At 40.8% G+C, this 121,896-nt stretch overlaps 8 protein-coding genes across 14 annotated transcripts; 6 read left to right on the plus strand and 2 right to left on the minus strand.

Moving 5' to 3' along the window:
- Positions 1-4,233: 4,233 nt before the first annotated feature.
- dpcd (deleted in primary ciliary dyskinesia homolog (mouse)) lies at positions 4,234-7,082 on the minus strand. 2 transcript variants are annotated; one of them, XM_078793762.1, is made up of 6 exons: positions 6,787-7,082; positions 5,852-5,932; positions 5,656-5,780; positions 5,372-5,505; positions 5,114-5,216; positions 4,234-4,359 (listed from the first exon to the last, which is right to left on the minus strand). In XM_078793762.1, the coding sequence occupies exons 2-6, from the start codon at positions 5,889-5,891 to the stop codon at positions 4,255-4,257; spliced, it is 507 nt and encodes a 168-aa protein (XP_078649888.1). In that variant the 5' UTR covers positions 5,892-5,932; positions 6,787-7,082; the 3' UTR covers positions 4,234-4,254. The 2 variants fall into 2 exon arrangements, with proteins under 2 accessions (XP_078649888.1, XP_078649887.1); XM_078793761.1 differs by lacking the exon at positions 6,787-7,082 and adding an exon at positions 6,610-6,772.
- A 41-nt stretch (positions 7,083-7,123) lies between these two features.
- On the plus strand, positions 7,124-11,805 carry poll (polymerase (DNA directed), lambda). Of its 2 annotated transcripts, none has more exons than XM_058091705.2 (9): positions 7,124-7,197; positions 7,801-7,944; positions 8,108-8,405; positions 8,589-8,694; positions 8,964-9,302; positions 9,378-9,551; positions 10,575-10,703; positions 10,980-11,148; positions 11,241-11,805. In XM_058091705.2, exons 2-9 carry the CDS (start codon positions 7,830-7,832, stop codon positions 11,600-11,602), a joined length of 1,692 nt encoding a protein of 563 aa, XP_057947688.2. In that variant the 5' UTR covers positions 7,124-7,197; positions 7,801-7,829; the 3' UTR covers positions 11,603-11,805. The 2 variants fall into 2 exon arrangements, with proteins under 2 accessions (XP_057947688.2, XP_078649284.1); XM_078793158.1 differs by lacking the exon at positions 7,124-7,197 and having other exon boundaries at positions 8,108-8,216; positions 8,293-8,405.
- A 1,732-nt stretch (positions 11,806-13,537) lies between these two features.
- On the plus strand, positions 13,538-25,115 carry wbp1lb (WW domain binding protein 1-like b). Its single transcript, XM_058091706.2, has 4 exons — positions 13,538-13,935; positions 20,460-20,562; positions 21,438-21,599; positions 23,075-25,115. The coding sequence occupies exons 1-4, from the start codon at positions 13,849-13,851 to the stop codon at positions 23,845-23,847; spliced, it is 1,125 nt and encodes a 374-aa protein (XP_057947689.2). The 5' UTR covers positions 13,538-13,848; the 3' UTR covers positions 23,848-25,115.
- A 1,698-nt stretch (positions 25,116-26,813) lies between these two features.
- Positions 26,814-31,762, plus strand: LOC131142869 (arsenite methyltransferase-like). Its single transcript, XM_058091708.2, has 11 exons — positions 26,814-26,946; positions 27,246-27,279; positions 28,101-28,228; positions 28,291-28,441; positions 28,524-28,660; positions 29,008-29,077; positions 29,851-29,932; positions 30,008-30,139; positions 30,250-30,389; positions 30,460-30,582; positions 31,284-31,762. Exons 1-11 carry the CDS (start codon positions 26,930-26,932, stop codon positions 31,389-31,391), a joined length of 1,122 nt encoding a protein of 373 aa, XP_057947691.2. The 5' UTR covers positions 26,814-26,929; the 3' UTR covers positions 31,392-31,762.
- Positions 31,763-32,771: 1,009 nt separating this feature from the next.
- Positions 32,772-38,947, plus strand: LOC131142885 (arsenite methyltransferase-like). The gene is made up of 11 exons (XM_058091709.2): positions 32,772-32,959; positions 33,104-33,137; positions 33,429-33,556; positions 34,901-35,051; positions 35,263-35,399; positions 35,466-35,535; positions 35,607-35,688; positions 35,769-35,900; positions 36,463-36,602; positions 36,679-36,801; positions 37,592-38,947. The coding sequence occupies exons 1-11, from the start codon at positions 32,943-32,945 to the stop codon at positions 37,697-37,699; spliced, it is 1,122 nt and encodes a 373-aa protein (XP_057947692.2). The 5' UTR covers positions 32,772-32,942; the 3' UTR covers positions 37,700-38,947.
- A 634-nt stretch (positions 38,948-39,581) lies between these two features.
- cnnm2b (cyclin and CBS domain divalent metal cation transport mediator 2b) lies at positions 39,582-78,837 on the plus strand. Of its 2 annotated transcripts, XM_058091696.2 has the most exons (8): positions 39,582-41,299; positions 64,555-64,698; positions 68,646-68,783; positions 72,758-72,927; positions 73,674-73,767; positions 74,429-74,488; positions 75,537-75,715; positions 76,384-78,837. In XM_058091696.2, the coding sequence occupies exons 1-8, from the start codon at positions 39,811-39,813 to the stop codon at positions 76,663-76,665; spliced, it is 2,556 nt and encodes an 851-aa protein (XP_057947679.2). In that variant the 5' UTR covers positions 39,582-39,810; the 3' UTR covers positions 76,666-78,837. The 2 variants fall into 2 exon arrangements, with proteins under 2 accessions (XP_057947679.2, XP_057947681.2); XM_058091698.2 differs by lacking the exons at positions 64,555-64,698; positions 68,646-68,783; positions 72,758-72,927; ... (2 more) ...; positions 75,537-75,715; positions 76,384-78,837 and adding an exon at positions 41,716-41,971.
- Positions 78,838-79,967: 1,130 nt separating this feature from the next.
- nt5c2b (5'-nucleotidase, cytosolic IIb) lies at positions 79,968-99,907 on the minus strand. Of its 4 annotated transcripts, XM_058091699.2 has the most exons (18): positions 99,693-99,907; positions 96,637-96,756; positions 92,106-92,179; positions 88,011-88,128; positions 87,791-87,886; positions 87,560-87,651; positions 87,419-87,476; positions 86,743-86,836; positions 86,113-86,166; positions 85,935-86,018; positions 85,719-85,760; positions 85,479-85,586; positions 83,765-83,831; positions 83,508-83,678; positions 83,202-83,253; positions 82,897-82,957; positions 82,208-82,384; positions 79,968-81,618 (listed from the first exon to the last, which is right to left on the minus strand). In XM_058091699.2, the coding sequence occupies exons 2-18, from the start codon at positions 96,735-96,737 to the stop codon at positions 81,358-81,360; spliced, it is 1,710 nt and encodes a 569-aa protein (XP_057947682.2). In that variant the 5' UTR covers positions 96,738-96,756; positions 99,693-99,907; the 3' UTR covers positions 79,968-81,357. The 4 variants fall into 4 exon arrangements, with proteins under 4 accessions (XP_057947682.2, XP_057947684.2, XP_057947686.2 ...); XM_058091701.2 differs by lacking the exons at positions 88,011-88,128; positions 99,693-99,907 and having other exon boundaries at positions 96,637-96,705; XM_058091703.2 differs by lacking the exons at positions 87,791-87,886; positions 88,011-88,128; positions 92,106-92,179; positions 96,637-96,756; positions 99,693-99,907 and adding an exon at positions 87,729-87,781.
- Positions 99,908-101,116: 1,209 nt separating this feature from the next.
- inab (internexin neuronal intermediate filament protein, alpha b) lies at positions 101,117-104,849 on the plus strand. Its single transcript, XM_058089720.2, has 3 exons — positions 101,117-102,178; positions 102,575-102,699; positions 102,813-104,849. The coding sequence occupies exons 1-3, from the start codon at positions 101,132-101,134 to the stop codon at positions 103,087-103,089; spliced, it is 1,449 nt and encodes a 482-aa protein (XP_057945703.2). The 5' UTR covers positions 101,117-101,131; the 3' UTR covers positions 103,090-104,849.
- Positions 104,850-121,896: the final 17,047 nt, after the last annotated feature.

A 121,896-nucleotide genomic window follows, 5' to 3' on the forward strand; every position in this document is an offset into this window, starting at 1 on the left:
ATCGGGGACTCGTTAAGAGCGAGGGTACATTCAGAACTGGATCAGGTTTTTTTTTTCTTTTAGCAGCATGACTGTCACATTGCTTGCATGAGCTCTTTGCAAAACATTCTTGTTCATCCACAAACATGGCGGGGATGCTGTGCTGTGGTATTACTACAAAGGAATTTGGGTTAAAAGGTATATTATTTTCAATATATGTTTATTTAAATATGAGGGTTTGAATCGTGTTTAGGGCATCACTGTGTGGAGTTTGGGTGTTCTACCTGCATGCAAAGATTTCTATGGGAAAAATGCAGGTTAGGTTAATTGGAGACTTAATTTTCCACCACAGGCTGAATATTGAAAAGGCTACTTTGATATTTTAGAAATCAGCACATGTAGATATGCCAAGACGTTTTACATATTTCAAGAAAAAAACTGCAAAACTGCATGTCAGCTTTGTGAAATACCGTAAGTGAAAATAGCGTATAGTATAAATTTCTTTCTCTTTTTTCCACCTTTTTAAGTTTCCAAATATTTCAACTTTGTTCTTAAATAATCTTTGAAGTCATAATTAAAGAGACAAAAATGTACATTCTCCTAACATTTTGGCTTTATTTCCATATTTTTTACCAACTTTGTTTTGTTTTTCTAATTAAAAAAAAATTCTTTATCACACCTTGAAACCGCTAAAATTTTGCCTCGTCATTTTACAACCTTATTCTCATAAAGTTACTTTGAACTAACTTTTTTGATTTTTCATTCATTCATTTTCTACCGCTTATCCTCACAAGGGTCATGAGGGTGCTGGAGCCTATCCCAGCTGTCTTCGGGCGAGAAGACACAGGGCACATATAGACAAACAACCATTCACACTCACATTCATACCTATGGACAATTTGGAGTGGCTAATTAACCTAGCATGTTTTTGGAATGTGGGAGGAAACCGGAGTACCCGGAGAAAACCCATGCATGCACACACACAGAGATGGCCGAGGGTGGAATCGAACTTGGGTCTTCTGGCTGTGTGGCCTGGGTGCTAACCACTCGACCACTGTGCAGCCACTTTTCTCAATTTTAATTAACTTTTTTTTTCAGATGTTTATTCATGTAAAATTACTGTTGATTTTTTTTGTTTTTGAGTGGATTTCAAACTGAGGGGCGTCCGGCATTATGAGGGGGGTGGGGTGGGGGTGGCATGGGGCCACCGTGAGTACATTTCATTATTAAATCTTTAGGCGAGTTTTTTCAAGAAAATATTCAGTTTTGATTTCAAAAGGAACTGTGAATGACAAAAATCATCAGTATGACCCAAAGATGGAAGTAAATCCACTCATTAATTTGACCTCATTAATTCTCATTAATTATGACCTCCACGATACCCAACAAGCTCATCAAAATGATCCACTTTTCATACTCTTCCTTGTCTCTCACGCAAACTTGAAGGTAGCATCATCACCATCACCACTGCTGTTTTCTATACTATTAGAAGTATATTTCCTGTAGCGCATTCTCCGGCAACTGTTGCTAATTCCACGCTTTTTTTTTTACATTCCCTCTCTAATTTTTCATTTTTCCAACTGTGCTGTGAGGCAATTTAAAATGACACCAACACCGCAGTTTGGACACCAATGTTCTAAATTGTCCGCAGGTGTCAGTGTGAGTGTGAATGGTTGTTTGATTGACTGCTAACCGGACGTACCCTACAGCTGTGGTAGGTTCCGGCTCACCTGTGACCCCATTGAGGACAAGCGGTATCGATAATAAAACATGGATTATTTTACTTTGAACAAAACAATAGCAAGCGCTTGACAAAAATACCATAAACATGCAGCAAATTTGCTGTGAAGAAAAGAGTAATGCTTTAATTTCAAAGCAGTTGTGGTTATGGGTAAATTATTTTATACACTTCATAAATCAAACATCAAAAAGGTTGGTTATATAATTGTTCGTCGCTCCTCATGAGATACCACACATTTAATTGCTCGTCAGAACGCCACTGACAGAAATTGCGGCCAAATATTTGTATCATGTGAACAAAAGTATTACATCAATTTGGAACGAAGTCTCATATAATCCAAATTTGCATCAATGATGTTGACCACAAAACCAAGCCTCATGAAGCCTCGGGGAAACATGGGAACAGTTTGATCACCAAAATTTCACTAATGGCTTTCAGGGTGGCCCACGACACGCAAGGAACATGAAGGTATTCAGTTAACACAAATGGGACGTGCTCGTAACAGTGACCCTGGAACCAACAGGGATGGGGCATTGTGTGTCTTGAGTGCTTTACAAGGACATCAATGAAAGGAGGCTGGCTAAGAACCTCGGCGAGGAGTGCAGAAAGCATGTAACGTGAGGTCAAACGAGACACTGCTCTGACAGAAACTTGAAGGTAGCCCAAACATTTTACAAAAATATTTTACCAGGGGGAAAAATCCAGACACAAAACACCTACAAATATTTCTATATCAGAACCCTAATAAAAACTGACAAACTGAAAATGGTAGTACTAGACAACGTTGACCCATTGACTTAAAATGGAGTGATCGGAATTCACTCCTGATCAACACTGTTGTATCTGAAAGAGGTTCTTAGTAGGGCTTCAAAAGTCAAAAAGAAGAATTTGGAGTGAGACAAAAATGTTTGTACTACGCAATTTATTACAAAAGACAACGAAACTGAAATGGGCTGTTCCTAAACTGATCAAAAGTCAAAGACAACAGCATCTAAAATCCCAAATATTGGAAAAAACTTGGATTCAACATCATTTTGTGTTAAGATATTCACACTGTCGGGGGGGTGTCAGTTCGCCATTGCTGCTGAGGTTGGACACAGTTAGTCATTTTAAACTTCTTAGATCAGGGGTCTCAATTTACCTGGCGGCCACTCTAGCTAGGGTCTGGGCAGGGCTGGGTCGCATCAGGTTTTCAAAAAAAAAAAACGCATTTATTAACAGAAAAATATACAAACTTTTTCAGTGCTTTGGTTCCGATTTTCGACAATAAAAGCGCTGATAAAACATTCCACTGTTCTCAAATATCTTACTTTTTATTTTTCTACACAAAATAAGATGAAAAATAAATAAACAAATCAAGAATAAAGAAAATCAATCAATCAGTAATAAATAAATATAATAATAATAAAACGGCAAATAATAAAAACTTAAGAAACCACATATAGTTGGTGGGTAGACAAATAATTTTTTTCAGATTAAAATGAACAAAGCATTATTAGAGCCCTGTAGACATGACAAAACACGACTATAGTCACATTTATACTCTTTTTATTTACAACATATTGCGCAACTGCAGGGTCTTGAGACACATGCTAACTCGCAAACTAGACAGTAGCGACCTAAACGGTAGCCTTCAAGTTATTTCCTTTCAACTTAAATAGCCAAAAACTTACCACTTCCACACGGATAGGGAGGATAACTATTAACAGTTATTTAACCTTTAACATGAACATGAATCAAACGTAATAATTTTTTCTGGGTACATGATACCATACAGCATCCATATCAAACTTACGCATATTAAACTTTCATATCAAGGTGGGGGCCTCAAACTAGTGTCCTGCGGGCCACGTGTTTGAGACCCCTGTCTTAGATCCTGAGGGTTATGGAACAAAAAAAAGTCAAGTGGAACACCCAAAAAAATGTCACCGGCCCTCACTTTTTGTAAATACAGCGGAAAATCCTTGCAGTCCAATAAACTGTCAATCAGACACAGAATTGACCTTTGGAATTTACATGAGTGGACCAAACATGGGACACTGAAAGTTGAAAAAAATGGTCATCTTGGCTTCCAATGTTACTGGCATGACAAGGTGATCCCAAATACTTCCACACGGCACAGTGGATCTGGGGGTGCTTACTTCTTCAATGGAACAATGGAGCGTCATGTTGTGCAGGGGCGTCAAACGGGCAAATGGCTACACAGAGATGTTGCAAGGGGGCATCTCTGATGACTCAAGGCCCTCGGCTGTGTGGTAAGGATTGGGTTTTTCAACAGGACAGCGCTGCATTCCCGCCTGACATAGGACTAATTCCAGAGGAATAACGTCACTCGTTTAGACCGCTGCCCTGCGTGTTCCCCTGATCTAAATCCAATTGGGAACATTTGGGAATGGGTGCGGAGAATTAACAAAAATGGTCATGAGTTCCAGACTACATAGAAGAAAATATACATGTACATATACAACTTTTCAACTGGTCTAAACATTTTGATCAAGAGATTCGTCTTGACTCCAGGCTGCCGTAGTCATAATTCACTGAGTTTTGCAGTCAACGTCCCCTTCGCCGGTTCCCTTCAGCTTCTTCAGTTCCTTCATCAGATTCTGCTCAAGGGTTAAAATCTCTTTGGGTTTCTTGTACTAAAAAAAAAAAGACAAAAAATAAACAATAATAAGTAAAATTTCTACACTTTCATTTTTTCTTTCTCCAAAACAAGATAAAGATGACTTAATATAACTTTGGCTATAATTTGTGAAACATTAGTATAGCGGAATTAAAATTAGGTATCACATTACATGCGTAATTGGGACACAAACAAACCAAACCAAAAGCCTTCCTCACAAGGAAACAAAAATGTTGGCCATCATAAAGATTAATCAGTGCTAATGAATGCTTATCAGGGTTTTGTTTTTTGTTTTTTTTACTAGGAGCACAGTGCTACATAAAACTAAACCCCATGCAACTGTCATCCTCTCTTCTATAGTTGCACTTTAATTATGCACTTTTTAATGCAACACCATAACTTCATTGCAAACTTACTGCAAAAATGATGACCAAGTTTGTGAACCGCAGCTTGAGAACCCCTGATCTAATTAATCAACTGAATATATTGATGCAATAGAAAACAGCCGTGGAGTTCTACTGTGGCAAGTTACACCTGTTGGACAACCATCTTCTGAGATACAGAAATAAGTCCTTTTTTGGTATAAAACCAAAATGACAAGACCAGTTCAGTAGACATAATCAGAGCTCACACAGAGTAAGACTTCTCTTCTTGTCCAAAGGAGAAGACAGGTACCAAACAGAAAGAGAAAGATGACCATTACAAACTCCATCTTCCCTCAAGAGAAGTACCGTCTCTACCGGATAACAAAGAATTTTGTGTCCACTTACGCTCACTATTAGCGTGTTATTGGCATGAGTGAAGCTTAAAGCAGAGCTGTCAAATGGAAGGTGACTCCGATCCAGATCAGGAATACCAAACTTCTTGTAATACCTGGTAGAACAAAGAGCAGAGAGGCTTACCTATAGACAAATGTAGAGCAAACAGTGCCATCTATAGGAAAGACAGCGTCATTACAACATTCATGCAGCTCTGATGCCATTTTCCAATTCAATTCAGGTGAAGCAAATAGTAAAGTAAAAAATTACTTTTTATTTGACGTTTTGACGACAATACACCTCTCAGATGGCTGCACTGAAACATCAAAGACGTCTTTTGGGTGGGGAAGGTTCCGGATTCTCCACTGAAAACTGGTCTTTGTATCTCTCCGCATGAAGACAGGCTGTGGACACGAAAGGAGAATCAGTGTGTGCAAATGTGCATATATATAATACACATATGTAATTTATATGTGTGTGTTTGTGTAAAGTTATATGTACCCAACTATTAGCGTTGGACTCTAAGCCATGGAGATATTAAAAAAAAAACCTACATTGGCACAGTTCTCTTTTATCAGCTCAGCATCCAAACAGGTGTCAGGACTTGCACGTGGCTCTCCAACTTCTTCCTGCCATTGGCCCTGTGCTCCAAGTGTGCTTCTGTGCCGCCACTTTCGTACTGCAAAACACCAAAAGTACCATAAAATACATGATCTCTTATAGAAAATAAAGGTGCTACCCACAACTTACCAAGCAGTTCATCGGTTCTCAAGTCATACTCTTCCGCCATTTCTTTTCCATCCGTAAAAAGGTAGTGAATTTTCCGTTTTCCTGAGGTTTGGAATAAGAAAACAATAAGGTTGGAATCAACTTAACATAGTCATTTTAGTACTGGGTACCACTAAATTTATTCACCCATCAGACTTACAGTGTAGTATTTGTTCACAAATAGTATATGTGTGCAAACGTCTGTGTGTTGTATACTTATACTATACTTTGTTAAAAAGTTATTAAAGTTAGGCTTGTATATTTGTACTCTGTTGTTTGTTTTTTTCAGCTTTAAATGTAAATATTAGTGAGCAAGCATGTATTACCTGTTTACAAATTTCGTTTAAACTTTTACGTTTATATGATTGCACAGTATTGATACACAAGTATTTATAATACATAATGTACACACAGTGGGCTGCGCTTGTTTGAGTAGTTCTATTTTGTTTATTTTACTTACTTACGTACTTGTCAGCTTTGACTAGTAAACAGCTGTTTAGAAGTCATGTATTGTCTACCCATTTCAATATTTTGAGTGGTTCTTGTTTACTTTATACTATACTCTCTTACTACAACATATGATATACCAACAGGGGTTGATGTCCCACCTTTTCACGGTTATGTCTGCTAACATTGGGAATCGGTGGGAGTAAGTTAAATACAATATCTCTCATCAACCGAATAAAGGTAAATCCCAATTACGGAGCTACAAAAACTCTGTTTCACTTCATTGTACTTACCATCGTGAATCAAAGCAGTTTTCTTGGATGATTTTAGGATGTCGACCCAGCTTTGCACAGACATGTTTTTGTGTTGTGCGAAGCCACTTCCGGAATCAAATCGTAACCACGGCGACGGACAGGAAGTGAACTAAGGAAGGCTCCACTTGTGAAACAGACACGCGAAAATTATATTACATTTTTCAAATCGTTGTAGTTCACATAGCTTGTAGAAATGTATCTTTTATATCGCAGTGCCAACCCACGTCATGTGACGCTGTTTGGCCCAGCATAATGTTCGAAAAGAAACGAAAGCAAAGAATCGTAAACATGATCTAGCCCCTATCCTGTTGACAATGCTTAAGCGAAATGGTTCTGAAGAGAAAAGAATGCACCGCTGTGCTATATACGTTAAATAAATGTAATTATTTAAAATTATGTGAAAATTAGGCTGGATAATATTGTATACTTGGGCATTATTGTGCAAAGTATTAGCAATTATCTTTTTTTAAAAAAAACGACAAGACCCGGAAGTGATTGATAGTGCTTTTCTTCCGCATCGATGATTTCCGGTCGTTTCGGCTCCTGTATGGTTCGGTTTGGAAGGGGGTAAGAAACAAAGTATCGCAAAATAACTGTTAAAGTGGCTACTATGTTTACGTTTCGTTATACGCGTATGCGTTGGTTTGTCATAAGGAATGTATAGAGTGAAAATCTGGTTACAACGGGTTTTGTCTGTAACAGCAACGTTGACGTTGTTGGTCAATGCGGATAGATTGTAACCTAATTGTACTTTTAATATACGTAGGCAAACTACTGCGGTCTACAAACATGACAATATTCCTACAAAGTTTGATTTTCAGAACACTTCTTATCAACGAAAGGGCGAATGGCAGCCCACATGTAAAATGGAATGATGACAAAAGTATCGAGTAGTAGTATTTTTCTTGTATGAAAGCATGAATTGGAGATTCTAAATTGCCCATCAGTATGAATGTGAGTTCGGATGGTTGTTTGTCTATATGTGCCCTGTGATTGGCTGGCTACCATTGTCCCAAAGGTCAGCTGGGATAGGCTCCAGCACGCCCCCGTGACCAAAGTGACGACAAGCGGCATAGAAAATAGATGGATGGAAAGCGTTGCATGCTAAAGATGTTTGGGATACATAGTTCGTGTACAAGTATAATTCAGTAATTCATCTCCAATTGCTAGGCCACTGGCTCGCCCCTCTAACTTGGAAAATGGAACCTTGTCATGGGATTATGAAAGCTTTCCCCAAAGTTAAAAGGGCCCGAGTTTCTCAGGAAAAGGATTCTCCTCCTGTAAAGAAGAAACCTGATGGAGTTGATGTGACAGGTTGGTATTGTATTTGCTTGTTTACTGTACATATAATTTAAGTAATGAAAGAATAAGGTAGTGCTAGGAATAATAAAGGTACAGTACATAAACATACATACATAAAGGCCTGGTGGTGTTGTTAATGATAATGTTTATTTTCTGTCCTTTTCTTTCTTCTTAGGAAATACATTTAGAAACACCTCAATCTACATCCTACCTGCTGGAATCGGAAATGCAAGATGCCAAATCTTCCAAAGGCATATTCAGCAGAATGGAGGCCAGACAGAGAGGTCTTTGTGTGCAGGTGTCACTCATGTCGTTGTTGATGACACCATGGAATGTGACAGAGCTCTGCGCCTCCTCAAGGTGGATTTAATGCCCTCTGGAGTCCATCTAGTGAAATGCAGTTGGTTAAGCGGCTGTATCAGTGAGAAACAACTCTTGGATGAATCGAGCTACAGCATTGTTTTACCAAAGAGGTAAATGACATGAATGTAAAAATGGTCTCAAAATAACGTTGACAATAATATTGTTTATCTGCAAAAACACTTGTACTTGTAGTACAGTTGTTTTCAATGTTGTAGAGAGCCATCTAAGATGCCCTCTATGTGTTATTGTGTGTCTATGATTGCCTTTTGCTATTGTTGCTTCTCTATTTTTAGGGATCTTGGTACTCCACAAGAAAATACAGATTTGTTGACTGACAAAACCACAACTGAAAATGCTGAAGAGTGCGATCAAAACAAGGAAGAGGAGAAAATAGACACGGTTGGTGGCTGTTACATTTGTAGAAAAGACATATTATTGTTGATATCATTAATTAAATTTATAAGTCTCAAGGTCAATCATTCCCAATCATCAGGTGGAAAATTATCCAATTTTACTTGTTGGTCAGGACATTGCCACCCAACAATGAAATGCTGTTCCATGAGATGACAGAATGCAATTGACATGTTCTAATGTAAAATATGTGCCTTGGCTCAGTAAGGTTGGAAACCATATCAGCGTCACCTTATAATATTGTCATCTGTTTTCAGAGTGGAGAAGACTGCAAAGACGATGTACGAGGAGAAGACGACGCTGTCTCTCAGAGTCACCTTGAAGCTCTCATCACTGGCCAGCACCCCAAAGATGAGATTCCCGGGCCCAGCATTGATCCTGGTCGAGACACTGCCACTCATACGGCGGTCTCGGGGAAGTGGGTCTGTGCACAGTCTTCTCAATCCAAGAATAATAACTTCAACAAACACATCACAGACAAACTGGAGCTGCTGGCCAAGGCCTACACACACCAGGGAGACAAGTGGAGGGCGCTGGGCTACTCCAAAGCTATTAATGCATTGAAGAGCTACCACAAGACGGTGACATCATATCAGGTAATCCAATGCAGATGCAGTGGATCGGTGTCACAGGTTTATCAGTAACCATTTCTTCCTTTTCTTATGTTTCAGGAGGCATGTCTTATCCCAGGGATTGGCAAGCGCATGGCCGACAAAATAGATGAAATTATGGAAAGCGGTCATCTGCGCAAGTTAGATCACATTGGGGATGCTGTGCCGGTATTGGAGCTTTTCACAAACATTTGGGGTGCAGGAGCAAAGACGGCACAACTGTGGTATCAGCAGGTAAAATGTGTTTTAAGATAAGTTATGCCTGTATTAGTCCCACAAGGGGAAATTTCAGGTTTACAGTACACTAGCACACAAGAGTATAGTACGAGGCACACAGGGGCAGATGAAGTGCAAAAAACAGGGTAATACAAATCAGAAATTATGGCCACTATATATAGGCATAGGAGTCTTGCACGGTTATTGAACAGAATGTTTGGAGCTGTTTTTATTGTATAGTCTGACAGCTGCAGGAAGGAAAGACCTGCAATATCTCCTTCACACACTTTGGATGTATCATCCTGTCATTAAAAGAGCTTTTTAGTGCAATGAATGTGTGTTGGTGGGGGTGCAAGACTTCCTCATGGAAGACAGTTTGGCCATCATCCTCCACTTGCCCACCTCTTCCACCTGTTCCAGAGGACACCCAAGGACAGAGCTGGCCTTCTTGATCAGCTTGTCCAGCCTCTTCCTCCTCTAGCAGACCACACCATCAAAGATGGCGGAGGCCATCACTGAGTCATAAAAGGTCTTCAGGACTGCCCCCTGAACCGCCAAAGACCGCAGCCTCCTGAGCAGATACTGTTGGCTCTGACCTTTTTTGTAAAGTGCAGTAATGAGTGTTGTAGTCCAGTCTAGCTTCTGGTACTTATAAGATGTCATCATCTCAATGTCCCTTCCCTGGAAGTTCATTGGTCCACAACCAGCTCCTTGGTCTTGCTGGCATTTATGAGGAGGTGGTGGAGGTTACATGGGCTCCAGTTCACAAACTCCTGAATGAGTTCTCTGTACGACCAGTTGTTCGACAATGGCAGAGATGTGAGAAAATTTCTGAAGGTGACAGGTGGGAAAAGACAATACATCTAATCTTGTTCGGGTTCATTGCGGGCTGGAGCTTATTCCAGATGACAAGGAGTGAGAAGCAAGAACGGATTATCCGTCATGCACAAGACTGGCAATTTGGCAATCCAATTTAGAACTTATGTTTGACTCACGGAAGGAAATGCTTGTTTCATGTTTTATGTGTTTTCAATTTGTTAGGGATTCCGCACTTTGGAGGACATCCGCACAAAGGCCCACTTGAGTAACACTCAGAAAATAGGACTCAAGCACTATGAAGACTTTCTGGACAGAATGCCCAGGGAAGAAGCTGCAGCCATTGAAAAAGTGGTATGTTTCATTTTTTGTCCCAGACGATTAGCATTCAGACACCCAAAATGCTGGAGGAAGCAAGTCTGAAAAAAGGAAGCTCTCACCAGCTTGAATCCATGTCAAAGTTTTACATATTTGGACCAAAATTATGTTTTTAATACATTTAGAACATTTGTAACCACAACAAGTAATACGGAATGTTGTAAACCTCACTGCTATGTATTTTATCACTTTTGTCCAAATAGATGCAGTAACTATAGTTTCTCTTTTTTTGTATATTATGTCTACGCTCAGGTAAGGGATGCTGCCCTAGCAATAGATTCCGGCCTCATAGCAATGGCATGTGGCTCCTACCGCAGAGGAAAGACCACATGTGGAGATGTTGATGTTCTAATATCACACCCTGATGGAAAATCCCACAGGGGTGTTTTCAGTAAAGTGCTTCAGAGCCTCCATGACAGTGGTAAGCTCTGTCACATTTGTCAAGTAGCACGTTTTCTCATCCAACCAAATCCACTGAAATCATGTAAAAAAAAAATAAAAAATTCCGCCTAGGCTTTTTGACAGATGACCTGGTGAGCCACGAGGAGAATGGAGATCAGAAGAAATACATGGGCGTGTGTCGTCTGCCAGGACCACAACACCGCCATCGCAGGCTGGACATCATTGTGGTCCCCTACAAGGAGTTTGCCTGTGCTCTCATGTATTTTACAGGTTCTGCTCACTTTAACCGCTCCATGAGGGCCATGGCCAAAACAAAAAATATGAGCTTGTCAGAGCATTCACTTAATAAAAGTGTAGTACGTCAAGGTAGCACCAAGGTGCATGCCGGCACTCCTCTCCCTACACTTACAGAGAACGATGTTTTTAGCCTTTTGGGGATACCATACAGACAGCCTTGTGAAAGGGACTGGTGATGGTTTTGCAATGACAATGCTTTGCGCTTTTTAATTGAAGACATTTTTAACTCTCTTCACACCAGACTGACTAGAATGTTGACATTATTGTAGCTTAATCAACATGCACGTATACCGCTTTTATTTGCACATTATTTTACTCAGCTGTTAGAATGACTCTTAAATCATGGAACCTGTCACTAATAAAATCTATTAAACCGTAAGTGTTCTGTTGATCAAAGTTTACAATACAATATTCAAACCAAGGACAATGTGGTGCAAAACAACTCTCATTGACTTTTCTAATTGCTTTGACAGATCAGTACGCTGAAAAGTGGCGTACAGTACATTAGAGTACACGTATGCCCAAAGGGTTCGTTTTTCTTGATTTGAATGACATGTTTATGCCGCCCGGTGATCTAGTGGTTAGCATGTTGGCCACGCAGTCAGGAGATCAGGAATCTCCGTTTGAGCATCTGTGTGTGGGGTTTGCATGTGGGGTTTTCTCTGGGTACTCTGGTTTCTTCACAGGGTAATGATGTGAATGGGTAAAAGTGATGTCCCTCATTGGGATTTCACCATGGCTGTCCGCTAATTAACCCCTTGACCGTTTGAGGGTTGTGATGCTTGTCAAACACATTACTGCTGCTGTTGCCAGGCAACAGCCTTTCCTGAACCCCCTTGACTTGTCTGAAGTGCATTCAAGTTGTGATGTGACACAGGTATTGTTTGGGCTTAGAGAACCGCACTTACATGTTCAGCAGTGTGTTTGTCGAGGGTGACAGGTGTTCATTTGAAAAGCTTTATTTTCCGATGACCTTAGTCTGGAGATGGCAACGCTGAAGATGCTTAGAGTATTGACAAGGTTAGAAAAGAGAAGATTAGAGGAACAGCTTAGTTTAGATGTCTGAGGGATAAGGTCGGAGAAGGCACACTGCGATGGTTTGGCCATGTGAGATGGAGGGTTTGTGATTATATTGGTAGACGGATGATGGAGATGGTTGGAGATCTGTTGGAAGTCTCGAAGGAGAAAAAGTATGTTGGTTAAGCCCCTTCAAGATTGTTCTGCTCTGCACAGGTTTAGTAAATTTGGCAAGTCTGTCCTGATCAGAGCACCGGGCGTCTGTCTTTGTGGCTTCCACTAGCTTATTGCCCATCATGATGTGAGTGATACCCTAATGGTGTCTGCTCTGGTTGGCGTAGTCATGGCAATGAATGACTGCAACATGGCCTGATGATTTCCATCAAGGTGCAGCATCCATTTCAGCAATTCCACAAATGCCTTCCGACCGTCCGCCTCAGCAACATATCCACGATAAGGATAGGCGGTCAAGTTGTCCAGAGAGGTAGTGTTTTCAATAAAGTCACTCTACTCGAAGGGTTTAACAGGGATGGCTACTTCATACTCTTCTGGCATCCTCAGTGTCTAGTTTTGACCTTCACTGGCTTCCACCATACACTTCATCGTCTGGTATTCAGAGTTCAAACTCATATTTGTTGAATGTATGTGTTATATGTGCATGATGTTTTTATGTTGTGAAGCGCTTTACAAATAAAGCTTACTTACTTATTTACTAAGTCTTTCATGTCTTTAAGCAACACACCATGCACAATAAACAACTGGAGCAGATCATTTCATCAGCATTTGCCATTCGCTTAGTATATATGTATATGGCACTATAGCAGTATGTTTTTTCCCTGTAAATGCTGTTAATGCTGTAAATATATTGGCATTGTGCAAATGTTTTATGAACTGTAATAAAAATAATTGAAATCATTTATCTGTCTTTTTTAGCTGTTTGTGAAATTTTGTGCTTTCGGTCGTCACATCCTGTGCATGTCTTTTTTTTTGGGGGGGGGGGGTTGCTTACAATTGTAGTGACGCCTCTGGGAACAGACGCATTCATCAGTGATTGGTTAACCTTCACCCAGCTATCCAATGGCGGCCGACTCCGTTAACCGAGTAGCCATCCACGCAGCTGAACGCCCTTCACGTTGTGCACATGGATCGGGTCGATGTGACCACGCCACACCCAGCAGACTCAAGCCAAGCCCTCACGCAAGAGCTGCAAATTGTGTAACAGCTGTAAGAAGAAGAGTTGCTCTCTCCGCTCCTCGCCTTATTTACGGGTCCACGATGCTGGAGAGGCGGCACATGCAGCGGCCTCTCAGCGTGCCAGGGCCCGAGAAGTAGTGGAGGGTATTCGGATGTGAACTACAGCGGTTGCATGTTTTTGTCATAGTCGTGAAAACTTTTTTTTTGAGGAATGAGAGGGGTGTGCGTGGCTCTTAAAATGGGATTATTTTTGCACAATGCTGCCTCTGTCACCCCTTCAGCCCCCACAGCGGACAGGGTAAGTTGCCGTAAACAAGCTTTTCTCTGACAGGGATGCTAGCTTGCTAGCTGCTATTACCTGGCTAACTTAGCATACTGTCATGGTAAACATTCACTTCTTCATCAAACATCAAGCCAGCTGTCGTTGTGTTTCGAACATACAACTATATATTGATGTCAATTATTAGCTAACTTTAAGACGCGTTGTCCTGTCAGGAAAGAAGAATATATGATCGATAGGAGCGCTAGCTAACTCACCTAGCACAGCCAAAGTACAGGAAGCCTCGAGGACTCGGGGCCTCGCTTTTGTGTTTTGTTTTGTTATTTTTTCTAGCTTTTCACCGCAAGAAAGTTGCATAAACCTTTTATTTTTGAGTACCTACACGCCAACCTGTTGCTAAAGTTGCTCATAGTCAGGGATGATTTTTCTTATTAGATTAGCTTGTTATTAATACAATAGTGCAGTCTATTTTTAGTCTGTGTATATTAGTTGTATAACATAAATTGTGGATTAAATGTTTGATCATTTCTAATCCCCAAAGTGTTTTATAAGTCATAGTTAGTGGACAGAGTTACAATGGCTAGTGTATGTACCAAACATGGAACGTATTGATCCAAGTATCACTGGAGTGTGATTAAAAAAAGGCCTAGTTGAATTTCACTATCATGTGAGTAATTTCTCTGAAGTATTTCCATTTTCTTCAAAGATGAACACTCTTATTGGGAATGTATTTACTAGAAATTATCTTTTCTTGTCACCAGTTGTATTGCGTGCAGTATTCATATTTATTTATAATCATATGCACAAGCAGCCTAATTATGAAACAGTGTATATTCTGGCAGTTGGGTGTTTGTGCATTTAAACTTGACAGCTTTTTGCCGGTAGTCACGAAGCATATCTCAGGATGTTTTCCGTGGTACTTGACATTTGACCTCATCTGTTAGCGGTACATGAATAAAGGCCATTCCATTCCATGACAGCATCAACTGCATTTTTTCAGTCATTTTATCAGATGCACCACTATTATTAGTCACCCCAGTCGGATATGTCAACTTTTACTAACTCCTATTTGAAACCAGTCCTCTGATCTACTGTTCAGAAAGCATACACGTGAAGGGGCTGTCATGTTCCATATCTGTGTGCGTATTGTGTAACATAAACCCTTATCACCTTCAAATCTTACAGCTGTTCCTTGTAACTGATTCCGCTGTTTGTGGCAGTGATAAGGAACAAGAGAATGAAACCAACCAACTTGAAATCAATGTCTATGCTTTTGTAGTCTACTGCTGTCACATGATAAAAGATAGCCATGATAACCATAAGCCTGGACTGTGCTCCTGTGTAATCACAATGATCTCTTTCCCACCGTGACTGGTTCAGGGTAGGTTTGGTTTTCCGTGATCATGGTTCCGCAGGGGTGCTGAACTGGTGCCGTATTTTATGGTTCAACTTTGGCTGGAGCAAGGCTTGCTGGGCTGAGTGCTGGACCCTTTGCAGTATTTTAAACAGCTTGTCAGTATTGTTTCAGCCTCTCATCCACACGGGAACAACATTTTGTGTGACCTGAAATTGTATTTTTTGAAAATGGCTTCCAGAATATGACGGAGTTATGCACATACGTTCTTTCTTCTTCAGTGTTTTGGTGTGTCATGTGGTTCCGTCCGCTCGTCTGTTCACAGTGTATGTGGACAGGGCCTTGTTCCTATTACATAAATGTATGAAAATACTTTGTACCGCCGACCACAGCGTCCATCAAACAGTGCAGTGAAAGATATGGAGGATTATTAACATTGAAATTTCTTAATATTAAATCGCTATTTGTTATGAAGGAATGTGTTTCCACCACATACACAATATAAACAGAAACACCATGAAGGGTTATTTCTTTAATCTACACATGTATCACATGTATTTAGATAATTTTTGTTATGGTTATTTCTAGCATAGAGTTGCGTATTGTATTTTTGGAGAGCGGTGTTTCATCTCTGTGATAGAGCTGTGTTTGGTCACTGCTTTATGGTAATGTTCAAGAATAAATACTGTAGTCTTGCATATAATGAATCTTTACTTTAATATTACACAAAATAATAGCTGTAGTATATTTTTATTATTGATTTCGTGGTAATTTGTCAAATTCTGAGTCAGAGGGGTCCATGCTTGTCATCCGGATGTTTGACAAAATATACATTATTCATGCTTGTCTCTATTATTTCCCGATTGGAGGCGTAGCCCTTAATGACACAACTTCCCAGGACAATGGAAAATGAAATGTGCTGTCGAGCCCCTTCAAGGTCAAGACTGGTTCAACTCCAGCTTTGAACTAAATCTGCTCCAGCACCAAAGTTCGCTGCGGTGGAAAAGGGGTATGTGTCACCTCCAACATCGCTTGATCCTTTTATAGCGCTTCATCTGGGAGGAGCTTGTGCAATCATCGAAATGCTGGGAGAGGTGTTTTCCTGAGAGTCAACTCAGGTCATGTTCACACAAATATGAATATTTTAAAAATACATATTTTTGCATGTGTCTTGACATTTCATCCACACGCAAATGCAAAAAAAAAATAGTCACCCAGCTTGAACTTGTGTGATCATGTCATCTGTGGTTGATTATTCAGGCTTCAAAGTACGCATGACAGCCAGTGAAAGTGGGGACAAACTTTTTAAAACCAGGTTGCGGGAAAATTTGCGTTGAAGAAAATGTTTTTGTGGACAAGGCCTCAGTGAGCAACTATGGCGCTTGTTGATTATTAGCTTGTCAGGTTCCTTTGTTGGGTTTGAACAATGACAATTAAAGAGACGGTGTGTGTGTTTGGAGCTGGAATGAATCAGTGTGTTACACCAGTCACTTTAATTGCAAATGTTTATAGTAAATTAGTTGCTTAGTTAATTGGTTGGTCGTCCAATGCCATTGAGCAAAAATACATTATAATTACAGCTCTGTAATGTGTTTATTGACAAGAAAATAGTAAAAAAAAACTTTTGTTTTTTTGTTTGTTAGCTAGTAGCTGATCAAGCTAATATGTGTAGTTGTTGCATGTAGATGTTTAAGCTAATATGTGTCCATGTTCGGTGGTTGTATCTTAAGTTATGATTTTAAATTGTTGCCAGGTAGCTCATTAGTTGCTATTAAAAACAAAGTAGCCATCAAATATCCTTTATAAAGATGACAATTATCAGTTTTACGCTGTTAGGTTTTAACTGTAGCAGTATTATTGTGGTTTAAAGAGCTTTCTGAGTTTACGTTGCCAGGTATTTTTTGGGTGGTGTGTATTGTTGATTCACCGGCAGTGTTGAGTGTTGCAAATAACCTTCATGACTATGAAAGAGTACCTTTCATACAGCATAATAAAAAAGGGCTTTTACTAAGTGGATCAACTATGATTGTGTAGCCAGGAATGAACTAATAACTATAGCCACTTTCATTAAGGAACAGTATTCCATGACAGGGAAGTTGGGACTGTTCTTGGTGTCTCCTCGTTTTCAGCAGCTATTAATTCCGAGGGCTTAAGGAGTTTAATAATACAGCAATTATATCTTGGATGCACACAAAGTACGATGTTGCTTGTTTGAATGGGTGACAGTGGAATCCAGCTTATCCAGATAGTTTTCTCCCTATGTCACAGGTAATGTAAAATATATAATTTACATAATTGTTTCATTTTGGGGATGTCTTTCAACGTGCATATGTGCAGTGTTTTCCCTAAGATTACATTGTTTCCCACAGGATTGCATGGTACCTGTGGCTATGGGTTGCGGGGCGGACGTCATCTAATTTCCGTAATTGGCCATGACTGAAAAATCTGACCAGAGTGGAGGTCTTCGGAAACTCCGGTTAATAAAATGAAGTTATTGACCTGTGGGTGTTAATTAGTTTTTCCCTTTCATTTGGAGTTTCTATAACAGTACGGTCAACGGTCATCCCTCACAATCGGTTTGATAATCACTATATATTAATTAATAAATAAAGGATAGCTGTTTTGTGGTACACTATGGTCTAGTATTATCAGTCAAATTGTGAGTCAAAACATATTGAAATACAAGTGATGCAGGATTGACACAAAACAGTGTTGAGGCATTTACCTTACATTACTGTACGTGTGCTTAGGGCTGGGCTTGAGTTGTAATTAAGGCTTTTCGTGTTGAAAAAATATCTGAAACAACTTTGGCATTACAATACAAACCGTTAGTTTTGATAGTTTTGTGAAAGTTTGTATACAGAGAGAGAGAAATGTCTTAGTAAATTAGCATTTATTACCTCATAAACACAGACGAAAGTACCGGAAATTGGTCCCGTTGAGTCACAGTACCAATACGGTATTGGTTCAAATGTGAAAGGTACACATCTGTAACCACAGGTGTATGTAAACGCAAAACTGACCTTTTTTAAGGTTTATATGTTAAATTGACGTCACTTGCTTCATCACATTCTTGTGGTCCAGCAGGGCTTGTTTTTGTATAAAAAGACTGTTGGTGAAATCCCAACCCACTCCAGCACAATGGAGCACAGGCTGAAGACCCAAACAAACTGTACGGTTATGCGTATCAAGTGGCAAAAGCAGCCCAGGCGGCCAAGTTGAGCATAAGCTGGGGAAAAGCCAGCAGATCAGTGAAAACAGCTGAAGTTATTTGAGCCGGCACCTCGGGACAGAACTTTATGTGTTTATTACTCAGTGATTTCAATTTGTCTACATTAAGCATCATTTTGGAATATGCCAAATATATATATATATATATATTTTTTTCTGTGTTTGGATGTGATAACGCCACCATGTGTGAGGCTGTGGCCACACTTCATCTCAACAGTTGAGATGGTGCTGATCAAGAGGGTTGTGTGGATTGGTCTTGCTGCTGCTGCTTGGAAATTTCCGTAGAGCAATCCTTGTTGGGCCTAGACTTGTGTGTGTGTGTGTTAGGGTGGGGGTGGGTTGGTGTGTGTGAGGCAAGAAGGGGGAAGCGGCAATACAGCATGTTGGAGAGCTGTTTTTTTGTGCGAGTGTGACCTATGAGGTGCTGGGACTAGTCTGAGATTTTGCACACTGGATTATCATGCCTTTCAGTTCTGGACCTATGCTGGTATGCTTTTATAGAGACCTACCTCGTACAGATCTTAACTTCTCTAGCTAATCATTAAGCTAATTTTTAAAGAAAATATCCTCCTGGAAAAATCCATCCTTTTTTCACATGAGATTTTGATTACAGTAGTAGTGCTTTGTCTTTTGCTGCTGTCATCATTGATTAGATAAACTCTTGTGCTGCTCGTGTACTTTCACATCATCTCATGAAACTGAGGTCAATGGCAAATGTCAGCAATGTGCTTAGCTGTAGTTTACTGGGTTCTCACCTATAATGTCAGATGTTGGTGGTTTGAGACTAGACCGGAACCATGTTGATTCGGGGTCAAAGTAAAATCTTTTCAGGTTTTTTTTGGGGCCAGTAGATTTTTAAAAAATGGCCGCAATATGCATCATAAACACTGAAATTCCAACAGCTTACAAGCACAAGTGGTTTGCAGTTGTTTACTCCGCACGCATAGCTAAGAATAAGTGGCTGCCGCCTGCTACGTGATATTGCCTTGTGGGATTTTTTTCATTATAGATCAGTGCTCAGCATACCCTACACGCAGGGTTCAATTATTTTTTTGTGCATACTGTACATATGCACATATGCCTTATGTGAAATAAGACGTTTCCATTTATATCCATGGACATGTACAACTGTTCTGTTAGCTTTTGTATGAAAGACTTGGATGATTTTTTTATTTATTTATTTGATACTGATGGCGACCATGGCTTAAGTTTTGTGTTATTTTTATTATTAGATGTAGTTTTTTTTTTTTTTACTACGAGTGGATTCCGAATTCAGTGATTAATTCATTTTTCTACCGCTTATCCTCACAAGTGTCTCAGGCGTGCTGAAGCCTATCCCAGCTGTCTTCGGGCGAGAAGTGGGGTACACCCTGGACTGGTGGCCAGCCAATCACAGGGCATATATAGACAAACAACCATTCACACTCACATTCATACCTATGGACAATTTGGAGTCGCCAATTAACCTAGCATGTTTTTGGAATGTGGGAGGAAACCGGAGTACCCGGAGAAAACCCACACATGCACGGGGAGAACATGCAAACTCCACACAGGGATGTCCGAGGGTGGAATCGAACCCTGGTCTCCACCACTCACCACACCGTGCAGCCTTTCAGTGATTTAAAATATATATTTTTTATATTAGTAGCTTCTATAACCTGCACGCTGAAATGTGCAATAAAGTATTCTCATTTATTGTATTTTTTGTAAATGGACTATTTAGGTTGTCTTAGATGTTCCGCCTCTTGAGCAGGCTTCATCATTTCATGCTCAATGACCAGGTGGGACAATCACAAGTCAGACTAGATAGGACAGAGTAGACCTAAGACAACCTGAATATCCCAGTTGAGATTGATTCAATGCCCTGACAATGCAATGAAGTTTATTTATCTGATTTTTTTTTTTGCTTTCAGATGTTTCTTGTGCTTTAAATCATATTTTTCTGCTTATGTTGCAGAGCCTACTGCTTTGTGAAGGTGTCAACAACCAGAGCTACATGTGCGAGTCGGGTCACTGCTGTGGAGAATCTCAGTGCTGCAGTTACTACTATGAGCTCTGGTGTAAGTATCCTGCTATTTCTAGCCCACACTTAATACACGTATATACAGGATTTGATTGCATACTCTTGCTGTCCACGTGAGGCAGATTTATTCCTGAGCATAAAGATAAGTAATCTTCACGTCCATCTTGCCAAGTATGAAATTGATAGGATTGTTAAGACTCGGCACAATCAGGTTCCCATGAAGATAAGTGGCCTCATGCTAATGAAGAAGTACCGAGTACAAACATGTATTGATAACTCTTTGGGGAAAAAAATGTTTCAATGTGATATTTTTGTGCGCTTACACATCTGCTCTATTTTGGATATTTTAATGTCCATTCACTTTTGGGGGGTAAAATAGCAGGACCAAATTATTTTATAGAGTAAAAAAATCAGAACAACAATTTGCCTGTGAGTATTGTCATTCCTCCAGGTCATTGTAATATGCACATCAAAGAGAAATGTGCATTTTTGTAAACTTTCTTTGCTTTCCATTCCCAAACCTTCTCAAAATGACAGTCATACTGCATCGATACTGAATCATGTGTGTGTAATGCTCAGATGAGTTCCTCATCTCGTCTCAGGTCCTTATTGTCTGAACATTCTAGGTTGAGGCTGGTCCTTGTTTTGAGGAAGTGCTATAAAAAAACAAAACACAGTGGTGACTGAAACTCAGGAATTCTATATTTCTTGTCGGAGCAGTCTGTTTTAGAGGTTACTACTACTACTAAATAGGCAATTTTGTCAAGATGTAGCATTGGTCCACTATATACAGTATTAGGCTGGTTCTACCAGAAATAATATTAAGAAGCAGCTGCTAAATGGATCGGTGCTTTGTTGCTATGGACTATGAAATATGTCAAACTCACCACACTATCATCTCTCTCACTGTAGGGTTTTGGTTGGTGTGGGCCATCATCTTCATTTTAAGCTGCTGCTGTGTGTGTCACCATCGGCGCACCAAACACAGATTGCAGCAACAACAGCGACAGCACGAGATCAACCTCATTGCCTATCGTGAAGCACACAACTATCCCTCAGTGCCCTTCTACTTCAGTAAGACCTACTTCCATTCAATTCATTCATAATAATCATTTGTTGAATTGTAGAGCTATCCAGACAACTTTGAGCTGGATGTGGACTAAACACTCATCCCTCGTTTATTATTAATAATTGGCACCAGACCTGACCTTGAGTGGAAAAAAATGTATGTAATCAATCCCTTATACCTTGGTATTGATAACACGATATTTGAATCAATCCACCCACCTCGAGTTTTACCTTATGTGTCTCAAAAATGGTCAAAAGGTGTTTTGTTCATACTCAATAATCAGCTCAGACATATTTCAGGTAAATTTGCCATGGGCCCTCATAATCCTGATTATGTCAAGTATAGAATGCAGAGTTATTCATATGTTGGTTCCAAGCTATATATTCTTATGTTGCGGGAATAAGTGAGCGGAGTCATGAAATTTGCAATAAGAGTCCACCCAGGTTTCACACAGTTTCAGCCCAGTCTCTGTTTGCCTGCCCCAGTTTTCAAACAGAACAGTCCACATTACACGTTTGGTAGCATGCCAGTGTTGCTAAACCATCCCCGGCAGTCCAACCTGACAATGACCCCAAAATGACTTCATTCAGAACCTTTCGACATCACATTTTTTTCACTAATAATAGGCGGCGGTCAAGCACAAAACAATAAATTTTTTTTAAAACTGTGATTAGGTGAGGGAGCGATGTTGGGACTGCAATGTCGCGAGGTAGTACCAATTAGCACTATCAATTTTATATGCCAATTTTCAACATCTCCAAATATGACGATTATATTTTATTTAATTATATTTTTTACTTTTATTTGAAGTGTTATTTGCATATATGAAATTATCTTTGTCTTAATACATTCCTCTTGAACTTTGGACATGTAATTATGGTGAAAGTCAATTTTACTAATTTTACAATTTTATCTTTTTTTATGTTTTTGGCTCTCGGAAAAGAATAATATAAGATGGTGCTGGTGTGTCTGTTTTGAATGTACTCAAACATGAGCACTGTGGCCCAAAGAAACCGTTACTACCTCTTACATGGCAGCGTTCTTGCTGCAGATGAAGGTGTTGCTTCCCAGGAAACGCAGACACCGGCGGGTACAAGGGAGCCAGCTAGTGAGGCTCAAATCCTGGCTGGCAATTTCTCCCGAGGTAGTGCGGTCCCCACAGAATGGTCCGTGAGACTGGAAGTATTGTTTTCGCACGCTCGCTGCTGTTGGTGTCTGGCTGGTGTCCATTATAGAACAACACGACGAGTGTCCTACTTTGCACCCTTGCCGCTCTCCTTGCAGGACATTAGACCAGCATGTACCACTGCAGCTTCCGGGGCTGAGCTGGGCCATGTCAATGTTTTGGCCATGTCTTTACGGAATCCAACCAAATTAGTTAAATTTGTATAGCCATGCCCAACAACACTGGCATGCCACGACTGTGCAGGCTGTCTACTTATTTTATTCATCAAACTGTTTTTGTTATCTTTCTCTAAAGGGTTTCTACCAAGCTACCTCCTGCCAGATTATGAAGAAGTCGTGAATCGGCCGCCTACCCCACCTCCACCCTACAGTGCCTTACACACAGGACCATCCACAGCAGCATCACAGCCTCATTCTGAGCAGCATGATGGACACTGTCCGGCCATTCAACCTATCCCGGTGCCTCCAGACTCTGAGCGCCTGTGTAGCAGGCCCAGTCTAGAAGAGCCACGACCTTCTACTATAGAATTAAGTCCCAAGGCTGACAACAAACCAGCGCAGACAGCACAAGACTCGGCCATGATATTTTTGTCAGAGGGGCTCAATAGGGAGGAACTGGACCATGACGAGAAAAGGAGCGACTGCAAGGATCCTCTTCTGAAGGATCTGACTGATGACAAAGATCGACTCCCTAATGGCAGACGCCGACGATTTACAGGGGACTCTGGGATTGAGGTGTGTGTGTGTGGCTCACGTGGGAGCATTGGCTGTAGTGGAGCAGGCAGCCAGGAAGGTAAGGAGTTGAGGGAGCTGGACAGCCTCCTGGGTCGCGAGGGAGATGACGAGGAGGCCGGAGACTTCTGTGACAGTTGTGTTCAGCGGTCCTCTTTCACTGTGGAAGAAGAGCAGGCACTGGGCGGGCTGGAGAGGCGAGTGGCGCCAGGGTCCTCTCAGGCACCTCACCACGTAGGCAGCGCCTCACTGCACCCTCCGGTGTGTCTCCTCCTGCACACCATCAGCGAGCAGGATGGTCCCCACCAAAGCACCAGCACAGAGCCGCAGGGTTGAAAGACACCTTGTTTACGGCACACTCAACGCAGGATGTGGAAACTTTTTCTATGACAGCAAGGCTCTCAAGACTTTGAATGAGTTGTAGGATCAGGAAGTCACATTTCAAAGCAAAGATGGAGTTGTTGATTACTAAACAGCCCCGATACACACTGGAACATGGAGCTTGGACACTTGACATCTTCTGCATCTGAAGCAGCTCTCTCAGTGGCTTTGCATCTTCCTGAGCACTTGACACCTGCCAAAGATTGTACCTCTGTAACAACAAAAGAAGCTAGGAAGAAGATGGATGATTAGGTGCATCTAATCAATTGCAACTATTTCTACAAGGCTGCCTCTCCAGAGAGTAAGAGACACATTCAACAGGCATACATGTGTGTGTTTGAGCAAGCAAGCAGATAGTGTAGCATCGGACCAGGAAGTACTTTTTTCAGCAATTTCTCAAAAAAAAAACTCTGCTTGAGTTCCTTTCTTGTGCTCTATCTGAACCACTAGTTAAGTGCATTAACAAGTCTTTATATGATGAGCAGTTCCTATTTTGCACAAATTGTATTTATCTTTTATAAATGAAGCTTTTTGACAAAAAAGACATTTTGTTTTTCATAATTCAGTTTTACGTGGTTCAAATGGGGGGAGATTAACTTTTTGTGTCATAAATGGTCTTTTTGGTAACTTAATGAATGTTAGCATTATGTGCCTACAAACGGAGCACGTAATAAACCAATGGGCCTCTTACGGACTCTGATGTGGGGACATAACATTTGTCTCATTTAGCGGTTATCTCGGTCATCTGTCAGCAGACGTTCACCAGCTGCAGCGTTTAAAAGCACTGATCTCGGTGGCTGTATTTCCCGTTATTATAATGGACATACACATACTGTACCATTGTACTGCGGTGGTATTCATAAGTTACAGTTCAAAACACAACAAACACACGCATAAGCCATCATTTGCACAAAACAATGCTCACCACTTGCCCAGCTATTTAAAAACCTGAACGATGAATTGTGCCTTTTGGGGGTGTTGAAAGCTTTTTTCCGCCCCATTACATCATGGTTGAAATGGTGTTAATCCCAAAACCACCTGAACATGGCATAATCTCAACAGCTTCACCCTGGAATCCTGTTGCATAGGCAAGACATCATGTTAATGAAATGACTTCATTGTAAAAAATACCTTCTGACTGAATATGCCTATACAAAAGAGACACCGAATATTCGGTAGCACAGGGATGTGAACAGTTGACAATGCTGCACTTCAAAAGAAAATTCAATGACCACATGTAAAAGGTGAGTACTACCATGTAGGCAGAATGTCGTACATCCGCACTATAAATTTTGCAACAGAATGTGCCTAGAAAAAATACACAGATTCAACTTAACATATTTCTACAAATGCACTCAATGCTGACCGTCTATGGAACAGCTAGCAAAATTTACAAAGCACAAGGTTTCCATCCACATATAAATGCACATACAATGTGCATATCCCTCTAAAAGCACAGTCTTTTTTTGTGTGATTTGATAGTATTTTGCCCATCAGAGCAAGTACTTTCTGTAGCATATAAATTGTTATTGTGGTACAAGTAGTTTAAGGATGAGTTCATTTTTCATTGAGTGTATTAAATTTTAAAAAAGTAATTAAAAACAATCATAAAACCATGTTATATGTTTAAAAAAAAGTGTACAATGACATGTCATGTTATAGCCAAAACATTGAAATAAAATCATTAGCTTTATTTGTTTTGCTCCCATATCCTCCAGTAGTAAAGTGGTGTGAAGGCTACACTGTGTTGGAACATGCTTGTTAAACCACATCAGGTTAAATCATGCCAAAGACTTGTTTTGTTCGCCATTGTGTGGATGTGCACATATACTTTGAATGTTTAACTACGGCAACATCAACCAAGGTGGATGTACTTTCAATAAAATTTCAATTTTAAATTGTATTGTCTTTGTATGAGAATTTAGTCTTTCCTCGTCTAAACCTCATGAAGGTGAATGTGTTTCCATGCAGTTAGTGCAGGAAGCGAACTCTGATCTCGCCATATAGGTTTGTCTGTGCTGCCAAGTTTGGTATCGATCTGATACCAAGTAAATACAGCAACCGTATTGATAATTATACTTTTTACTTGAAATGTTTCAAAATGCTTAAATTTGTCATTTTTGTCATCACGATTATTGAAAATCGAAATACAAACTACTTTTTAAGGTCATGCCATAGCGTCTTAATATAGGATTCAAGTCAGGACTTTGACTTTTGACTCCTCCAAAGTCTTCATTTTGTTTTTCTTCAGCCAATCAGAGGTGGACTTGCTGGTGTGTTTTGGATCATTGTCCTGCTGTAGACCTGCTGTAGAACCCAAGAACCCAACAAGTGACTTTGGGATTTTTTGGTAGACTGCAAAATCCATCTCCAACCTTGAGATTTCACACTTTGTCCGGTGGTCCTTGAACACACCATACTTGTGTGCTGAGACTCTGACTCTATATAGCTTTTCATCGATTATATATTTATGAGTGGCAAGTACCTTTTATAGTTTTGATGCATCTGATAAGTGTGCGAGACATATACAGTGTAGGTTTTAAACCTGTATTGTGAATATATTGAGTCTAATATAATCACGACAGTCACTTTTACTGCAAATGTTGATCCAAAAATTGGTAGGAAACGTCAACATCAAGCTAGCTAGGTTTTTAGTGGTTGTATCAATTAATTGTGTTTTTCACCATTCGCTGCTGACCTTGAAATCCCTGCAAAAAGTGAGTATTTACTGTAATACATACATTAGCTTGAGTAAAACAAAGTCTATAGTGCAAAATATGTCAAATATAACATAAAAATATATAAATACAACTATGTAAAGGCGACACAACACGGGTATCTGTGACATAATCATCGACGAGAACTGAAAAATAGTGCTCATTATAGTAGTATCGATTCGATACGGATAATTATTGGTATCGAAACTGTGGCGATTTGGTTCGATCCGCCCCACCCCTCCCTTAAAGCAGACTCTTGCCCTCTCAACATTACTTCTGCTACACATCTTTCTCCTGCACACTAAGGAACTTCTCCAATAATGGCTGATAAATCAAGGTAAGAAGTAAGAACCATCTACAAACACGACACATCTTGTCCGTTAGCCTAGCTTTTAGCATATTGACCGAGTGTTGACTTTTTAACTTGCCAGTGTGTACTGATACGACATATTTATATCATTAGTGACATTGTAGTACCGTGAATTACACGGCAAATACCCATACTTATCCATGGATTTGATTCATGCATTTGAAGCATTAATATCTCGGCTAGCTTCAGTTAGCATACGAATATTAGCTAGTTGTTTTACGCTCCACAAGTACTGTATGTAATATGCTTTTAATTGTGTTTTAAAGCTTTGCGGATACCACCGTTCACCTGGATGTTAAGGTAAGTTATAAAACATTTAACCTGTTCTTAAATACTCAATCAACTGTTTGAAAACGAGTGAAGTTTTTGGAAATATGACTACACTTTATTTCTCCTCCTTTACATTAGAATCTATATAATCTGTCTGAATATTTTTACTTTGTATACTGATTGTACTGTATATAATATGTAATACCAGAGTAACACGAACGACAGGAAACAATGACTTGCCCTTTTGGCCAGCACAAGCGGGTTCTAATGTAATTTTATTACCGCCGTGTTGTTCTCAGACATGCACTGACCTAACATAACCTTGTGACGTCACAATCGCTGTCCTCCAGCAGCCAACACTGGCAAATGGTTAATCACTGCATTGGCCACCACTAGGGGGCGTGTCATATTGATGAACCCAGTGGTTCCCATACTTTTTAGAGTAGCGTACCCTTTCCTGCACACTTAAAAAACAAAACTTTGTGAGTGTTTCAAAATAAAAGTCATAATATTGTGTGTCATACGTGTCAAATGGTGGCAGCAGCAAAACATAGCAGTTAAGCGCAATTACATTAGCATGTCTAGCCCCTCTACATGCCCACGGCCAGTGCTCATATAAGTCCCCCCTTTTCATAGCTGTAATATACAGTTATGAGTTTGTTCTTGTAAATTTATGACTCAGAGTATTTCAATACCCTGTGATAAAAGACATGTTAAGCAATACGAAAAGTGGTCTCATTAGTAAAGTGATTGAAAAATTGTGGTTGCTGTCGTTTTCACCACTTCTTATATTGGTCAACTACTGGTGAACCACCGGCCCACTTTTTGATCTTCCTTGTCCACCGATGTAGGATTATTATGGAAAGACACTGAAAAACACCTCAGACCTGAAGAGCAACGCCTGTGTAGCTCCGGCCCAGCCGCTCCCAAAATTCATCCTCCAGGCTCTGAAGAAAGTCCATGCCGACGTCACTGACAGGTTGTCTCTATACATTCACACATTGTATTAGCACAACAGTTAGTAGTATTCCTCTCTTTTAGATACTATGGCTGTGGTCTCGTGGTACCAGAGTGTTTGGAGGGCTGTAAGATTCTGGACCTGGGCAGCGGCAGTGGTAGAGATTGCTACATGCTGAGTCAGCTGGTGGGCGAGACTGGCCATGTCACTGGCATCGACATGACTGAGGATCAGGTAGACCGCTGTGCGATAGATCAACACAATCTATTTGTGTGTAAATGTGTAGATCGATGTGTAAACCTGTTTTGTTTTCCAGCTTGAAGTGGCCAGGAAGCACGTGGACTTTCACATGAAGGAATTTGGCTACAAGAAGCCGAATGTGAATTTTGTCCAGGGCTACATTGAGGCCTTAACAGAGGCGGGTCTGGAAAAGAACTCTTTTGATATCATTATGTAAGAAGTACATTTTCTTGCCTCTTGCTTTCATATTTTAAGGCTTAGTAATTGCTTACAGCCATCCTTGCTCCTTATTTACCAATAACATTAACAGCAAGGTGTGTTCAACAGGTCGTTATGTACTATTAGTGACACCTAGTGACCAGTGCAGAGTACTACAACATGTCTTTCGATGCATTTTATATTTGTACTTTACATAATTTAACCATACATAACATTTGCTTAAATATGCACGTTTTTAGCTAATAACAGACTGCAGTCAAAGCACAAAGTGGCGAGGGATGACTCTATATATACTTTATAGAAGTAAAAAAACTTTATAAATTTTCTCTCTTATTACTTAGCTCCAACTGTGTGGTGAATCTTTCGCCTGACAAGAAACGAGTCCTGACTGAAGCCTACGACGTGCTTAAGGTACATTAACTGATTATGTTGTTTGATGTTCTTTTTAAATGTATTTATCCTTTATCTTATCTGCAAATTGGCAGTGTGTTTCCATTCATGTGTGGACATCATATATACATTACACTGTATATTATTGAATGAATTTAGCTATAAGTAACTACAAGTCATTTCATTCCTGGAGCTAATTCTAGCCCACCGCACATTGTAAAAATATGATGTATAAAAAAAAAGACATTAAAAAACACAGACAATAATTGTCACAATATTAAGAGGGAAAACCACTGGAATTAAAAAAATTCCAACATCTAAATATCAAAACAAAATAAAAAAAGTTGTATCCTAACAAGAATAAAGATGCAATTTTACGAGAATAAACCCAGGAAAAAATTGTGTCATTCGAGTTGACTTGAGTTGAAATATTAAAAAATTATGCTATTATGTTATTATGAGAAACAAACAAAACACAATACATTTTTTTTAAAGTAGGTTAGGAAAATGTTAAATATTATTGGAATAAAGTCCATATATTATGGTTATAAAGTCATAATATAATGGCAAAAAGTTTACAAAGTTGAAATATTATTAATTAATATTAAAAACAAAGCAGCAAAAATGGAAATGGGAAAATATGGAATTGAAAACTTAATCACAAACCCGAGATGAGTTTTTTTTCTAATTGATCTTCTTGCATCCTTTCATTTTTCAGTATGTGGCCCTGTGTGCAAAAAGTTTGAATACAATATCAATGTTAACCATGCACTCTACACTCTACTGATGTTCAGGATGGCGGTGAGTTTTACTTCAGTGACGTCTACTGCAATGGAAGACTAACAGAGGAAATTAAAAAGGACAAAGTCCTGTGGGGTGAGTGTGACAGGTGTACTGCTGATGTGCATACGCTGCAGACACATGTACCTGACGGTACTTCTCTCCTGACAGGTGAGTGTTTAGGCGGGGCGCTGTGGTACAAAGATCTGCTACAGTTGGCCAAGGAAGTAGGATTCAGTCCCCCGAGGCTCATTACAGCCAGCATCATCACTGTTGACAACAAGGAACTGCAGGGCATTCTGGGTATAATGTTTGTTTTTCAACAAATCCAGTTTTAAACTTGATGGCTTGGAAAGTGTATTACTTCATTTATTGTTTCACTTGATTTTATGTTCATCTGTTTCACATTGCAGGTGACTTCAAGTTTGTCTCTGCCACCTACCGCCTGTTTAAGGTCCCTAAAGGCAGCACCAAGTCCTGTAAAGTCATCTATAATGGTAACATTACAGGGTCAGAGGAGACGCTCCGCTTCGACTGTCAGTACACCTTCAAGGTTTGTATCTTCTTCATGAGCTCCTGCGGCTTTTCAGCGGAATCTTTCCACTAAAGTGTGCGTCTGACAGGCTGGAGAAGTGGCGGAGGTAGATGCTGAAGTGGCCTCCATCCTGACCCATTCCAGATTTGCGCAAGACTTCACTTTCCAGCCACCTGGAGGCTCCTGTGAACCCTGTGGAGACAAATCAAAGGTCAGTGGTGTTATATACTGTAAGATATTCAGGTATGATTACTTCAAGCACCAGAGGTCAATATGTTTACAGTATCAGTTTGAAATTGGAGACACACCCAAAGAGGCCCACAGCACACTCTCACAAACACACACTCTCTAAGCACACATATACACTCATGCACAAGCACAAGGTCAAGCAGCTGTTGCAAAGTCATAACCAGAATGTGGAGTCATGCTGAGAACCTTGAACAGGAAGGAATGTCCTCTTCTCAAGCTCATTGAATGCCATCGTATCAGCTCCTATGGTCATTCAATGCACATAGTTTGCTTGTTTATTTTGTGCATAATGTTTAGAAATATTCTTCACACTTCAACCTTTGGACTGTTTCTCTAAAGTGCTATCAAGCTTAGGTAGTTGTACAGCAATACTTGGATGTGATATAGAAATAGAAAGCCTTTTGTTTATGTTATCTCCATTTCTCTTTATATTGCCGCTTTATTTACAACCGATGTCTGATAAAGGAGATGAAGTGCAACCCCGAGTTAACCCACACTGATGGGTTGGGTTGACACCTTATTTTATGAAATGCAACAAAACTATGACTGTTTTTTTGTTGCATATTCTCTAGTATTATGTTGAATTACACCTAACATAATATAATCCAAAATTGTTATCTTTCTATCTATCTCTTATTTTGTTTTTTAATGTAAACTATTTAGGCAGGCACAGAGGATCCTTTCGAGCTGGCTGAGAAGCTGAAGAAGCAGAGTCCAGGTTCTGCCACAGGGGGGTGCTGCAGTACAAAGTCTGCAACCTGCTGCAAGTAATTAATGACGTGTTGCAAGTGACGTCAGAACATCATCACGTCGCAGAATCATTGGTCTCACTTTACTATAAGGTACATAAGGTAATTTAGAACTAATGAGTTGGGGTTAGGTAGGTTCCTTCGTCATTAACCTGATTACCTGATTGTGAAGTGATACAAAAACATTCAAATGTCATGATGACATGATGTAGACTGAGATTGCAGTATTTCTTTACACCTTTAACGAGTTGACCTAGCAACCTCTGAAGTACAATTTTTCATTTAATTAAATTGTTTAGTCATTATTACATCCTAAATCAGCATATTTTTGAATTGTTATTTTGTATGAATGAAATAAATAATAATGATTGTAATAATAAAAGATGTCTAAAAGTGTATTATATATTTTTGGACAGCAGTTTTAAAAGCCTTACCCGTGAAAATATGAGTGAAGGTATCAACCAGGTTAGGTTGCATGACAAAGAGCAGGGGTTTCCAAGCACTACGCATTGGGCCCCACAATCGATTGGCGGGGGGGCCCATTTTACACAGGGATGTGCATCATTGCCGTGAGCCACAGGGGACCAAGTCAGCCCACCTAATGGCGAAGCTGTTGTTCATGCAGAGGGTGCAGTGTTTTTTTTGTTATATTGTACTAAAAATAATTTGGTTTTTGTGTAATGTTTTTTCATGCGCTTCATACACCAGAACTGGACTGTTTCAAGGTCAGTATCTGAAACCTGGATGCAACCGTGTGGAGGCACCGGCATGGCCGTGGCCTGACACTGGCTCGCTACTCCCCCTAGAAGTCCTCACGGACCGTAAAGGCTATGATTGGTCAGCTGGTAGAACACGATTTCCTGTGCGTATACAACCTCATTCAAAGGGCGTATAACATACTATCCAATTTCAGATCAACATTTGCAATAAAGCTTCAATTTCTTTCTTTGGTTTTAGCTGCTAAGGGTTATAATTGCCCTCCAAGATACATCCAACCCCGACGAAGAGCTACAAAAGCTTGGGTGTTCAAAGTGCGGAATGGGCACAGGGGCCATTTACGGCCCACGGTTTGTTTTTTTATTATAAAAAAAATTAAAATAATCGCATATATGTAAAGTTTAGTTTAGTTTAAAAATTTAAAAATATGTATAAAAATATAGTGGCCCCAAGAATTGTAACGTAATGTAAATGTTTTACCCCAGTAAGTATTTTGTACTTGGATTACATTAAATGTTACGACTGGGATGCAAAATGCCCACCAATTCTATCATATAGAACATTATAATTAACAAAATGTGTCAAAGTGGCACACCTCTTTCTTTAATTTGTATAAAAGTGTGTACACCCCTGCCGTGAAGTGAATAATCACAGCATTGTCTTGGATGCAGCTTCCCCCTGCTGTTCCCTGTAATGACCAGCAGGGGGCGCTTTTGGACGCATATAGTAGACTCTGAATCCTGAACTGAAGAAACATTTTAAGTCGTCTATCTGTCCAAAGTGCTCGCAACAAAACCTTTCCTACCCAAGTGCCTAACTTTTTTTTCCGGCGTATAGTGGACTTTCGTGCCCGATAATGGCTGATAAAGCAAGGTAAGAACAAACTAAACACCAGTTTGTCTTTTAGCTTGACTTTTAGCACATGAAGCTAGTGGTTAGTAGTTAGCTTTTTTATGTACCATTGTACGACTGATGTTATATTCTTACTTTAATCATTATTCTTTTTTTTTTTTTTAGCTTTGCCGACACCGACGTACATCTGGATGTTAAGGTTAGATTTCACGTTTATTGTGAATACAACAGAAATATTGTATAGCTTATAGCTTCATACTTTGACATCTTCCTGCTCGTGGCAAAACTAGAATACAAACGCTACTGCTTACAACATTCGTGTAAGTTGTGTAAATATTTTATATATATATATATTGAACCATATATTGACTGTATATATTGAACCAGGCCAGTAAAGCTGATTCATTTGTGATTTTGTGCATTGTTATGAACAATTTGCCCTCACAGACGTGCACTGACCTAACATCACCTCTTGTGACGTCACACGTAGGATTATTATGGAAAGACGTTGAAGAACACCTCAGACCTGAAGAGCAATGCCTGCGTGGCTCTAGCTGCGCCCCTTCCAAAACACATCCTCCAGGCTCTGAAGAAAGTCCATGCTGATGTCACAGACAGGTTACCTGCACGCATGTTCACACTTTTTACTGGCAAAGCAGTCAGTTCTGGAGATGCTTTCTAACCCATAGCTGCATCTTTTCCCTCAAACTGTTGCGTGTGACTCTTGAGTGATTCCTCCTGAAGTGTGATATTATATTGACTTTGTTTGACTTTTTATTATTAAGGGAGAAAAAAATCCCAAAAAAGTGATTTCCCCCAAAACATAACACTGTAACTGGTTGAGCCATTAGCAGCAACAACTGCAATCAAGTGTTTGCGATAACTTGCATTGAGTTTTTTTATAGCTCTTTGGTGGAGGGTTTTCCAGCATGAACCGCTTTTTAAAGGATATTCTCCTTCAGGATTTTTGGTAGACACGATAATTAATTGTTCCATTTATCAGCCGCAATTCTTCCATGTCCTGAAATATCAAAACAGCCCCATATCATCACACTACCACCACCATATTCTACCTTTGGTATGATGTTTTTTTTTTAAATACAGTGTTACTTTTATGCCAGATGTAATGGGACACACACCTTCCAAAAAGTTCTACTTTTGTCTCGTCAGACCGCAGAGTATTTTCCCGAAGGTCTTGTGAATCATCAAGATGTTTTCTGGAAAAATTGAAAAGAGCATTAATGTTGTTTTTGTTCAGTGGTGATTTTCATCTTGGAACTCTGCCATGCAGTCCGTTTTTGCCCAGTGTAAAGTGTGGAGCCAAATCACTGAACTTAACTGAGGCAAGTGAGGCCTGCAGTTTTTTGGATGTTGTTGTGGGGTCTTTTGTGACCACTTAGATTAGTCATTTGATTACTCAGTCTTGAAGTAATTTTAGTTGGACGGCCACTCCTGTGAACGCTCATCACTGTTCCACATTTTCTCCATTTGTTGATAATGGCTCTCGCTGTGGTTTGCAGCAGTCCCAAAGCTTTAGAATTGGCTTTATGACCTTTTCCAGACTGATAGATCTCAGTTATGTTGTCACAGTGGTAGCAATCACTTTTTTCTCACAGGGTCAAGTAGGTTTGGATTTTTTTCTCCCTTAACAATAAAAAGCAACTGCATTTTGTGTACACTTGTGTTGTCATTGACTAATATTTGTATTTAATCTGAAATGTTTAAGTGTAACAAACATGCAAAAAAAGAAATCTGGAAGGGGCAAACACTTTTTCACACCACTGTATGTATAATCCAAAGGCAAAACTTATATACTTACAATAATTAATAATTCCAGGCAAAGTTGTCTGTGTGGGAACGCCATGTCATCACTCATACGGCAATTATTATTATAATCAAAAAATCAATACTGATATAAACCCTCTAAAGTAATATTGCCAAATGGGCCACCCTCTCCTGTAGATACTTTGGTTGTGGTCTGGTGGCGCCAGAGTGTTTGGAGGGCTGCAAGATCCTGGACCTGGGCAGCGGGAGTGGTAGAGACTGCTACATGCTGAGTCAGCTGGTGGGCGAGACTGGCCATGTCACTGGCATCGACATGACTGAGGATCAGGTGTGTGAAGTCACGGGACACTGCTGTGGTGTAGAAACTGCACTACATCATAAGTAGAGAAGTGTTTCCTGTTTCCACCAGAAGAACACCATAGTCACGGTGGTGGCATCATTCTTTGAGCTTGTAACTAAAGTTTGATGAAATGCTGTAAATAAAGCAGCAGATGTTTGGAGCACTCTGACTTAATGTGTAAACATCTTTTCTTTTCCAGCTTGAAGTGGCCAGGAAGCATGTGGACTTTCACATGAAGGAATTTGGCTACAAGAAGCCGAATGTGAATTTTGTCCAGGGTTACATCGAGGCCTTAACAGAGGCGGGTCTGGAAAAGAACTTTTATGATATCATCATGTAAGATTATGCCTCCTGCTCATTCTGTTTGTTTTGCATAACTGCAAGTTGTGTATCATCACGTAGCTCCAACTGTGTGGTCAACCTTTCTCCAGATAAGAAGAAAGTTCTAAATGAAGCCTACACCGTGTTGAAGGTACTAAACTCCCTGTTGTAAAAATGTCAGCCATGACAGCTTCACATATTAGCATGTACACACCCATTTAGGACGGCGGGGAGTTTTTCTTCAGTGACATGTACTGCAATGGAAGACAAACGGAGGATATTAAAAACAATAAAGTCCTGTGGGGTGAGTATTGTTCATATTCTAATGATATAAATAAGCTGCAGGCAAATACCCAAGTATGACATTGTACTTTTTCAATGCAGGTGAGGGGTTTGGTGGCGCACTGTGGTACAAGGATCTGCTACAGTTGGCCGAGGAAGTAGGATTCAGCCCCCCGAGGCTTGTTACTGCCAGCCACATCACTGTTGACAACAAGGACATGCAAGCCAGCCTGGGTGTGATGCTTGTCGTTTGGTTCCTTTCCTCATTGTATTATATGAACTCATATCAGTTCTAAATACGTATTTATATACGTATTTTAGGTGATGATGCAACTCCACAATAGAAGAGAGCATGTTTGGTGCAGTTTTAACATGGAAAAAAACGGCCACAAGGTGGCAGAAGTGCATTTTATAAGAGAACCGAGTTCATCTTTCCCTTTTAAATACATGCTCAGCAGCAACCAAAAGGCATTTTGCCGTGTAGCATTCATGCGCACAGTTGCAAATGTGAAAATTGTGTTATATTTGTAAAAAAATGTATATGGATATTTTGCTGAATCTTACCTGGGTTCTACTGCAGATTACTGAAGAAAGGAAAAAGGTAGAAACAAAGTTTTTTCTAATGAAAGATGAGAGTCAAATTCTTCTTTTGGTTCATACCACGGCAAAATCTGTCCAAATCATCAAAAATGGCCGGTAAAGAGAGGGACAGCTTTTGAAAAGTGGCTGGAAGTGAATGAGTTAAAAAGTCTTGTATTGCTTGTTTTCATTGATTTTCTCCTGTTTTGCATCGCAGGTGACTTCAAGTTTGTCTCTGCCACCTACCGCCTGTTTAAGGTCCCTAAAGGCAGCACCAAGTCCTGTAAAGTCGTCTATAATGGTAACATTACAGGGTCAGAGCAGACCCTCCTCTTTGACTGTCAGTACACCTTCAAGGTTTGTATCTTCTTGAGGATCAAATCAGCTGCTGCGGCTTTTCAGCTGAATATTTGCACATGTTTGCATCTGACAGGCTGGAGAAGTGGCGGAGGTAGATGGCGAAGTCGCCTCCATCCTGACCCATTCCAGATTTGCACGGGCCTTCACTTTCCAGCCACCAGGAGGCTCCTGTCAAACCTGTGGAGTCAAAACAAAGGTCAGTGATGCTCCTTGACGTATGCCGAAATGATTACTTAAGAACCAGAGGTTTATATTTATTATATTTGTGGTATCAGCTTGAAAATGGCGACACACCCAGCGACGGCCCACCGTTTTTACTGGGCTCGCACACAGTCACACACGAAGAAACATTCCGCACATTCTGCCAAACACACTCTCTCAAAGCACACATATGCACTCATGCACAAGCGCAAGGTCAAGCAGCTGTCCCGGAGTCATAACCAGACTGTGGAGTCATGCTGACAACCTTGAACAGGAATGAATGTTCTCTTCTCAGGCTCATAGACTGCCATCTTATCTGCTCTCGTGGTCCTTCTGGACAACACTAGAGATGTTTCAACAACAAACATAATCTTTCAATTTCTTGCGGAACGCATTTTCTATGACGCAATTTAGAGCCAGAATGCTTATTTTCTTCTGATATATGCTTTGTGGTTCAACCTTTGGGAAATCGAGCTTATTTTACAGTAATCCACCATGCTTGTTTGTGATTTAGTCATCAAAAGCCTTTTGTTTAGTAGACCCTCTTAGTGCCACTTTTGTCCTACGCTGATTTAATGAACAACCAATTTCTGATAAAAGAGATAAAGAGCCACACGTTACAAGTAAACCCATGATAACAGACGTGTTTCGCTCATCTAAAATATGGAATACTGCCAGGATAAATATCAGTGTTTATTTTGCATTATTGTCTAGAATTACCTTGAATGCAACTTTACACTTTTGTATTATTAACTTATGTTATCCTTGTTGAACTGATCATTCAGACAGGCACTGGGGATCCTTTCGAGCTGGCTGCGCAGCTGCAGAAACAAAATCCAGGTTCAGCCACAGGGGGGTGCTGCAGTACAGAGTCTGCTGCCTGCTGCAAGTGATTGTTGGAAATATTAGTACATCCAGCACGTCAGCATCTTAATAGAATGACATGGCGCTACAAAAGTAAAGTTAAAAGTCACCAATTCTTGTTAGTTTTTACACACGCTCACTTATGCATTACAGCTAGATTAAGTAAAATTGGCTAGAACGAGTGAAGGATTACAACAGTCAAATCCGGTAAATATACTTTATGGCTTTTTAGATTTGACAGGAAATGTATGATGTTTAGTATTTCCTAGTCATTGCTCTCCTCTTGTTTAAATGTACTAATTGATTATGGTACTCACAATCTCCCATTTATTCATTTTTTTCGACATACCCTGTTTAAGGTCACGTGGCACTGAATCTGCACAAGTCGGGACATGCAGCTCGTTTTTACTGACCCTCTGTGTATTGTAAAAAATAAGTCATTATTAATGAGATTAGGTGTTAAAATAATTTACCTAAGATATTTATGGGTTTTTTCAATAGCTTGGACTATATTGTACTACACTGGATTGGTTTTTGCATCTTCAATGTACAACATTTATCACAACTATCCTTCATGGTAAAAAAAAAATACTGTTTGTGCATACCACTTCAAATTTTGCAGCATGGTTGTAATGAATCACATGACACGTTTAGTGAAAATACATTTGATTAGTGTTACCATGACAATGATGGGATGAGTGAAACCACAAGACTTTTCTTTCAATTCATGTTAGAACATTTTTCTGTTATTGCAAATGTGCAAATAGTGTACATCCTCTTAAGAGGCTATCCAAACAAAGACTTGAGTATTGTAAGTCACCAATGCCCTACTGTACGTATATTTAGTTCAAAACATGACTTATTGTGCCTATAAGGAATAAGACAAGTGGTCACAGACCTCAGTACAGGTTATAAATCGTGTTTCCCTCAATGAACCGCAGCTCATTTTTGCCAGATGGACTCATGCAGCAGCAGTAAATGTTTTTGCTATACAAGCTGTACACTGACTACAGAAAGTATATCCATGTTTTATTCTTATTGTACTGTCCCTTATGAAGATGGATTTGGGCTGTTATCACTTCTAGTGAGGTACTGTATGAGTATTCATTGGCGATAATGAATCAGCATAATTTGGTAGTCTGTACTAATCATTACTAAGTTTTTAAAAAGTTGATTACTGCACTAAACATTTTAGAAATGATTGTCCATATATATTATCTTGACAAAACACCTACAGATGGTACAACTTTCCCATTTTTGTGTAGTCTGAATAAAGATTTGGATCTATAAACTGCACGGTCTCAAAGTCTGAGTTATTTTAAGCCAAATCATAAAATTTGACACCATATTACAGAGTGCTGCTGCATTCTGACATTTTTCTATATATTTTTTCTGAAATGTATCAAAGCTAAAACAAGGCCTATTGACAGATTTCAAGTGACCAATTAAATTCAGGGGGCATTTTTTTTGCTTTATTTACTGATTGGAGCGTGAATGTGTAGTGTAAAATTAACTGATGTTTATGAAAAGTTTCACATTTTGAATTGACTTATTGAAATATTGAAATATATTGATATTCTAATTCATTGAGATGCTGTATTTATTTAAAGACAAAGTTTTGTGTTGTAGTTTTTGCTCTTCTCTTTACATTGTGCTTTTTAAATGTATTTTCCTGCTTAATTTGACTTGTACTGCGGATGGCAAACGGCCCTGGCGCTGCACTTTGGACACCAATGCCATATCGACGTCATCATAAATGCGTCCAATCCTGGTTCATATTCGGCCTTCTAGCGTACCGTGTTGAAAAAAGTCACGAGAGGATTGCTGTCGGTACGTGAACATGAGGTGCACTTGTTTTGAAATCTGTTTCGTCATTGTGGTGGCAGAGGCCCCGCCTCCGGGCATGTAGCTCTCCCCTGATTGGCCATCGCCCCCATCAGTCTGGAGGAAATTGAAACAGGCACGAGTTAGCCCGTAAGCCTGCGCTCCAGAAGCAGCAGTGTAGTCCACGTAGTGGGAACCAAGGGGTCCTGATGCGCAAGTCACGGCAACCCTCGGCGGAGATGAAGGCGGACTCCGACTGGCTCTGATTTTTAAAAGTATTTTTCATTCAGCAGGTTGCTCGCCGACGGTTGTCACTATGACAGCACCGTTATCCCCAGCACCCTCCGCTGCAAAAATGGCGTCAGTGAACCGGGTCCGTGCGTTGACGTTAATTTTCCTGACTGTCACTGGCTGTTTTGTCACCCCCACAAGTGGCAAGGAAGGGTCCGAGGACACCGTTATAACCGGGCTCCGATTGGAGGACACGGACGACATTTCCTTCATGGATAAGGGCTTCCTGCGGGTGAGTGAGCGCTCTCGGGTGAAATTAAGAGTCTACGGGCAGAACATCAACAACGAGACCTGGTCCAAAATCGCCTTCACGGAGCACGAGAGGAGCCGCGCGGTGGGGGGCCTCGACGCCTCCTCCTCGGGGGATAACCACAGCCGGGAGGACTCGTCCGGCTTGCATCCGTGCGGTATCAGGACTTCAGATATCATCATTTTACCAAACATTATCGTGAACAGGAAGACGTCCGGAATAGTCGAGATCGAAGTGAAACCTCTACGGAAGACGGAGAGGAGCAAATCCTACTACCTTTGCATCGCCACTTCCACACCTGCCGCGGCCGGAACGCACGACCCTTGGACGGAGAACACCTGGATCTACCACGACGGTGACGACACCAGAGTCATAGTAGTGGAGGAGAAAAAGTTTCTGCTGCCTTTCTGGCTCCAGGTCATCTTCATCTCCATGCTGCTGTGTCTGTCCGGGATGTTCAGCGGCTTGAACCTGGGGCTCATGGCTCTGGACCCCATGGAGCTGCAGATTGTCCAGAATTGCGGCACGGAAAGGGAGAAGAACTACGCCAAGAAGATCGAACCGGTCAGGAGCCAAGGGAATTACTTGCTTTGCTCGCTTCTGCTGGGGAACGTGCTGGTGAACACCACGCTCACCATTCTTCTGGATGATATCGCCGGTTCAGGGTTGATCGCCGTGGTCATGTCCACCATCGGAATAGTCATCTTTGGGGAAATTGTGCCCCAGGCCATCTGCTCCAGACATGGCCTGGCTGTGGGGGCCAACACCATTTTCTTGACTAAGTTCTTCATGCTGCTCACCTTCCCGGCTTCCTACCCGGTGAGCAAGCTTCTGGACTACCTTCTCGGGCAGGAGATTGGCACCGTGTACAACCGGGAGAAACTTCTGGAGATGCTGCGTGTCACAGATCCTTACAACGATCTCGTCAAGGAGGAGCTCAACATCATCCAGGGCGCGCTGGAGCTGAGGACTAAGACCGTGGAGGTGGTGATGACGCCTCTTCGGGATTGCTTCATGATCCCAGGGGATGCCACGCTGGACTTCAACACCATGTCTGAAATCATGAAGAGCGGATACACGCGCATTCCGGTCTTTGAGGGCGAGAGATCCAACATTGTGGACCTTCTCTTTGTCAAGGACCTGGCTTTTGTGGACCCGGATGATTGCACGCCGCTTAAGACCATCACCAAATTTTACAGCCACCCGTTGCACTTTGTCTTCAACGACACCAAGCTGGACGCCATGTTGGAAGAGTTTAAAAAAGGTAAGTGCCGATGTTGTAATCAACACCAGTATCGTCACGCATTAAACCTGCAAATCAAGCGCGCCACATGTCCGACATGATCCCTCTCCAGTCACAAAGGTCATCACAAACTGACCTTTTTCTTCCTCGGATGTCGGAGGAAGTGACCCTTACATGTGTAGTTGCGGTGTCGTTGATGGGAAGGCGGGGGGGTGGGGGGGGTTATTTGCTCTTTTTTGACCTTCAGAGCAGTGAAGTGGCTCCGTCGTTAATGAGGTGCACTTGCCACAGCTTCAGCACTCACTTCCTGGCGGGGAGCGGGTGGAGAGAACGGGACGGGACGGGGGTTCTTATATACGTCTACATCACAAAATTGCTCTCTGCCTTTTTTTCATCTCATTCAAACTGTTTCTCTCTCCCGTTTGTGAACGCATCAGGACATGTCGGAATGGTGTAACGGCGACATTTAAGGTTATCAGGTGGGGGCATCTTGTTTGAGAACCTGCTTAAATCCCTCTCTGTTACTCGCCTCTGAGTGATGGTGGTGATAACCTCTTTTGTCCGGCCCTGGAATGCAGTCGTGTGGATAATGAATAACAGCCTCTAACACCCTCAAGCCCCCCCCCCGTCTTGTGTTTGTGTGTATGCGCATGATGTTTGAGAAAGATGTTTACCTCACTCACACTTTATCACCCCGCCCCCTCCCTCACCCCAATAGTCACATCTAACAGTTATTACTGGCTGTGTGTGAGGATTTGATCCAGTGTAACACACAGTGGGACCTCGGTTAGCGTACGCCCCGATTGAAAATTCGGTTCTTTGTCAACTAACTCTGTCTCTGCTTCTCTTATTGATCACGGATGCAAAACAACACAAAAGTGCCAGCACTTTGATAAAGAGACATTAAAAAAAACCCACTCATAAATTCAAGAAATAATAATAATAATAATAATAATAAAGGTGGTGTCCATGTTGATATCGCTGCCTCATTGCCCGCAATCAATTCTTTAATGAAGGTAAAATTGATGTTCAATGTTCATTTATTCAATGTTCATGGTGATATTCATATGCGGTTTTGATCGGTTTCTGCGTATAAAGCTACAATTGTAAAACTGTCTTTTGGATTTCTCATTGAAGATCTTGATTCGGTTAGAGTACGTTTTGGTTTGAGTCGACCCTTCTGGAACAGATTAACGACGCTAACCGCGGTTCCACTTCGGTTTTAACAACGATAATAATTCTCTGTTTTATCGTCACCGTCGGAGAAGAAGTGATTTAATAATATGTTTATTATTGTGGTTGTAGTTTGGGGCAAAATGTGGCCTTGGGGCCATTTGCGGCCCATGCACAGTTTAAAAACATAATTTGACAAGAAAAAAAAAAAAAACAGAAAAAATAAAAGTAATTTCACAAAAAAAAAAATATTAAGTGAAAAAAGTTGTACTCTAATGAGAACAGTTGTCATTTTTGTCACGGTGTGGAATGTCATCGTTGCGTTGCGACCCCAGGATGCGGAGAGCAGCACCAAAATGCAGATAAAAAGGTGTTTCCTTTTATTGATGATTTGCTTGCAGCAGCAGGTTAACAGCAACTGGCCAAATGAAACAAACGATAACGAACCAACAACGGAAGGCGCCCACACCTGAACTAAATGGACGGGATGAAATTAGAAACAGGTGTGGGAGATAGGAGAAGCACAAACAAGGCAAGACAGGAAGTGAACACAAAAATAAGAGCATCCAAGGAGACAACTAAACTAAAAAGGGAACATAAACACATTGTCACACAGGAACCAACACAGGGCGAGACAATTTTACCAGTATAACTTAATATTATGAGGAAAAAAACATTTTAGCATAAAGTAATATTAAAGAAAAATAATTTTAATATGACTTGTAATAAAGGTGGCAAAAAGGTTCTAATGCTATGGGAATAAAGTCAAGATATTATGAGAATAAAGTCATAATTAGAAGAGGAAAATTTACAAAAAGAAAAAAATCGGCTGTAATTTTATGAGAATAAAGTCAAAATATTAGGAGGAATATTTTTTTTATAGAATACATTTGTAACATGAGGTAAAATAATGTAATTTTATTAGTATTAGAAAAAGTCATTTTTAAAGAGTCATAATATTCTGACAATAAAAATAAAATAAAGTTGTATTTTTGGAAAAATTATTAAAAAAAAAAGCTGAGATACAGTTTTTTTCTTGAAATATATATGACCGCCTAACAATTGCTCTCGCTTCTTGAGGAGGTCATCAGCAACTGTTGAAGGGAGGGCTGCGGGGGGGGCGACTGTGGGGGTCAAAGTTTCCCGCCAATCAATGCTGAGTTCAAAGTGCCTCGTATTGTAAGTCATTGTTAATGAATTTGTGGCCTTTCACGATCGTCTCAATTGTTCTCACAAAGGGGAAAACCTTGCAATGTTAGGTGTTGTTTTGTGTTTGAGCTGAGCTGACTGTAGTATACATTATAGTATACAAAACTGTGGTGAGACCAGCCATGTTTGGTCTAGAGACACTAGTGCCACTGAGGAAAAGACAGGAAGCAGAACCGGAGGTAGCAGATATGAGGATGCTGAGGTTCTCATTGGGAGTGACCAGGATGGATAGGATCAGGAAGGAGTACATCATAGGGACATTACATGTTAGAGGCCTTGGAGATAAAGTCAGTTATCGGCCAGACTAAGATGGTTGGGACATGTCCAGCGTTTAGAGGTGTCAGGTAGGAGGCGTAGATGAAGACCAAAGAAGAGGTTTACAGGTGATTGTTTGTCTATATGTGCCCTGTGATTGGCTGGCCACCTGTCCAGGGTGTACCCCGCCTCTCGCCCGAAGACAGCTGGGATAGGCTCCAGCACCCCCGTGACCCTCGTGAGGAAAAGCGGTAGAATGAATGAAGTTTGGGACGGCTCTAAATGCTCGATTTCAAAGGGCGTGGTTAATCTGCCCCTTTTGTGATGTCACAGAGGGGCTGACTTCCTGGTTCATAGTTAGGAAGCACTTTGGGCGTGTGGCCAATCACAGCGGAGTGGGCATGCCCGGAGGAGGGCCGTGGGTGGAATAAATTAAAACACACCTTTTTGGCAAGGAAGCACAAATAGAGCTGGAATAGGTGCAGATTCTGGAAACTCTAAAACATTTTCTCTGCGGGTTATTGTATGTATCTGCTCTATAGGCGACCACAACTCAATACAGTAGTAGGTCCCCTTTAAAGAAAAGACTGTAAAAGGAGTCTGAGTTGGGGGGGTGGTGGGGGGGTTCACTGAGACTTAGAGTTAACAAATTGAGACTGACACCCTTCTGGAAATTTTTGACCCTTTCACTAATCGCTCTTTCTTCCTGCGACTTCCACAATTACTGGCATCCAGGGGTTGCTTGCCCAGCAACGGGTTTACCCTTTAATGAGAGGGTCACTTGGTGCAATTTGGGACCTAATCAAGGAGGAAAGTCAGAAAAAAGGAATTTATCAACCCCCCCTGCAGCATGTATTAAATCCCTGGAAGTGGTTATTGCTTCCTTCACATGCAGCGGCTGGCGAGGATGGATTGGTTTGAAGAGCTCACATCAGCGTATGCACAGGTTCTTGGCTCCACCGCACAGCGCTCATCTGCCCCTGGGCAAGGCAGGACACGTGTGGAACTTTATTACGGGAGGCAGACAAATGTGGCCCTGGGATGACATCATCATCAAATTTGCCTTAATGGCCGTGATTATTGGCAAAACTTACGCCTTAGAACACACATGGCTCCATGTACTGTAAGTGTGCGAAGTAATGGTCCATCTAATGCAGGGGTCTCAAACACGGCCCGCAGGACACTAGTTTGAGGCCCCCGCCTTGATATGAAAGTTTAATGTAAAGTTTGATATGGATGCTGTATGGTATCATGTACCCAGGAAAAATTATTACGTTTGATTCATGTTCATGTTAAAGGTTAAATAACTGTTAATAGTTATCCTCCCTATCCGTGTGGAAGTGGTAAGTTTTTGGCTATTTAAGTTGAAAGGAAATAACTTGAAGGCTACCGTTTAGGTCGCTAGCTCTCTAGTTTGCGAGTTAGCATGTGTCTCAAGACCCTGCAGTTGCGCAATATGTTGTAAATAAAAAGAGTATAAATGTGACTATAGTCGTGTTTTGTCATGTCTACAGGGCTCTAATAATGCTTTGTTCATTTTAATCTGAAAAAAATCATTTGTCTACCCACCAACTATATGTGGTTTCTTAAGTTTTTATTATTATTATTATATTTATTTATTACTGATTGATTGATTTTCTTTATTCTTGATTTGTTTATTTATTTTTCATCTTATTTTGTGCAGAACAGTGGAATGTTTTATCAGAGCTTTTATTGTAGAAAATCGGAACCAAAGCACTGAAAAAGTTTGTATATTTTTCTGTTTTTAATAAATGCGTTTTTTTTTTTTTTTTTGGAAAACCTGATGCGGCCTCGCCTTGCCCAGACCCTAGCTCCAGTGGCCCCCAGGTAAATTGAGTTTGAGACCCCTGATTTATTGTCTTTATTCTTAATTTGTTTATTTATTTTTTTTAAATCTTATTTTGTGTATAGAAAAATAAAAATTAAGATATTTGAGAACAGTGGAATGTTTTATCAGATATTTTGGTGTGGAAAACCGGAACCAAAGTACTGAAAAAGTGTAGGGTATAGCAGAAGCAAAAGCATTGAAGATATTTTTTTTTTTATTGATTTTTTTCCAGTTTTTAATAAATGCATTTTTTTCTGGGCTTCACCCAGAACCTAGCTCCGGTGGCCCCCAGGTAAATTGAGTTTGAGACCCCCCGATGTAGTGTCTTTCGCACAATGTCAGCTTGGGTTAGGCTCCCTCGCTCAAAATGAATGCATGCATGAATAACTGGCTGATGGACTGAGGCTGGATTTTTGGTGTCGTAGTAGAGGTATGCACTCTCTGATTTCCTCCAAATCCACTTCCTTACCTTCGCTTCCCTGTTTAAGAGCAGGCGGTGTTGCATAGCCCTCACTGCACTGTTTGGGAGTAAGAGCCAACATGAGCCCCGGCACGTCTTGATCTAGATCCCTGATTGCTGTAATATAGGCCAATCTATGCTTAGTTGAGATTCAACACACTTTCCCCTGTTGACCACGCTGAAATACTAACAGGAACTGTGTGCACGGATTCTAACACTTCTTGAATTGTTTGCCGGGCGTGTTACAGGAAGTGTGAGTGTTTGCCTGATCACCTTTGGTACTTATTATGTAATAACTGTGCTGGTCATGTTCCACCGGCATCGTGTTGGTGAAACCAACTAATCTTTCCTGATGCGGGACATTCCTTTTGAAATCACCGGCACCGCAAATTCTTCTGCCAGTGCGGCGGAACCCCAAAGCCGGAGTCCATTCGTGGTGGACCTCTTATTGAACTGTTGTCGTCATGAAAGCTTCCGTCATCGTACTTATACAGACATTTTTTAATTACATTAAATTAAATACATGTACAAAAAATATTATTATGATGTGAATGTCAGTCACATTACTTTTTAGAGCCCCTTGACATGGAATAACACGCCTTTACATTTGTACTACCCAATATATTCAGAGAATATAATACATAAACAAACAGAGAATACAGCATACAGTACTTCTCCATGCCTTCAAGGCTTGATGCAACCTCAGTACCTCCTCATTTGACTGACCTCCTCCACATTACGTTTGAACTCCATCTTGCTCCCTCAGATCCTTCTCCGTTCACCTCACCGTGCCCTCTGTTCGACTCAGCACCACGGGGGTGGCGCTCCGCCCCCAAACGCTGGAACTCACTACCAATCCGACAGCTGACTTGCGTCTTCAAATTTGTTATGTTAATAAAGTTTTCTTAATATTAATATTATCAGAATAAAGCTGAGCTTGATTCGTAGTATATATGAAATATCTTCTTCTTGACATGACATCATGTCATTTATGTCTGCACATTGTTTTGTTTATTGTTATTGGAATTATAAACCCTTATTTTGAATTTGAGATATATTTGGAGATATATTTACTAACCATAGTGTAAGAACTGACAATACGCAATGCTGGTAATATTGAACACATATTACTAAAATTGTAAATATTCAAATTCATGGCTCTGGTATATTTTCAAACAGCTAAAATCATACATCATACACAGTAAACAATCTGTTACCCTATAATTTATTTTATTACAACAAGAGGAGAATTATGACATTTTGGAAAAAAACACAATCATATGATTTGTATAATGTAATGAATAAGCAAGAATAACAACACATGATGTAGTTTATTGTGAATGCATTAATTTATTATCATAAAAAACTGATTATGATATAATTTATCGTGAATTAACAAATTTATTATCATTTAAATAAAACCAGATTATGATATAATTAATTCTGAATTCATTCATTTATTATTATTTAATAAGTTAATAGTGCTGAAATATGGCTCGCCGAGTGGGATATTAATAAGCCCACACCAGCTCGCCGTCTCTCCCCTGTAGCAACTTCCAGAATAGAACAAGGTCCTGAGGGTTTTGGTTCCAGAACCCAAACTGGGCTGAGGTGAATCCGACTATGTGTAGTCAGAATGACTCCTTCCCTTACGGAAAAGTGGCATTCCATGTCCAAAGAACCAGATTTGGCTGTCAAAGACCAGGTTGGGGGAAATCCTGTGTGGGTTTTCGGGATGCAGGGTGAGGTCTGCGTACTAACCACTCGACCGCCGTGCCGCCCATTATATATTATTATGTATTATTATATATTATTGTATATTAAAAGGGGACTTTCACAGTTTACACCAGAGGTGTCAAACTCGTTTTTGTTAATTGACACATCATCACATTTATGGCTGCCCTCAGAGGGCCACTTGGAACTGTCAGTATTCAGTATATGATGTGAGAATGTCAAGGTGACGAGCGGACATTCAAGAGCAAATCAATTTAGAATGAAACAGGTGAAGTGCATTATCGACACACATTATTCCCAGGCGGGCCAAATAAAACTACGTAGTGGGCCACATCTAGCCCTCGGGCCACAAGTTTGACACACGTGGTCTGCACGGTGCAGGCGGTTTCTCTAGCAGGTCAATCAAGTTACATTATTGACAGCAGATCGTGTGAGATAAATTCTTCAGATTTGTGACCGCGCCCCGCCTCCTCCCACCCAGACAAAGAGTCTATGGCTTCAAATCGCTGTAGTCCGTGGGTCATGACTGTTGCTGGTACCCCTTTCACGATGCTCACCTGCAGCGCTCTGTATGTGCACTGGCAAGTGCCCCGCCTCTCCCCACTGGGACAAAGAGACTGAATTATTGACTGGAGGGTTCACTCACTCCGTTCATTCTGCAATAGAGGACGGCAAAATTATCAAGTTTGTTTTGATTTATTTTGTCATTCATTGATATATTCATTGTCATGACAAGCGGCGGCACGGCGGACGAGTGGTTAGCGCACAGACCTCACAGCTAGGAGACCAGGGTTCAATTCCACCCTCGGCCATCTCTGTGTGCGTGGGTTTTCTCCGGGTACTCCGGTTTCCTCCCGCATTCCAAAAACATGCTAGGTTAATTAGCCACTCCAAATTGTCCATAGGTATGAATGTGAGTGTGAATGGTTGTTTGTCTATATGTGCCCTGTGATTGGCTGGCCACCAGTCCAGGGTGCACCCCGCCTCTCGCCTGAAGACAGCTGGGATAGGCTCCAGCACCCCCGCGACCCTCGTGAGGAAAAAGCGGTGTGTCATGTCATGACTGCTGTCATTTTAATGTGGACGTTTGTTGGCGGTCACCAGGTCAGTAGTTGTAGAATTCTTCACTTAGCAGCTCTTAGATATCAGCTCTTAGACCTCGTTTAAAAAGCAACGTAAGAGACGAAGACAAATTGAGACGGGTGGGAGAATGCACAGAAAAAAAAGCGGTGTGCTTGACATTGGGGCATTTGAGTGTCTGCTTTGACCTTTCGGGCTTCCTGGACCAAGTTTGTTGGGTTAAAAGGCCGGCTATTGAATTAGCCTACATTCTTCAGATTCTGGTTCAAAATGGAATGGGCTTTTTAAGACCAGATTAGTACAACCAGGAGGAGTGTGAATCAAGGCGCAGTGCATTCCCGAAGCCAGTCTGATCGGGCATTATGACTGTTCTCAACATATATCACCCCTCCCCACCATCTCATCCCATGTACACAAAACCACCAAGCCGGTAGGCACTTTGTATAGTTAATGAGGCATTGGGTAAATAGTCATATTTATTAGTGCTTCTGTCATGAAGAAACTTTCAAAAAAATTTGGACACACTGCAAATGTTCTTCATAACAAGCTGTTGGCCGAACAAAAGCCATGTGCTTTCTTTACATGAATCAAAATTAAAAGTATAACAAAAAAAGAAGAATGTGATTTTATGAACTGACAAAGATTTGTGGTCTTGGTCTTGGTCTTGGTCGCTGTGAGTGCACACAGCGGATGACACATCCCGGAAAACATTTGGAAAGATTGTCATGTCATGTTATCCTCCTCTATCACCTTGTATGAATCCTGTATTACCTAGCTATGATCTCCTGGAAATGAAATGATGACATAATAATACCTATAATAATATTACCTTAACTAAAAGAGAGTTTAAGAACTCTCTTTACATCAAGCCTTTTGGTAGAGAGAGAGGGAGAGAGGAGGAAAACAAACCCGTCAAGTTTGATTTTCTTCATCGTTCCACTGATTGATTCTTTTTGATTGATTGATTGATTGATTATTGTGGCAGACCTAAGTTAAATAATACCAACAAGTTAATATGTTTTATTATGGCTTATTATGTCTGCTATATGGGTTGCATACAGCTTGGAGACCCAAAGTTCGATTCCACGCTCAGCCATCTTTGTGTGAAGTTTGCATGTGTGGGTTTTTCCCAGGTATTTTGGCTTCCATCCACATTCCCAAAACATGCATGCTAGGTTAATTGGCAAATAGTTGTTTGTCTATATGTGCCCTGTGATTGGCTGGCCACCAGTCCAGGGTGCACCCCGCCTCTCGCCCGTAGACAGCTGGGATAGGCTCCAGCACCCCTGAGGTAATATGAGGTAATATGAGTATAATGGTGACTATGGGTTGTTGTTTCTTGTCTAGAGGGCTCTAATTATGGGGTTTCTGTATCATATCCCATGAGTTAATCCTACTTCATGGATATTCACTCATCCCAGCCAGGTCTGGAACCAATTAACTGCGATAAATGAGGAATAATTGTATGAATATTCTCATTCATCCAGGGCATTGAATCCATCGCAACTGTACTGTTCAGGTTGTCGTAGAAGATGTTTCACCTCTCATCCGAGCAGGTTTCATCAGTTCATTCGTAACGACTCGGTGGTGTTTAGGTGCATTTTGAAATGTTTACATATGTAAATTGACTTGTGTAAAAAAAAAAAAAAGACTTATGTAAAAGATATTGGCCCCCCTGCGCCATACAGACAAGTGCTGATCTGACAAATATTTCAGTAAAGTTGATCAAATGTAGAATTATTACAGCGTCTGCTTGGACATCAACAAGTCAATAGCTGTTCAACTCAAAACAGCCACACGACATTCACTGACGCTATGAACACCAACATTGGATCGGTTGGATTGGAAGGTGTACATAAAGCACTTAATGTGCACTTTCTGTAATGCCTTGCCCACTGCCACTTCCATATTACTGTATCATAATTCATAGAAGCGAGGCCACAGTTCAGTATAATTGTCTTCCGGCTGCCCGCCCCTGCGATGCAGCTTTTCTCGAAACGAGAAATTCAGTCACAAAAAAACCTTGTCACACCTACGAGATTTATTTGTTAGATTAGTTGCTGTAGTTGCTTTTTAAAAAAAAAAGATTGTCTAAGAGTTCACTAAGTTGTTAACACAAAGCCCACTTGCTACATCTTCTTATTCTCTAGCATGCCTTGTGTTCAGACAGACAGTGTATGTGCTTCTGAGTGAGCCCAAACAGCTGTGAGTCTATACTGTCTATAAGTCTGTAAGTGTGCAGTCCAAATGTATTTGTGGAATGTATGGGAAAACATGGACCCACAATGGGAAAATTCCAGGGCTGCATGGTGACCGAGTGGTTAGCATATTGGCCACACAATCAGGAGATGGGGAAGACCTGGTTTTGATTCTGCGCTTGGGCATCTCTGTGTGGAGTTTGCACGTTCTCCCCGTGCATGCGTGGGTTTTAGTCCGGTTTCCTCCCACATTCCAAAAACATGCTAGGTTAATTAGCCACTCCAAATTGTCCATAGGTATGAATGTGAGTGTGAATGGTTGTTTGTGTATATGTGCCCTGTGATTGGCCAGGGTGTAGAAGACAGCTGGGATAGGCTCCAGCATACCCCTGCGACCCTTGCAAGGATAAGCAAAATAGAAGAAAAAATGGATGGAGGGAAAATTCCACGGTTGCAGTGTAATGGTTCTGGTTTTTCATGTTCTCCTGGAGCTTGCGTGGGTTTCTGCTCACATATGCATGTTTGGTGAAGTGGGGGCAATAGTAGCTTATCCGGAAGGACTTGTACTGTGGAACTGGAACGTCAAAGTCGGAGTCCCGCTGAAGCAGAATTATGTTGTCTCCTTCCTTAAGGAGATCTTTGTTGACCAGATACTGTAATGGATCGCACGGTGCAGTAACATAATTTGGGATTGATTAAAGTAGGCTGTTTTTGAGTTTTTTTATGTCAAAAAAACAAACAAAAGATAAAGGTGACTTTTGCTTAGTACTGTACTTGGCTTAACCATTGGTTCACCGGCAGGTTCTACATTGTATTAAACCTCAAGTATCCTCAAGCACCTGCTGCTAAAACATTAAGCTTTTTTTAAATTAAGTCTTAGCTTTCCATGCCTCTATTATCTAAATGAGTGTCTAACTTTGAACAGAAAATCAGTGTAAGTCTTGAAGACGGGGCCGAAAGCCATCCAGTGCAGCACACAGCCCCTTGCTAGTCCAGCGAGTCCCATCCCCCTCCTTCCACATTCCCTCTCTCCCTCTTCTCTCCATATTGTCCTCTTGCCCATTTCCCCTAGTGTTATAAATTACAAACGACACAAACCTCCAGGCCTAATGCCCTGCCATGGATGCGTTCCAAAGCCAGACTTTTCGGAGCGCCAAGAGGCTTGCTTCATTGATAACACCGGGCACACTGTCCGTCTCTCCGTTTACTGGCAAGACCAGAGCCTCAGACGGGGTTCTCTCTCAAGCCCAAAAGACACTAGCGCTTGCAATCAGTTGATGGTGGCTATTTTTCTTCAGTCTTCAGTGAGACTTGCAGTGTTTCATCCCAACAGCAAAATATAACTCTCACTTATTAATAGAATAAAACAAGCCAAGACAATACAAGCCTTCTAAAAAAATAGTCACTGATTCATTGACGCAAATGGGCCTTATAACGTTTTTGTTAGAAGAAAACTGTACTCGGGCGGCACGGTGGTCTAGTGGTTAGTGCGCAGACCTCACAGCTCGGAGACCAGGGTTCAATTCCACTCTCGGGCATCTCTGTGTGGAGTTTGCATGTTCTCCCCGTGCATGCATGGGTTTTCTCCGGGTACTCCGGTTTCCTCCCACATTCCAAAAACATGCTAGGTTAATTAGCCACTCCAAATTGTCCATAGGTATGAATGTGAGTGTGAATGGTTGTTTGTCTATATGTGCCCTGTGATTGGCTGGCCACCAGTCCAGGGTGTACCCCGCCCCTCGCCCGAAGACAGCTGGGATAGGCTCCAGCACCCCCGCGACCCTTGTGAGGAAAAGCGTTATAAAATGAATGAATGAATGAAAACTGTACTCATGGTAAAAATACTGCAATATTTTTGCACTTTAGTAGAATCCCACATGCTAACATATATTTTGGTTCCTTCCTACCAACTAGGGATGTCCCGAACATGAATTTGTAGAACTGAATATAGTTATGAAAACGGATTTGAAAAGCATCAAAAAGTATTGCAGAAATGTATTTTTTTATTATACAAACGTAACAAACGTCTGTGAATCAGGTCCCTTATTCAATAAAAGATAAAATTTGAAAAAATAGCCTTGCAAAATACTTATATAAATTAAATTATAAATTAATTTGTGTTGTGATTTAGAATGTTTTTTTTATAACGTAATACTAATTTATTGACAGTCGTTGTTGTATTAACGACTCCAAATTGTCCATAGGTATGAATGTGAGTGTGAATGGTTGTTTGTCTATATGTGCCCTATGATTGGCTGGCCACCAGTCCAGGGTGTACCCCGCCTCTCGCCCGAAGACAGCTGGGATAGGCTCCAGCACCCTCCGCGACACTTGTGAGGAAAAAGCGTTATAAAATGAATGAATGAATGTTGTATTAACCAGCGGTTCCAGTAGTCCAGGCACAGTGTATCGCTGTACATACGGAGCCTAATATCCAATGTCCAAATTGAAACTAGCTTCCCCACGACGTCATGTCTGCATGGTGGTGTTGCGTTTTCTTCTCCATGCGGGTGGCAACCATCTTTGAGGCTCATTACCGTGCCTAGCATGTTGCTGTGTAGCCCTTTGTTACGAACGCGATATGGCAACCGGATCGTCCCGATCTTGTGGCAGAAACCGATATCATCCGATCTTGTTGATCTTCAACAATACAGCGTATCGACCGCTGATTCCGATCCCGAAGCTCTGATCGGGACATCCCCACGACCGACCCATGTATCAAATGTAGCGTCATACTTCTGTTATGGCGTTAAGTGTTTCAGCAGTTGTTGGTAGCTGTAGACCAGCTGGAAGCTCATGCGGTTTTTCCCCATCCAGTCCCTTATTCGTGTCTTGGTGCCATGAAATGAAAAGATGCATTTGGCGCTACGTTTTACACTGTTTCTGTAGCTTGTCGGTAACTCTGCTTCGTAGCGCACCTCAAAGAGAATAATAAATCTTGACTTACTAAACGCAACAAAGCAACTAGTGACAAATCTAGCAACTTTTTTCTGGTCTTATTAGACGCTCTTGGAGATGTGAAAGAACGTATCACTCTTCTGATCCTGCCGACCGCAAGGAAGTACAACATCCCTCAATAGAGCGCAGACCTCTGCCAAGATTTAAAAAAAAAAAACAATTGTGGAGTGTATTTGGGTTTGTTTGACCATCTGTTAGTTTGCAGGCTACTTCCTGGTTCATGGAGGATAACAAACAGACAGGGGGTGCCATTATGATGACTCGGGGCCATTCCTCTGATGCCATCGTGTCTCAATCTGTGTTGACATAATTTGATAGATTTCTTTTTTTTGGTCATAATCTTGTCCGGCTATTTACTTTTCTTTTCTTTCTTTTCACCCAAAATAAAATGGAATATGGGATTTTGTAAGGATTTTGTTTTGCTCTGTTGACCAGTTGCAGTTGATCCCGGGACCATCTTGTTCCCCAAACTATGTTCTAATTCTTAACCCGCTAAGTTAAAAGTGGTTCTATATGTTCCCTGAAACTCCACATTTACAAAGCTCACTGTACAAAGCATGGCAGATTTTATGAAATACTTAGCTCATTCTAGCTTTAAGGATTTCCCCTTGGCTAATTGTTTTTTATTCAGGTGTTAATTATGAGTTTTAAAGCTCTGTGTGCACTGTGCCAAATAGGTGTATTATCATGCGTTTCATTTGTTATTTAACAAATGTTTCCCAGGCCTAGTGCTTATTTTGTATTATGTGAATAATTCTACCGTCTGTTTATATATATATATATAAAAACACAGTTTCCATAATTTGGCTGGTCCTGTAACTTTATATTCAGGTTTAGCCTACATATAAAAAATATATACAGTGGTACTTCAGATAGTGTTTCTCATTGTCTTTATCAAAATGCTGGCACTTGCATCTTCCTTTGGCTTTATTTCGGGTTACTGAGGTGAGAAACACTATGGAACTCAAGAAACAACTCATAGCAAAACAGGAAGGTGGCGTCTGTGTGATGTCTCTCTGCCGCATTGTGTCTTTGGGAACAGTCACGTCAAGAATCATGTCTTCGATGAAGGCAAAAGTAACCGTAAATGTTAATTTATTCTTTTTGTTTGTCGTTGTTGTGGATTTGGGGCGGCACGGCGGTCGAGTGGTTAGCGCGCAGACCTCACAGCTAGGAGACCGGGGTTCAATTCCACTCTCGGCCATCTCTGTGTAGAGTTTGCATGTTCTCCCCGTGCATGCGTGGGTTTTTTTCCGGGGACTCCGGTTTCCTCCCACATTCCAAAAACATGCTAGGTTAATTAGCCACTCCAAATTGTCCATAGGTATGAATGTGAGTGTGAATGGTTGTTTGTCTATATGTGCCCTGGGATTGGCTGGCCACCAGTCCAGGGTGTTAACATTACCGTGGGTTAGGGTTAGCCACGGCAGGGCGCTCCCGGCTAGCAACACCGTGGATGATGAGTTCATTGGATTCAGCGATCCGGAGCTTGGTGAACTTGTTTATACAGTATCGGTAACTCGCTTGTTGGACTCGCTGGCTTGTTATGGTAATTCCGCGTATTCAGCCTCACAGATACATTATGCATGCTATTGCGTAGCTGAATAACTGGTAATGTGGTAAGTTAACATACCATACATCAATTCAGACTTTTGTTCCGGTTGCTTTTGTGTCATCAAATAACTCACCTTTTGAATTAAATGTCTTTTCTCGGTCTTCATTTTTTTTTTTTTTTATAAATAAATGCGACTTATGGTCCAGTGTGACTTGTACATATATTTCTTCTCTTTTTCGCGAGTTATAGGTGGGAAAATACATATACTCATTTCAATTACAGGACCCAGAAGTGAACCATAAACTCAGATAGTGATGTGCAAATTGTTGGTATTGTGTCTTAGACTTTCTTTATTGTCATTGCACAATAACACAGCAGTGAAATTGCCAATGAAATGTCATTTCCTGGCTCCCGTATAATAATAAATAATAACGTGGAGAATAAATAGACGACATGAAATATGAACAATGTACAGCGTAAACAGTAATTTGTACAAATAATTTAGAATAACTAATAATAATTTCAAGTTTAGCGTGTGCGTGTGGGCAGGTCGAGGGGCTTATTTGGCACTCAGCAATCTGATCATTCATCAGTTGCAAATCTTACATAATGGAGCAGCACCTGACCGCACGCTCATTCATTTGCTCCCACTGGTTTCCCATTGATGCATCTACTTATGACTGAGGCTCGGAGGAATCTCCACCCAGGGGACATTTCAACAACAAACGCAACCAGCTACGACAGCATGCTGCTTCTCTGAATGAATAACAATGTTTTTCCAGTATTGTGCGTGCCTGTGTGTGTGTGTGTGTGTGTGTGTGTGTAGCTGTGTACGTTGCAGCCGAGTGATCTTGTGACCAAGGCCTCCCCAATACAAGCAGTTGATGTTTGCTAAATACAAGGATGAAGAGTCTTGAACCAGTCATGATGTGCTATATATATATCACTATATTGACACTTACTATGGTACCCATTATGGCATTGGATGCTCATATCACCGAGTACTTTGGTACGAGGTGCATTAAAAAAAAACAAAAAAAAAACTTAAACTGTATTATGGAAAGCAGGAAGTGAACAAATGTAACAGTTACTGATTGTAAAAGTACCAGATGGAGGGGTAGGATTTAATAAGCTTTGCTTCTTCCTACTCCTTTTGGACATGTGGAACTGGGAACTGATTATGGGATGCATTCAATCTGATGGAGACATGGAGACATGTTGGCGGGTCTCGCAAGAGAAACAAGCGACTACCTCTCTGAAAAACAACCGGCAACTTGGGAAGTTGCAAGCGACTCTACAAACATAACCCCAAAACGGTGGTACCCTAAAAGGTGGTGCCTTGATGGTGGCCCTATCCCAGCAGAGGCGGGGTACACCCTGGACTGGTGGCCAGCCTATCACAGGGCACATATAGACAAACAACCATTCACACTCACATTCATACCTATGGACAATTTGGAGTGGCTAATTAACCTAGCATGTTTTTGGAATGTGGGAGGAAACCGGAGTACCCGGAGAAAACCCATGCATGCACGGGGAGAACATGCAAACTCCACACAGAGATGTCCGAGGGTGGAATCGAACCAAGCTTTTCTGCAAGACATGCAGAAAACAGTTTGAAATGCATATAAATGATGAATAAATGAGATACATGAACATTAAAAAAAATCACTTACACCTTTATTGAAGACTTGTCGACAAAGACTGCGGTGAGGCATCACCGATGGAGAGAACCACATGGTATTACACATTAATATTTTGCTATTGTTTTATAAATTCAATCGTGTTTCTCACTTTTTGGTAACTTTGTTTGACTCCACTGCAGGTTATCTTTCAGTTATGATCAATAAAAAAGCAGAGACTTCTGATCAGTGTTTCTTATGCTTCAGATTGTTGCATTTTTTGGAACAGCCGATCTCATCTGGCTTGTATCTGCTTTTCCCTGTGAGGTGTAAAGCAAGATGGTGACGGTAGTGTTTTTAAGGTAAATAACATACATCCTAATTCCACGTAGTGCTACTTACAAACGTCATCTATGATTTTCTGTTGACCGTTGAAGGGAGAGTCAAGGGCCCTCCTATCTCTTCCTTACCTATGCAATGATGCTATGGAAGGGTGCCAAAAATGCAAAATAGAATTTTGGGCTGCTTGGTGGAAATGAGGCTGAACTGACCTTGATGTTTGTGCTTCTGTTGTTGTTCAATTCATCTCCCCTGCAATTCCTTGTTTGCTTAATCAATTCGTCTCTGTCTGGCTACACTCCAGCATTCTCTTCACTCTGCCTTGCTCCTTCCTACTCAGCATTACTGAGCTGGCCCTACATTTTCATTATTTAGGACCGTAAGCATGGATTTACACTGCACAGATGAATGAAAGAAACATCGTTATGACAAATTATGCAGATTAAAAAAAAAAAAAAATCCAATAAGGTGACATTACCCGTACTGTGCTGTAGGTGGGTTTGCTGAGCAAATCATGCACTCCTTTTTCCTTTTTTGACTTCCTTGAGCTCATTTGTTAACAAACACGTCGTCGATTGTGTGGGATGGCTCACTGTTTCTAAGGCCAAATGCTTCAAATGCTCTCCAAAGTCTGTAATGAGGAAAAAAAAAAGACTAAAACTCCAGCATCGCTACGACGCCCAGGGCCCGGGGCTTGTTCCTATCGCAGCTTTGTTTCAAAAGTGCTAATTGGCTCTGTAGTTTGCATTGTAATCAGTTTCCATGGATGGATAACTACAATGGAAAACAGACACGGTAATAATTTTGGCACAGTTTATTAAAAAGTACGTTTGGGAAACAAAATCACTGCTCATAATATATTGTCTCCAAAAGAATTGTGTTGTGATGTACATATATTAACAGAGAGTATTGCTATCATCATTTGCCTTCATAATTGGAAAACTGGACCACAATGGCGGCAACCTTTCCTTTCACAGGAGATGGATGTCGGAGAAATAATTTTCAATGTTTTCCCATCGCCCTAACATTGCTCTATAAATGTCAGTGCTCAAATATTTGGAAACATAGTGGGAGAGCGAGACAAGGAGGGGGTCAATGATGAGTGTCCTCAACAGATACTGACCCCTCATACTCCAGCCCGATCTCCCCAAGCCGTATGTGCCTATTTATAGGGTAAGAATTACGCTATGGAAAAATATGACAACGCTGCATTCCCGAAATACACTGGGAATGGTGGAAAAGAGCAAACGGTTTATTCTCCGAAGGCCACAAGTGGAGGTTTCTCAGACGTTGGTTTGGTGTATGGATGCATAGGTGGGGTTTTGGTCCGATGGAGCTTTTTTTATGAGGACATTAGTCATGCATACAAGTCCATACAGAAGATTAATTATTGCTCATTGTTGGACATTTGATATCTTCAGAATAATCAGTGGCCTTTATATTTTTTAATTGATGTTCATATTTGCTGCATGGTGTTTTAGTGTGTATTTCAACCACATAACACTATTTAAGTACATTTTCGACATGTTAACGTGAATATCATAATATAAGTCGCAAATGTCATAATTTAGTCGTTTGCAATGAGACATGGGCCAAAAAAAAAAAAAAATTTTTTTTTCAACTTTTCAGGTTTCCCAAAGACAGGAAGTGTCATTGGGGCCACGAGAGGCTTTCATTACAGCGCAGACCTACCAACATGTACAAATTTATAGTACTCGCTTGTATGCTCTCCATTTTCCTGCATTTTTTTTCAATTTCAAGTCCAGTCTGTACAGTACAGATAAATAATTAGTTTCTCCAGTATGTTCACATCCATGTGTAGTCCTGGTGGTCTAGTGGGGTGGGGGGCACATAGTCAGTATATCTGAATGATCTGAGTTCGAACACCTTATTGCCGTCTCTGTGTGGAGTTTGCATGTTCTCCCCGTGTGTGGGAGTTTTCTACGGGTATTTCCGTTTCCTTCCACATTCCAAAAAAATGCAAAATTTGTCCTTTAGGTATGAATGTGAGTGTGAATGGTTGTTTGTCTATACCAGGGGTCGGCAACCTTTACTATGAAAAGAGCCATTTTACCCAATGCCCACTGAAGAAAAATAGCCTGGAGCCGCAAAACATATAGTATGTTTAAAACAACATTGGAGGGAATTTGGGGGTATCAAAGTAGTTCAGATAAGAAAAGACGAGTTGGAGTACTCTTGCTAGTTTTGGAGATAAACTTACATAAATGTATGTGTAAACTACTGTAAACGTAAAAACAAGTTCCCATGCCGCTGTTTTTAAATTATCTCGAATTTATTTTTTAGATTTGTAGGTAAGTATTACTTGTTTTTCTTCATGTACTGAACTGGATAGCAGTCAGAACTCACTCAGGATGCATTCATGGTCTCAGACAAAGTTGGATTTTTTAAAACTCATTACAAAAGACGTGCATTTTCCCCACTCGGGTGTTAAAAATATTCAAGCATCGCAAAGGGAGCCACAATAAAGAGTCTGAAGAGCCACATGCGGCTCTGGAGCCGCAGGTTGCTGACCCCTGGTCTATACTGTACGTGCCCTGACATTAGATGATGTAATCGTCAAATTGGCATTGTTGTCCCTGTAATTTTTTCAAAAGTCTGAAAGACTATATCATGCAAATATTTAAAGACAAATATTTGTGGTATTATTTGTTATTAATATCAACATTTCAGCTTTTCCTCATTACATTATGCTTTTTTTACTCAATTTGCCCAATTTGTGGGTTACTTTATTTTATGTCTAATGTGATCGGTGATACTCAAATGGTCCCCAGGCTGCACTTTGGACACCGCTGGTTGTCAGTGGGAAGCTAAAGTGTTGGAAATGGTGGAGTGTCAATCGTGTTCGTACAGAACAACGTCACAGGAAAGCGTCCAGTAAATATCATTTCTAAAGCACCGCTTGGAAGGGGCTACTGTAGAAGGAGGATAATATTCTCTCTCCATCCTTGCTGGATATTTGCAATATTGTGTCTTAGTAGATCGTCTCGGTAAACCGTTTCACTCCCTGCTCCATTCAGCAAACATTCTTCCTGTTTACATTCTTGTGCCTGCCGCTGACCAGTAAGCGAAAATCCCACGTGATTCATTGTGATGTATTTCAGTTTCTTTTTTGCTTTTTTTTTTTACCATATGAAAATGAACCAAGGGGGCAAACTCTCTTTTGAGTGTGTTTGAAACTATATCTATATCTATATCTATATAAATCTAGACACTCTCACTGCAGCTGGTTGTCATGTTGCAAGTCTTTTGCCCCCGGCCCCTCCTTTAATAACCCAGTTCTTGAGCAGCAGCGATGGCACGGCGTATTAGCGATGCTTGCATTGTCTTCTAACATGTTTACACTTTTAGAGTGGCGCTATTGTCTGACCGAGCCAGACAGAAACAGGAGAAGCTGAAAGAGATTTAATTTATTGTATCCCACAGGGAGAAACCCGAGGGATACTCTACGAGGGATTTATACGTAGCTGTCAGTCGGTGTCAGTCTGCCCAGATTTGTAAGCATAAACCAAGGTCGCAGTTTTTTTGGATCTCATTCAATTCATGTATATTTTATAAAAGCGCATCTCAACATGGGACCATGGCGATGATGTCACCACGAATACACTAAACTCACAATGGAAATACAAACATAGAATGCTACTTATATTAACTACTTACAAAAACTTATGTAAGCACATTGTTTTTTTTTATATTATAGACCAGGGGTCTCAAACACGATGCTTGTTTAGGCCCCCACCTTGATTTTGTTTAATGTTAGTGCGGCCCGCGCAAGTTTGATATGGATGCTGTATGGTATCATGTACGCAGAAAAAATTATTACGTTTGATTAATGTTCATGTTAAAGGTTAAATAACTGTTCGTAGTTATCCTCCCTATCTGTGTGGAAGTGGTAAGTTTTTGGCTATTTAAGTTGAAAGGAAATAACTTGAAGGCTACCGTTTAGGTCGCTAGCTCTCTAGTTTGCGAGTTAGCATGTGTCTCAAGACCCTGCAGTTGCGCAATATGTTGTAAATAAAAAGAGTATAAATGTGACTATAGTCGTGTTTTGTCATGTCTACAGGGCTCTAATAATGCTTTGTTCATTTTAATCTGAAAAAAAATCATTTGTCTACCCACCAACTATATGTGGTTTCTTAAGTTTTTATTATTATTATTATTATATTTATTTATACTGATTGATTGATTTTCTTTATTCTTGATTTGTTTATTTATTTTTCATCTTATTTTGTGCAGAAAAATAAAAATGAAGATATTTGAGAACAGTGGAATGTTTTATCAGAGCTTTTATTGTAGAAAATCGGAACCAAAGCACTGAAAAAGTTTGTATATTTTTCAGTTTTTAATAAATGTGTTTTTTTTTAGACTCTTCTGTAATGGCTTCCTATGTTAATTACCCGAGTGTTTATTCCAAGCAGCTCTGCACTGCATCCACGGTTTTGTGGCATTCAGTGTGCCAGGCTCGCTACATTAGTGTGCTGTCATGGTGTTTGTGAGCGAGCCGAGTGCTGCAGTGCAATAAAACGCTCAGTGATGATCCCAGACGCGCTCTCTCCCTCGCTACCAAAGCTGCATTAGACAAAAATGTCATGTCATCCTCTGAGTAATGTACCTGCGGTTTCAATGAAAACACACACACACTCACACACACACACACACACACGTGCATGCACATTTGACACCCTCCATTATTTACACCCAAGTATCTGCATGCAAACGACCCATTCCGAGACAATCTGATCACACAGCGGAGGCTTCGCCTTGTTCTGTTCCTTCGCTTGGTGAGAATATCGCCGGGGCGGAATGGAAAGTTCATTTTGAAGGGGCTAATATTAGCCCGGGCATGTGGAAAATTCCTTTTAAATGATCACAAGCTGAGAAAAGGCAAAGAATTTGTTTAGCGTTTTGCTTGACAGTCTCGACTGCATACACGGCAGTTTGTTTCACTTGTTTTGCGGATGGTGCACAGGAGGGTCCTGGGAACACAGATGTGGAGGGAGGGGGGGCTAAGGGGGCTAAATGATGAAATTCAGGACTGTGTGACTATCTTTGACTGTAACTGGGTTTATGCCTGCTCTTTCAAATCACTTGGACCAGTTCCCTTGTTGCTTATGCCCGGTTTTCCACTGCACGGTACCTACTTACTCACTATTGATGCTTGTCTCTTGGTCCGCAAACCTCGACAGAATCTCACTTGGGGGGTGTTGGAATTGTTTGCCTCCTCAGCGCTAGCAATGGAGTGGGTATTACAGTGTTTCCCACAGAACTGCAGTCTGTTTGATTTGGTGGGGTAGATGATGTCATCGTCCAGCACACCGGTACTCATCGAGAAAAGCGAGTTTGTACCAGAAAATCAAAAATAATGCTCTATTGTGCATCAACTAATACAGCATATTAGTCAAAAAATATGCACATTTTGCTTACTTTGTGCCTAAATTAAGCATTTTCGAGCATAAAAATGACTTAATGAACTAAAATACAAATAAATGACATTGAGAAGATATGTTTTATGAACATAATTATGTGCAAAAATGCTTGACAAAAAACATTTTCAATAAAACAAAGACATAAACATGTAAAAACCTGAAGGCAGCGTCTCACCTCCTCTCTTTATTGTGCCAATAAAGTTCATTCATTCATTCGTTTTCTACCGCTTTTCCTCACGAGGGTCGCGGGAGATGCTGGAGCCTATCCCAGCTGTCTTTGGGGCGAGAGGCGGGGTACACCCTGGACTGGTGGCCAGCCAATCACAGGGCACATATAGACAAACAACCATTCACACTCACATTCATACCTATGGGCAATTTGGAGTCGCTAATTAATTAACCTAGCATGTTTTTGGAATGTTTTTGGAAAACCCACGCATGCACGGGGCGAACATGCAAACTCCACACAGAGATGGCTGAGGGTGGAATTGAACCCTGGTTTCCGAGCTGTGAGGTCTGCGCGCTAACGGCAATAAATAAAATTTTAATAAAATTACATTTTTATTTTTTTTCTAATCCTGAACCCTTGATCCAAACAATATATTTATATGTCTTTTACGTTTTTTGCGTTCCAGTTAAAAAGCGGTAATGATGCAAGTTATGCTTGAAATTTATCTTTTCACAAAAAGCTGTTTTTCTCCCTTTTTTAATCGGGAACTGATACTGATACTGATACTGAAACTTACCTATGTGCTACTGCTGATTACTAAAGAACAGAAAAATGTTGAAACAAACTCCTTTTTCTGATAACGGACCGGAGTCTAATTTTTCTTTTGGTACGATCCATCTTTATATTGCTATAGAACACAATAATTTGAGTGCCTTGAAACATCAGTTTTTTGAAAAATGGCAGGAAAACATATTTGTTTTGCTTTTATTGGTTTTTTTTTACTCACTTTTTGTCTCCCACGTTCTTTTCTCCTACCTCATCCATACCAATTACATGCAAAATATCATGGCCCCGTTATGTAAATTGGATTATGAAGTCATTACCCTCCATACGCACCGCCGCCACAAATAGATTGCAGTGTTGTGGTCGTAGTTTCAAACTGAAAACTGACTATTCAAAGCCAAGGCTGAGTAAGTTTAAGTTTAAGAACATTTTTAAATCCCACTCTGAACCTTTCTAAGAACAAATTTAAGAAAATTCAAACTAAAATTCTGCCTGTTTGTTCTTTTGTACACCAACCTCCCCCAACCCCCAGCACACCACCACCTCCACCACCACCACCACCACCACCACCCACTGCTTGACCTATATTCCACTATCACAGTATGACCCTAACTTTGTAACTTGCCTTCGTGTTTGTGTGTCTGTGTGTGCATGTATGATCTGCTAGGAAAATCCCATCTGGCCATAGTTCAGAGGGTCAACAATGAGGGTGAGGGAGACCCTTTCTACGAAGTTCTGGGTATTGTCACCCTGGAGGACATTATCGAGGAAATCATCAAGTCAGAGATCCTGGACGAGACAGACTTGTACAGTAGGTTACCCTCTTAAAGTTCATACCACCTTCATTTTAGACAAGGCCCCATCTCGGTGGGCCGTGTTCCATATCTGAATGTAAAACATTTTCTTATGTTGCAGGTGGCTCCAAAAAGTACAATATGAAACATGTCACAACACAAATATGGAAAATACTGCACACAGAATTTAATGCTAAAATATACACATTTCTGGTTTCATTAAGCCGTGCCTATTAATATAATGTACGTTTATTTTGTATTATAATAATATTTCACATCGCCATGAGTAATATTGAAACCCAGAGGTAACATTTTTTAAAATTAATTATTAAGTACTGGTGTCACAGATAAATAAGAAAATTAAAAAACATTATACATAGAGTTGTTATAGTACTTTATGTACAGTGGAACCTGGGTTAGTTTGTTGTTTGTGTACATCAGGGGTCTCAAACTCAATTTACCTGGGGGCCACTGGTTTTCCAGGTTTTCCAAAAAAAAAAATGCATTTATTAAAAACGGAAAAATATACAAACTTTTTCAGTGCTTTGGTTCTGATTTTCCACAATAAAAGCTCTGATAAAACATTCCACTGTTCTCAAATATCTTCATTTTTGTTTTTCTGCACAAAATAAGATGAAAAATAAATAAACAAATCAAGAATAAAGAAAATCAATCAATCAGTAATAAATAAATAAATATAATAATAATAATAAAATGGCAAATAATAAAAACTTAAGAAACCACATATAGTTGGTGGGTAGACAAATGATTTTTTTCAGATTAAAATGAACAAAGCATTATTAGAGCCCTGTAGACATGACAAAACACGACTATAGTCGCATTTATACTCTTTTTATTTACAACATATTGCGCAACTGCAGGGTCTTGAGACACATGCTAACTCGCAAACTAGAGAGCAAGCGACCTAAACGTTAGCCTTCAAGTTATTTCCTTTAAACTTAAAAAGCCAAAAACTTACCACTTCCACACGGATAGGGAGGATAACTATTAACAGTTATTTAACCTTTAACATGAACATGAATCAAACGTAATAATTTTTTCTGGGTACATGATACCATACAGCATCCATATCAAACTAACATTAAACTTTCATATCAAGGCGGGGGCCTCAAACTAGTGTCCTGCGGGCCACATTTGGCCCGCGGGCCGCATGTTTGAGACCCCTGGTGTACATTCTCCAGTTAGCAAACAACCAGGTGTCGCGTTATTAATACACCGCATGAGTCCAACTGTGTTCTTATTATATCTTATGTGTTTTCATATTTTGTTAGCAGTCTTGCTTGTTAGTAATTCTAAATGCATATCAATGCCAAACAGTGTTTTTCACTCTTTGTCAGAATGCTGGCACATGTAACTTTGGGTCCATTTCGGGTTGTTGTACAGCCCTAATCAAAAGAAAAGCACAGACTAAATGTGAGGAACTCTACTGAATTCATTCCACTATTCATAATGCTTCTTTACATCCAGCGTATATTCTCAACATTATATATGAATATAATGAAATAAATCAGACAAGGCCATTGAAACCTGTAGTGATGCCAAAACCTCAATAGATGGCAACAAAGACCAGTTGATGACTTCAAAGCACAATGTAAGACTTTGAAAACCCTTGAGCTACTGTACTGTACATTATAGCTGAGTTATAGCTAAGCTGTTTCTATTTAGCTATTTTTATAGCCCACTTAAATAAGGGTCAACTCTTATCAACTATTATCCCATACCGGCGCCAGAGTGGTACTTTTCAAACAGAACCTGAACCGGTACTTAAAAAAAGAAATAATGGCTTTTTATTTTTATGGGATTTTCAAGTTGACATGCAAGTTGAACAATATAGTCATTTAAATATTTCAATAATATATAGTAAAATGATGCAGGGATTGATAACTCAAGAGTTGTGTCGTGAGCAAAATGATGTTACATAACATTACTTGCACAATATCGCCTTATGCGTTGATATCTGCTGTGATTTCTGGTGTATAAGCCGCTACTTTTTTTCTTAAAATTTGAACGCTGCGGCTTATTTAGGGCTAAGTTGCAATCTTGTGACATCTCCTTTACTTCCGAGCCACGACTAATCGTTGAAATACTGTGCTGCTCGCGTGTCGGTCAGGAAACGGTAGCTCACGACAAGCTCGTCAACACTTTGGAAATCAAAGGAGGTCATTACTCAATATTACAAAGTCATCACACAGCAACTTAACACATACAATACCTAAGATATATATATACAAACAAGTACCAATACAAGCTTAAAATGTAAAAAATATGTTTTAAAGTTTCCCCATATCGCAAGGTATTCATTATATCGGCATTATGGTCCAGTGTTTTGGTCTGAATCCCTAAATACAGCAGAGTGGTCTAACACTGGGATTTTAAGTCAAATGGGGCGCCATTGGCGAGGTGATGAGACACAAATGACAGAAAAGCTACCTCTGTACAACCAGACTCCCGTTTCCACAAGAACTGTTAAAGTTGACCAGACCTTTTTGTTGTGAGATTACTGCTTTTCTAACCAATAGCGTTTCTATATGTTTTCCAGTTTTGATTGAAGACTTTGTCGTTCTAAGAATTGTATTTGGTAAATTCAAAGCAACTTCAAATGAAGTCGGATGCCACGTGCCTGACTTGATGAATCCGAGTCACAGGCTAGCATGCTTGAGTCTTTTGTGGGGCCGCTTCCACCTCACTCTGAAGCACCAAAAGTCTGGAAAACAGCAAACTTCTAGGGGCGTGAATTCTGAATCGCAAATGCCCGGGGTCCACTGTATATAAAATAAGTAAACCTTAAAAACGTCCCATTCAATGTTTTAGTAAATGTCAATAATATGTATAATATAGAGCAGGGGTCTCAAACTCAATTTACCTGGGGGCCACTGGAGCCTTGGTCTGGGCAAGGCTGGGCCGCATCAGGTTTTCCAAAAAAAACCAAAACGCATTTATTAAAAACAGAAAAATATACAAACTTTTTCAGTGCTTTGGTTCCGATTTTCTACAATAAAAGCTCTGATAAAACATTCCACTGTTCTCAAATATCTTCATTTTTATTTTTCTGCACAAAATAAGATGAAAAATAAATAAACAAATCAAGAATAAAGAAAATCAATCAATCAGTAATAAATAAATAAATATAATAATAATAATAAAATGGCAAATAATAAAAACTTAAGAAACCACATATAGTTGGTGGGTAGACAAATTATTTTTTTCAGATTAAAATGAACAAAGCATTATTAGAGCCCTGTAGACATGACAAAACACGACTATAGTCACATTTATACTCTTTTTATTCACAACATATTGCGCAACTGCAGGGTCTTGAGACACATGCTAACTCGCAAACTAGAGAGCTAGCGACCTAAACGGTAGCCTTCAAGTTATTTCCTTTCAACTTAAATAGCCAAAAACTTACCACTTCCACACGGATAGGGAGGATAACTATTAACAGTTATTTAACCTTTAACATGAACATTAATCAAAGGTAATAATTTTTTCTGGGTACATGATACCATACAGCATCCATATCAAACTTTACATTAAACTTTCATATCAAGGCAGGGGCCTCAAACTGGTGTCCTGCGGGCCACATTTGGCCCGCGGGCCGCGTGTTTGAGACCCCTGATTTAAAGTAATAGAAGTTTGAGCTGTTACACAATTATGGTGACACTAAGGCCAACTGACATGGTTGGTGCCCATTTATTTGTTGGTCCAATACATATGGCTGAAAGTAATGCTAAGAATGTGTAAGCTAACAGCGTCGCCCCCTATAGCTCTTGTTCACTTCCGAGAAAGACACCACGGCCACGTTTCTGGAAAAGCAATAAAGTTCGGGTAACTGGAGTTTAGTCACCCTGCGACCCGGGACCTCGGTGGGTGGAATAGCGTGGACTTGACTTCTTCTATATGAGCGCGTGTCTTCTGATCACTTCTCACTTTGTGTCCGCAGCCGACAACAAGACGAAGAAGAAAATCACCCATCGAGAAAGGAAGCAGGATTTCTCGGCCTTCAAGCCTACCGACAATGAAATGAAGGTTAAAATATCACCTCAGCTTCTGCTGGCTACCCTGCGTTTCCTAGCAACAGGCAAGTGGGCTGCGTTACTGCTTGACTTCCCCCAGTGTGCCCTTAGCCCCTCACTGCGAGGAGAGTTTCTTCATGTGTGTGTGTGTGCGTGCACGTGTGCTCGTATGTGCTGGGAGTTTTGGGGCAAACGGGTGCAGAGCCGGGCGAGTCGATGTGTGTAGTACTGCGGTATTGTGAGTATCGTGCTTGTGTGTGTGTGAGGGAATGAGTTGTGTGAGGACTGACAACCAGCGTGTTGGCATGCATGCTTGTGTGTGTTTGTAAAGAGGTGGGAGGCCTCTCGGGAGCGCAGCACGGGATGGCGCCGCACTCCATACACCAATCTGAATGCAAAGTGGAGGGGGGAAAAAAAAACACAGGTATCGAACATGCCGGCGCGTCGTACGCATGAAAGTTCCATGTTGTGTCAGCTCACAGCTTTGAAAACACCACCGTGTTTTCTTACTCTCATTTCTGTGTGACATCACTTCCAGCATTTTTGGCCTACGTTGGTTCCCACACTAGTCTGCGTGCTTAGTATAAAATTTGAACTATTTCACCCGCTTTTCATTGGGTAAACAAGCAACCGCTACTCGTATTCCTCACAGATGGGATTTGCTTTCGAACTTTGACCTGGCAGCTAAGCATTGGTTAGCATTTGGAGTTCTAAAGGCTAAGGAAGGTTACCAACAACCACAACTCCACCGCTAAGCTGACGTAGAAACGATGTACTGAGGCATCTTATTGTCCGAGTTTACTTTGGGTTAGATTAAGATTAAGATATGCCTTTATTCTTAATATATTCCTTAATATAAAAATATTCTGTACATATATAAAGTACAGTAAAGTCTCGTTATATCGATATCGGTTAAAACGAATTACTACTTATTACGATACTATTTTCATTTCCCGGCAAATTTCTAGTCTTTTATGATATAATTAGCTCCGTTAGTACGATACCCGGTTATTATGATAATCCGGTTACTAGGATGCCCTTTTCATCTCCCGCCAGCCAATTTGGTCTGCTTATATCGATACAAAAGCAGCTTAAATCAATCTTTGCTTAAGGATTTCAATACCAAAAAAGAACACGGCGAACGGCTGCTTCCAGTCAACTTTATTTTTCACACTTCCACCACCAGAGTGCAGCACACACAGCGGAAAACACCCGTCCCTCGCGCCTACCCCTCCGTAGTTCGATAGTTCCGGGGTGAATTATGTCCCGGTAACCGGTAATCACTACAGCGTAAGTTTATTTTTATTTACTGTAGTACAAAATTTATTGTAGTACAAAAGCATGCTAGATACGCAATCCATGAACTCAAGGAGAAAATTACATGCCATATCAAAGATCCGCCCACTTTTAATGCAGTTCGGCGCAGGATCGGATATATGGATAGTCCGGTTATATCGGTATTTTTTCCGACTCCCGAGAATATCGATATAACGAGACTTTACTGTATATACATGGTATACTGTGTGCATTAATACCTAGATTCCCAAAGTTCGGTACACCAATTGCCATACGTGAATAAAAATGAAAAACAATTAGCTAAAAATTGAACCTGAATGCCTCACTACGTGATGAGCAGATGGGAACAAGAAGGAGACATTTTGTACATTAAGATTGTTTTCATCTTGACCCCTTATACTTTTATAGCTAATATTTCATTTGATGTTTCAATTAATGTCCCCATCCCGCAGTCTGTCACTCTGAGTGGAGATTCACCCGAAAACGATCGTTATATTTTTGTATTTGGGATACCATTAAGAAGGGGGCTGTGTTGCTTTAAAAAAATTGGGACACCATGGAAAGATTCCAATGAGGTAATGGACACGTCATACACAACAAGCAGGATCAAAACTAGCAAACTGCTATCAGTGCTGAGTTAGCTTTTTGTGAGAATGGTGCATTCATGAGCATCACGACTCCTCGGGCACAAGTTGCCGCTGCATTCACGGGCACTTGGAAATCACAGCAAACACATCTAAACATGCACATGCAGCCCAAATGAGGTGAGGTTTGACGTAAATGTTAATTCATAATTATTGACCTGTTTTTTTAAAATAATTCCATAAATCAATATATCCATTATAGTGACAGGCCTATTTATACACAGCATAAAAGTTGAGCAATGTGTTGACTATAAGGGTGTTATTTCATGTCTACAGAGCTCTAATGTAACAAAAAATGTGGGTAGAAGGTAATAAACAGGTTTTCTATGCTTAAACTACAAAAATATTTGTATTATTATTAAGGAATCATACTTTGCGGAAATTCACTTATCACCATCAGGTCCGGAACCATTGAACAGCGATAAACGAGGGATTACTGTAAACTAAGATTGTCATTTTGCAGCAAAAATTATGTGATGTGTAGCAGCATGTTTTACAAATACAATGTCGTAAACCATGCCTGGAACGCTGGAGAAGTGGTTAGCATTCAGGCCTCACAGCTAGGAGACCCGAGTTCAATTCCACCCTTGCCATCTCTGTGTGGAGTTTGCATGTTCTCCCCGTGCATGCGTGGGTTTTTTCCGGGTACTCCGGTTTCCTCCCACATTCCAAAAACATGCTAGGTTAATTAGCGACTCCAAATTGTCCATAGGTATGAATGTGAGTGTGAATGGTTGTTTGTCTATATGTGCCCTGGGATTGGCTGGCCACCAGTCCAGGGTGCACCCCGCCTCTCGCCCCAAGACAGCTGGGATAGGCTCCAGCACCCCCCGCGACCCTCGTGAGGAAAAGCGGTAGAAAACGAATGAATATTTAAGCATTATTAGAGCCCTCTAGACCTAAAATAACACCCCTATATTGAATTTTAAACTCTTATTACCCAAATTTGTAAATAAAAGGAAATAAAACCTTTTAGGGGCTGCACTGTGGATGAGTGGTTAGCACACAGGCTTCACAAATACGACACCCGAGTTCAATTCCACCTTTGGCCATCTCTGTGTGGAGTTTGCATGTTCTCCCCGTGCATGCGTGGGTTTTCTCCGGGTACTCCGGTTTCCTCCCACATTCCAAAAACATGCTAGGTTAATTAGCCACTCCAAATTGTCCATAGGTATGAATGTGAGTGTGAATGGTTGTTTGTCTATATGTGCCCTGTGATTGGCTGGCCACCAGTCCAGGGTGTACCCCGCCTCTCGCCTGAAGACAGCTGGGATAGGCTGTTAGGCGGTTGAAAATGAATGAATGAATGAACTGTGAGAGGCATATTCTGTAGTATCATAAATCGGTATTTATATTGCTGTTTATGGATATGTTCATCATTATGGGTGTCGCCATTCATTCTTTACTGTACTGTACTGTACTGTATACGCTGCCGGAAGATTCCAAAACACACAGAGGCTTCTACGGTACTTATTGTATTTGTTATGGTTTATACTTTCCACTGTCAGTTTAACGCCGCATGTCGATGCCTTTGATCCATGCGGCGTTCACTAATGTCAATCAAATCAATGCATGCAGAAGCACATTCCAGCATCAGCATGGGAATTTTCAATTTTCATTAGAAGGCAGCGCAATTCCAAACCACTCCAAACGACGTTTACGGTATGAATACTAACACAGAATACAGATCATGGAATGTGCTTCTGATGTGTCGTGTTTGTTTTTGGTGGCGTGATGCGATTGGTCGCCATGTTGTGGCCAGTCAGTGCGTATGTTGCCAACAGTAAATACTTTTTGTTGGACTACAGCACAAATATTCTACATAGAGTATTGCATACAGCATATACTGTAGTGTCATTTTTCTTCTATATAATAGAAGAAAATATATAAGAAAATAATATAATCTATATAATGTATAATCACTGTCAAGAACTGTGTAATCAACTGTCTTAATGTTGATGTACATCAGCCTAATGTGGTGTACTTTGTATAATAATGTATGTATGTATGTATGTACGACTCGGTGCCACATCAACTCTCAGATGCTCACGGTGGCCATCGTGCTGTCATTCTCACAGCCTCCTTGTCTGTCTCCGTAGAAGTCGACCTGTTCGCACCGCCGCAAATGTCGGAAAAGATTCTGCTGCGTTTGCTGAAGCATCCCAATGTCATCCAGGAGCTGAAATACGATGAGAAGAACAAGCGGGCGTCTGAGCACTACCTCTTCCACAGGAACAGGCCTGTGGACTATTTCATCCTCATTCTGCAGGTTAGTGGCAAGATTAAGGATAATTAAAATATCCAGTGATATTTTTTTTAGAAAAAAATAAATCCTATAACGGGTAATATAGGATTCTCCTGCAGATTCAAGGGGCCTCATCCTACATTTGCAACTTTCCAGACGTACATACAGAAGGTTAATTGGTTCCGGACCCGACCGGGATAAATTAATTTCCGCACAGAAAACCCGTTTATGACTTTAACATTATTAGAGACATGAAATAACACCCCCACAGTCACCTCTACACTCCTACAGCAAGATAGCGAGCTAAACAGTTAGCCTCCAATTTATTTCTTCCAAACTTAAGAAGCCAAAAATTACCACTTCCACACAGAGTGGGAGGAGAACTTTTTTTTCCCTCACTCTATCATTTCGGACATGCCATCGCTGACTTACTGAAGTGTAATTACTGCCGCAGAGTGGAGTGGAGTGGAGTGAGCCACGTCCCAATATTTTTGTCCGAAATGTGTCTTCCTTTTGTTGTCATTTTTAAAAGTGGTTGTTGTTGTTTTTTTACACAAATGTAACTGCTGCTACACAAACCATCTTCACCTCACATGTTATCATTTGGTGTTAGTCAGAGAGTTTAACTTATTTTTACGCTTGGACGTCACTTTTTGTGATGGCAAATTAAGGATTATTTCCATTTCCTTTGCTTCCTATGGGAATATTTTTTCCCATTGGCTGACAATATTTGATTTTTTAAAATATAATTGTGGGCCTTACTTCTACAGGGCAAAGTTGAAGTGGAGGCAGGAAAAGAGGGGATGAAGTTCGAAGCAGGACCGTTTTCCTTCTATGGAATGATGGCCCTGACTGTTTCGCCAGGTGAGATTTTGTGATAATGCGAACTTGCCTGATCCGTGACATCTTGACTCAGGTCGTCCCCTAAAAAACTGTTAATTACTTCACAATTATTCTAATTTGATATTGGCAGAACACTTTTGCCAATTTAATTACTGTTAGTTACCTGGAATATTTTCCATTGTACAACATTATACAACAGATTTTCCCTGCCGTTGATGACATTTATTTTGTTAAAATGATGATTTGTTAAAAAAATAAATTATTCTCTTAAGCCTTGTGGGCATAGTTTAGAATTATTGACTTTTCTAACACACAGGAAGTAATACTAATACCAGTCAAATGTTGCAGTATTGCTCCTCACACTTCATTCTCATTTCTTGCAAACAGAGACACCTACTGGTCAACATGAAAAGTGTCCTCCCTACTGTTTGCATTATGGTTTCAATTCAATTGGATCCCTCAGTCTTCATTGTCTGATTCCTGACCACTCTTCTGCGGCACATTAGTCATCATAAAAAATGCATGATTTCCTGCGAATACTGTGTATTTTTTTATATATGGATGCTAGTGATGTACAGTGACAGCCATAACAATGCAAACCCAAGTGTATAAGTATAGGTTGTACGTTTACCTCCTAACGAGCTTTATTCCTTTTTTTCTCTACCGTCCCTTCCCCACAAAGTCCCACTGTCTCTTTCTCGAACCTTTGTCAACAGGGCTGATTCGTTAGCCGGGTCACCAGGTACAGTATGCAGTTATTGTTTGTACACGCACTCGTTTCATTTGCTCATCCTTTATTCCAAAACACAAACAAGTAGAAGCAGATAGAAAAGCAAGTGTGAAGAAGCAGACTTTAACATCCTCATCCTCTGAGCCATTATTCAAGTGGGCTGAATGGTGCAGCAGACTGGAGGCCCCCCCGATTGGACCCAGGCTCCGCCCAATTCACCCCCTTCGCCCCCCTCGCCCCTAACCTTTAACCCTCTGACTGCATAAACAAGACCTACAGCTACAGCCCCCTGCTGGACACCACTGCGCGTACATACAAAGAGCCGCACGCACACGTATGTTCACTCGCACATGTTTAGCATGCAACAGACCGCACTTGAACGCGCTGAAATGCGATTGCGCAATCATATTCAGCCCTCCATTCATTACAATGTGGAGTCAGACTGTCACACATTTGTGCACCCATTTTTTTTTTTTTTTTTTTTTTTTTTAATATAATGACCGGATCCCCGCTGCCTTTTAAAAAAGCGAGTACTAATCTGCAAGAGTTCACATGCCAGGTCTTTGGCCCACTGTGCTCGGCCTGCACAAACACATGCGTACCGCGCACACGTCTCATCCACACACTTATTCCAACGTGGGATTACATACATTCCAGTCGGGCGTAGCACCATTGGCTTTGGCCAAGCCGTTTTCACTTGGTTGGGGCCGATTTCCGTTAGGCTTCTCAAAAGAAGTGGAAAGAATAATCTGTCTTTAATTAAAAAAAATTAAAAAAAAAGGAACAAATGTTGGCACATTGGAAGCATGCATGCTGCATCGCTGCCGTCCGCCCTTACAGAAAATGATTTCAAGTGTGTTTTCATGTCTCTTCACAACAAACTTTTTGCTTTGGATGAAACCATTTCACACCCCCATCTCCCAAAAAAACACCACGATGCACAAGATGTGAACATCTTAACATTTCTATTTACGTTACCATTAAAAACAAGTTCTTTACAAATAAACGCGGAGATCTGCTGCACGTATTAAACTCATCGTTTCATCACTTCCCCTCCCAGAGAGTAAATCGCCGCCACGGCCGTTTGGACTGAATCATTCAGACTCTCTGAACAGGAGCGAGCGAATAGACGCCATCACTCCGACGCTGGGCAGCAGCAACAATCAACTCAACTCCTTCCTGCAGATCTACGTCCCGGACTACTCTGTCCGAGCGTGCTCAGACCTGCATTACATCAAGGTGAGCAGAAGGTCGTGTTGGTTTTAGAACTCGAAGCCCTGAGGTCCAGACATTACACACCAGCTCCTCTGGGCTCTCAACCAAGGCCTGCAGCCATCTTCTCTTCACTAGGCCCGTCACGATAACGAATTGTGCTGGTCAACAAAATTATTATCGATAATCGACATTATTACAAACATTTTTTTTGACTATTTTTTTTATTATTGATACACGGACGGTACCCAAGTACAGAGTACCCTTAGGTTGCCTGCACTCACAGTCAATGTGGAAGTGGTAACTCTTTATTTTGCAAACAGAGTCACAACATAGCTCACCATGAGCTAACTAAAATCGTAGGAGGTCGCCACTACATGTAGCAGTCTTGCTCACGGTGCGCTAAAGAGCTAAGAAATAGCTAAAACATCACACAGGAACGCAACAAATAGATGGCAACAGACCAAGGATGACGCAGAACAATAACCAACAGCTGTGTGAGCTGTCGGCGTAGAAAACAGGAAGTGTTCCAAGCGATGCTACAGCGCTAGCTACGTATATCACCGTATTACTTTTCAGTGTGGCTAGCGACAGCGTCTGTGAGCGCGCACCGTCTTTGCTGACCAAACGCTTGCTCCCGTGCCATCCATGCTAATTCACGCTGGAATACCTCCTCCATCTTTGCCGTCTCCTAGGTAACACGGCAGCAGTACCAGAACGCGGTGATGGCGTCGCGCATGGACAAGACGCCGCAGTCCACAGACAGCGAGTTCACGAAAATCGAGCTCACGCTGAGCGAGCTCCGCGATGGCGTGGAGACCTCCGCCGTGGTCACCAGCATAGCCGGCACCACCGCACCCGCCCCGGCCGTGACGCTACCCCTGGCAAACGAGACCTCCCACCTGCTCAACCAGCAGCACAACTGCGTGGGCGTGAGCAGGAGCAACCACAGCGTTCACAAGGAGGGGCCCGTCTAGAACCCCGACCCGCCACCCTCCTGCCTTGACGGACACACGGTGCAGCGGCGTAGCTAGAGAGACGAGGGAAACGTGGGGGTGCCCTCGGATGCTGCTCCCCCCCCCCCACACACTCAGTCTGTTAGCGAGGCCCTCCGAAAGGGGGCGGGAAGTGAGGGGGAGGTGGGTGAAACGCCCCCCCCCCCCCCGTCACCTGTCAGAACCCCTGCTCCGCTACACCCTCTTACACGGACGGTGCTGAGACTGAGCTTCCTTTCGGGACAATCTGACACTTTCATAGCGGGAACTTAGACCAGAGGACAGAGTTACAGTGTGCATGCAAGCCTCCCTCCCGTGCCCCCCCCCCCCACACACACACACACACACCACTCAGGCCAAAGACCTTGGTCCCTCCCCCTGCCCCCCCCCCACACCGACCCTCCCTTCTTTGTTTGTTACACTGGACACACACTGCTGTTTGTTTGCACACAAACGAACGAATCCCACTTTTTTGCATCTTTCAGGGAAACTCAGAGGAGCCCATCATCTGCATGGACTCACGGAGCAATGGTTTGGCAAAGACTGCACCAAAAACCGCTTTGAGAGAAACCATTACATCACAAACCAAGAATGTTTTCCTGTATTTATTTATTTTATAATATTGTATGTATGTATGTCTATATATCGATGTATATATATACATATATATATATATACAGTATATACACATACATGGTGTGGCATTTAAGTGCTCTTAAACGTCGCATCAGACAGAATATGCTACATATGTGGAGCTGAACGTCCATTCATGTATTCATGTATATGAGGGGGTTTTACACATACATTATGTACATTACAGATTGTCTTATTTTTACTATTGTATATTCGAAATTGGGCATTTTCACCCTTAAAAAAAAAAAAAAAAATCACACTATGCCTTTAAGAGAAAAATCATAACAGTAATTATTTTAACAAAGTGCAATGAAGAGAAGTTTATTTAAGAGATGATTATTAATGAGTGTATTGTAAATTGACAGATATATTTGTATCTATGCTCTGTATGTATTTGTATGTCTGAGCGATACTAAAGCCAACATCCCCGTGCAAAATGCCCCTTCCTGTCTAAATAGGAGGCCTTCTATGGTTATCAGCATGGCTGATGTTACCCCACCTCCAACCCCCCCCCCCCCACACACACACACTGTGGTGCACATGGCGGCGAAGTCTCTTCTACTTTTTGTCCTTTAATCAAACTTGACTTGCACAGTATTAATGACCTCATCTAACACGCTGAGCATCATCAACGCCACAAGAAGAAACCTCAACATTAAAAATGGTGTCCACGAATGACACACGCCGTTCCTTTTTCTACTCTCCTCTCGTTCGTCCCCCCCCGGCAGAGCTGGAGCCCCGTTTGACAGCGGTGAATGTGAAAGTACACATCATAATCCATGTCGAATAATTATTTAGTTACATCCAGACTGTCGTGTCACAACTGCTGTGGCTGCTTATTAAAAGATTGACATTGATATGGTTTGCATTTCGTGGTCACATTTTACACTTTCATCACTTACTCCCCACAGGACTGCAATCTATTGGTGGCTATTTGAGACAAAAAGTGAGCAAAAAAAAAAAAAAACATGAAATAGAAATGAACTCTTATGTCGCTTTTTTTGTGTTTCTGGAGCAACAATGTATGAGGTGTGATGGTCGCCACGGTAACCGTATTGATGAAGCAAGACGCACACTTGACCCTTTAACTGACCCCACGGCTGCTGTGTTTTTATTACGGTAATTCTAAAAAAAAAAACACACACAAAACACAAAAAAATTTAATCTGTGTCAAGTTTGCATGTGCTCCCCATGCATGCGTGGGTTTTTTCCGGGTACTCCGGTTTCCTCCCACATTCCAAAAACATGCTAGGTTAATTGGCTAATTATCCATAGGTATGAATGTGAGTGTGAATGGTTGTTTGTCTATATGTGCCCTGTGATTGGCTGGCCACCAGTCCACAGCTGGGATAGGCTCCAGCATACCCGTGATCCTTGTGAGGATAAACGGTAGAAAATGAACGAATAATCACCATTAATAACCGTCTGAAATATGCCTATTTTTACTGTATTTAATGAACAGAAATATAAATCACAGGACAGGATTATATATAAAAGTTTAAAACTATTAACAGCTCCAAATAAATTGTCTATGTCAGTCAAGCTAAGATACCATAAACGTATTTAATATTGGCAGAACATTTTAATCGCATTTGAAACCGGCTAACCCGAGCAATGATGAGTTGCGTTCAAAGACATCACGTAATTTGTACTAGCTTCAATGTAGCAAATTGTACATCCAAATTAAGAGCTTATGGAGGTGAGTGACAAGAATATTCACTGTTTATTTATACACACACAAAACCGTTTTTGTGATGATCGGAGTGTCCATGAAGGCACCTCGCGTTCTTGCGCTTAACCCAAGATGTGAGTTGGCGATACTTACAGTATACACGATGTTGGAATTGTATTGCTGTTGATGTGTTCAGCCCTACTGTTAAGTATTACACGTCGTCATGTCACATCATGTATATAAAACCACCAAAGCTTATTGCACGTTTTTGGATGATGGGCACAATTCCATCCAAAAAGTGTAATTTACCTTTAACTGCTAATCGGTAGTCGAACTTCATGAGCTGAAGTAGTCATGTTTTTAAGCCTGCAGTTACAGTTTCAACCGCGGGGAGTCGCTGTTTTGTCGTATAACTCGAGTGTGTTCTGAAGTAAACAAGTGGCAGCTTGTGTGCTCGTTATAGCTTTGCTGGTTTTTACGGAGATAAGCTTTAAATCCCGTCAGGTTTGCAATTTAAATGTGGACAAAATACTGCAGTCAAACGTAATGTCGAAAAATAAAAACAATGAATGGGTTTAGCATAAGGTAAAGCTACTGTTGTTTCCCCTCCCAAGTAGAACACAAACTGGTGAAATAAAGGGGCAAACTAATCGAAACTGCATGTAAATCAAAACTGGGTCTTGGGTTCTAAAAGGTGGCAGGGGAATATTAATTCTTTAATAAGTCTATCAAAATTAGGTGATTCTTGTGGGAAAAAAATTAACAAAACTTCCAACACTACAAATGCAACATATTGGCTATGTTTTTACTGAATACATGTACTTTCTAGCCAGGTGTTAATAGGTATTAATTTAACACAAATAAGAACTAATAAAATGAAAAGCAGTGCAGTTTTACATCAATGCAAACTATAAACTATAATAATATAGTTTATTGAATTACACAAGGTGTTTAGTGCAAAAAAAAGCAAGGCAAAAACTATGAAAAACTATTTTTATTATACATTTGTAAGTCATGTACACACTGCAGGAACAGCAGGGAATAAAGGCAACACTGCATAATGTACATGCATAAATTCATTTTGGAAAATGAGGTGACAGTGACAGCATTCGTTTCCTAAGTGGATGCATTCAGGACTTGATGACAGTAAGGGGGGGAAAAGTATCCGCATTGACTTGAGTTCACTGTCTTATGTTAGTACAGCCCAGTCAAGGGAGATAATGGAACACTCCATTTACACATGTTTCAACACACTAGTGTAGAAAAGTAACCGCAAGAGTGGTTGATGACAACTAACATTTTAGTTCCAGCCTTTAATGTGCTATTCACATTTCCCTTTTTTTTTTTTTAAGTATTTCCAGCATATGTTTGCAATTGTTTTCCTGTGCAAACTTCAGTCAATACATTTGTAAAATGCTTTACAATTAAAATAACACATGCATATTTGAAGTTTAGCAGTGAAAACTCTCATTCCATGTTCAAGACAATTGTTTCAATGAAAGGAAAAGCTACTGAACTGTGTTGTGTTTGCTGGAGTTGGACAAAGTTCCGTCATGTGTCAGGACACGGCATAGGCAAGAAATGAGAACATCAAGTTGCTTAAAATTTAGTTCACGGCAGCTCATTCGACTTGTGTTTTAACACTGTGGCTTTTTTTTTGTTTTTTTGCCTAGTCGTCTAAAATATGCCAACAGAATGCTTTGCATGACAAACTTCACATGAAAGCAAAAATAAACACAAACGCAATACTCAGGTTGGATTTTCTGATGAAAAAAAAAAAAAATAAAAAATACTGCCCTTTTAGCTTCTCCTGCTGTTTACACCTGGCAGCAAGTTATGTCATGGCAACTATCAGCATGTAATAAAGTACTGTTGTTGCCTGGTAACCACACATCGGGTCAACAGCCATCCATGCTCAGCGACGCCGATGCTAACTAAAAGCATGTTGTTCCCATTTTGCGTGCATCGCTACCGTCATGGACGTGATTGTTGCTATTCCCGTAAAAATGAATAATGCGTTGACGCATCATTACGCCGATAGTCTTGCGCCAGTCATGCGTCGTGACGACCTTTTCCCACATTCACGCCTGAAAAAGGTCACATTAAAAATACAATGGAGTGTCTTCTGTCTGTTTGACGACGAAAGAAAAATTGATTAAAAAAAAAAAAAGAACGTTTTGAAGGAGTCATCATGCATGCAGTCGTGTGACAAGTCATGTGATGTGTTTCTTTCCACTCCATTCAAAACGTCCTGTGTTGTTGCGTGTGCATACGGTATTGATAGACACACTCAGTCACTCACTCACTCACACTCACACGGATATTTCACCCTGCCACACCCTGGAAAACCTTTCAAGGGCCACACAGATTCATTCCTCCTCCTCTTCTTCTTCCTCCTCCTCCTCCTCCTCCTCCTCCTCGTCATCATCCTCGTCATGGCAGTGGGTGATCTCCTGTGGCGTCTGAGGGAACAGGTTGGGAGGCTTGATCTCGCTGAAGGAGCGGGTCAGCTGGTTGCGTTTGCACTCCAAGTCCTTGCAGTCGCTGCAGTGGTTGCGGTTGCGTGTGGCGAGCGGCGACTCGGCGTCGATGTCCACGTGCGTGTGCTCCACCGTCGACTCGTGGGGCATCTGGAAAGACACCAAAGGGAGTTGGACATTTGCTTTCTGCCGCACGTTTATTGAGTTCTGAAAGAGGTGGTTCCTAATAACTACGACTGTGTACGACAATAACGATGTCGTAGAAAACACAAGTAGATTTACACAAATAAAGTCGTAATATTGCAAGAATTATTATACAAAAAAGCCATAAAATAAATCTTTTTTACAGTTGAGTTTACAATTTTTTTTACCATTTTTTATTATTTTATCTCATTTTTTTAATAACATAACAATAATAATGTCATTTTTTAACAAAGTCAGTCACATTACAAAAATAAGATATTTATTTTATAAGGAAAAAACGGACAATTTCACACAATTTCACGCAATGCTGCTTCTACCACCAGAGGGAAACCGGAGGTGCCCAGAGGGAGGCTGACGTCATTGCAGCGTCTCAATGAATGCACACAATGCCTTATGGGAAAACATAAAAATGTATTTTTTTCCATTTTAAACTCGTATGGATACACGTGTCGATACTTGTGAGGTATACTTTTGGAGTGTTAAGTTGCCAGTGATCTACGATGAAAATTGGCGTATGTGGCGTATGGTTACTCACGAGCACGTGTGCAGCTCTGAAGAGGTAGCTGAACGGGTAGTAGAGCAGGTTGATGAAGGAGGCTGCATAGAGGTCGGCATAGCGCATCACTTGAGAGGCAAACAGCGTCTGCCTGGAGCCGCTGCGGAAAAGGCTACCCATCATGCCGTAGCACATGTCCATGTCGTGGGTGACTTTCTGAAAGAAAACAAAGAGTTTCACCGTGACAGTCAAGAGAAGAGTAGGAAGGAGGCAAAGGAGGGAAAAAAAGGAGGCATGGACAATGTGGGAGAGGGAATTGCTGACAGAAAAGTTAACCGATCCATGTGACCGAGACATGCGATGATACCGCCCACAATCTTTAAGCATACGTTCACGTTACATCCACGGAAATTATATGTGACACAAATTTTGAAGGTTTATTTTTTCTTTGCGTACTTGCACGCCGTCCCACACAGTTTGCCACCAAATTTACTCGTTGGCACGCAAAATTGCGAACCACTTCGGGGACAAAAACGCATGCAAGAGTAAACATGGCTTTAACTTCACTGCGTGGTTATTCATTAATCTCGAGACCCCAGCAGTCACTGACAAAGGATAAACTCTTGCCCAAAGTGGAACTAAGATAAATCTCGCTTGACAAACACACTGTACACGTGACATCGAAGCTCCTTTTGTCGTCATGGAAATGGAGGCAATTAAAGCTGTACCTTCACTCTTCTCTGAATAGTGCTGATGTCTGGTCTCTCGTTACTGCTGCTGTCCAGATGTCTGAGGTGGGACAGTGAGAGATGATTAGAGTGGAGGCGTTGGGGGCGGGGGGAAGGGGGAGCTGATATAAGTTTGCTGAATGAAGACGGTGGTGCAACAGCTAGCTAGCAGTGCCTGGTTATAAATAACATCAGCAGGTTATCGGGCTGCTCCTTTAGACTTTACACTTGTGATCCAGAGTAGCTTACACACACACACACACACACACTCAGTGCAATGGGGATGGAAGGGTTAACGTTCTTACTTGTACAGTTCTGCCAAGAAAATGTCAAGGCCTTGCAGCTCCTCAAATAAAGCTGAAAAAGAAAAATAATCGTCATGTTCACTGTGTCATGATCTTTATTAGCTATTTTACATACCGACTGATGACAAAAAGTGACGGGTTTCATCACAAAGATGCTTAATGTTCATAAGTTGTCAAAATAAATCCTCAACTTTTGTAAAAATATAATTAAAATTAAAAAAACTAGAATGTGGAGGACCTAAAATGACGTAACACGCCCATTCATAGGAACAACAATGTTTATGTAATGGAAACTTTGGGCCTCACAGCTCTTGTCGGTCCACACGTGCAGCTCCTGAGCAAGTTCAGGAATGACCAAGAAGGTCCTCCAGCCTTGGCGTTTCTTGGACTTGAGTATGTCTCCAAAGATATGGTCCCCGATGTACACGATGTCCTTGCCTTTGGCTCCCAACAGGTCGCATACAATGTCCGATGAACCTGCGGTAAAGCGGTGAACTACATCACGAAAAGGCAACATCTTCTGAATGACCGCAAACACGTCAACACCACGTCGTACGTCTTACCGCCGGAGTACACGATGCCGTGCTGCAGAGGTCCTGTGTAGGTGCCAATCTTTAGCCGCCCTGTGGTCTGAAATGGCAGAATACTAGTTTGACAATGTTTGGAGCATCTCAAAAGAACAAAAGATACATCTTAAAGTAGTAAACCAAAGATTAATATTACACAGTATGTGTACGTCAAAGGTGATGTTTCCATTATTTGCGTACAAATAGACAGATGTGAGACTAAAGTGATCTCGCACCAGTCAACGGGTAACTTTAATTCATGTCAGCCTCTATCAATGTGACGATGACTCAGCAGTATTAACGCTGAATAAGTGTTTACAGTGAATGTATGAATGGATGGAAGAAAGTCTCATGTCTGAGAGGAAAAATACTCTCTAATAATGGCAGTTGTAGATCCTGCTGCTAAGCATTTATGTTGATGTGTAATTATGTATCGATGTGAGGGAGCTGCCAATCCTCCCTCACTGATCAGGTGATTGGTCGGGGCACAAACATGGAGGCGCGCCCATGTGAGTGCAGAGCAGAGGCTGATCGCCTTAATTGGACTCTCCCGAGTGTCACCTGGAGGAGGGGGGATTAACTGGGTGGTAGTTCGGGAATCTAAGTTGTTATGTGTACTTGAGTCTTTAAAGATACACAGGAAGTGACACTTCAGTGTGGGACTCTTGAAAGACTTGTAATATAAAAGAAGGGTGTTATGAATGTAAATAGGGTACCTTTTAGAAGCATTGCCTCACCCTCTCATTGGGAACTATGGTTGGCCCTTCACAGGTAAAAGGGGCTGGGTGAAATTGTTTGTGAGAGGCCTGTTGTGTGTGCTTGGGGGGGGGGGGGGGGGGGGGATGCTGCTGCTGCTGCACTGTCTTGTGAAATAAACTCGACGAGCTCTCAAGCCCATGTCTGGTGTACATTTCAGCTGCTATGGCTATCCCGGGCTAGTAAGAGGCCATTGTTTTCCAACTGAAAATCTTACTTGTAAAATAGATGTGCATTGCAGTAAATGCAGTAAAAAATACAGTTCCCATGATGCTGAGAGTGCATTTCCAAGAAGTAGTGAATCAGCGTCTATTTCAAACTATGATATGTTTTGATAAAAGTCATGTGCGGTGATTGTATTTTGATTTGACAAATATTAAGTCAATTTGATCAAATGTAAAAGTACTGTAACTTCAGCAACTGTTGAGCTTCAATTAAAAAATATTTTTTAAAACACCACAAGTTGCGACCAAGCGACACCGGGAACACGCGGTGCAGGTAGAATGACAAGGTTTATACTGTGTGTAAAGCACTTAATGTGTGCTACCAACTGCCACTTCCGTATTATGTGTATTATCATTCACAGTAGCAACGTCATAGTTTGCAGTCCGGCTGGTTTGTTCTCGCAAGACAGCTCTTCTCTAAGCGAGAAATATCATCACGGTTCAATCTCGCGGGATCTTGTGACACGCCTCGTCAACGCTAAAGAAGGTTGTGTGTGGCCGTGCACTGATCTTACGACATCAGCACTTTCTGACTTGCTGACTGCAACAGGCAAGCTGGTATGTTTAAAGTCAACGGAATCAGCTTTTTCTTTTTTACCATCCTGATGTTTGATTCAAACTTCAGTATTTCTTCAATGGCGAAACGTGGATGATTGGACAGGTGTATATCGTGCGGTGTGGCTGGAGAGTACATATTCTTGTCATTTCTACTCCATCATCCAGCTGCTCACCGTGTCCACTTGTCGGAGCACCGTCCCTTCGCCAAAGAACAGCGGCTTCCTGGCGTCCACCAGGATGAGGTCAAAGTAGGACTGCCAGGGTCGGTGGGAGGTACCAGGCTAAAGTAGACGACATCACAACACGCATGCATAAAGTTACACCCCCACACACACAAATGGATTATAAAAATACAAGAAAGCATGTGATACATAACATATTTTTTAAAGATATGATATGAAGACAATGTTTACCTTCGGGCCGTGGGGGAAATCAAACAGGTAGGTCATAATTTTCTGTGAAAACAAAACACATTTATGAAGGTTTCAATGCATGTTCTGATGACTGAATAGAACGGTGTGGAAAACAAAATATCAATAAAAAAATGACTTTGCCGGACACACTTGATGTACTTGCAGATTATATCTATACGGGTACATACCCAAGTGTGTCTTAAGGGTCTTACTCACCTCGGTATATTTGTAGTCACTGTTGGTAGCCAAAAAAACCTTGGCCACTTCATTCATCCGGCTGAGCAGAAGAGGCAACTTTCCCTAGCAGGATGGAGCAAACCATTGAGGTGGTGACAACGAAGCCTCCTTAGCGATTCAAGAATGTGTGAAGCCTTTGTGAATACCAACTACTTACATCTTTCACAACGTACTTCTCCAGATTCTCCACAGTTTTCTCCTTTAGAGTCCCCTGAAATGTCGGATGTATAAAGTTTTAGATTTATTCATTGAGTGACAGTTAAATAACTACGGCCAAAACACTCAATCTCGCTGCGGGTGATACATGTTGTGCACATAAGAAAGCAGATTATGTGACCACAGCTTTTCTTCTTGTCCTTTTAGTCTTTAGTTTTAATGTTTACGTGCATGGTTTTGCACATGCGGAATTGAGTTATTGATTAAAGTCGGTCGCCTGATACAACTGTATGGCCCACTGGCAGCCTAGTAATAGGCTACTTCCGACTATCATCCCAAAAACAAGATAGCTAATGTTGGACCTGAGAGGGGGGCCTTGCTAACCTTTTCTGTTCTAGCTCATCCCAAAGATGGTTGATGTGGTTCCACACCAAACTGAGCATATGTATTTATCGTTGTGCATTAGTGCATGGTCATGCTCGACCAGAACAGGGCCTTTCTAAAAGCATTCCAATTTATCGGAAGCGTCCATTGTGTGGATATCATTCAGGAATGTAAAAAAAACGCTACTGCAAAGTTTTCTTCAATAAGCATAACAAGGGACACAGCTCTCACAATTTCAAGGCTGTACCTTGAAATGGACCCAGTCAACAGCATCACGGACGTCTTGGAACATGCTCTTGTACGACATGAAGAGGTCTCCATCCTTAAATCCGGTTTCACAGCTAAAGGTGGAAAAAGCAGAGACACACATATACAGCTGTCGCACAGTATCACGCGGTATTTTCACAGTGTCTTTTCAAATACATTTGTTTTAGTTCTTTTTTTGGGTTTGTCTGTTTGCTTTTAAATGGGATAGCCTTCCCTTGATGGAGAGGTCCCCAGCCAAACAGGAAAGCATTCTCCCCCTAAAAGACCAACAACGAGGATTCAGAGGACAAAGACCATGCAGCCATTCCAGTTTTACATTTTCAAATGTACAGGCCATTGGACATTGTCAACGTGAACATCCACAGTTAATCTCGTTTATGATGAGATTTCCTTCTCTTAAAAGTTAGTAAAACGTGTTTTACATCTGTGTTATTAAAATAGCAAACCATGCTGTTTTACAATTAGTAGAGGTGAAGATGAATGACTAATTGTTCCAGATAAAGAAAATCACTTTATGAACTGATAGAACTGCTGTTTGATTTCAGTGTGGACCCTCCCATACCACGGGGCTTTGCTTTGCCCCAGGTTGGTTTGTATTGCTCAATATGCCCCGCCCACCAGCTTGCTGCATGACAGAGTGATGTGCATCTTCTTACCTTGTGTATCTATCACAGTTGGAGAAGAAATCCACTAAGCATGCAAAGAGGTAGGTCTCTTTAAAAACACAAAAAAAAAGACATGTGTCAGTCGCAAGCATCATGCAAACACATACACCGACATAACTCCCTCATTGTTACCTGGCAGGTTGAAGAGCGTGTTCAGGATATAAAAGCGCTCCGTATCATCTCTCTGGATAAACTTGTTTGGGTAGCGCTCACGGATCTCAGGACTAGGGAGAAAGGAACCCGTTCAGAACAGACGGTGAGGGCGCTGTTGCAGGCAAGCATACCGTTTGAGGACACAAACCTGACAGTGACACTAACAATCTTCCTCAGAGACGAGGAGAGATGAATGTTCAGAAGCCTCACCCTCTGAGGAAGTTGAATCCATGGACGCAGACCAGTATATTACCGTAGGCGTCAACCTTCAACAGGTTTCCATACATGGTGTCAAACACGAGGCCCCTGCGATAAATCAATAGGTACTACTGTTAAAGGTCTGTATTCACACTTCATTTCAGGAAAGGCCAGTAAATTAGCTTGGAAATACTCGTGGTGACAGCAGTTAAGAGTCGTGTGATCGGCCCACCTGGTAGGAAAGGATGGATCATACACAAAGCTTAACAGTTCCTGTGGGTAACCGATGGAGACCAGCCGCTCCACCGTAAGCTCAAATCCCAGTGACTCGTACTCTGGTGATTTATACACTAGAAAGGAAAGAGGAGTGACATTTAAGTAATTACAGTACATTTTAGCCACCTCTTGCTAGTCATCATTAGCTTCACATAATTGTCATGGCCTTTTTCCAGCCATCCTGTTGACATAGTAAAACAGTAAATACAGTCGGAGCCTATCTCAGATGACTTCCTGTCGTCAGTCACACGATCATGCAAAAACATATAAAGGTATTCAACTAACCATTAATATTCATTTATGGACAACCTACAGTAGATTAACCTGACTGGCATCTCTTCGGAATCTGAGCCAGACTTACACAGAAACTCCTGATTCTCAGGCCGATGTGCTAACCACACTTCCTGTGTGCAGCCACGACAGACAGCGTAAGCAGGATTGTGCAAAAGTTGTGCAAAAGGATCACATTCATCACATTTGTACTCTACTATTTATATTTAATAACAAAGACAGTCGGCTATCCAGTGAAAAGAACATATTTTATGTGATGGGGGAATCTCAGAATGTTTTGAACCAAATGGTACATTTTTACAACCTTTATGTCACAAAATATACACAGAATGTGTATGTTTTACTCCGTCTAAGTACCGGTTTGGGCACCGTTTAAGCACCAGCTTAAGTACAGATTTGGCACTGGCATTGGATAATAATGTAAACAACACCCGACCCTACTGTTTCTTAGACAGCAATACAGGTTGGAAAGTCTTATGATTCCATTTCTAGACAACTGCAGTGCCAAACATCATCCGCTTAAACAACTGTACATGAGTGCATGGTATTTATTGTGACCACAAAGTATAGGGTAAACACTGCTCAGTTTTGCATTACACTTTACATAACACCTGCCCTGACAATGTGTCGTTGGCGTGTGTACAATCATATCACTTTGCTTCTATCGCAACATACTCTACCGTCATTGTGTGTATGTGTGAATGAGCAAACTATTTGTCCTTTATGCAGAATCGTGCTTTATAAATGCAGCCTACTTATTATAGCTGAATGCTGATCTTAAATGACTACGCCCTCGTTCTGCTTCATTTATACTGTGTGACTGGGTGGCTACAACATTTTATGGTCCCATATGTAATAAAAAATACCTATGCCTTATCTTGTGGGTGGTTTGGAGAGCTCATTTCCTGTGAATGCATCTCACAAGAAGAAGGAAAGTGCTGAATGCGCTACTGTTGGAGTACCGGTAATAGGAGGAAGAGCCAAAGGACTGCTGATGTCGGTAGGATTTATCTTGTGAGGAACATAAAACTCTCACGTCTGTTGCAATGTATATGATTAGTCTGGTTGATCACCTGACAGATCAGAGCTGTCTCAATACCTCTGTACTATACTGTGGTGTAAAAGGTGAACAGATGTAATTAATTATCAAGTCCACAGTGACATCTTATCTGCCCCTAATTCATGGACAGTGAATGGCAATGTTACTTGGACAATGAACTATGGACTGGACCTGTGAGTCACAGAAAACAGTGACATGTTGGAGATAGTATAGTTGATTAAGTTGACTTATGGTACACATGAGTCACTTTTTTTAAGATGATATCGTCCACCCAAGACTGCTGCGTTGATTCAGTATTTTGATAACATGTTTACTCCGTTGTAAAGCCTCTTCACACACACACACACAAACAAATACACACACTGGACACTCATGTGGGTTTGTATCAACACCAGCCTGGGTGTTTTGCACATGAATCAACAAGGACACTTGATCAAGCGTGAAAATGAAAAATTGCCAAACTTTCAATGTAAGTTTAAATGAGCCCTCGGCAGACTGGCGAGCCAGACCCTCGCCACCGCCAAGAGCTACATGTTTACCCCGAGGCCAGACTAGAACTGCGATGAGCTCTGAGGATTACAATGGTATCTGACACGGGGACAAGAATATGTCAGATGTTATAAATATAAAATGGAGAATGTGTTTGTGTTGATGGTGCCTTCCTTTAATCCCGCTGGGATTGTGGGAGGAGGACTTTGAAGGGAGAGAAACTTGATGAAACTTGAGAAACTTGAATTACTTGATGATAATGATGATGACAAACAGCTCATCTTGTACCCTTTCTGGTTGTTAGTGCAAAAAAAATGAGCAAAACATAGCAAAGAGTGCAGTACAGTAGACATTTTGTTTGAATGAGGCCTTGTCCTGTTCTTTGGCATGCTCACTAATCCTCAGTCTGTTTCTGTATTAGAACCACGTAGGCTCTCGCAGCTCAATGCCCCATTCGTCTCTGAGGCCCAGCTGTGGTCCCCCAGTAAACAGAGGGTCTGGGCCCTCTGCCCAGAGCGGTAGCACTCACCAATTACACTGTCTTTCCACTTCCTCTCCCCCTGTCCCCTCTCCCTTCTCCTCCTCCCTCCTCCTTCCACCTCAATCGCTTGTCATTTTCTTTCCCGAAGCTCTGGTTCGCTACAAAGAAACCTATTTTAAGAGTTGTTTGCCCTTGGTCACCTCCGCCATCAACATTCTCACTTTCTCTAGATCACAGCCAACTCTGTTTTTACATGTTGACCTTGCCATGCACAGACCTCAACTTAGCATGCCATACCACATCTTAATCTAGGCTGTAAAACCTGCCGTTTAGGAGATGATTCATGTCTTTACACAATAATTAGAAGAGCCTTCTGTCAGGAAAGATGACGTTTGCTTGACAGTTGGTCTCTATCAACAAACAAAAACGTATCCTGCACACCACAAAGTGCCTGATCAGAATAAAAAATCCTACGAAATAATCAGAGCATTGATGTGTAAATCGAACTGTTTTGCAATTTTGGGGCTCGTGGGAGGTCACCTCTGCTCTGCTGGAAGCCCTTTCTCGTATTTCTCACACTGACATGATGCATGTGTGCACTAACACCCCCCCCCCACCACACACACACACACAGACATGCAACCACACACAGCCTCCCTAGAGGTGAGACAAGACACAAACTTCAATGAGAGAACATCATGGTGACGTTATTGTCAATGGTTCCACGTGCTGGAGTGTTTCTATGTTTGTGTACGTTTGTAAATAGGTGTGCGTATTTACGTTTTACAAGCTTGGTCACCCCAGGCCTGTATGTAATATGCACCACTCTTACACAAAGTAAACAACACTGCAACTTCTATTAATAAACCACTGAATCGCATATGTATTAACTGTCCTAAGAAGAAACAAGCAGCGATCCCAGACATATCCTAGTCTAATGTTTGTTTAATAAGCAAATGTAACTCAAACTCAAATATTTGCCTGTCTTTGTTAAAATTCCTGGCAAATGTCTGTGGCAAATGTGTGCAGGAAAACTAGGTCACATGCTGTATATGTGTCATGTTCTCCTTTTCAGACTGCATAGAACCGTTTATTAAATATCATAGCATAATATTTGATTATGCACGGATACGCATTTAACAACTCTTCTCTTGTGTGATATCAATCAGGATTCATCATTTCTGAGGAAGACCATCAGCGCTGAGAGCTCTAGGTCCGTGTATTTGATAAAAGGATACATGATATCCATGCTTCTTGCAAACATTGACGCTTGGTTATGAGCTCCCATAAAGAGAGCAATGTCAACAGCTGAGCGTCCTGCTCGCTGGGCAGGAATGGAGTCGCACGCCCGGAGAGGGACTACAAGTGATTCCCGTTCTCATAGGAGCCATCACTCGAGAACTTCACAAACAAACGTGACCCCCTTCACAATGTCATAGTTTATTTTGGGATCTGCAGATTAAAATCTGGGGCTGAGTCACAACGTGGCAGGATAATTTTGGCCCAGTTACTAGTCAGTCGGAGAAAGTATGTAAACAACTTTGTGTACAGTGTGTTATGCTGAACTTTCATAACACGTGTGTTAAATAGAAGAGCTGCAAAGCTGTGACTGTCACTTCATTGTTAACAATCAATTTAGAGACATATTAACATAACTATTCCTGTAACCACAATGCAATATTTTCAACCGCTCCATTTGTTCCCGGAGTTGTTTAGTGAAGTGTACGTACCTGCCAAAGTGTAATCCATATCGAAGCCAAAGCACTTAATCTTCTCCATTGCCAAGCTTCTGTTGACAAACACTCTGGAGGAGACACACCAACGTACATGTGTTATTTGCAATCTTCAACAATAGCAGTAATTCTCCTGTATAATGGACAAAAATGTTTACTTAAGCTGTTTGATAGAGTAAATGGACCGTCGTAATGGGTGCATTGAGCAGCCATATGAGGCTGATAATGAGACAATGTAATAAAGAAGCCACAGTAACATGTCTGAGTTTCCGATTTGGGTATTGTGTGCAGTCTACATTAAAGCTGTCCTGTGTTTCAGCACTTTAAGTATAGCGGACATCATGTCCATCAGCAGAAAATTCCAAATACCAACAGTTGCCAAAAGGAACCGTGAAGAGGGAAATGAAGCTTGTTAAACAATGCTGGCAACCTTGCTGAATTCCATTATTGTTTAGACCAGGGGTCTCAAACACGCGGCCCGCGGGCCAAATGTGGCCCGCAGGACACTAGTTTGAGGCCCCCGCCTTGATATGAAAGTTTAATGTTAGTGCGGCCCGCGCAAGTTTGATAAGGATGCTGTATGGTATCATGTACCCAGAAAAAATTATTACGTTTGGTTAATGTTCATGTTAAAGGTTAAATAACTGTTAATAGTTATCCTCCCTATCCGTGTGGAAGTGGTAAGTTTTTGACTATTTAAGTTTAAAAGAAATAACTTGAAGGCTACCGTTTAGGTCGCTAGCTCTCTAGTTTGCGAGTTAGCATGTGACTCAAGACCCTGCAGTTGCGCAATATGTTGTAAATAAATGTGACTATAGTCGTGTTTTGTCATGTCTACAGGGCTCTAATAATGCTTTGTTCATTTTAATCTGAAAAATCATTTGTCTACCCACCAACTATATGTGGTTTCTTAAGTTTTTATTATTTGCTGTTTTATTATTATTATTATATTTATTTATTACTGATTGATTGATTTTCTTTATTCTTGATTTGTTTATTTATTTTTCATCTTATTTTGTGTAGAAAAATAAAAAGTAAGATATTTGAGAACAGTGGAATGTTTTATCAGAGCTTTTCTTGTAGAAAATCGAAACCAAAGCAAAGTTTATTCATTTTTCTGTTTTTAATAAATGCATTTTTTTTTTTTTTGGAAAACCTGATGCGGCCCAGTCTCGCCAAGACCCCAGCTCCAGTGGCCCCCAAGTAAATTGAGTTTGAGACCCCTGGTTTAGACTCTAGAAAACACACTCAGCAACAATTAGGTCAACAAACAGACCGAAAAACTAACTTTTTAAGGTTGTTCACTAAAATGTTGAACAACCTGCTAATGTGACAGGGACATCTATTTGTCAGCTTTTAGATCTGCAATTTTAGTCAGATATCGTAGGAGAGAGAAACAGATGAGTTCTGTCAGATGACAGGTGGCGGTACACTACTATTCCTGGCAATGTCGATCCCTGAGACTTTGTGACAGTCGGCCAGGAAACGGCTCTACTGTCCTATCCACCCCGTAAATCAGTCAGTGGGTGCACAGTGGCTACACTGATAGACAGTATTTACATAGCCTGGCTGGCACTGCTAGCTTAAACGCTTACTGCCAGGACACAATGCCTGACGACATCTTTACATTTATTAATGTCAATGTGGAGATTGCATATTTCATGTCTTAAAAACATGTTATTGATGCACTCACCCCAAATTTTAAAGTAAATGCAGAGATTATGCCATTTATTTTCCATCACATTTTTATTGTTCCACTTATATTAAAGTAAATACTACATCCATCACATTTTCACATACTTTCATCCTTAACTATTTTGGAAATTGCATGCAAACCAGCCAAAAAAAAAGATACTGTATCAAACATATATACTGTCGAGGTAGTGTTACGCATAATTGGCACAGTTTAACATAAGTCATCACTAACGGTTTCATCTCCAACTCAAGTCAGACACCAAATACCTTGCAGCAGATCCATGGTGCACAAGCTCCCATTTCGATGTTTGTCCAGGAGAGGAGTGGCGATGCATTCTATGTCAAATTAAACCTCACTTTGACTCTCTGACCTGCCTCAGCGGGCCACCACAGGGCCAACAAACAATGACCCCCCCCCCCCCCCCCCCCCCACTCCACCCTCTCTCCCCCGCCCCTCTCTGCTTTCTTACCATTCAGACATTTTCTGAGTTGCAAAAATGATTGTGGTTATTCTGTGTCATTCTCTATTGTTGTGTGTCATTAGTCAGAGTTGTTGTTGGGTGGCGTGACATTTATGGGCCTTCAAAGACATCCAGAACAGTCACAAGTCAGGCAGAACCGAGCAAGCTTCAATCACGTCACTCGGTGGAAGAGGTCATAGGGGATGGACTTACTTGCCCTCAACTGGAGGCTTGAGACTCTCTTTCTATGTTCTCATAAATCAAAGCTCCTAAATATCTCAATGTGAAAGTTAATAAGGAAATAAAACGTGTTTGTGAGTACTTGGTTTTCATCACTGACTATTTTAGGCTTCAGGAATTCATACATAAGTCAGCATACAGTGGAACCTTCAGGTTGTTGTTGTTGACGTCACTTGTTTGGAATTCAAAATATTTTCCCCATTTTCTGGTCCTCAGGCAATATTTTTAAGGAAAAAATTGTGTTTTGTTCAAACAACAACAACTTTAAAAGGGACCATATTCTATTAGAACCCTGTGGAGCACTATATTAAGTTTACTTTAATGTACTTCTTAAATATCAAGTTGCATACAGGGTATAAATGTGCATTCTTCCGACATGCCTAAGATTCCACAGTCTACTCGACCATGCCTACTCGTCAGAGGTTGCTTTCATTCAGAGGTTTATATTCAGCACTTGTTTGTCCAGTGTTGTTTTGTGACATTATTACTGTCATTTCACTGACTAAGGGCCGCACAACGATTGGGAAGTGACCTCCCTCACAGTCGGGAGGGTCTTTAACTGGAAAAACAGAAAACAGTGAGGAGTAATCAAGGCTGATGACATTAACTGGCCACTGTCACAAATTATCCTATGCGTGTGCGCACGTGTATGTGTCTGGGCACGTGTGGCGGTGTATTTCGTTTGACAAGTTCATCAAGTCTGTGACATAATAGTGTGAAATGGTTGTGTCCAATGAACTTGCTAAACATTAAACAACATGCATAACATAGCGCTGCGGTGTTTCCAGTCAACAAAGCGGCACGTTAACAAGACCCTTGCACTCTAAAGGAAACTGTAAAGCAACTTAAAAGTCCAAGTGATCTCCGTAAATACAGTGTGTGTCCTTGCCTTCACATAACCTATGACACTATATGAACTATAAGGTCATGACCTCGACAGCCTGGAGAATTTTGCATGACAGTCAAAACCACACCCGAGGAACACCCATGTATGAGACATAAGCTCGTAAAACCTGCTTAACAATCTGCAGTCTATGCCTTTACTCCTACACTTAATGGGATGTAAAAGTCAAAGACAAGTAAAAAAAAACTGGCAATGTTGAACCCACAAGTGTTGTGCAATAATGTTATATAATGTTTCATGGAAGGTCGTAACTTTACAGTAAGATGATTCATAGTTTCACAGATTCACACTCAAAACAAAGCATCCAAGCATTGGTAAATCAGTCTCTGTGAGGTATGGGATTATTTTAGAGTTGGGACACTATAGACAGATTCCGGACACAAAATCATTCAACCATCATCATCATGCGCCTATGTGTGTGTTATAAATATTCTTATTTAAAGGTGACCTATTATGCTTATCCTTTGTGTTGCCTTTGTATTGAGTTGTGGTCTCCTGTAGAGCAGCTACACACAATAACCCGCACAGGAAACCTTTTAGATTTTCCAGAATCTGCACCTATTCCAGCTGTATTTCCTTTGATTTGTGCTTCCTGCCGAAACGGTCTGTTTTAATTTATTCCACCCACGGCCCGTCTCAGGGCATGCCCACTGCGCTGTGATTGGTCACACACCCAAAGTGCTTCCTAACTAGGAACCATATAAGGAAGTGACATCACAATGGAACGGTTTTACCATGGCTTTTCAAACCGAACGTTTTGATTCTAAACTTCTTTCAGGGTTCAATTTCAAATGCTCAAACGTCATTATTTGAAAGTTTGGCATCGTTTAAACACGAGAAGACTAAATTCTAACCACATTTATAGGTCAGAAAAGTGGAAAAAGCATAATTGGTCCCCTTTAAGCAAATGTTATATATTCTTGGTGTAAACTTTGTGAAACTGTATTGAATTTAAGAAAGGACTATAACTAAGTACGAAAGTGGCACAATCCAATGGGACTGTGTTGTAAAGGTTCCTTAGTTAACATTTGCTGCAGGAGACTTTGTGGTAGATGTAGTAACCACATGAGCCACCGTGCCGCTGAGTAATTTATCATAATATATACTAATGGATTCCTTTACCATACACGCTCCATTAAAAAAAGCTCAGAGTGTAAATGTTGAGCATCGTCATTCTGCATGAAGTGCACGTAAGACAGTTCAGAGAGCAAAGTAAAGCGTTTCTTACCTGTGGTAAGGTTCCCGTCTGTATTTTTTCATTGCCATTCTGTCCATGTTGGCAGGCAGGTCTGCATAGTTCTGCAGTCTATCACTCCATGAAGTTGTCATCTTTGAAGTATTTCAGTGTCTGAGGAGATAAGTAATATTTAGAAGTCTGTGTCAGTTAATTTGTCAATAAAGACCTGTAAGTTAGACAACAACACAGGAATAATCATAATCGAGAGACGTTTTAACTATGACATGAAAATGTAAAACAACAAAACAAGACATTTGCTTTAGGGAAATTAAATCAAATTAATTGAATCTAGTTTGAGTAGATTTAATTTGTAACCGGCGTGAATAATTTTCAGCTAATTTACATCAGGTACAAAGAATTGCCAAAGTAAGATGCATGGCTATCATGAACAGTAAATCTACAGTCACAGACAGACAACCTTATCTCCCCTACAAGTAGACTGCTTTCAATCAGTCACAGCTATGCCAGAATTAAACAGTTGGGCCTTCTAAACATGACGTCAATGACAAGATCCTACAGAATACCTCATTATTGCACCATTATTTGAGCAGGCTTAGGGGAAAAATGTATCCGGTTAGCATCTGTTTCGGTTCAAGTCAGACTTTCTGGAAGGAATTAACAACGCTAACTAAGGTTCAACTCTACTTCTACTATCTTATTTTATTTATTTTTTGGTCAATGATCCTATACTATCAGCAATATTCTGATAGTAATACAAAATCTCTCTCTCCTATGGCTTTTTTACTCCTGTTTGCACTCTTTCAGTACTGGTTGGTTTTTGCAAAATTGTGGATTCTTTTGACAATTAGGCTGCTGTTGTCTTGAGTGAGCTTATGTTTGCACAAACGTTCATGTCAATTAGTCCTGATTGATTGGAATTACTGCAACTGCTTAAGTATCAGCACATCAACAGTAACAGTACGAATACAATAGCAACTAAAATCACATCACGATGGTGCACAATGAGATAATCACCTAAAACAAACAGGGAAAGCCCTGTTGTGTCATCAACAGAAGGAATTCTGGGTAGGGCATTGTGATAAAGATGATAAAGTGACGTCAGTTATTACAGTACTAAGATTCATTCATTTGTGTTCTACCGCTTGTCCTCACGAGGGTCGCGGGGGTGCTGGACCCTATCCCAGCTGTCTTCTGGCAAGAGGTGGGGTACACCCTGGACTGGTCGCCAGCCAATCACAGAGCACATATAGACAAACAACCATTCACACTCACATTCATACCTATGGACAATTTGGAGTCGCTAATTAACCTAGCATGTTTTTGGAATGTGGGAGGAAACCGGAGTACCCGGAGAAAACCCACGCATGCACGGGGGGAACATGCAAACTCCACACAGAGATGGACAAGGGTGGAATTGAACTCCAGTCTCCTAGCTGTGTGGTCAGCGCGCTAACCACTCGTCCACCGTGCAGCATCGACTAAGATCAGCCAGGTAAAAGTAGCTCATAAGCCCTTCTAAGTGTTTTGGAGTGGTTTGGCTGCAAAGCACCAGGGCAGAGGTCAGCCTTCTAGGGCTCAATGTCAGCAAAAACGTGACTAAACACGTCCGGGCAGATAGGAAAGCTTCACAAAACTCTATCACATCGTAATATATATCATCTCGGTTCTGAAACATAACTATGAATGCGCTGCAGTCATTTTTAGCCAATGCTTTTTGACACCTAAGTTTACACGTCAACCTGGGCTTGGTGGTGTCGGATGGGGGCTCAAGTTTGACAAGAGGCGTGAGAGCAATGCATTTGACAAGTGTGCACTAATTCCCAGGTTCCCAAAGTGGGGTACGCTGATTGCTGTGGGGGGGTATGTGAATACTAAAATGAAAAAAGCCTTGACTACATTAGCACTAAACATGGAGATTTCCGTAATGCACTCAAACGCCTCATGTGAACAGCCACAGCTGGTAGTGCAGTGCAGAAGAAAAGTGAAGATCACCACATCTTATCACCATAATAATAATAATAACAATAGTAATAATAATAATAATAATATTTACACACTCAATATAACACTGGCCAAAACACTGTACATATTTCATTGGACACATTCGCTGTGGCATCATTTCATTTTCCCCCAAGAATCGTGTGTTGATGATGGGATGTTCGGACCACTGCAAAGTTTTCCAACTGTTCTTCTTCTTAATAGACAGATCTGAACCTGATTTTAGTCGTTTCAGTAATCTCCTGAGATATTTTCTCGTGGTTGGGGTATGCCAAAACTGTGATGCTTGTGAAGCAAACGGTCACAGGATGGAGGAGTGGTTAGTGTGTCAGCTCACTCTGAAGATCGAGGGTTTAAATATACCAACACGTGAAGTACTGGTATCAGGACCTGATACCGATACCGGATCGGATCAGCCCCATCCCTATTGGCTGTACGTGACCTGCTATTGACTGGTGACCGGTGCAAGTGTAGCCCGCCTCTCGTCTGAAGTCAGCTGGGATAGGCTCCAGCTCTTCCAGCTCCCCAGTGAGGACAATTATAGAAAATGGATGAACCAGATTGACATATTTATTGTTGAACAAATTAGAAGCTAATCACTGCGACATTTAGGATTAAATAACGTCTTGCCATCTGAAAAATAATAATAATAACAATAACACAGTGAGTAATCCAATGGGTGGATCTAACCTCTTTGCTTAGGTAAGTCCAGGTGGTGATTTTTTTGTGTGTGCAGAATTAATAACGGGCTTTGTTTGACTTGAAGGTGGTTACACTCACTATATTACGCAATTATTAATAGCTATAGTAGAATACTGTAAACACGAAACATCAACAGTGCATACACAACAGTAACGACCAGTGTAGAAGTAATGAAGCTGACAGGAAAACAACGTAGTGTATTTTACGCTAAACTAGCTAACTGTATGCTAAGCTCTCCTTGATCGACATTGATGGAGGTGGCCAGACGTGCTCTGGGCAAAGATAATAACATAATAGGCGGCCGGGATAAACAAGCAACGGCCATCAAGTGCAATGACAGGTTTCGTCGCGTTGAAGTTAGCTGCGACTAGCATTACTGTACTCACCGCTGAGATCCTGTGAGGTAAAACAACTGCACCGCCAGGAGGTCTGAGCATGCGCCTTGTGTAGCAGTGAACGTGGGATAAAAAAGAAGGGTTGCTTGTATTTTATACCGAAAGATGCAGTCAGACCACCTGATGTGTGCTCCGTAAGGACAAGCTGCAGTTTCTCCACTCAGTCTGCAGTGCTCTGCTGTTTTTCTGCCTCCGCTGCCAGCTATGAATGGAAGGCATTCGTGAAGGCGGAGACTCTTCCTGTCTATCAAGAGGGGGGCGTGGCTAGCTGTCGTCACAATGCACGTGACACAGGTTATGACATCTTTACAACTAAACACCATGAAGATAATAATAATATGAATACAGTACTAATTATAATATTATTAGAATATTGTTTGACACTTATGTTTTGCTATTTCAGATTTACTTTGTGTTTAGTGGCGTAATTACTTTTACATTTACGTTACAAGCTCTTTGCTAACTATATATTTTTGTATAAGTTGTTGTCTTCTTTTTATATATTAGTATGCGGATTATGACTGGAAAGGACAGATTTAGGCTTTTGTTTTTTTTGTGCATTTTTTGTTTTTTTGTTTAATTTAACAAGGTGCTTGCTTATAGCTCATTGTTTAAGAATACACACGCCTTATTATTGCATAAGTGTGGCCTTTGCCTTTGAGGTTTTGTTTGTGTATTACATTTATAACAGGATGTAAATTGGGGGGAAATTGTTGATGCTAGCTTGTATCGAAAGCATGTAAATATTGTACAGTCGACTAATGCAGCCGCTACATATGCTTAAGTTATGACATTCAAAGAAAGATGTAGCCTTCTTCAAAGCAGTTCTTCGTTTGTCCAACAGAGGGAGGCAAAGTCATATTCTTGGATGCCTTGTTTGCGGGAGAACCATAGCGCTCACTAACAACTTAATAAAAAAAACATGGACAAATTAGTGAATTTGGTTGAATTTGTTCTTATGTCAACCCTATTTAGTAGTTGTGGAGCATCTTCAAATGGTAAATAGAGGAGCGAAAGGTGTGAGACAAGAGACAACCTGATGAGATGACGAGAGACAACCTGTGAAAAATAATAATAGCCACACAAAATATTTTTGGAGGCACAAAATACTCGGTTGAGACATTAATATATTTGCGTTATTTTGAGGGGACAGCAAATTACAGTGAACAGTCATCTGAGGGGTGTGGTCCCTTTTATTAGGTACCGTGTATGCGCATAAATGTATATCAAGCATATGTAGCCAGTTATGTGGTTACGTCTCCTAAAGGGACATAAAATACAAACAAATAATTTAGTTTTTGTACAGGTGGTACAATTTTTTGTCAAACTTGCGCACTTTGGTCACCCCTGTATTAATTAATGAGCGGACTGCCCCCTCCTATAAGAAGGAGACGCGCCCACCGCTCTGTTCTGTCTTCATTCCAACCAGGATGAGCTACGGATCTGAAGTCTTCTCCTCTTCTTCCTACCGAAGGATCTTCGGGGAATCTCCCCGCTATGCTTCCACTCCGTCGCGGACGGCCATGTCCTCCCGGGGGGGTTACCGGTCGTCCTCGGCATCGGCATCCCGTAGCAACGTCTCATCCCTGGGTTCGTACAGCAGGAAGCCGGGGCGCTCCTTCTCGTCCATGCCTGTGGAGACCTTCGACCTGACGCAGAGCAGCGTCCTCAACAACGAGTTCAAAATCATTCGCACCAATGAAAAGGAGCAAATGCAAGGTCTAAACGACCGCTTCGCCATGTTCATCGAGAAAGTGCGCAACTTGGAGCAGCATAACAAAGTGCTGGAGACCGAGCTGGTCGCGTTGCGTCAGAGGCAGGCGGAACCGTCCCGCCTGGCCGAGCTGTACCAGCAGGAGATCCGCGAACTGCGCTCCCAGCTGGACGAGCTCAACGGCGAGAAGTCCCAGCTCCTCATCGAGAGAGACAGCATCGAAGACGACCTCCAGAAGCTCAGGGGTAAATATGAGGACGAGTTCCGCGCCCGGGAGGAAGCGGAGGCAGCCCTCAAAGCCTTTAAGAAAGATGTGGATGACGCCACCATGGTGCGCCTGGACCTGGAAAAGAAGGTGGAATCGCTCCTGGATGAAATCAACTTCTTGAGGAAGGTGCACGACGAGGAGGTGGCCGAGCTCACAGATATGATCCAGGCTGCTCAGGTGTCCGTGGAGATGGAGGTCTCCAAGCCGGACCTGACCTCTGCTCTCAAGGAGATTCGCGGCCAGTACGAATCCATGGCATCCAAGAACCTGCAGTCCGCCGAGGAGTGGTACAAGACCAAGTTCGCTGACCTCTCCGAGCAGGCGACCCGCAGCAACGATGCCATCCGCGCCAGCCGGGAGGAACTGAGTGAGTTCAGGAGGCAACTGCAGTCCAGAACCATTGAGATCGAGAGCCTCAGAGGCACTAATGAATCCCTGGAAAAGCAGCTCAGGGAGATGGAGGACAGGCACAATGTGGAGATTGGAAGCTACCAGGTAATGAAATTGTATTAATCACTGAGCTATCTATTATTTATTTAAAGTAAAAGATGATTAATTGCTGTTGTGGGCGACTGTGGACTCTGTCCGTGGTGCTGAATTTCTCATGGGACATATCAGCTCAGCAGCTGCAAGTGACAACGCCCACGTCTTTATGTCCCAAATCGGCAGATTGCTACATATATGAGGCACGATTTAAATGGACAAGATAGGAAAAGGCTTCCTGAATGTTTTATATACCGGCACTCTATAGACAGGATGTGAATTTCTAATAATTTCTCATTTCTAAATATACTTTTACATCCTTTTGCAGCCTTTTTACAGTCAGTCTGGGCTCAGCTTGTGCATTGAAGACGTTTTTGTCAGCAAAATATTGACCTGTGTTTTTCATAGGACAACATGGCTGAATTGGAGAACGACCTGAGAGCTACTAAGAGTGAGATGGCCCGTCATTTGAGGGAGTATCAAGACCTGCTGAATGTCAAGATGGCGCTTGACATTGAGATTGCAGCATATAGGTAATAGAGTTTGAACATAATGTAAAATATAAGAAAAATACAAACGCAAATATACTTTCAGCTATGTTTATTACTCCTTTCCAATCCCCTCATTTTCATTTTTACCTACACAGGAAGCTGCTGGAGGGTGAGGAGACCCGCATAGGGACGGGGATCACCTACTCCAGCCCATCCATTACTTCAGGTGGCGGGCAGAGTTATAACTACCAGACCCGCATCTACACCAGTTCCGGCAAGAGTGGCAAGAGGGAAGGCAAGGATGAGAGCCAGTCGCAGAGCAAGCCAGGAGCCAAGGCCACCCATGAGGTCTACGAGGAGACGGTGGTCACCACCAAGAAGGTGGAGAAGCAGCAAGATGCCAGTGATACCTCCACTAATCAGAAAAACTAAGCCTGTTTTGAATCATGCAATTACCTTCTTTTATTTATTTCAACCAAACCCAGGCTTTTTACACTCATAAATCACCATAGGGACCTGATAGTTTGCCTTCTCATGAACATCTTATAATGATGTGTTTGATTCCCACATATTAGCACAAGGAAATATGTAGATTATTTTTAATGTAGCTCTTATTTTCTTTTAAAATAACAACTGGAATGGATCATAACTCCACTATAACCAGTCACTTTTTACTTTTTACAATTCACACATCCAAGAGAACAAGCACTTAGCCAGAATAGGTTAGACCTGGTCTTATCAAGTACAGTAGTAAGTTTAAGAGTAGATCACAACCGGTTTAAGCACCACTACCCACAATTCCAGGAAAGGCATGTGTGCAACCACTATGCATAGGTCAAATATTTTAAATAAACTGTAAACTCAAATGATCACAAAGATAATAGATGTGATGCAATACTTCAGTTCGGTACGGTAGCGCCCGATAGTTGGCTCAGTAAAGCCATCGACTAAAACTCTCGCTCTTTGCACACATGTCCAAATCCATCAATTTACATGCATGACTGACCTTCCTGAATCACAATAATAGTAGTTATTTAAATGAGCTAAAGTATTAATCTGGCTTCATTTGCATGGTATATGTAGATGTCATGCTTGCGTAATGCAAAACACTCATCGATGACTCCTTTCGGCTAAAATGTGACTTAGGCTACAGATCTTTAGTAATGAAGATAAGGATGAAAAAGATGAGTCGGTAGTTTGAGAAGAAGAACGACGTGCAAGAGGCTGTATTGTAAATGCGTATGACGAGATGTGTATCCATTTTTTTTCCCCACCGTTCATGATGACGCTTAAATGCCTATTTGTAACCCACAATGCATATCACCAAGCCGAAAGACCAAACAGCAGAAATGCAGCCCGAACTCACCGTCTTTTCAATGTAACTGCTCTCTTTGGAAAACCTTGGCCATGACTGGATAAAATGTCTGTTGTAGTTTGACCTCACCGGTACAATAACGGACTTGTAGCTTCTTCTTCTTCTGCTGCTGCTGCTTGCTCACTGCCAGCTTCAACACAGCAATGTTACTCTCCCGCTGCGAGCCGTGACCGACCACGCCCTGACAAGCTGCACTCACACATCAAATGAACAAAAAAAAAAAAACACACAAAAAAACGCGTAATAGTATGACAGAATACGGAACGGCTTGTTTTAATTGTGGCTTAGCGATTTTAATCGGCATCTCAGTACTGTAGTCAGCGTGTATTTGTTTCTTGACGCAGTGGCCTATCCTAACAAAATATTAGGTCTATAGTACATACAAGTGTATGTACATTATGTTGCATTCAAGAGTAATAATGGTTCACGGTGACTTTAATAAACACACTGTAAACCAAATACATTCTCAAAGCTGTCTAACAATCCCACCACCGCAACACTGCCAAAATAAAAGCACCTGGATCATAGCATCACAATACAAACATTGTGTCAAAATGTCCAATGCAAGGATCAATATTTTGCCATAGACTAAATACTGTAGGATATAAAATGCCTTAAAACACCAGCAGCTTTGTATCTGGCCATGTGTGTGACGTGAATGATTCTGTTCAGTGGAGTGTTTAATCACTAGCGTATTATTTGCATTTATTATAGACTTTAGGGATTGAATGTAGTTGGTATGCTATTCTCTTTACTGTTTCAACTTGCTACGTATTGCTGTGAGACACCATATCAATAAAGACTTGGCATTACTGAGGCCGGCCATGCTTGTTTTATTGCTGTTGGTCGTTTTTGGATGTATTATTTTATTGTTATGGATGTATTTAAAGTCCAAAACTCGGGTTTTCAAAGCATAATTTTGCATAAGAATTAAAAGTATAATAAGTATATTCTTTTCCTGACACGGGGCAATAGGTCAGATGCATATGACAGAGATGATGGATGATCTGCTGCTGTACAATGGGGGGGCCTTTGTGACACAAGCCCCTGTAACACACCACGCCCTAGACCTTGAGCATCAGAGGCCCGTCTGCAAGTCCTTCCCTTTTTCTGCCTACCGATTGGGTGGGACAGACTTGGTACTTGGTGTGAATGTGCAATGCAGGGTGTAGTCCGACACAGATTTATACCTCTGCAATGCTCCCAGCAGATGGTGTGGTAAGGGTTAGCCACTAAAAAAATTGTTTATATATTATATATATATATATATATATATAAAGCTCTCTTTCTTTCATTTTGAACTAAAGCAGATGACTTCAACACACCTTAGCCCCTTCTTCATAACCACAGAAAACACAAGAGAGTATTAAAAACACATGAATAATTGCTGCTGTCTTGTATAAAACGTGATCTCATTTATAATATCCGAGCAGGGATTCATTTGAGATTCATAATAGCTTTAAATATATATATAATCGATGTACAGTGAAGAAAATAAGTATTTGAACACCCTGCTATTTTGCTATTTCTCCCACTTAGAAATCATGGAGGGGTCTGAAATTTTCATCGTAGGTGCATGTCCACTGTGAGAGAGATAAACTAAAAAGAAAAATCCAGAAATCACAATGCATGATTTTTTAACAATTTATTTGTGTGATACAGCTGCTAATAAGTATTTGAACACCTGAGAAAATGAATGTTAATATTTGGTACAGTAGCCTTTGTTTGCTATTACAGAGGTCAAACGTTTCCTGTAGTTTTTCACCAGGTTTGCACACACTGCAGGAGGGATCTTGGCCCACTCCTCCACACAGATCTTCTCTAGATCAGTCAGGTTTCTGGGCTGTCGCTGAGAAACACGGAGTTTGAGCTCCCTCCAAAGATTTTCGATTGGGTTCAGGTCTGGAGACTGGCTGGGCCATGCTAGAACCTTGATATGCTTCTTACGGAGCCACTCCTTGGTTTTCCTGGCTGTGTGCTTCGGGTCGTTGTCGTGTTGGAAGACCCAGCCACGACCCATCTTCAATGCTCTGACAGAGGGAAGGAGGTTGTTCCCCAAAATCTCACAATACACGGCCCCAGTCATCCTCTCTTTAATGCAGTGCACTCGTCCTGTCCCATGTGCAGAAAAACACCCCCAAAGCATGATGCTACCACCCCCATGCTTCACAGTAGGGATGGTGTTCTTCGGATTGTACTCTTCATTCTTCTTCCTCCAAACACGCTTATTGGAATTATGACCAAAAAGTTCTATTTTGGTCTCATCTGACCATAAAACTTTCTCCCATGACTCCTCTGTATCATCCAAATGGTCATATGCAAACTTAAGACGGGCCTTGACATGTGCTGGTTTAAGCAGGGGAACCTTTCGTGCCATGCATGATTTCACATCATGACGTCTTAGTGTATTACCTACAGTAACCTTGGAAACGGTGGTCCCAGCTCTTTTCAGGTCATTGACCAAGTCCTGTCGTGTAGTTCTGGGCTGATTCCTCACCTTTCTTAGAATCATTGAGACCCCACGAGGTGATATCTTGCATGGGGCTCCACTCCGATTGAGATTGACCGTCATGTTTAGCTTCTTCCATTTTCTAATGATAGCTCCAACAGTGGACCTTTTTTCACCAAGCTGCTTGGTAATTGCTCCGTAGCCCTTTCCAGCCTTGTGGAGGTGTACAATTTTGTCTCTGGTGTCTTTGGACAGCTCTTTGGTCTTCGCCATGTTACAAGTTAAAGTCTTACTGATTGTATGGGGTGGACAGGTGTCTTTATGCAGCTAACGACCTCAAACAGGTGCATCTGATTCAGGATGATACATGGAGTGCAGGTGGACTTCTAATGGGCAGACTAACAGGTCTTTCAGGGTCAGAATTCTAGATGATACACAGGTGTTCAAATACTTATTTGCAGCTGTATCACACAAATAAATTGTTAAAAAATCATGCATTGTGATTTCTGGATTTTTCTTTTTAGTTTATCTCTCTCACAGTGGACATGCACCTACGATGAAAATTTCAGACCCCTCCATGATTTCTAAGTGGGAGAAATAGCAAAATAGCAGGGTGTTCAAATACTTATTTTCTTCACTGTATATAGCAGTTAAACCAGGGGTCTCAAACTCAGTTTGAGACCAAGGTTCTGGGTGAAGCCGGGCCGCATCAGGTTTAAAAAAAAAAACCAAACAAAACGCATTTATTAAAAACTGGAAAAAAAAATCAATAAAAAAACTATCTTCAATGCTTTTGCTTCTGCTAGACCCTACACTTTTTCAGTACTTTGGTTCCGGTTTTCCACACCAAAATATCTGATAAAACATTCCACTGTTCTCAAATATCTTCATTTTTATTTTTCTATACACAAAATAAGATTAAAAAATAAATAAACAAATTAAAAATAAAGACAATAAATCACTCAGTAATAAATAAGTAAAATAATAATAAAACAGCAAATAAGAAAAACATAAGAAACCACATACAGTTGGTAGAGAAATTATTTTTTTCAGATTCAAATGTACAGTATTAACAGTTATTTAACCTTCAACATGAACATTAATGAAACTTAATAATTTGACCCAATTAGCAAGTTAGCATGGTACTCAGTTCCATCTGGGAGCAGCGTGGTAACTTTAACAACACGTTTGATGAGATGCTTTATCTTGACGTGTATTTTCCCTTTTATTCCAAATCATTTCCTGCATTTATTTGTACCCGGCGTCATTAGCCTTTAGCTTCATTGCTAATCCAAAGCAAAACAGGGCAGGGTAACAGTATGGGCGGGGCAAAAATCATGTTTAATTGTGTCCGGTGTGCACATAGCTTTAAGCTGTCATTTCAACATTAGACTTTGGTATCAGGGTGGGGGCCTCAAATTAGCGTCTCACGGGCCGCATTTGGCCCGCGGGCCACGAGTTTGAGACCCCTCAGTTAAACCATATGTATATGTGTTATATATTTATGTATTAAAAACCTGCAACAATCCTCCCCTTTGAACAATTTATACACAAAAATGTAATTCCTATCTTTTTATGGAGTGTGCCTCACCTTTTCCTCCAAAAAGGCTGAAAGAAAAATATGTTATTTTTATTGCAGTGTTCTGTAAAAATTTTTGGAAGCTCTGTTGCCAAGGTTCTGAGGACTCTATACTATTTCTGGATGCACAGCATGAATGTAATCACTGTCTGGCTGGGTATTCACACACGGCTTGCGGCGTCATTTTCTTCTGGAGTCTTTCTTTGGCTCTCTTCGGGGCTAACGGTGGCTGTGCCGATGAAGAAGCAGGTTTTATGATCCATCTGGTGATAAGTGTCAGTGCGAGGCGGTTGCCGATTGCCGATCGTGTGCGATCCGCACTCGGGCGCTGGGTTATAAATTTCACCTGTTTGTCAGCATCTCGGGATCAAAGTCGTTTGTCTTCTGTACGCAGCAAATCTGCAGACATATTAAGGGTGAATAACTGGGACCTCTCTCCGATGCACAAGTGGTGGTGCTGTCAGTCGCTGAACAAGGTTGCAGTCCAACTTTGATGAAATTTAGGAACCTTTTTGAACAGGATAGCTGCATATTGCACACTTACACTTACAATGAACGCCATTAAAAGCCCCTTAGAACCTTACATGTACATGTTACAGTTGATGCCCATATATTCATAATCACCATCCTCTTGTCATCCGCCCTCGAAAACTGTACTGTACTAGTATACATTTTTAGATACTTGATGTCATTCTGGGGCGGCATGGCGGTCGAGTGGTTAGCGCGCAGACCTCACAGCTAGTAGACCAGGGTTCAATTCCACCCTCGGCCATCCATTTCTGTGTGGAGTTTGCATGTTCTCTCCGGGTACTCCGGTTTCCTCCCACATTCCAAAAACATGCTAGGTTAATTAGCGACTCCAAATTGTCCATAGTTATGAATGTGAGTGTGAATGGTTGTTTGTCTATTTGTGATTGGCTGGCCACCAGTCCAGGGTGTACCCCGCCTCTCGCCCGAAGACAGCTGGGATAGGCTCCAGCACCCCCCGCGACCCTCGTGAGGAAAAAGCGGTAGAAAACGAATGAATGAATGAATGTCATTCTGTCATTGCTTCATCTTCAGTGTTTGGCATAAGACATAATACATAACAGCTCAGCAATCCATTTCCTGTGTTTCTTCCATTTTTGTGAATGCCTTCTCCTCCAATTTCGGATCAACATTTTCAATTGACACATTGAAGAGTTCCAGCTTCAGTAACACTCTCTGTCTCTCTTTAATTGCCAATGTTTGAGTTTGAGTTGACGCTCAGGAAAGCGTTTCTGCAGAGACTTGCCCATCACAACAATCGGAGTGACTATGAAACGACATTGCATAATCCAGGCTTAAGAACAATACATGCATCTCACAAATAAGTCACAAAACGTTGCTGGATTTGATGCTTGGTGTTTTTTTAATATTACCTAAATATGTATATAAGTTGACAAAGGGTACCAACCTCCACTGATTAACAGTAGTACTGTATCAAACAATATAATGTTTCATTAAACACCAAGGCAGACTGTTTCAATGCATTATTCATGTGAGTCATCCTACTGTTTGGCTGAATGACAGATGTTAATATTAATTTCAGTCTTTGTGCCAGTGAGCAAAGTGTTAATTTGCTGCTGTTGCCTTGGAGTCTGTTGCTAGCATCCTTCTGTGCTCCGGCAGCCTTAGGGAGCGACTGCTTTGTGAGCAATGGAGAGGTCTGAAGTGAGGCTTAACGCACACACTAAGAAATAAAAAAAATAGAAAGATCACAAATGCGTTAGACATTTGACATCATTCTTTCGTTGACTTTATTAGATTAAGAAAGAAAAGATGTATTTTGCACAAGATGACCTTCACCTCCTTGCCTGGCGGAAAATGCTGAACCATTTGAGGCAGGCGCTGCGTCCCTTGATGCTAATAATAGCAACGCAAGTACAGTCAGACAAACAGACTGACTGGCGGAAGATGATGTTTCCAGAACAAATACATTTCTCATCCCCATTCCTGACCTTTGCAGGAGATTCCCTGTTGATGGAAGGAGTGGCATTGTTTGAATGGACAGAAAAAATACATTAAATTTGCAGGAATGCTCTTTTTTCTCATATAAGAATATGTGCTATTTTTGCTGAAAGCATTTTATAGAACCGGAACTGGAACAAACGTGACATTTGATGGACTTAATATTTTATATTTTATAGTCATTCATACTTTAGTGTCATTAATACTGTTTGCACATTTGATCAAATAAATCCATGCAACATAAAAGTTAATCCTCCCCCTCAAGGAATGAAAAGCCTTTCAAACATTCATAAAGGTCCTCATAAGAGAATCTCAGTTGCAGAATTTCACTTTACTAAATTCAAACAGAAAAGAAGTGAAATAACTTTCATGACCTTGGAGATGTCTGCTTTCATATCCTTGCTTTCAATTTATTTCCATGAAGTGATGACATTGAAGTTAACAACCACATTGTGTGAAAGAAAGATGTTGTGTTGTGTTGCGTGCATGTATTCAGATGGGACTCATTATTTTGGATAGGAGGATGGGAAGAGCGCAGAACCGCTTCAAAATAAGTTTCACCAGCAGGGATGTCTCTTTATGGTTAGCATGATGCTGCAGTGATGTTCCTTATGGAACAAGATTTTTGGTAATGACTTCCACTCGTTTGAAGGACATGTAAATTTGCAGCTGTAAAGATTATTGTGAGGGAAAATCAGACCCATTGCTAATATAGTTTATTGTTTTATATCAGGGGTCTCAAACTCAATTTACCTGGGGGCCACTGGAGCTAGGGTCTGGGCAAGGCTGGGCCGCATCAGGTTTTCCCAAAAAAAAAAGGCATTTATTAAAAACAGAAAAATATACAAACTTTTTCAGTGCTTTGGTTCAGATTTTCTACAATAAAAGCTCTGATAAAACATTCCACTGTTCTCAAATATCTTCATTTTTATTTTTCTGCACAAAATAAGATGAAAAATAAATAAACAAATCAAAAATAAAGAAAATCAATCAGTAATAAATAAATATAATAATAATAATAATAATAAAACGGCAAATAATAAAAACTTAAGAAAGCACATATAGTTGGTGGGTAGACAAATGATTTTTTTCAGATTAAAATGAACAAAGCATTATTAGAGCCCTGTAGACATGACAAAACACGACTATAGTCACATTTATACTCTTTTTATTTACAACATATTGCGCAACTGCAGGGTCTTGAGACACATGCTAACTCGCAAACTAGAGAGCTAGCGACCTAAACGGTAGCCTTCAAGTTATTTCCTTTCAACTTAAATAGCCCAAAACTTACCACTTCCACACGGATAGGGAGGATAACTATTAACAGTTATTTAACCTTTCACATGAACATGAATCAAACGTAATAATTTTTTCTGGGTACATGATACCATACAGCATCCATATCAAACTTGCGCGGGCCGCCCTAACATTAAACTTTCATAACAAGGCGGGGGCCTCAAACTATTGTTTGAGACCCCTGTTTTATATGTTTTTTTTTTACCCAGTCCACATTACTGAGTCCCAAGGCAGAAAAGATAAGACATAAAAATGTAACTGGAAACAGTGAAGCCCACAGAGATGCAATGAGATGAAGACTGTTAAAATTAATAAATTAATAATTAATAAATTAATACATAAATATTAGTCAGTACATCTGAGAAGGCCTTGCTGGCCCTGACATCCAACCACTGTATTACACTCATGCATCCATCCATCCATTTTCTATCCTCACGAGGAGCTGGAGCCTATCCCAGCTGACTTGGGGCTGACTTCACACTCACACGCATGAAGAGAACACGGAAACTCCACACACTTGAGTAAGCAATGTAATGGTTGTTTGTGTAAGCAATTTATTCCAAACAACCATTAAACTGAAATACAGTACAATGTTCTTCAGCTGATTAAAAGTTTAAGATGAATGATCAAAAAAAAACCTGAAACCCTGAAATCCATTCGCTGGTGTGGGGATCATACTATATATAACTGTATATATAACTGTAAAATGCTGTATATTCTTGATAATGAAACCGTGTCATAACATAATTGTCCCTGTCATTTTCAGACTTCCGATCCATCCATTTTCTTTATCGTTTATCCTGTTGGGGGTTCAAGGGAATTTGGTGTCAACGTGGGCTGACTTATGGTGAGAGGCGTGGCCTTGACAGATCGCTAGTTCATCACAGGATCGACACATACACAAAGTGAAACAAATATTCACATTTCTAATACGGACTATTAAGAAACATGCGTGTATGATTGTGTATGATTGTGTCTGAGATGAAGACTCATGCATCCTTCAGCCTGTTTGGTGACCAGACGATGCTGCTGCTTCATCCATTATGGAGCAGCTGAGCTATTCCGGGCTTTTCTGTTGGCGCTGCAGACTATGACACAGCATTTTAAGAAATGAAGCAAAGTTAAAGATGAACAATTTTGACCTCAAGTTTGAGTTCGCCAAAGATTACAAGCATGTTAAAAAAAAACATTAAATTACATCAAAAGGTTATTGATTAGAGTGATGCTGCTGATCATCACCATTGAAGCAACAGATGAAAGCTTAGATCATCAGAGGAGTATTTCGGGCTTCAGATAAAATATTAAAATGACTTCTGTAGATGTGGTACATTCATCACTTACATTCATTAAATCCAACGTTTATTTTTAGCCTATGAGCCTCCATCACCATGGTCGCTAATTTCCTGTACGGCTAGACAGGTGTGAAACTGGATGAGGTCAGGAACGTCATCTTCCATCATTATTCTTCAGGCTGCAGGCAGTGCATCATAACAACTGTATTTTATTGTAGTTTCATTTTCATATATTATCATTTCTCAATGTACTTTGACATTCACTGTGACTGCGGGTTAGTCAGTGGTCAAATTCCTGTTCACTAGTCAGTAAGGGATTTTTTATTTGATCCTTCTTCAGCGGATTGAAGCAGATGTGCACAACGTTGAAGCCCAGAGCACACAACAACAGACTGAGGTTAATTATAGTCCGGTTTTACCATGATGATTGATTTGAAGATCCAGAAGGGTCAGCAATCATTTGGGTAAAATATGGCAGGTCACCTTGAACAAAGAGACGTATCCGCAATGAAAATATGCTCAAACAGTTTTGCAAATCAAATTGACTATACAGTATTGTCATTTGATGGAAATATGTAGTCATCGTTTCATTTCTATTTTCCAAATAGAACAGTTCCAGAATTGCACTTTTCACACATTTTCACACATTGAGAGCAAATGGAACCCCAACTGCCTCGACTTGATGGGTTGTGATAGAGCGACAGAGTAGACGGAGGGATAAGGTTAGACAAATGGGGGTGGGGGTAAGGCAACAATGCACATAACACATAAGTAGTATAAGTTATGAGGGGGTTCTGCTGCTTTTAGTACTGCTACTTCTCATAATAATAAGACATTTACATGGTATCAAAGGTCAAAATCTAAATATTAAATTCTATGAATTGAAATGAGTGATGAAAAGGTACAGTATGGAAGCAGAAGCAAAGGTTCTGAAGGGCGCTGCGGTCGCTACACAAAGCGAAGTATGCTGTCAAAATGGCGGAACAAAGGGAGGGCAGCGTATTGACAAGCCTCCACACGCTGTATGGACTTCAAACATCCACACATGCAGAGGGCAGCTGGGAGGGGAGGGGGGGGCGGTGTCCTCTCACATCCTTTGCTCCTTTTCTGGGGAGTCGGACACGTGCACCTCCAGCGACAAGATGCAGATCACTAGTCACGTTTACATGAGATTTTGCTCTTTCCGAATGGAATCTTTCCGAATGACGTAACAGAAAACAGTTTATACATGGAAAGGAATATTCCAATCTCCAGTCTACATGCACCGCTATAATAAAAACGGAATAGTCAACGGGGCATGTGCAGTAAAACGTAAACAACATCACGTGATTCATCCAAGATGGCGGACGAGAGTGTGATTATCACGGTTGTTGGGACAGTTGCTAAGTTTTTTTTAAAGCAGCAACTTGACTTCAATGACATCGAAGAAGAGGCGTACAGGGGATGGGATTAATTTTTAATAATAACAAATTAAATAATAATGAATAATAATAAATTATAACAATAAATAATAATACATTATAATAATAAATAATATTAATTAATAATAAATAATAAATTATAATAATAAATAATATTAATTAATAATAAATAATACATTATAATAATAAATAATAATGATTAATAATAAATAATAATGATTAATAATAAATAATAATGATTAATAATAAATAATACATTATAATAATAAATAATAATAATTAATAATAAATAAAAAATAATAAAAATAATTTGGCCATCCAGCCTTGCAATTACGTTCAGTTCTTTTAAAGTTTGTATCAAAAACGAACTTTCCACTGCAGTCCAGTGATAACTTCCACTGCCGCCATTTTCAAAACCTGAGAGACTTCGGCGTGTTACGTCACAGCTGAGCATGCGCTGAAAGATCGCACGCTGACAACTTTCCGATTGAGCATGTACAAGATACCTCAATCGGATTGGGGAAAGGAATATTCCACCCCTGGGAATCTCATTATATATTCATTCGGATTGGCACTTCTCTTTCGGAATGAGGTTAGATTCTTTCCATTTGAGCAAATAACCCGAATGGAATTTGGAATATTTGGGTCCATGTAAACGTGGCTTCTGTCTCTGCTGCTGCAAACACTAATTACAATTCTTCGCTGATCGATCCCCAGAAGTGATTGATTAACACACCAGTGCATAGGCTGATTTGGATGACACGTCACGTGTCAATGCAGAGCCACCTCCTATCACTTCTAACTGGTTTATAATAAAAACCAACCTCTGCATCACACGTGCAAATCACACATTGCAAGATTTAAGGAGCACCCACTGATGATCTGGTTGGATGAGATCATTTTCCGATGTGCGTGAATAACAGTGTCCATTTTATCCTCCAAGCTTCAAGCGATGATTAGCGTTGGACAATAGACTTCTGTTGACTTGCTTCCCTGGAAGTGAGTCGTTCAATCTAACCTGCCAGTCATGGGTGAGTGCAGGGTAATTACAGGAATCATTCTGGCAATGAGACATCCCAACAAAGGCAATCTTATATAAGGGAAATAGACAGTTAGATCAAGGGGGGCTGTTGTTCATTGAATACATTTAAGGCTTTCATGAATCATTTGCCATTGATTGAAGGCGTTTCATTTGGATGGGCAGTATAAGCAAGTAAAACCTTCAGACGGGTAATGAGCGTACAGGAATTGCCACAATTTGTGAAAGGAGTGCGGCCCAGAGATGCCACGGCACATGTGATAAAGACAAAGATCCTGTATGATAGGATTAGGATTCAGACATGGACTTTCTTTATTGTCATTGCACAATAACACAGCAGTGAAATTGTCAATGAAATGTCGTTGACTGGCTCCTGTGTAAAAATAAAAAATAAAAAATAAAAAATAAAAAATAAAAAATAAAAAATAAAAAATAAAAAATAAAAAATAAAAAATAAAAAATAAAAAAATAAATAATAAATAATAAATAATAAATAATAAATAATAAACAATAAATAATAAATAGATGACATCAAATATGAACAATGTACAGCGTAAACAGTAATACAAATAATTTAAATAATTTAGAATAAATAACAATAATTTAAAGTTTTGGTTATGCCTGTGGGCAGGTAGAGGGGCTTATTTGGCATTGAGCAGTCTGATGGCCGGGGTGAAGTAGCTGTCTCTAAACCTGGTTGTTCTACAGCATGTGTGGGTCCACCCTCGGCCATCTCTGTGTGGAGTTTGCATGTTCTCCCCGTGCATGCGTGGGTTTTCTCCGGGTACTCCGGTTTCCTCCCACATTCCAAAAACATGCTAGGTTAATTAGCCACTCCAAATTGTCCATAGGTATGAATGTGAGTGTGAATGGTTGTTTGTCTATATGTGCCCTGTGATTGGCTGGCCACCAGTCCAGGGTGTACCCCGCCTCTCGCCCAAAGACAGCTGGGATAGGCTCCAGCACCCCCGCGGCCCTTGTGAGGAAAAGCGGTAGAAAATGAATGAATGAATGTCATTGTGGGGACCCGTCCATCCTCACAATATAACAGTTTTAAAATATATATAACAGTTTTAAAAACCGTTTCATCTCCCAGTGGCTCCCATCTCCAACACAACAGAATCGGTGTGTTTGCCTCTCCCCTCGTCTTCCATCTCCTGAGTGCTGACTGCAGTCAATCCCCGCCTCGTGGCAGTCTGCCCACCGGCTGATATAGTGTGTCAGTGTACACACATAAACAGCTATTGACGGGCTAGAAAGCACCACAGGCTTTACATTATCTTGACAAGGTCGTAATTAAAATTGTCAGCTGATTTTTGACCCACGGGATGAAAAGCGGAAGCCTTTTCGGCAACGCTCCCGCTTGGATGATTGGTTAAGATGTTTACCTAGCACAATTAGGGCGGCTTAATGTGAACGTGACGTCATTGTTGTGGCTGTAAGACAACACCCCCACTTGGAAGATCGATGGAGCAAGAGAGGCTATTCATTAAAAAGCAGTTTAAAGGTTTTGTATTACTTATCGATTCACGCAGACAGACACAGTGTTATAACCACTTCCTCACTCCAATGAGATGAAGCACTTTTATAAGTATTACATAATAATAATAATAATAATACTTGAGAAACAGGTATTAGCATTTTATTTGTTATTGTGGTTGTAGTTTGCTGTGGTGTAAAATTACATTGCAATATGTATTAATTTTCTAAATAGGATTTATAAAATGAAGGCAGATACATGGGAACGGGGCCAAAATAGGAATTAGGACTAGGGTGGGAGGAGGGGGGCGATGTGTGGGGCTTGTCTGGTCTGGTATGTGGGGTGGGTGTGTGAGCTGGGGGTGCTCGGGCTTTGCACGAAGGGGTGATTAGCAAACAATTTCTGCCTCTTAATCAACCGCACCAAAAAAATACATAATATTAATTGTAGTTATTATTACTAATCATTCATTTTTCTGGTTGAAGTATTTATTTTTCACATTGTGGACACTCCTAAGCTGTGTACACTATTTAGCTCTGCCATAATATTAGATACACCATTTCATATGATGCAGTATTTTTATATTTTTAAATCCAGAAAAGTAATCCATAAATAAATTTCACCAAGTAGCTGACAATGTTTATGTTTGAGGAGGGACAAATGGAAGACGACAACTTGTTATGGATGGACGAATAAGGTGGGAATAATTATAGGACTGTTGGGAAATGGAAGGTACTCAAAAGACATTTGGCTTAAGTGTAAGGATGGCGGTTCTGGGCAGTTGATTGGCTGTGGAGAATTGAGCCTGCGATGAAGACAGAAGAAAAGGCATTGGATGACAAAGTGAGGCTAGACAGAGACAGATTGTGACCTCTATTCATTTAACCTTATAAAGAGACAGATGTGCTTTCCAGCTTTTGTTTCAATGACATGGAGAGCTGCTGGGAGAATGAGATGTCACTCTGTACTGTGCTGGGTTGGTTATTGGGTCTAAGCCTCACTGACAATGACAGTGTTTGCAGCTTAAGTGTATTTTTTCATCATAAATAAATGCTCTCAGAGGGTGGTGACGCCCCATTTCTTTTGCGGATTACTCACATTTTGTAATTATGGGCCTAAAGCGATCAAGTTTTTCCACAAACCGTGTTTTGTGTTCAAACAAAAATGCGACAATCAACAAACAAAGTACTTAAATGTCTGATAAAATAGCAATTATCATTTATCGCAGTTAATTGGTTCCAGCCCTGACTGTGATGAGTGGATTTCTGCAAAGCAGGATTCCTTCTTTATGAATGGATAGCATAGAAAACCACTTTATGACTTTTAAGTATGTTATTTTTTGACATTATTAGAGCCCTCTAGACATTAGATAACACCCCTATAATCACCTTTACATGAATGCATAGCATAGGAAACCACTTTATGATTTTTAAGTATGTTTTTTACATGATTAGAGCCCTCTAGACATGAAATAACACCCCTATAATCACCTTTACATGAATGAATAGCATAGAAAACCACTTTATGACTTTTAAGTATGTTATTTTTTGACATTATTAGAGCCCTCTAGACATTAGATAACACCCCTATAATCACCTTTACATGAATGCATAGCATAGAAAACCACTTTATGATTTTTAAGTATGTTTTTTACATGATTAGAGCCCTCTAGACATGAAATAACACCCCTATAATCACCTTTACATGAATGAATAGCATAGAAAACCGCTTTATGACTTTTAAGTATGTTTTTTTTACATTATTAGAGACCTCTAGACATTAAATAACACCCCTATAATCACCTTCACATGCATGGATAGCATAGAAAACAGCTTTATGACTTTTAAGTATGTTATTTTTTACATTATTAGAGCCCTCTAGACATTAAATAACACCCCTATAATCACCTTCACATGCATGGATAGCATAGAAAACAGCTTTATGACTTTTAAGTATGTTATTTTTTACATTATTAGAGCCCTCTAGACATTAGATAACACCCCTATAATCACCTTTACATGAATGAATAGCATAGAAAACCGCTTTATGACTTTTAAGTATGTTTTTTTACATTATTAGAGACCTCTAGACATTAAATAACACCCCTATAATCACCTTTACATGAATGGATAGTATAGAAAAACGCTTTATGACTTTTAAGTATGTTATTTTTTACATTATTAGAGCCCTCTAGACATTAGATAACACCCCTATAATCACCTTTACATGAATGGATAGCATAGAAAACCACTTTATGACTTTTAAGTATGTTATTTTTTACATTATTAGAGCCCTATAGACACTAAATAACACCCCTATAATCATATTTACATGAATGGATAGTATAGAAAACCGCTTTATGACTTTTAAGTATGTTATTTTTTTTACATTATTGCATATTGAATGCATCTTCTTAATGCCTTATATTATACTATATTATATTACGTTGTTTGTGCGTATGCATCAAATAGGAGTTCAGAATGCCGACCCTATTTGGAGTTCTTTGAGGGAGTACTGCAAGGTGCGCCCTCCCTGGGATTCCCTAGTTCTGTTGGAGGACTTCAATGGTCACGTTGGCAGCGAGGCACGATCGGGAGGAACGGCCTCCCCCCTAATCTGATTCCGAGCAGCGCCTTGTCATGCTAACACCGCGTTCAAGCATAAGGGTGTCGACATGTGCGCTTGGCACCAGGACACCCTGGGTCGCAGTTTGATGGTGGACTTTGTGGGCGTGTCGTCGGACTTACAGTCATATGTTTTGGACACTCGGGTGAAGAGAGGGCCGGAGCTGTGCACCGATGGGAAAAAATATGATCAAAATCTTCCTTTATTTTGAAGCAAAGATACTGGATGCATATTTTTTAGTCTGAATCCTGAACTGTAGGGATTTTATGAAGCTAACAACTAGCCCGACACAGATGGGGGAAGTATATAATAGGCACACGCTCAACCACGTGCTACTATATGCTCTGATGCTCGGTCGTAGCACGCCATCTCTGCTGGCGTTAGCGTGTGTGTGAAATGTCTTCATTTCTATCATACCAGTCTGTGCATGTGTGACCACACGTCATTGTGCCATTGTGTTTGTGCATAAGAGTCTCTCCCCAAGGACATTCTGATTAGGCCATCCAGCTGCCCCCCCTCTGGTATCATCAAATGGATGTGACAAAGGAAAACACCCTTACCTTCTTTTTTGTGTTCCTGGTTAGAAGATATTTACGTTTTCATTGTAGAATGTTTACCATGCTAGGGTCCTTCCACTTCCACGGTAACATGCACGGTAATCGGGACATCCATTTCATTCCCTTCCAACCGAAATTAACTGATAACCTTCAATGTAAAGGTGCTCCAAGTGCTTAAGCATACACAGCAGATTAGGATTAGGTTCCGATACTTTTAACCGCTTTTTGGAATTCATCGAAGTTGCGACCGATCGCTATCTGCCTGTTAATTATCCTCAATGTCCTTCAAGAGCTCTCCTGTGTGTCCACAGCACCCTCTCTCTCATAAGTGGATGACATTTAGAGCAGGGGTCTCAAACACGCGGCCCGCGGGCCAAATGTGGCCCGCAGGATGCTAGTTTGAGGCCCCCGCCTTGATATGAAAGTTTAATGTTAGTGCATGGTATACTGTATGGTATCATGTACCCAAAAAAAATTATTACGTTTGATTAATGTTCCTGTTAAAGGTTAAATAACTGTTAATAGTTATCCTCCCGATCCGTGTGGAAGTGGTAGGTTTTTGGCTTTTTAAGTTTAAAGGAAATAACTTGGAGGTTACCGTTTAGGTCGCTAGCTCTCTAGTTTGCGAGTTAGCATGTGTCTCAAGACCCTGCAGTTGCGCAATATGTTGTAAATAAAAAGAGTATAAATGTGACTATAGTCGTGTTTTGTCATGTCTACAGGGCTCTAATAATGCTTTGTTCATTTTAATCTGAAAAAAATCATTTGTCTACCCACCAACTATATGTGCTTTCTTAAGTTTTTATTATTTGCCGTTTTATTATTATTATTATTATATTTATTTATTTATTACTGATTGATTGATTTTCTTTATTCTTGATTCGTTTATTTATTTTTCATCTTATTTTGTGTAGAAAAATAAAAATTAAGATATTTGAGAACAGTGGAATGTTTTATCAGAGCTTTTCTTGTAGAAAATCGAAACCAAAGCAAAGTTTATTAATTTTTCTGTTTTTAATAAATGCATTTTTTGTTGGGGTTTTTTTGGAAAACCTGATGCGGCCCAGTCTCGCCCAGACCCTGGCTCCAGTGGCCCCCAAGTAAATTGAGTTTGAGACCCCTGCCTTACAGGGTCTACAACCTGCGTGCAGGATTCAGTTCTCTAGTTAGGTCAGTATTGAATAATGCAGACCCCCGTTACATTTCATCACCCAAATAGAGGCGTGTGCTTGTGCCAGTACTTTGCCTTCAGAGCCATTATTCTGCTTGGATGGACAAAACGCTCTCAGATTCCTACATGCACGTACCTACAAGAGCACCAATGAATCTACTTGTACTTCATATGTCACAGAAATAAACAAATTACACACAAATATATAATGTAATGTTTTCATATTTGTGTATTTGTACACAAAATCACCTTCAATGTGGCAATGCTTACCTTCAGCTGCCCTGCCCCTCCTGTCCTCTGATTCCCACCCACCCAGCTTCTCCCCTCCTGTCCTTTCTCTCCCATCCTCTTTTCCTTTTCCTCACTCCTCTTCTCCTTGAGCTGTTTCAACCTCTTCTGAGAGTCACACTTCATGAATTATTTACACCTGCATCACCGCGGGGGACTTCTGCTGCGCTGCCTGACCATTTCCGACTCAAAGAAAAGCCACAGAGTGTTTTCTAAAAAGCAAAAAACTGAAGTATGCTCAATTTTGGGGGTTTCAAGTGCGCTGACACACCATGGTGCTGAACCATGACGTCATACCAAAGAAATAAATAAGGGAGAGGTCGTGCAAGCCTTGTTTGATTGCCATTATGTGGAGTACATCCAACGAGATGAACACGACAGACGTGGAATCATCATCTTCAAGACAATTATATGCCAGGCTCTGTAATGAATTATATATATATTTAGCATCATGTGTAGATGGTGAATTTTCTTGATTTAAAGCTTCATGCAGCCTATGGTGCTCGTTCTCACAGCTGCAAAAATAACACCAGGATTCAGAAATAAAAGTGACTGTAGACCCGCCACGCCCCAGCCTGTGCCCCCACATCACTGCTGCCTCACATGCAAATATGCATGCTCTGCGGAGATATATATTAGGAATGACACATTACACCCCGCATGCATAAATTGCTG

This window comes from Doryrhamphus excisus, linkage group LG9, assembly GCF_037039965.1.
Source record: "Doryrhamphus excisus strain RoL-2023G ecotype Guam linkage group LG9, RoL_Dexc_Guam_v1.1, whole genome shotgun sequence".
Classification (NCBI taxonomy): Eukaryota; Metazoa; Chordata; class Actinopteri; order Syngnathiformes; family Syngnathidae; genus Doryrhamphus; species Doryrhamphus excisus.

Excerpts from the sequence above, each read along its gene's own strand:
- poll (XM_058091705.2), top strand. The coding sequence starts at position 7,830 with ATGGAACCTTGTCATGGGATTATGAAAGCTTTCCCCAAAGTTAAAAGG. Across the intron at positions 8,406-8,588 it reads AGCATTGTTTTACCAAAGAG|GGATCTTGGTACTCCACAAG; the intron begins GTAAATGACATG and ends CTCTATTTTTAG. Across the intron at positions 10,704-10,979 it reads CTGCAGCCATTGAAAAAGTG|GTAAGGGATGCTGCCCTAGC; the intron begins GTATGTTTCATT and ends GTCTACGCTCAG.
- LOC131142869 (XM_058091708.2), top strand. Across the intron at positions 29,078-29,850 it reads AAGCCTACGACGTGCTTAAG|GATGGCGGTGAGTTTTACTT; the intron begins GTACATTAACTG and ends ACTGATGTTCAG. Across the intron at positions 29,933-30,007 it reads AAAGGACAAAGTCCTGTGGG|GTGAGTGTTTAGGCGGGGCG; the intron begins GTGAGTGTGACA and ends CTCTCCTGACAG.
- nt5c2b (XM_058091699.2), bottom strand. The coding sequence starts at position 96,737 with ATGACAACTTCATGGAGTGATAGACTGCAGAACTATGCAGACCTGCCT. Across the intron at positions 85,587-85,718 it reads ATTTCCCCCACGGCCCGAAG|CCTGGTACCTCCCACCGACC; the intron begins GTAAACATTGTC and ends CGTCTACTTTAG. Across the intron at positions 83,832-85,478 it reads TGCTCCGACAAGTGGACACG|ACCACAGGGCGGCTAAAGAT; the intron begins GTGAGCAGCTGG and ends CTGCCATTTCAG.
- dpcd (XM_078793761.1), bottom strand. The coding sequence starts at position 6,673 with ATGTCTGTGCAAAGCTGGGTCGACATCCTAAAATCATCCAAGAAAACT. Across the intron at positions 5,506-5,655 it reads TAAAAGAGAACTGTGCCAAT|CCTGTCTTCATGCGGAGAGA; the intron begins GTAGGTTTTTTT and ends TCGTGTCCACAG. Across the intron at positions 4,360-5,113 it reads ATAACACGCTAATAGTGAGC|TACAAGAAACCCAAAGAGAT; the intron begins GTAAGTGGACAC and ends TTTTTTTTTTAG.
- LOC131142885 (XM_058091709.2), top strand. Across the intron at positions 33,138-33,428 it reads ACGTACATCTGGATGTTAAG|GATTATTATGGAAAGACGTT; the intron begins GTTAGATTTCAC and ends CGTCACACGTAG. Across the intron at positions 36,603-36,678 it reads ACTGTCAGTACACCTTCAAG|GCTGGAGAAGTGGCGGAGGT; the intron begins GTTTGTATCTTC and ends TGCATCTGACAG.
- wbp1lb (XM_058091706.2), top strand. The coding sequence starts at position 13,849 with ATGAGAGGGGTGTGCGTGGCTCTTAAAATGGGATTATTTTTGCACAAT. Across the intron at positions 13,936-20,459 it reads CAGCCCCCACAGCGGACAGG|AGCCTACTGCTTTGTGAAGG; the intron begins GTAAGTTGCCGT and ends CTTATGTTGCAG. Across the intron at positions 20,563-21,437 it reads TTACTACTATGAGCTCTGGT|GGTTTTGGTTGGTGTGGGCC; the intron begins GTAAGTATCCTG and ends CTCTCACTGTAG.
- cnnm2b (XM_058091696.2), top strand. The coding sequence starts at position 39,811 with ATGACAGCACCGTTATCCCCAGCACCCTCCGCTGCAAAAATGGCGTCA. Across the intron at positions 68,784-72,757 it reads CCTGCGTTTCCTAGCAACAG|AAGTCGACCTGTTCGCACCG; the intron begins GCAAGTGGGCTG and ends CTGTCTCCGTAG. Across the intron at positions 73,768-74,428 it reads GGCCCTGACTGTTTCGCCAG|TCCCACTGTCTCTTTCTCGA; the intron begins GTGAGATTTTGT and ends TTCCCCACAAAG.
- inab (XM_058089720.2), top strand. The coding sequence starts at position 101,132 with ATGAGCTACGGATCTGAAGTCTTCTCCTCTTCTTCCTACCGAAGGATC. Across the intron at positions 102,179-102,574 it reads TGGAGATTGGAAGCTACCAG|GACAACATGGCTGAATTGGA; the intron begins GTAATGAAATTG and ends TGTTTTTCATAG. Across the intron at positions 102,700-102,812 it reads ATTGAGATTGCAGCATATAG|GAAGCTGCTGGAGGGTGAGG; the intron begins GTAATAGAGTTT and ends TTACCTACACAG.